The 103,692-nt window shown below is 40.3% G+C and overlaps 2 protein-coding genes across 15 annotated transcripts; both read right to left on the reverse strand.

Moving 5' to 3' along the window:
- Window positions 1–13,055: 13,055 nt before the first annotated feature.
- FGFBP2 (fibroblast growth factor binding protein 2) lies at window positions 13,056–14,444 on the reverse strand. The gene has a single exon (XM_064712414.1). The coding sequence runs from the start codon at window positions 14,096–14,098 to the stop codon at window positions 13,508–13,510; it is 591 nt and encodes a 196-aa protein (XP_064568484.1). The 5' UTR covers window positions 14,099–14,444; the 3' UTR covers window positions 13,056–13,507.
- Window positions 14,445–16,539: 2,095 nt separating this feature from the next.
- On the reverse strand, window positions 16,540–77,497 carry PROM1 (prominin 1). 14 transcript variants are annotated; one of them, XR_010439992.1, is made up of 29 exons: window positions 77,194–77,497; window positions 70,224–70,634; window positions 54,420–54,478; window positions 51,541–51,567; window positions 49,841–50,046; window positions 44,177–44,297; window positions 41,432–41,495; window positions 39,060–39,149; window positions 37,510–37,727; window positions 37,002–37,076; window positions 35,763–35,826; window positions 33,876–34,035; window positions 31,742–31,894; window positions 30,810–30,933; window positions 30,301–30,404; window positions 29,794–29,878; window positions 28,825–28,971; window positions 28,484–28,555; window positions 26,139–26,231; window positions 25,405–25,431; window positions 25,013–25,066; window positions 23,516–23,596; window positions 23,359–23,427; window positions 22,732–22,824; window positions 21,446–21,561; window positions 20,972–21,031; window positions 20,299–20,367; window positions 18,239–18,279; window positions 16,540–18,018 (listed from the first exon to the last, which is right to left on the reverse strand). XR_010439992.1 is itself a non-coding variant. In XM_064711823.1 (27 exons), the coding sequence occupies exons 2-26, from the start codon at window positions 70,441–70,443 to the stop codon at window positions 18,261–18,263; spliced, it is 2,583 nt and encodes an 860-aa protein (XP_064567893.1). In that variant the 5' UTR covers window positions 70,444–70,634; window positions 77,194–77,496; the 3' UTR covers window positions 16,540–18,018; window positions 18,239–18,260. The 14 variants fall into 14 exon arrangements, 5 of the variants coding, with proteins under 5 accessions (XP_064567893.1, XP_064567890.1, XP_064567891.1 ...); XR_010439993.1 differs by adding an exon at window positions 75,961–76,040 and having other exon boundaries at window positions 20,299–21,031; window positions 77,194–77,496; XR_010439994.1 differs by adding an exon at window positions 75,961–76,087 and having other exon boundaries at window positions 20,299–21,031; window positions 77,194–77,496.
- Window positions 77,498–103,692: the final 26,195 nt, after the last annotated feature.

The following is a 103,692-nucleotide window of genomic DNA, read 5'->3' on the forward strand; positions in this document are numbered from 1 at the left end:
TGTTTTGTGGATGTCTCCTACCTACCTGGCATATAGTACATATTCATCCTGTACCTCAGAAATCCTTCTGGGAGCTATGCTATCAGGTGATCAGAACAGCCACTTCCTTCACTTTTCATCTTTAAAAGAAAGTACACAAAATTAAATTATGAGCTCAATTTCTTAGATGCTTAATTAGTACCTAATTGCCAACAAAAAAGTTGATGCAAAAACCTGTTTATAATATCATTTCCAAAAAATTATTTTTTCCTTTCTGTCATGCACATCTTAAAATACCCCTTAGTTGTGCCCTTTGCTGGGCTGAAATGCTGTTTGCTTGTAAACTGCATGCACAGATTTGCCCCAGAACAAACAGTGCAGACAATTCATCAAAAGACAATTTGATCCTTGCAACAAATGGCAAACCTGAACAGCCAATTTGGCAAGGTAAGACTTATGGAAAGCTGTTTGCTTATTAAAATAAAATGGCATAGGAAAAAATTGGCAACACTGGCAAATAAATATAATAATTGAGAATTACAAACATGGATATCCAAATCCCAGTGTAAATTCTGTATGGAAAATCTCAGACCAGAGATACTCCTGTGCCTTTTGTCTCAAACTTCAGACAGGTAATTAGCATCTTTAGTTTTTCATCAGAACTGTTATAATTAAATCAATAATTAAATTCTGCTGTTTAAGCAAAGAGAAGAAGAGATTTTATGCTTATTATTATGTTATGATTCATTGGTACGGAAGAAGCATAGTATTTTCTCAGTTAGTTCTTATTGCTGCTTAAATATTATCCACATATATGTATTTGTTATATAGGAAATTATTACCATTTATACTATTAGTTGCAGTGATGCATTATTTGCAAACTGCAGTTTCTTGTGGTGTCGTCTCTGTGACATCAAGAGGCTCCTGTTCATTCACAGCTTTTTCCTCACAGAATAAAACTAAGTTTTATAAACAAACAGTAAAAGTTTTGTATATAAAATTTATAAAATTATTATATTATATTATATTATATTATATTATATTATATTATATTATATTATATTATATTATATTATATTATATTATATTATATTATATTATATTATATTATATTATATTATATTATATTATAATTATATTTACAAAATTTATATTAATAATATTTATTTGTGAATAGTAAATGGTTGATTGAACTCCTTTGACCACCTAAAAATAAGGTTCCATAGAATATCAGCCATTTGTCAGTCATAAGTGTGGCAACAAGATGTTTTTCTCTGTGCAGATGCTCAGGCAGAGTGAATTAAAACAGACCCAGGATCAGTGATGTGAAGAGCTACTTACATTTCAAATTAAGGTCCATCAGTACTGTCAATTCAATTCAATATACAAGCATTCAAACAATTTGTGGTGTCTGGGCACACACATCATCAATATGGAATTCTGGCTGTGATTAAAACCAAGCAGCCAGTTCTGGTGCTGTCCACTGACCAAACACAGCAGGCCCAGGCTGTAGTGCCATCACTTCTGTAGGAATTCCTGCTGAAGGACCAAGTGTGCCCATGAGCAGAAGCGGCAGCCCCAGCTGTGCCCCAGAGCAGTCGCTGTGTGCAGGGACCGAGGGCTGCTCTCTGGCACTGCCATCCCTGGGGACACAAGCTTCAGGCAAGGAGCTGAAACTCCATTTCCTGCTCCACTGTGTGAGCTGAGGAGTAACAAAAGGCAGTGAGCTATCAGCCCTGGGTGCTGCAGCTCTTTCACACAGCAATAGAATGCTTGTCTCACTGGCAGAGACACCTTCACCAGCTCTTCTGCATCTCTCAGAAAATTATTCCATGGCCTACTGGCCTTTCTCTGGAAGTGGATGTTTAATTTAAAGTGTAGTGATGGTCTCAGTGCACTGAGGTCTCCTAATTAATTATTCTACATGGAGGCACAATTATTTGAAAGAAGTGAAAGCAAACTCATCAGTTAACAATTTTCAGTTACTTCTGACCTGGGATTAAATTCATATTAGTTAAATAAAGATTTTTAAAAGGCATCATTGAGATGCTTCTCTTCATTGAGACTTTAGCACCATCCAATTATTTCACAAGCTGGCCAAAACTGACAGCTGAATTTGGCAGAACAGCACCCACATGAAAACTAATATCATGAAACCCAAATAAAAAGAAACAAACACTAGTTAATTCAAACAAGTATTAACTGTAAGTAAATCAAAGAACAACAGAAATCAAATGATTGTTTTATATTTTAAGCTAATTAAAAAAGAGCAATTTACAAGATTAAATAGTAAGGTTATTTTATAGCAAACTCCAGTTCATGCAGAGGTTCACATTTACATTTAAGAACTAAATTCCTCAGACATTAGTAAATTGATTGAAAGCTGCTGCTTCATATAGTGGTTATCTCTAAGTGAAACTAACAGCTTAATAATTTTATCCATCATTTTTAAGTCCAGTATTACTGTTTACCTTCTTCATCTATGAAGTCAGTGTCTTTTACTTGTGGTGCTTCTTTATTTACGTGATGCATTATCCTGGCAACATTCTGATTTAGAGATCCTGACATTCATTATGGCCAAGGTTCTGCTCGCAGCTCCTGTGTGCAGTCAGCAGTGGCTGATCTGTCCCTGGGCTGCTCTCTGACCCTGCTGGAGCAGGCAGAGCTCACTCCCAGACCTGCAGAGCACTGCTCTGTCTCTGCAGGCAAGGACAGCAGGGTTTCCACAAAAACACTGCTGGGTTTGACTAATTCAAGCAGATCCAAGCCCGTGATGGTCATTAGGAATGTTTCTGAAATAGTGAGGAAATTCCTCTTATTTAATGAGAAAATATGGAGGAAAAAAACCCCACATATTAAACAGAAGACCCAAAATTTTGATGCTAAATGGAGTTTACAAAGGGTTTTGCCTTGACAGGAGGAGGCCTTCTGAATTCAAAGACGGGAAATTTGAGATGTCTCCTCTCCCTTAATTTTATCTTGGAAGTATGTCAGACCGACCTTAAAGAAAGTTTGCTTGACGTTGAAACAATTCAAAGAAGAATAAATATTTGCCATTAAATAAACATGATTATCCTCTTCTATACAGGACCTTAAATGCTGATGCCATGATAAGAATGATTGTTGGTATACAAGACACAAGAGTTAGTGGTAAATATATTCAAATCTAAGCAGACCCTAAGAATTTGATTGTTTCTGATAATGCTGCAGGATCACCAAATAAGAGATGGTATTTGATAGGTAAAAACCCCAGAACTGTTTTTTCTTCTTCTGAGAATTTATCTTTCACAGAATACAGGGGATATCTTTTATATAGAAAGAAAAAATATCTCATAATAAAAATAACATGAAATAAAAGGCTACTAGACTGAAATGTGTTTCATAGTGATCTTTCCAATATCTGGAAGGACTTACCTGAAAACCTGAATTTGTATATTTTCATTTACTTTTGGCTCTAATACAAGTTAATCACATCTCTACCTTAAGCACAGCTAAACATTCTCCAAGAACAGTCATTTCAAAGTCCTGTGGTTTTATTTGAGCAGGTTGGCTGCTAGATATATTAGCACAGATTCATGATATTCAGGACAGGCTCAAGTTGGTTTGGCAGCCAGGGGAAAACACTGATTGCTGTCTTGGTCTGCTAAGAATTCCGCAGCTTAGAGCAGTGCAAGAGCCTCTCTGTCTGATCAGAAATACAATCAGTGAGTAAAATGACAACAAGATGTAAATTATTGACTGGCTTTAGTCGGCTCAGGGTAATTGCAAGTCATGCACTTATGAGAAGGCAGAAATGGACACATTGCATGAAATCATCAGACAGCATCAGCAGAACACAAGGCATTGTCCTGCTCCCCCTAAGCCCTGAGCCTGGTGCTGCTGCAGCCTCTTCCAGCTGTGATGAGAGCCTGAGCTCTCTCTAAAGCACTGCAGTGAAAAGGTGCCCATATGCTTCCAGCTGAAAAGCAGAAAAACATTTTTGCATTAAGGCAATACTTGTAGAGTTACTTCAGGAGGATGAAGGTAAGAAATGAGATTCAGCCCTCTTCTAGTCATAATCCAGCTTCTCATAAAGGTAAGATTTATTTTTCTTAGTGGGAAATTTAAATTACTTAGGTATTTGTTTTGGGATTTTTTCTGATGTATGCACTGGCCAATACTGAATTACTTTGTGTAGACACAGCAGGAAAACTAATTGATCCTGCCTAGGTGAAGGGAACCAAGATCAGCAAAGGAATTATGGAACATTTCAAATACTGACTAGATCAGTGGTGAAATTCTTCCACACTGTGAAGTTGTTGCAAAGTGACACAAGGATCAACATTAATGGAGTTGAAGACAGAGTGTGTACAGGCCAAGATGTGTTAAAACAGAGAGACATTCTTCCCTAGCTGCTGACAACTTCTTCTGAGGTTGTGTCTGATCTGTAAAGCACATGTGATCTGAACCTTTTACTTTCAGAAATCAAAGGCACTTGGATTTCCTTTCTAGTTTTTCTCTAAAGCAGTCCTGGTCACAATACATGGACTTTTAAAAGTCTGGTAATTATATCAGTGATAACTCTGGTCTTCATCTACTCTCATGACCCTTTCTATATAGCTTAAGTCTGTAAGTAAATTAAGCTGTATCAATAAATATATATGTGCACATATATAATTAATGTAATGTAATGTAATATAATGTAATATAATATAATGCAATATAATGTAATAGGCATTGAAAAGAACGAATTCTTTCTTTCTTTTATCATCAATATTAGTGCTTTTATTTGAGATTTTATTGAAAAGACTGCTGCATATTCTGTGTGGAGAGAGAAGAATGGATGGTTCCACCTCGACTAAGAAACCATACTGCATAAACTCTCTTGAGTTTATCACTGCCTTATAATTTTAGGACTGGTTGCAAGCACAGCAAGATGTTTCCAGCACTTGCTATGGAATAAACATTCATTTCATGCACACTTTTTAAGTACAGTGGGAAAATGGAAACAGGAACCAAGAAATTGTTCCAGGAAAAGGAAACCAGGAAAGAGGAGAGGAAAAGCAGGGACTTTGTGGTGTAGGAGACTGTGCTGGGTCTGGCTGGGATGGATGCAGCTTTTTATAGCAGCCCATATGGTGCTGTGTTTCAGTGAGTGACTGGAGCAGTGCTAACAGCATGCCCGTGTTTTTGCTGTCACTGAGCAGCACAAGGGCCTTCCCTGTGTCCCACTGTGCCCCCTTTCTCCAGGGGGTGTGCCAGGGCCAGGGGAGGAGCAGGGCAGGAGCGCTGACCCCAGGATGTTCCAGGCTGTGTGACACTGCCCACAGCAGTCCAACTGGGGCTTGTCCCTCTACAACAACCCAGCTTGAGACTCAGCGGGCACCAGCCTGCTTGGGGGAGGTGTAAAGAAAATGTCTTTGCATCACTTGCTGTTGTTTCTCCCCTTTCCCTTCACTTATTATATTGAATTTATCTCCACCCACATTCCTCCCTCTCTATTTCTCTCCCAGTTCTCTCCCCCATCCCACTGGAGAAGGAGGGTGAGTGGCTGTGGGAGGCTTCACTGATGCCTGGGCTCACCCATCACAGAGACATAAATCCTGCAAATAAATAACAGGAAATTTCATTTCAGTGGATTCCAGGTGAAAAGGAACCAACACAGGGTTCACTCCCAGAGCTTTTCTGTCACTAAAAAATGCTGATGTCCAAGCTGATTGACACTGCCTTGGCTCCTAAACCTCAGCATTATCCCAGCAAAGACAACAGGAAGGTGCAGTCACAGTTGGGACAACTATTTGACTGAGTTAGATTATTCCTTCTTCTTTTGAAGAAGCTATTTCAGCTAAAAGTGCCCTTGGGCTAACACAAGCTATCCGTCCACAAGGCAGGTCAGCTCCAAAATGTGACATGACCACTGGCAGGATTAGCCATAAAGTTCATCCTCCATGATCCTTGGGTCATCCCTGAAACACAGCATAAGCTGCAAGGCTCCAGGGCTCACATCTGGAAAGGGCTGTGAAAACTCCTGCTGGAAGCTCAGCAAGGCAGAATGATGACCACAGAGTCTGCATTTCACAGCTGCTGTGTGGGCTGGCAGCTTCCAGCACTTCCACATCTGACACAGCCTCTGAGAGCACAAAGAAAGGAGAAGGAAATGGGAAAATCTTATTTGCCATTCTCATTTTAGTGATCTCAGCAGGTTCAGGTATGTGGTGAACAGAAGCCAAAGAAAAAAAGTAAATGAATTTCCTGATCCATCTTTCTGAGTTTTAGTGCAACTTGTCAGGGTCAGCAAAAACTGAAAGGATGCACATACCTCAACATTTATGATAAATTTGGGGGTTGCTCAGCTTAGAGAAGACATGATGTCTCTGAAGTGTTTTTTCTTGGATCATTTCTAACTCTACAGCTCCTCCATGTGGAGACCATCAACAGACAAGAAATTAATAGTCCTAAACATTGGGTATTAAAGCATTTTTAATGTTTTTGCAGAGAACTAGCAATATTCTAAATATTTAAGACTTTTTTAGAATAATTCTGTTCTTTTCAGCCACATTTTTTTTGAAAATGGGTGAAAAGCAGTGCGTCAGAATATCACTGCTTAAGGTGCAGCATTGCAATTCCAATTCCGGTTCAAATTACCACTTTCCCCTCTGATATAACATAAATGCACCAAGTAACATTTTACTAATTTTTAATTCTACTTGTTCTTCTGTGTAGAGGATTCTCACATTGATGTCCTGCTTCATGCCATCAGGGAATTCAGGGACTTTTCTCCTGTATGTGGGTAAAGAGGACCTGAGTTAACAAACCTGCTGGTTGGGAACAGGGCTGAAAGCTGTATCTGTTAAAGAACAGCTTTCCCATAACCACTTCCCACTTTGCCCATCCACAGCCTTCAGAATCATAAACTGTTTAAAACAATCTTTAATTACTAGATAGTGAGTATTATATGTGTATGATTGATGACACTGCCCAAATGACTGCAGGTTCTGCAGAGGGATCTGGACAGGCTGGATCACGGGGCTGAGCTCAATTTTTTGGGGTTCAACAGGGCCAGGTGCCAGGTCCTGCCCTTGGTCACAACAACCCCAGGCAGTGCCACAGGCTGGGGCAGAGTGGCTGGAAAGCTGCCTGGTGGAAAAGGACCTGGGAGTGCTGGTGACAGTGACTGAACACGAGCCAGCTGTGCCCAGGTGGCCAAGATGGCCAGTGACACCTGGTTTGTTTCAGAAATAATGTGGCCAACAGGGCCAGGGCAGTGATTGTCCCCCTGTCCTGGGCACTGGTGAGCCCACAGCTCAAATCCTGTGCTCAGTTTGGGGCCCCTCACTACAAGGAAGATGCTGAGGGGCTGGAGCATGTCCAGAGATGAGCAGCGGAGCTGGGGAAGGGCCTGGAGCAGAAGTTCCATGAGGAGCAGCTGAGGAAGGTGGGAGTGTTTAGTCTGGAGGAAAGGACGCTGAGGGGAGTCCTTATCACTCTTTTACCTGAAAGGAGGTGGTAGCCAGGTGAGGGTGGCCTCTGCTTCCAGGTAACAAGAGACAGAACAGGAGGTCATAGCCACAAGTTCTGCCAGAGGTTTAGATTGGATATTGGGAAAAATTTCTTCACTGAAAGGTTGGTCAGGTACAGGTACAGACAGTACAGATACAGACTGCCCAGGGAAGTGGTGGGATCACCACCCCTGAAAGTGTTCAAAAGCCATGTGGATGTGGCACCTGGGGATATGGTTTACTGGTGAACAGTGGTGCTAGGTCAGGATTTGACCTCATATCTGAAAATAAATGGAGCTACCCAATTCCTTTTGACAATGGTATTTTACAGTGTAGTTGAGCTCAGCAAAGTACCCTTAGACCTGCCTGATTTCAGCACCACTAAAAGTCTAAAACTGCTCCAAAGTAGGTCAAGCTGCTGACTGAAGTGTTCTGTATGGTGTACACGAGAACAGGGCTCAGTGGCTGACCCACTGCTGTGGTGAGATGGGGTACACCAGACAGGATCAAGAATAAAAACTGCAACATTTGGACAGCTTCTGAAAAGACAAAAAGAGATTTTTGAAGGTCAACAAAACTAATGAAATTATCTCACAAAATAATTTAAACCATAATTTATTTAAGTATTACATAAAGGGTAAAAGCCACTGTATTCATTGCTGTCTTCTTGCCATATAGACACTTGTAAATTTTAGTTTTGGAATAATCAGTGAAACCTTGGCATCATCAAAGGCCCTTTCCTTTTAACCCATCAATGTGTTCTCAATTGAGCCAGCTACTCCAGACTAGCTGCTTAGTATTTGTACAAAGCTTTTTTAAAATATAAAGCCACTAGGTTTTAAATATTATTTTTGTTCCTCTCCTTATCAGCTTTTTGTTCCTTCTCCAAAACATTATATTTCAGATAATGAACAGAAAGAAGTGAAGAGTAATGGTTTTAATTAAGTATAAACTTAACTAAACCAGAGAAACACTGCTGCATTCAGATGGGAGATTTGTATTAAACACACAGTAAATTTCTGGAGTGTAAGAAACAGGGGGTCTTCTCAGTGTCTCTCTGAGAGCACCCACATTGGAGTGGGGTGAGAGGGGAGGATGGGGGCAGCACTCCTGTGCTCCTGCTGGGCTGTTTGGCAGAGGAAATGGAGAGGTCAGAGCCTGAATTTTGCTCACCATTTCCTTCCTTGTGGAGCTCCTAGCCTAGTCCCTAGGCACACTCCACACTTCATTACAGCTGCATTTGCTGGAGTGCCCTCATGTTACACCAGTAAGACAAATAAAGGGGCGACCAATGTCAGCACCAGCACATTAACTTTTAGGGGCCACAGCAGCAGTGACAGAGCAATGCAGGGTTTTTTACATCTGCAGCCAGCAGAATCTCAAAGGACACCTCTGTTTCCCTGCCTGACTACGGCCATTGTGAGCCCTGGGGCAGCAGGAGCCCCCATGGGAGGGGGCTGTGGTGAGCAGGGGTTACACAAACAGTTCCATAACCCGCTGAGGAGGGCAGGGAGGGGAGCACCAACTTCCTCTCCACATCACACATCTGCCTAATTTATTCTTGCTCTGTACATACAGCAGCATAGCTGCTCTGGGAATCCAGACCTGGCCTCCTGCCTGTCATTCAAGCAGTTTAATTTGTATTCAAGATGGGAAAGTAAACAACATGTCTGTGAGATAATATCAATGTCCTGTCATCTACTGACTGCACTTCCTCCACTCTGAGTTCTTACTCCTGTTCTTGTATATACCACTTCTATGTATGGTCCACATAACTTTTTGCCACTGCAAAATGATCTGTGAAGTCTGATTAGAACAATTCTCATTTGCAAGAAGAAAAGCAGAGAATTAAAAAAAAATCTGTGGTGTGCGTGGCTTCCAAGAAGAAAGTGGAGACCAGGAAAAGCAACAGCAAGAGAAACAGAAACGAAGAGACAAACACAAAGTTTCTACAGAAGCAGGAACAACAGTGGGAAACTTTGGGGAAATTTTAGTTTTTCCCTTGTCTTTTTGTGAGAGGTATCTGCCTTAAATCCATGTCATATCAACTATGACATCTACTGAAAAATCAAGAATGCAAAACCTAATGCTGCAAACAATGCAAGAATGACCAGAGAACACACCTAAACAATTCTCTCAGAAAACACCAGAGTGCACTACTGCACAGCTGACATCAACTCAAGAGTATGCTGCTTTAAACTTTGTCCAGTTGGTCTTGAAAAGCTCCACAGATGGAGATTCCAGAGTAGCTCTGAGGAATCCTGCATTTATCCTCCTTATGTTGTCCCTTTCACTTAATCAGAACCTCACCTCTATGAATTTTTGACCAGCATCTCTTCTCCTATCACACACTGGCTGTATTCTCTGGCTGGATCTGTATTCTCTGTACCTTTCTCACATGGATGGAGGGTTGGCTATTAAGTTCCTCCCCAAGTCTTCAGGCTGAACAAACCCATTCCCTTGGCCTTTTCTCACAGGAGGGTGCTCCAGTCCTGACCATCTTGACAGCTCTCCATTAGACTCACTCCAGTCTTTTTTGGATCTTAACTTAGTGTGTCAAACACACACCCTTGCATACACAGGTTCTCCAAATGCTTGATTTTGCTTTTTTATTTGGGGGCTTCCATTATCAAAGTAGCAAGTACTTGGGATGCTTCCCTGGAAACCTGAACATGAGGACTCTCAGGCAGGTGGATAGCTTATATTGCACTGAATTAACAGCAGAAATAGCAGGCCTGGGTACCAAATGTCTCCCCACCTGCAGGAATCCAGACAAACTTTTTTGCCTGCTGCTCCTCTGTCAGGAAAATAAAGACAATTCCACCTGCACTTGGATGGATTTCCTGAAGTACTTACATATACAGGACTAGCTAGTTCACCTAAAAGGAATGAAACAGCAAGTTGCATTCATTGTTTCATGAGGCACCCAAAGATTGCACTAAACTCACCACAAACACGTCTCTATTCATCAATGAATAGAACTTTCATACTCAGAAGGAAACTGAAATGTCATGACTGTACATTTCTGGTGCTAAACACAATTACATGGCAATGTAGACAATACAGTCACAGTGCTGTTACACTGAAGTGGGGTATTTCAGTTAACATCCAATTTTTAAACATTTTGAAACAAGATCATTATATTTAAGTGATTTACTGAGGCTTGCATAGCATTGTCAATGAAATGCAATCCATGGCATGCATCACCTTCACCTCTTTCTAAAAGGTGGTACTTAACCATGGTCCTGAGTATGTTACAAAAAGCATTTTGTTAAAGGGAAGCCTTTGGTGCAAGACTTGAATTTCTGCTTTCAACAGTGAAATTTCAGGTGGTCATTCCAGGCAGCAGAGTACAGGAGCCCTTTGCAGCAGAGCCCTGCTCTACTGAAATGAACACACAAGCTCCCTGGGAAACAGCGTGCTGGGGTGTGACATTGTCCTCTGCTGAGCACAATTAGTGATGGCCACAAATTTTAGATTATATCAACAGTTCTTCAAAGTGACAGACAACTCTGCTGCCTCCTGAGCTCACTGTGTACACAAAGAGAAGATGGCATGAAGGGGAAAATGTTCTTTTGGTGAACAGGTGAAACCTCTTCTTTTCTCCCACAAACAGTATGGTGGGTGACCAGCTGTCCCGGATTTCTCCCAATGCAAGTCACTGTCTCATTTTTGAAGTCATTCCTGCTGTGGATACTACTGCAAAATACTCACTCTGCAGAGTGGATTTTACATCATATATAATAGGAGTTTAAAAATATTTAAAAGCACACCTCAAGAAAACCCTCAACCTCCCCTTAACATTACAAACAGTTCCCTAGTAACACTTTGATGCTTTGTGCATGTTTGCAAATCAGACAATTACTTAATTTCTATGACAGAATTAGGTGAGTAGGTGTACTACTACATTTTTCACTCACAGCACAAGAGCCTGGCAATGGTAACTGAGATCACAAATGAAAATTAACCACATTGCATTCATGGCAGAGAAAAACACAGCTTACACATTTTATCTGCATTCAAATTATATTTCTGCCTTGTACATACAACCTCCTGCTCTGATCCTGTGTGCATGACTTGCTATTCTTTTCCATATTTATCAAGAGGTTAGGTGAAAGAAATTGATTTCAAGTTTTTGGTACAAGGCATAAAGTTTAATGATTGGACAATCATGATCTGGAATTGTGTAGTGAAAATTACAAATCTGAGTAAAGCTGCAGAAGTACTTCAGTCAACAATACCTTGCAGAAACATTGCAAGGCAAACACAGAGCACTGTTAAATTCTACAGTATGAAGAATTTCCAGGCACATCCCTGCTGTCAAACTCACTTGGGAACAAAAGGAATCATTGTTAAATAATAATCTGAACATGACTGCATTGTAATATGACAAAAGGCCATTAGATTTCGTTTTGTTTTTTGAGGAGATTTAGGCAAGTGCCCAAGCTGCCAGGTAAGTTACTTTTCAGAATATCTACTGAAACCAAACATTAATAGTACCACTAACAGATCCTGGTAACACTGAACTCTGCAAATGCATCACTGGTGAACACTTTTCACGTGCTATGTTCAAAAACATGAAAACATGAATGACTCTTACATTACTCTCTTATTTCTACAGGTCCTTTTTCCTGCTGGCTGAAACTCATTATAAACTCATTATTGTAATATAAACCTCATAACATTGAAAGTATTAATATTCATGCAAACTTGTTCACAGTGGGAAAGCAGTGACTCAGACCCCTCATTTCTCTTACACATTCTACCAACAATCTCTTAAGAAACAAGTGTCAAATACTGTGACTTTATACAAAAAGCACCTGTTAAAATTTCAAGAAAGCACACCAAGTAACTTTTCAAAAAATCTTATTTTTATTGTTTGCACTAACTGTATCATCATTAACAGCTTTCATCTCTAACAAACTGAAGCAAGTCAGTACACACAAAAACCTATGCAAGGTCAAGCAGATCCTGGGTTACATAAATGCAGCACACCTAGGTGTGTAACAAACCTAAGGGCAGTTAGTTCATCCTTACACTTTAAGCACAGTCACTCAAGTTTTGTGAATTTTTCAGAGCTGTTAAAAAGTTTCATTTTTTCTTTAAAAAGGAAAACAGCTAAAAGATTTCTATAAATCACTGATTTTTAACCAAAATTCTTATGTCTAAATTATTACAATGCAGCAAGGACCCTCCTTCAGCTGTAATACCACTGCTCTGCAAAACAAAAAAAAAAAAAAAAAGAAAATTAGTCACTTTGCTGTATTAGGCATAAATTATCATTAGCAGCCTAAACACTTGCCAGCTCACACTGCACATATTCCCATTTCTTACAAGTTTGCCAAGTCCACTTATCAGCTCCTGGCTTTCTCTCTGAGCTGGAACAGAAGTGGATATAAAACCAATCACTTCTGCAATAAAGGGCTTTGCCTTTTTAAATGCTGGCTGAAAACCTGAGACTTACCAAACAAGAGCCTGCATGTGTTCCCCTATTGCTGTACAGTAACAGACTCACAAACCAAGACAGTCCACTTGGGTTTTCTGCAAGGGATTTATGAACTAATATTTTAGATTAAAATATTTCATTATTAACCAGCAGTTTTGATGAATAAGCTTTATTCCCTCAGCCTCTGAATGCAGTTTGTTCTAACTGATGCATTTGGCTGGATATGATGCATTTGTTAGTTATTGTACTTCCCTGGTGTAAATCCAGAAGGCAGCACAAGAGGAAAGGAGTGACAGAAGGCAAAAATCAGCCCAGTTCAAACAGTTAGAACTGAAATACCATAGATTAATAACAGATAGGGCAAACACGTCTGTACATACTGAAGACCTCACAGGAGGTTTTACAGGAGTCCTGAACCAATATGGATCACTGGAAATTTAAGCTGTCCAGCCCCCAAAAGCCTTGTAATGCTAGATTTTAGCAAGTGAGCTTAGCACCTCCCTGTCCACATCCTGGAGACCCTCAAAAAGAAAAATAAAATTATAGAATTACTCTCAGGGATATTCTGCTGTGCTTCCAGATGAGTTTTACCTGAAGCAAACCCTTAGCCCCTAAGGATGCCAATGATGTAGGAGCAGACACCATGCAGAGATTCCCAGCAGTGTTCCCGTGCCAGCTTCATTGCTTCTGTTTCATTTTCAGACCCTTGACCATGTTGGGCTGAGTCAGAGTTTTGCCCTGCTTCTCTCATAGGAATGGAGGCTTTCTGGACTGATTTTCCCTGGTTTGCTATCTCTTCTGGCTCCATACCAGCAGCTATTTGCCTCATGAGAGCCTCTGGGGGAGCCTTTTGGCACATGGTGGTCTTCAAGACTTCCATGGGTTCGCAAGCGTGCGGGACCTTTCTGAGTTCTGCGGCGATCTGATTCCAGTAAATCTTTGGGTTATTTCTGAAAGCACGACAGACTGATGGCTTGCCACTGAATTCACACCAGTAGGACAAGCCTTGGCTTTTGCATTCAATTCTAAGTTTCATCTCCTCGTCATCGCCACTTGTGGTTATTGTGCAAACATCTTTGGTTTTAGTCCGAAATTTGATTTCTTCACCATTGCTTCTTTTCTTTGGCTTCAGCTTCTGTCCCAGTCCTCCCATGCCACAGATCACAACTAGCAAAAGGAGAGCAAAACTCTTCATGGTGAGAGGAGGGAACCGAGATCCTTGAACAACACGACCCAGAGAAGTAAAAGCAGTGAGTAAATGGCTGCTCACAATTTAAAGTCTTGGTGCACAAAGAAGCCTCTTTCCAGCTAAACACGGGATGTAAGGGTTGGGCTTTTTTATGAAAATAATAAATCACACTTCAGTAGGCAAATGCCCATAATTTATAGCCTGAAGGAGTGTGAAAGAACCTTGGGAGTGTGAAGTCCCAAGAAGGTAACAAGACAAGTCTTGTAAATGCAGTTAAAACACAGAACAACAGTTGTATAACTGAGAAGCACATTCCTATGCAGGATGAACATGTCATATTTGATTTTTAACAGATATTTTCCATTCTCCAGCTGCTTTATAGCTATCTTCATGCTAGAGCTTGTAAGATGATATCAAAGTAAAAAAAGATAGAAGTACCAAAGCAATCTCTGCATCTGGATGATTATAAATGTCCTGGTAGTGTAAGTGTCCTGGTAAAAAAGCTGATTTGTGGGATGGGCTTTCTGTGGATTGTCACAGTGAGGATGCAACTTTATCTCTTCCTTTTGTTCACACATGACAAGCACTGGGGATGCATGGAAGGATCAGCTGCACATTCTTTGAGCCACATATGTACACAGAGAAAAGAAATAAAGCTTAAGCAAAATAAGGTATTACCAGTCTAAAAAATACCAAACATCTGGAAGTTTTATGATCATTTTCACACCACCAATCACTTCTAGCCAACATAGCAAGACAGCAGAATAACTTATCACAGTTCTCAGCAGCAGGGAACAGACTACAGAGCATGTCAGACAGGTATTTGCACTTCATCACTTTCTTTTTTTAAACAGATATTTTCCTGTTTGTAACAAGTGAGCTGTAAAAATGCTGTAAAACAAAGGCAGGAGGACAGAAATACTGTAGTGCAGAATCCTGTCCTAGCAGTTTCTGCTGCACTAACTAAAAACAGAGCTAAGGAAAAAAAATCACTGTAACTCCCTTAGCATTCAGAAGACCATGAGGAAAAATCCCTCTCCTGCTGTGGCAATCCACAGTACTTTTCTGGGTAGTGAGATCCCCACTAGGCACTTCTTCCAAAGACATCTCTGCTCCAGCCAGCCTGACCTGACAGCTCCTGGAAAGGGCTCTTGGATTGTCCAGGAATGCTGCAGTAACTGTGGGGTGCTGGAAACCCTGGGTTTGAGACTGCCCATACGTAAAGGAACAGAACAGCAGTTTGTGTGTTTAGTCACTCACTAGGTACTGCTAAACAAAATACTGGGGCAAAACCATTCCTTTTAACACAGATGGCAAAGCAGAACATCATCATCAACAACAAAAGCTTCATTAATAGAAGAGGGACAAGAGTCCCTTGCTGCTGTGGCAGCCCAGACAACCTGAAAGCTGCCTGCTCGAAGCAGCAGCCACCTGAACAGCCACTCTGGGTACCCTAACCTTGCTCTTCCAGTCAGTGTGCCATCAGCTTCCCATGACTAAACACCATTTGACAGAGAGAATAACCTTGGTTTCTTTTCATTCCCTCTCCACAGCTATTTTAATAACATTTTTTAGCAGAAACCTGATCTCTAGCTTCTTTCCATTAGTTCTCCTCTCTCCTTCCAGGCACAGTGGTGGGGCTCCAGCCAAGTCTTAGGACAAGAATGGCATTTACCATTCACTCTTCCATTGTTTTCTGGGGATTCTTCTCACCCTACTGCCAGCCAGCCAGAGGAATTTTGTTACCCACCTCAAATCCCTGCTGCATGCACTTGAATGCCTCCTAATATTTTACAAAAAAATGTATCGTTTACACTTTGTTATGCACAACAGGACCAAGAATTTTTAGATTCGCTGAAGAGTCCAAAGCAATTCAAAAGTTAATTTATACCAGTTTCAGATCTCTTGTTCTCAAAGTTTTTCAAGTCTAATCATGAGAACAAATAAACCACAAGGATAAGGAGAAATATCAAAGCTTGGACTCAAATATATTTATGTGTTACAGCTGCTATGTTCCCCCCAAGTGTTTGGCTCATTCTAATCTGACAATTCAGTCCTGCCTGCTTGTGCTTCAGATTGAACAGTTTGTGATCTCTCACATCAGTAGAAAACAACTGCCCTTTAACAAGGTAAGTTAGGATGCCAGCAGTGAACTGTGAGAGCTGAAGAACTAGCAAATGTTTAATTCTGCTGCCAGTGCCATACAGAAACAGGTGTCCTGCACAGCTCATAGCCTGAATCCTACCACCTTTGCATAATTCACATTCTTGGTGGGAGTTGGAAGCTCCCTCACCCAGAGTCAAAGTTCTTCCAGTCCTTCCTGCTGTAAAAGTCAAATGTAGCAAAGATTTTTAATCAGGGTAAAGAAATTCACTCTCATAAGATTTTTAACTCTGTGCAGCCCTTCTGAGAGATGGCTCTGCAACAAAACAAGGGAGAACCAAGCATAAGGTAGTTAAGCAAGATCTGTTTTATTTAAATGAACTGGGAATATTTTCTCAAATTAAAAATAGAAACTTTTAAAAATCTGCAATTCTGAACATTACATATACACATATGCTACATACTGTCAATTAGAAATGTTTCCATTTATGACATAAAAATGAAAAATTTAAGGTTATTCCAGATTAGAGACTGGTATCATTTTTCAGCATTTCTTTAAAATTATAATAATGATGTACAGGATTATCTCTACTTCAAGAAAATGAACCCTGTCTGAAACAAAGTTAACAATACTGATAGATGAAGAGATACTATTTTAGATCAATATATTAACTACTTCACCTGCCAGAAGGTTTTACACTGGTAACAGTTTTGGCCTTGTTGATAAAGTCTACTGTTAACTAATTCAGCAATTCAACCATTTGCCTAAATTCGGTGAAATAACTCTAACAGTACAAATGTTAACTCCAATTGCTAAACAGACTTGAATTTCAATATTGTAAATCACAGTATAGTATTATTTAGCAAAAATACTACCACTGCCTCCAAAAGAGTCACAGTGATACTATTAAGGACATTACAGAAGTGGGTGTGAAAGAAGAAAAGGAAGTTAGAGAAGGTAAAGCATTCCAAAAACTGCCAACATAGGACATCCCTCATGCTCTTTTTGAGTACTACTGAACTCTAGAAAGCTTAGCTTTTTCACTATATTATGCATCCCACACACCCCCAAACCCTCCCACCCAAAGTTTAAAAACAAACTTCTCCAAAAAGTCCCTTTCAGGTCTATACAGCAAAACCCACTAAATATTAAATAATTAGGAAAAGAAAAAAAAAAAGAAAAGAATAGAGGGAGAAAACAAAACTGACAAAACTGCAACTGAGCTTCTCAGACACACAAAGAGACACTGTGGACCCCATTACAATCCAAATTTAGTCCAATGTAGTCATTCAAGAGCACCAAACAGCAACACTGATCATGCTGGTAAATTCATTTGTGAAGAGTATTATACAATATTAAAATCTTAACTAAACACTTAGAAGTTTTAAGAAAAATGTATATACAAAAGTCTCTGGTATACAAAATGTATTTTTATGTAAACGTGTACGTACTGTATTTAACACAAATCAACAATTTAAGATAAGAACTTGAACAGTTTTAAGAGAATTGCTAGGCAAAGGCTGTTAATCTAATTAATTCATATACTGTGATGTAAGGTAGAAAGCCCAGTGTAAAAAAGTAAAAAACCAAAAAAACATTTTAATCCAAGCCTTGAACAGTGGTATTTGAGAGGCAGTGCCCTGATCACAAAATATTCTGTACAGTAGTTTATGGCATAACATTCAATAGTACATTTGGGATTTACAGTACAGCTGACATAAAACAAGTGGCTCAGGATCTGTCAGATGAATGGAAATGCCAACACCCTTGGAAGAACAATGATGCACTCCCATAGAAGAGTCCTGAGCCTCATTTATATAGCCTGGAAATAAGAACAAAAAACAATTCAGGAAAAAATTTATATAGACTGCATTTCTATCTAATTTAAACACAATGAAGGGATATATTTTAGTACAAACATCAATATGACTGAATAACTTTTCTTGGGTTTAGACCTTACAGCATACTCCTGTTGCAGCAATCAGAGCAGCCTTCCTAAAATAGTAAAGTAGTAATAGGTCTAGAATTGATTTATTACTTACCCCTCAACATTTCCAGTATGTGCTACCACTGTTCCACAGAGCTACACGAGAAAAAGAAGAAAAAACACATTAAATAAACCCATTATTTTCTTTTGTCCACCAATGGAACAGAAATACTGTGTCTAACTTGGGTGAGACAAGCTCAGCTGGCCTAAGATAGTATCAATGCTTTACTCATTTAATCAAGTATTTTTCAAACAAGAGGAAATAGATTCATGGTTTTCTCCACCAGCCTCTCAGGTTATTTTTATTTCATTGTGGAAATAAATACTTGGATTGCCCATTCAACACCCCTCTTTTGTAAATTTAATCCAGCCTCATGTTTTGCTCTCACAAAAATGGTGGCTGCATTTGAGGTTATTTGTGTCTCTGAGTATAAAAATACCTGTGTGAGACACATATACCTCATGTAGCTCTTACTTGTACTTAGATATCTTACTGTTATAAAAATATTTGCATCTCGTTTCAGCAAAATTATCCAGCTGATTCTGAAGGATAAAAAAACCCCAAGCCCAACCCTATGGCACTCCTTAAACCTGCAAAAGTATAAGTGTACAGAGATCTAATCAAAGCAACGTCTTTCAAAGTATATCCAAAAGTAATTTGCAGGAAATGAGAAAAATCAAGGATACCATAAAAGCAAAGAGTATGCTGAAATTTGATTTTATTCATATGGGAATGCCACACTGAGAAATTCAAAGCATATATGCCATAATGAGCAGTTTTTCAAATTACCTCAAATTAGCACATCAGAAGACAGCACTGCATCAAACTGAATCTTTAAATTTTAGCATTTTATCAAAATAAGTCAGGATTGAACTAGTGGATCTTTGTGTAAAAGATCATTTTATGCTAGTAAGTTTGAGGTTGTTCAGCAATGCTGAATTAAACTATTTATCAATGACTGAAATATTGCAAGAAAACATGCTATGAACCTCAAGAACATTAAAAGTCATATTAAAGATTCAAAGATCTGAAAAGGAATTCTAAGGCCTGGGAAATTATTAATTTTCTCTTATGTAAAATATGGAAAGTCCTTAGATATGCCAATGGAGATTTTTTTGGACTTAAACTCCTCATCAGTTAATGGGGAGTAAGCACCCTTAAGCTGCAGAGCAGACCATAAAAATTGTGATCATAAATATCACTAAAAATATTCTTATATAAAGACTTCCTTCAGAAGGAGATAGGGAATGCAGATTTGGTCAGTAAATAATTATTGTAAAATACAGTCCCAAATAATAGTAATAGCCATCCTCATTGTCATAATCACCCAAGACCCAAACTTTGAGCTCCCTCTATTCACCTGTTATTTAAAGCACAGTGCTATTTTCTCTACAAACACTCAGCCTATACCTTCAGTAATGAAGTTGGAAAGGCAGGCACAGTGAGCTACAGATTTTAATAATAAATTTAAACTGTTCTTAAGCAACTTGCAAATTTTGCAAAACTAAATAAGGAAGTTGTGGGATATAGAGTATTATCCCCCTGGAAACTGAAACAGCTAGCTCATGTTTTACAGCACAGAAGCTGCAGAGGCAGAAAGTAACTCCAATATCCTCCTTTTTTTGAACATAACCTGAGCTTCTCCCTCATTCTAGTCCTACCCATGCACAAACACTCATTTTCTATGTTCATGCTTCCTGCATACCTGGAACCCTTGCCTTTTACACAGGAGATCTCTTCTCACCGTTTACAAAATAAAACTACTCAGGATGCATTTCCATCCTATCACTTTCATCTGCTATCAGAGCATTTTAACAGGTTTGTTAATTTAAGACCAACCACTGTGCTGACTAAATACCTGATTACATGGATTTTAAGATCAAATTTACCAATTACTTTGCTAAATTGCAGGAAAATACTTCTATATCTGGTGTTAAGTAAAAACTATATGAGAAATATACATTATACTGCATTTGCTATAGTGAATAATCATGCAAAAAAAATCTCCAGAGAATTAAGAAATTCATTTAAAGCATGGAGAAAATTGGAAATGTGATTAAAAGAGACACTGAAGTAAGGACACATGAAGGCATGCAGTTTCAGACTTGGTTTACCTTGTAAAAACAGGATTGTGTATACCATATAAATGCTCTTTATGATAACCATTATTACCATTTTCCGTACTGTAATAAAATAAATACACCAAGAAAGACCATGTTAACTATAAGATGCACTATGTACAATATGGCTTCTAAGACATGTACATGGATGATGGTATAATATGCAAAGATAAACTGTGTCTTTACAATAGAATATAACTTTTTCTTTGTAACATTCAATAGTTATGACATAATTATAATTTTATAGTTTATAGTATTTTCATTTTCTCCAAAAATCAATTAATTATTTTTCTATTCTTGTTGAGTTGGAGACTCTAATATAATCTATCAAGTCTGGAGAAACAGAACATGTTACCTCTTTTGAAGTAACAGGTTACATTAAAAATATAAACCCTCCCATATTAATAAAATAATTTCAATAAATATCAGCAAAAGTCTTACATTTTCATGGGTATATTTTTGAAACTAAAAAAACACAGAAAAGGAGGAGTAATTAACTAGACTCTAATAAGTGAGTAATTTCAGCTGTATATGCCTGTTTTCTGCTCTACTGACTTGTGAATGTGCAATGAAAAACAACCACTGTGAAATGGGAGAAATGCAGTGCACAGGCTAACTGAACAATGAGCAAAACAAGGAGTAGAAAAGAAAACAGTAAAAAACTGACAGGAAAATACGTAAGAATAGTTATCATAAAGTAAAATGCCAAGTCCCTGAGACAGAGGAACTGCAATTGAAAAAGGAAAGACTGGTTAGGAATAACTAAGACAGCAAGAAAGCAAATAATTAATTAAAGGAGACTACAAATCAGGCACAATTCACTTTAACAGGTTACTTAGCAAAGGTAGTAACTTGCACATTTGGAGCTTATTTATATAAATGCTGCTCTAAAGACCTCATTCTGGCACAAGACTCTCAAAGTCAGAGCCAGCACTCTCTGCATTCATGGCAAGTCAAGGCTACCAAAGGCCCCCTGCAGGAAGCACTTTGCAGGCACTGACCCAAACCTGCAGCATTACATATGAACATGCACTTCTAATCTGGGAGCACAGGTTTAACAATTACAGAGCCTTCACACGAAACACTAGAAAAAACATTTTAATCCATTTGCCATTTAGTTTGTTTTGGAATATATACTTACTCATCATAAACATCCTCTGTATCCATCCTCCGATAGTATTTAGAGAGTTTTACAGCAAAAATTATGGCAGGAATTAGAAACATCGAAGAGCCTCCCAAACCGAACCAGAAGGTATTCTGAAATAAAAGCAACAGAAAAATCAAGGAAAAAAGGTCATGGAGAAAACTAATCTGTAAAGTACCAAACTCCTGCTTGATATTCTAACCATCGTTACCACAAGAACACAGTAGAAATTAGTTCTTGCAGTTTTTGTCAGGAGTTTCCAGCATTTTTTTTAAGGTGCTTCATAACTTGCAAACTGCGGCCCTGTTTGTGTAACTAATTTCATTATTATACAGTTGAACTGAGTTATCACCTGGTGTTAAAATGATGATTTTTCAAATTTGATTTGTATTGGCTGGAGGCATTTTTTGACTTCCAAGTGACTCAGCTAAGTTCTATCATCAGGGGAATCATGGTCCATCTCTCACCAGAGGGGTAATGGTTCCACAAAGAAGAACAGAAGCTCTGTAATGTCTGAACTAATCAATGAGAATAACACAGATTGGGAGGTTTTCATGGTTAAGCATTACCAAAACTAAACACTTCACAGTTAAGCATTATCAAGGCCAGAGTGTTTTGGCTTTGGCTGATTACATGTATTATTTGTAGTGGGATTAGGATCTGATTAAAGTGCCATAAAGCTAAGTAATAGTTTAGGAGGCATTTTAGGTACCTTCCAGACACATGGGTATTACTTTACTTTTAATACATGCTGTCTTCTTTCCAAGTCCTTTTGGCAAGATAAAAAAGCCAGTATTTCCCTTCTATCCTGCTACAAGTCCTGCTCAATGTCTCCAACATACAGAAATTAATCAAGATCTGTCTGCTACAAGTCTAGTAATACAAACTTATTCAGGTTTTCTAGATTTCAGGAAAGATACCTGAAAAAGTTTTTCCTTGGTATTTTCTACTTACTTCCTGCCCACACCTCACCTTTGTAAGTAAGCAACATTTCCAAATGAAGCTTCATGTCTTTATGCTTTTCCATTTTCCATTTCAATGTGTTTCAGAGTCAGTTAATTTTACAGAATTCTTGCCAATAGAAGCTTAAGTTTACTGAAAATCCAGAAAGTCCAGCTTTCTGGACTTTGGACTTGATCCAGATCAGAACATTGTCCTTGCATAACTTTTTGTGTGATAATAAATTATCTTCAGAATAGTCAAGCCAGAATAATTAAACACAGATGTATGTTGAAAGAGGTTTCCCCTGATGCCCAAATTCTGAGTAAAAAAATGTTTCTTACCACAGAATCAGCTATATAGCTGCATAAAAAAATATCTACTGCTGTATCTATCACATTGGCAATAGGCTTGCATGCTGCTACTTCCATTGAGATCTGAAAAAAATAACAGAATAAAATAATAAGCTCTAAAATTTCTTAAGCTACAGTTTACTAAATTATTATGTCTTACTCTATCCAAATTCAAAATAAATAACAGTAGGATATGCTATCAACTGAAAGTCTTTTAAACATCAGCTTACTTTCTCAAAGGCTGCAGCTGAAGAGAGAAAAGTAAAACAAGATGCTAACGACATCAATTTGAACTATGCAGGGTCAGGTTGAGTGAAGTACTCAAAAATGGTAGATTTCAGGCTAGCCCTGAAAATGATACTGTTAAATTTGCACTTCATTCCAACCAACATAACTCATCATTTCATTCTGTAAATGCAACAAAACTATAGGAGACTGATTTTCCCACTCACAGTAAGAACAAATGTATTAAAACCTGAAACAATAAAACAAATTGTTTTATCAAAATAACTATTAAAATAACTTTATTATTATAATTATTATTGATTTTATTACTAATACTATTTAGCTTTCTTATTCTTAAACACAGCTTCTCTCAATAAAGTAAATGCGCCTTACCGACTCCTTGACCCACTCAGTGTACTGCTCAAAGTAGCCAATTATGGTATCCATGTACTTTTTTGTCTCCTAGGACAAGATCAAAAAGAACAAAAGCAAATTAACCTCTAGCTCTGTGACATCATAAATTAATGTACTTTGATCAAATGGAGCTTACCTGGACAATAACTTGAGAAGCATTGTTATTTATGAGATCCTGGGCAGCATTAACAGCACTAATGACATTTTTCACCTTAACCTGGACAGGAAGAGATGGTGTTTAATATAAACAAATCCCCTTCAGGCTGTGGCAATGGCTCTATGGCCACTGCTAGGAACCTACTCTCTTGATAAACCAGTGTTACTGTCTTGTCAAAACCTGACAAAATTGCAATTACAGACAGAACATGAGCCTGCCTAAGGACTCATAATCATCTCAATATTGTCTCATTGTGAAAAAGGATGAGTCAGTGGTTATGATGTGGTATCTTTTCCTGGAACCTACATAACTAATTTATATACTAGGATAGGTTTTATCTCCCACTCTTCTTCCTTAAATCAATGTCTGTATATATATATACAGTACAGACACACAAAGTGAACAGGAAGAAAACAGTGGGCCATGTACCATCACAACAACTCTTAATGACTGAACTGGATTCTGCACAGCCAGAATATGCCTCTAACTACCTGAAGGACTGAGGTATTTTTTCACACCCCCATAAATTCTCTCACAGAACACACACAAAGGACAGTGTACACGGAGCCTGAACACATAGAGATGTTTCTTAAATATACTTTAGAGTCAAACATCACCCCTTTCTTTTCAACACCTTACATCACGGCTTCTTCCCTCCTGACCCAGTTTCAAATGACAGATTCTAACAGACACCTAGCTGCTCTGCTGCTGTGGATGGGTGACAACTGTAATGAGAAGCACTAAGGTGGGTATGGCCCATAAAGCTGCTGAGACTATGACTGTGCTACAGGGTGGCTGTATTCCTGCTGCCAGAGCCAAGGCAGGCTGGTGGCTGAAAGCTTTCCTTCCAGGAAAGCAATCATCCTGCCGCTCACTCTCTGGCAGAGCAAAGCCAGCTGGTCTCACTGTGGGGCAGGCACTACTGAGAGGGGAAATGTCAGCTGCCCTGGAAAAGCCTCTCGACAGATCCAGCATCCCAGAGCAAGGCTGATGGTGCAGAAACAGGAACGTAACAAGCAAAACCTAAAGAAAAAGACCCCAGTGGGAGCTGGGCATGGAACAAAAGCTGGTTAAGGATGTGAATCACACAGCTCTCTTATGTCAGTTGTACTTTTGCATTGTGTTTGTGGTTGTTCCCTCCAGGTTTTGCTTTCAAGGATTCTAGAAAAGAAATCCCTACATTCTGAGGAAAACAGATAACACACTGTACAGACTGGCACTGAAGCCTATTTTATCACCTGACAGTTCACGTTACAATTCATACTCCCAAAACCATCTCAAATTTCCTTTTTTTTAATACACCTTTACACAGGAGAGAGATCTAAATCCTTATTACTTCCTCAGTGCATTACAATCTCTTGCAATAATGGAACAGCTAGAAATAGAAGAAAACTCTGCTGAAAATATATGCCCAGCATATGTGGCAAAAGGATTTAAAACACAAAAATGTTCCTGTTGCCAGAAAGAAAAGCTTACCATAAGCTCAGATGATGTCCTCTTCAGTAACCTAATGCTCTGATTTAAAGTGCTCTATTGGAAAGGAGGGGAGAAAAAAAAACTTCAAGTACTTATTACAGGTAAGAGCTCACCTGTTTTAAGTTTATATTCATGCTTTGATCTTCTATAGATTATTTTGTTATTAGTATTACATATCATATTGTATACAACAGTAACAACAGCTGCATCAAAATTAATACATTGTGGGTTTAATCATTGAATCAGTACTTCACCAACAGCAGTGATTTAACTAAAGTTAGCTGCTATAATAAATTAAGACAGACTGGAGGGAAGATGGAACAGTTATAACTCAGACCCAAATGTTCAGAGAATTCTATACTGTGCAATTTCTGAAGGGAAAAAGCACTTACCCTAGCTTTAACATATTTCTTGACAGTCAGTTTTGTAAAAGAAAAAAGAGATGAGAATAATTAGGAGTTAATTAGGAAAGAACAGCATAGAATCAGAGTGGACCAGAAGACCTAGTATTTTTCTGCAAGTGATACAGACACACAATATCAGATGCTAGGATAAACTAAAAGTCTTCATGATGTGTGGAGGAAAAAGCAACACCTAACATGCAGGAGAGTCACAGCTTGTCACTACACAAGACTGTGTCAAAATCAGGCAAAAGCAGCTCTTTTGCATCTTTCACAGCATCAATAAAAAAGACTTTGGCTCTACATACTACTCCCAGGAGTCTCCAATTCCAGTACTGTTAGGTGATTGCTAACTCCAAGAAATAGTGTCAAAGTGATAATAGCTTTTATTACTGAAGACCACTGACAAGTAAAAAAAGAAAATGAGTGGTTATGGGGGCTTTAGGGTTAAGAGTTTTGTAAGGTTCTCCCCTGCTTCTTCTTCTATTCATATATAATCACAAATAGCTATAGAAAAAAATGGGGAAAAGGCCATTAATTTAGGCAGCATTATAAAACAGCAGCATTTTAAGTAAAAAAACTAACTTATTAAACATATACTTCAGACAGATTACTTTTCATTGACACAACCTGTGCTTATAGAAGTCCAGCTTCCTAACCTCTTGAAGATATTTAGAGAATTGCATTTTCTACAAGTATGTTTCAGTATTGCTTTAATGTTTTACCATAGCTTGCTCCAGTGGAACAACTTGCTGGTTATGAATCATTCGAATGTTGTTTGCGTGTCCTTTTAAGGCGTTTTCCAGGGCTCCTTTTGGCTGCAAAAAATGCAATTAAGCACTATTGTTCAATAACCTCAAAGCTTTCCAACAAAGCAAAAAACAATGAAAGTCACACATCCACTCCAGAACAGCTCATGCTAAAAATGGGGTATGACAAACTGAATTCCTCAACACAAGAAGGGGTGGAAAAAAAACCCCACTGTATTAATAATTCAAACCTCAGCAACCAAACCAAATATACTACCCTGCTTATCTGGCTACAACATTATCAGGACAGATTTAACTGAAGAGATTTTTCACATCATGCACTAAGTAATTTTAAATACAGAAGAGTGAGCACATCTCCCTTGAACTCACCAGAAACTTGACTGCAAGAACCCTGCAGCACTGCACCCCAGCTGGGACAAGCATCTCCCAGTCATGGCTACTTGCTTTTGTTTTGGAAATGTGGACATCACACCCTGAGGCACCCTCTGCTTTCTGAGGGGCACAGAATTTTAAGTATTTTCAGCCAGTCACTTGGGAAGGCACCTGTGAAGGGTATTTCCTATTTTTGTGGCTCCCACCTCACAGCCAGAAGATGTGAGTTTCTGCTCTGATTTTCAAGTCCAAATGCTTGTCTGGAGCTCATGCCCATTGCAAAATACTATAAAATTTGGTTTTACTCTTAGATAAAAATTTATTTTCCATTTCCTTTTCGTGGCAAAACCATTTGGTTCCCTGCATACACACTGCTAACTCCATTTTGGATGTGTAACAATGGCAGACCTCAGTGCTCAGAGATGTGTTTGCTTCCTGTGAAGTGTTCATGTGAGCACTCAGCTGGGTCACTGAGCAGCTTCAGGATGCTTCATCTCCTGAACTGAGTGAATTCATTTACCTAACACCATATGTTGGCTGTATTGCTTCCTCCTCCATACTCTGACCCCTTGGCTTGATCCAGGTTTTATTCAATTTGCTACCTTCAGTCTAAAAGGCTACATTCAGTTTTGTGTCAGGTGCCAAAAGATGCAAACTAGACACTCAAAATTAATTAATTCCATAAGTTTTTAGGGGTTTTTTTGATTGGTTCTAAGAGCTATCACTAGTAAAAAAATGAGATCATAAAATATCACTGGAAATCAGTACCATTTTTTAAAGTAATCTAACATTGTATTATTGGGGTTTTGGCCTCTTTTTAAAAGACATCTCACAGATTACACGAGATAGCAGCTACAGGAAGAAATAAAAACATCCACTGGAACAGTGAACACATTTACTTACTTACACAATTCTTTCTTTTATATGAAGAAATTACTCTGTCTGATCTATTCTTAAGTCTGATTCTTCCTTAAGAGTCTTCTACAAAAAACAGTGAAAGCAACCTACCAGCACAATGCACTTTCCTTTATGGAACTATGTTTGAAGAACCCCAGCTCTCACTCAAACCCAGAGCTGTGTAACCTTGACATGAGTGCATGAGTGGCAGGAAAACCCTTCACCCAACAAAAAAACCAGCAACAAGCATGACTGAATGATGCAAGACATAGAGCAAACACAGCAGGAGCCTCCTCCTTGAGGAGGGATGGATATCTGATATATTCCCAACCAGGTGGTCTCACTCTGATCATCCCTCAGTGATCCAAGCAATTGCACATGTGCAACATAACCCTTCCTCCTGCACTGCAGCGCAGGAAATCTGTCCTGGGCTCATCCAAACCATGACCCTCATTCTGAAAAGGGAGCATGACCTGACCTGGACATGCACAACAAACAGATCAACTGAACAGTCACTGCCAACACAGATCTGGGCCACCTGCAGGTTCATTGGTGGGCAATGCTGTAGCAATACCCTCTGACCACTGTCCTGCATTCACAAAGCCCTTCAGATAAGAGTTTCTTTTGTGCATTTTCCCTCCACAATGGAGCTCCAGTTCTCATTACAGTCCTTACAAGCTGCCACAGTATTAATTTTGCATCTAACCAATTTTTTTTTCCAACTGGGACCCTAAAATGTAACAGGAAATACTGAAATGGAGCATTCCCCTCACTGCCCAAGCAAAGAGTGGAATTTAAGAAAATACATTTTCAAAGCAGGAAAGAATACACAAAAATCAATAATTAGCAACATTTAAAATACAGCTCCTGCTGTTCTGCAATATTTTTCCTTACATGATATTGCAGCACGTGAGTAAATGTTTGAAGTACAGAAATTCTCCCATGTAAAGTCTACCTTGCTATGTATTTATACTCATAAGGTATATAAATTATATATTTTATGTATTATTATATTGTTGAATTGTACTTACCAGCTGATCTGCTCTTGCTTCTAAATCATTAGCAAATGAGAGAAGATCAACCTTGGTAACACTTTTATTGATCTGAAACAAGATGTGAGCAGTAAGAAAAGGAGTATGGTGTTATTTTACTTACAGACAGTTTGCACTTAACTATATCACCTACTCTTGTCTACTCATTAATTTTTTATTTATTAACTTGAACATCTTCAGTACTTTTTTCCCCAGCTTGTATGAACCCTCAAAACATAGTGTTTCACACATAAGCAGATTTTGCTGCTTTGTCCATTGGTAAACAAACATTTTATTATATGTTTTGTCCCAGTCATGTCTGTAGTTGAATACAGTCTCACCTCTGTCAAATATGCTGAAAAGTCTATCCCATCTATTCCCGAAGAGCTGAAATTCAGAAGATTCTCCTTCCCAATTTCATCCAGCAGAATGATTTTGCTGAGGTTTATCTGAATATGTTCAATTTTAAGAGCTACATCTTCTGTATACTGAGAAAGAAACAAAAGAATGTACAAAAGTAGTTTGCAACCAGAACACATTTTCTATAGCCCCTGCCCAAAGCATCCTGTGCTTTTGCTGACTCCTCATTTCCATGAAGAAGCACACATTGATTTTTTTGCTCACATCAGTTTAATTCAATGAATTTGAAAAGAATCCACCAGGCCAAGTTCTAACCTGCCTTTGTCTCTTTCATATCAACAGATTACTTGCCTTCTATTCTGCTTTAACTAACATCCCTCCAGGAAATGTTATCCTTTAAGAATATCAAGTTGCACCCCTAGCCCTCAGTAAGGAAACTTAGAGAAGTCAGTATCTCAGCTGTGGCCAGGACAGGCACAGGACTGGATGAGACTTCTCTAAATACTATTTTACCCCAACTACTTCCAACCAAACCAGAGTAATTCTTAGAACCAAGGTAAACAATATCCTGGATCAACATAAACCTGACTGGAATCAGAGGATAACACACCCACACAGGTGTCTATATAAATAGAAAACTGTCACTGAACACCATAAGCAGTCTTTGGAAGATAGAATCCAACCTTCCACACAAGTTTCAAAGTTAAAACAAATGTCATTATCAGCACATAAAAAAGCACATCAGAAAATCTTCCCTGACCCACTGAGACTGGTAAAAAATATCTTATTTGTAAAGCAACTTCCTCAGATTAGCTTGGGCAGCTCTTGCCTCCCTGTAGGATGTTTTGTGTGTAAAAACCAAAATCCCAGAAAAAACCCAGACATGCTATATGGTGTTTCAAGAGCCAACATCCTTCAGAATCATGCACTCATTCAGTTTCTTTACTTACCATACTAATATTTAAAAGCTCATTGATATTAAATAGATATTCTAGGTGAAGGGAAGTGTAAATTCCTTTGTTTTCCTTGCAATCACTGAAAGAATACAAATACACAGATAAGCCTAAAAACCACCTTGAAGACCAAGTATTAACAGAATGATTAACAATGTTTTCTTATTCTAAGAAAATCAAACCTTTAGAAAACAAAATACTGATTATATTTTTTGAAGCTCAGTCAACAGGAGAAGTGATTTACAATTTCTGAAAGATGCAAAGTATTTTATCAACTAGCTTGACTAATATTGTCATACAGTAGTATGCTATCTCTATTAACTTGGTTAAAATTGGTTTTGCTTGAGAATCACTAGAATCAGAATGTTTCTGGAACATGTGCAATATTTTGATGTGCTCGAAATACAAAGCACAGAACATATCACAAAACCAGAATGCATAAATTGAATGAAATAAAAAATAGTTAAATATAACTGAATTAAATGTTAATCATAACTCTAATACCTGTACACTTTTTCAAAAGTCAAGTTAACATTCGGATTTTTAAAGATGATGCCAGCAAGATAGTTTTTCCAGTGCTTATTTAGTAAGTAAGGTGTATCCAAAACCTAGAAGACAAAATTCAGTAATGTTACTATAATTCCAAGTTTCTTTATGTATTTATTCATATGTGGTCTTTTAACACATCTAAGCTTATCACCCACTAAGTAAAATACAACCAAAACCAGTGAATTCAAACTCTTTGGAGCATAAAGTGAATATTAAAGCTCCCCATCACCAAGGAACAACTGAATCAGAAAAATCTGTTTCCAAAGGAAGACATGCATGCAGTATTAACACAGCAAAGCAAATTAAACCAAGAAAGGATGAATGGCTCTATTTGGTTTGTAAGGAGGAAGTAAAACCAGATCCAAATTCACTTCAAGTGAATGATATGCCATACAGAACAAAGGACAAGACCTTTGGGACTCATGGGGATTCTATTAATTGTTTAATAACACGATTAAGCTCACCTTGAATAAATTTTTATCTTCAAAGGGCTCACAGACCAATTTTTCTACATTTCCACCTGTGACAAAAGTGAGCACCACTACAATCATCAGCACCCAGGAGAAAAGAAAACTGAATCCAACACCACTGAAAAAAAAGTTGAGTAAGTAAGTTTTTGCTTTATAAGAACACATGGTGTACACACACACATATATATACACACACATACTTGGAGCAACAGTGAAGCTAACAGCAGCTACAGAAATATGAAAACTGATTGATGGTTAAAATAGTTCTGTTTTCCAAATATGTTCTTGCCCTCTGAAACATCTTAAATGTTTCAGCCCTGTAAAGTCTTCAGCTAAAATGCATTTGAACCTCACATTAGCATTGGGCATGCAAACTGTTTTAAGAATTATATTTAAGGGACAAAATACCATACAATTTTCTTTTTTAAATTCAACTATCTTGTGCTCTCAAAAAAGCTTTAGACTTTCAGATGCAATCTTCTCCTGCACCCTGCAGAAATGACATCAAACCACTCCTAGGCACTTTTCAACTTAAAACATCCAGAAATACTCTCAGAAGGTGAAGTGTTCCCTGTCTCCTTGCATGGCTTTTTTTGAAACTGAACAAATGTTCCAAGTCTACTAGAAAGTTATGAATTCTCTCATTTTTTCATTTTCCAAAGGGACTTGCACAGAAATTCATTGGCCACAGCACTTGCCTTATAATGGTAAATTCAGAGGTTTTATCCTTCAGCTGTGATCCTCAATGAAAGAAGAACTCCAAATCCCCAAGTCCCCCAATCTAAGTGTGTGAGATCAATATTTATTTCTATTCTCAGCACATACACCTAGGTAACAAACCAAATTTTCATATCTACGTCCTTCAAAAACTCAACCAAACCAACTTTCTACCTTTACTTTCTCTTTCCCTGGCAAGTGAAACTTACGCCATAAGAAAGTTTCCTCCAGTGTTGGAGATACAGCCTCTGGTTGTTGGAGAAGCATGTTTATCATACCCACAGGTGCCACACAGCAATCCAAGGTAATAAAAGACCAGAATCAGGACCAACATGCAGCAAAGAATGAGACAACCCAGCCATCTATGGAATAAAAGATAAATTCTTGGTTATTTTCACATGAAGAACACACTGAGACCTTCAGGAGACATCATGCAATAATACTATATTCCCCAATGCCCCATTTGTGGTTCTGTTTGAGCAACCAGTGCCAGCAAAGATACACATATTTGCTACACTAGCACGTATTTTGGGCCAGCACACAGGCACTGGATTGCACTCAGCTGCTACTGAAGGACTGGGGAACACCCAGCACAGGAACAGAGTGTTCCCCAGGTAATGCAGGTGAACTGGACTGAAGCGTCAAAGTGCCCCAAGTGGAGCAAACAATTACTCAAAGCAGATGTTCATCAGCAATTTATTCATGAGTAAATGGAGAAATTTATGAATATGGACTAGCCATTGGTCATGAAGTACATAGTTGCTCTTACTGTGAGACTTATTAACAATTTTGCATAGGCTTGCAGTTGTAAATAAATATATTAAAGGCTGTAAAAACCTAGGCTTTATGTGTCTGGGCTGGACTGCTTTCAATGTATGGAACAGCTAACGAAACTCGATCAGGAGAAAAATCTTGGATAGGAAATGAACTTTCATTTTTATCAATTACATCATGTAACAGTTTTATGTGTCCAGGTATTTGGAGCATATCCATTTATTAAACATTACACATCTATCCTTTCTTACTCTCCCAATGCCCTCTGCACTAATTTTTCCCTTCTGTTGTCACTTCTTCAGCTTTTATTTTTAAAGTTCTCTTTTCTCTTCCCTGTACTTTTGTAGAGAAAAATCTGTAAAAGAATTATTGCAATGAGCATGTACAGACAATAAAAAGAAAAATATAAATGCTGACAGGCATATTTATAAAAGGATACCTATTAAGAACTACAAATAATGCACCTGTAATTAAGAAAGGAATAGATCGAAAGTAATTTGGGCAACTACAGGCTTATTGGTGTCATTTGTACTTAAAGAACTGTTAGGTTAGGTTTGACAAACCAGGTTTTTAAGTGCCATACAGATGAGATATATTCTCCTGTAGCAGAATAAAACAATATATTTGATTAAATGCAATATGAGCTTCAATGAAAATATCAATAAATTTGTCAAACTAAGGCTCACTACAAAAACTGTCAGATAAGAAATGGGCTAAAGGTAAGATTCTATGCAAGGTTCTAAAAGTTCAGTTTTCTGTTCACTTTTATTTATCAATGCATTAAAGCCAGCAACACACATTCTGTAGCACTAAAACCAATTATGGCACAAACACAGAAACAAATATCGATTATAAAGTCAACCAAAGTATCAAATAAACTGTAAGGGAGAATTTAATGAGCTTGTGGACAGAGATGAGGAAATCTGGACCAAGACAGATGGTATGAAATGAAAAGTTTTACAAGTCAAAATATGAGGTTACTCAACTGTAAGAAACAAAAAGTCTCAAGAAGGATGTTTTTCTCAAGGTACAATCAATCACAAAGGCCAGTAGGGAGAAGCACAGGTGCACGAGGATTTACAAGGTGTGAAGCAGAATCCCTCCCCCTCCTGCTCTGCACTACAAAAGGTGCAGTAACAATGGATTGGCTCCAAGGCCTTTCTGGTCCTCTGCCCTCACAATTCACCAGAGACTCAATGGAAACAAGACCTAGATAAAAGGTAACCCTGGCATTATGAAATAATCAGTTCATTTGGGTGTTGTGTCTTTGACATCCACCTGCATCTATCCTTCCTGAAAAAGACCTGAAGGGCTACAGAGCAGAAATCACCTCTTGCTCTGTGGTGAAACAAGAGGTGGTTATTGATCCTGTTACTGATTATACAATCCAGTTATTGATTAGCTGTGCTTCTTGCTTTTATCAAAATGCCAGTTACAAACAACTGTTTTATACATCTTTCTTTCACTGTGTTCATCATTACCCATTTACTTTCCTTTACAGAACATTAAAATAATACAAAGTACTAACAACAAATAGCATTTCAGTCCTGCCTTACTTCTTGTACATACCTGTAGAAATCATACTGCTCCACTAGAGGAAAATAATCCTGAACATATGCCTCACTCTGTGTAAGATGCACCATCAAATCTGCCAAAATCTTCTGAACAGGGAGTGCTCTTGTGAAGGTAGTAATATTTGAACCAATGGATTCCAGCACACTTTTGATGTCTAAAAGAACAAACATATTCCACTGTTACAGATTCTTAGAGGAAATTCACATTCCATTTATGCATTATAAAACGTTATTAAGCCATTTGCCACATGAAACAAGCAAGCCATGAAGACAAGTGTGAGGAAAACACAAGCAGGCAACAAAAGCATCAAGCTTTGAAGTAGCACAACAGCATTTCAAAATGCACACTTTGTTTTAGCATTCAGTTTAATGATTCAAGATGCAGACATTGAGCCAGAGATCTTCCTCCTTCCTCTCATTATAATGAAAGTGTCACTTTTTATCTAGCCAACCTAAATCTTGTTTTTCATGCAATATTGCAAATGTCAACACTGAGCAAGACAATTAGCCACCAAGTTTACAAAGGAGAAGAACAGAATCTATTTAAACTTCATGTCTTGGGAATACAACACTGTGACAGAAATTGAACTGCCTATATTGAGAATCTATACTAGTTATTTTCAATCTTATTAAAAGAGATTACTTAAATGAACTCATTCCAATTAGTCAGCAACACTCCTGAGGTAACAATCCATTAAGCTATTTTCCCCTCAGATTATGACCTGAAATGCTACCTTCTACTTACAGTTTAGATAGATACTATTTAGATATACAAAGACATGATTAATTCACTTATTATTCATATTGTCTCTGTGTAAAATGCAGTTCCTCTATGCTCTTCCCATCCTTCAACTGGAAACATACTTGAAAAAAGCAGGATGTGTAACTACAGGTTGTAATTTTGTGGTAGGCAGTACTTCCTTCTTTCTCAAAACACAACTGGACAAGCCTTTGTCTGTTTGATGATTATTCCTCAAATTCAACCATGTAATAAATCACAGTTGTTTTAGAAGTTAATAGATAAATGCAAATTGTAACTCAAATTCAGTTTTTATACAAACAAAGCCCCAACAATTTATAAATAGATAAATTATGATGTTTTGTCTGTGTTTACACATCTCAGATATGGAAAATGAGTAAGGCTGCCCTAGATTTCCTAACAAAAAGTATAATATCAGTTTTAGAAAACTGGCTCATTACAGGCAAATTCACACAGTACACTATGCTTGTATGTATACAGTGCTACATTTTGCCCAGGGGGGGAAGAAAAAAAAAAACAAACCAGAACAACTTACAAGGAACAGCTGTTTATATATAATGCAGAACAGGTCCACAATGAAAGAATAAAAATTAGAACAGATTAGTATACATATGCTATACTACCATACAGGAACAGGCAAAGAGCAAAAAGTGTAAAGCCTAAGTAACAAAACAACTGAGACACCATTTCAGTTATCCTAAAGGCGTATTTGACTTTCACTTCACCATCTACCACATTTTAATTCAGCAGCAGGAGGGGGTCATCTTTCCTAACATCACACTCCTAAGTATGTCACAAACACATTGGTCAAAGAAAATTAGTTTTTCAACCAAATAAAGCATCAGTGTGAAGTGAGGATCACAAGATTTCTCATTACTTGAGCAGTAAAAAGCCTAACAGATTAAACTCCTCAATAAAATACCACATGGTCTATTTCTAGATTTAATTTAGAGTTCTCATCATGACAAAAATGCTTTCTATGTTTTTTTCCCCTGGCACCAAATTTTAAAAAATTGTAAAATTTCACATTTTCATTTTTAATGATATTTAGCCAAAAAAAATATATTACCAATAAAAGAAAATAAAAACATGAGGCAAAGTGAAAAGATAGTTTGTTCTCACCTGATAAAATGTTCCTGGTTTGATTCACTACCAAGTCTGGAGTATCATTAAATGCTGCATAACCCTAAGAAAAACACATTAAAAATTATGGCATGTTTCTCCTAGTCAAATTGTTGGCAGGTTTTTTCCCTTTTATTTAAGGATCAAAAGTACACACATACTAAAATGTACATGGTAATACTAAGACAAACATGGTTTTATCACTGCATATTAGAAAAGGTAAAAGCAAAACTCTAAATATATTTCAGCTATAGTTTGATCTCCAGAATATTCCTTGGGGGAAAAAAAAAAATTCTATATTTAAATACACATGAATCAGTCACAGATCTCAAACTTTGCTGCCTGTCAGATCTTATAGCTCATCTAAAAGCCAAAAACACAAATATGAAGATTCACAAAGTGAAAGGAGTTACTCTGCACCAGCCTAACACCTCCTGTTTCCCAGTCCATGCCTTCCAAACATGAAATCCATATTACAAACAATGAAATCCAACTGCCTCTAAAGAGATTGCAATGCCTTCTTCAGTGAGAAGGGGAAAGAAGGGGTCCACACTATGGGGACCAAGCTCAGCAGCTCACTTGTCAGGAAGGACAAGCCACTGCAGTGGACACAGGAAGCCTTACTCCCTGTAAGCCTGACCATGCAGAAGCAGGAAGGGGCCTCAACCCCCACATACAGCCTTTGGTTTCACAAAGTGCCTTCTACTCCTAGCACATGTTTTCAGATTCCTATATTTTTCAGCCTCACAAACTAAGCCATTATTTTCCTAGGTGAAAATCATGGGTTTTTTGTGTAAAGTTTTGCAAAACTACTAATAGCCATTATACTTGGTCCACTGCACCAGATGTATGCACATAAAGAATTTGAAATAAATATTTCAAGATGGCCGGAATACAATAAGACTAATTCAGAGACCATGGAATTTTTTATTTCTTTAGTTTGAACCAAAAAGTAGAGAGCATGCTACTGGATCCATATTTCTGTCTTTTCATTTTTAAGGACTGTTCTTTCAAGCAGACAACTTGTGAAACATTTTAGATTTGTCTTATCCTGGAGATACAAAGCACTGCATTCATGCTTTCACATGTTAAATCCTGGCCAAACAATGAGAGATATTCAACCATGAAGCAGGTTGAGGTGGCAACAAAAGAATTCTGCTTGAGACACCAAGGGGAGTTAAGTGATACACATATCCCAGTTTATTCATTAAGAGTTTAAAAATCTGTCAAGAAACATACCTTTTGAACCAGACTAGAAAGGTCTATTTTAAGGACATCATTGATCTTTGCAAGCTGCGAGCTCACACCTGGCAACTGGAAAGGAAAAACATGCCTGAATCAGAAGTAGCAGTTTTGTAAATTCAGTAAATATTTCAAAGTTAGGAGAGAGGGTAAAGAAACTGAAGTGATCTTTAGGAGAATCTTCCTAAACACTTGTGAAACCTTTGCTGTACAAAAGCAAAGCTTAACCCTCAGCATTTCTGGGAGGGCAGATTATTTCACAGCCCAGAGCAGCACTTTAACACAGCTGCTTGACACACATTTTATCCTTTTCTACACAGAAGATTAAAAGAGTGACTGGAATTACCTAGAAACACAGAAAAACGGAAGGTCACTTATCTCACAAGTGACAGCACACACCAAGCCACTGAATGGCAGACATACTACTGGGCTTATTCAATGTCAGACACACTACTGGGCTTATTCTCACTTTGAGAGTCTGAAAAATATTATTAAAAGATCTTACCCCACTAAAATTGGCATTGATGTTCAGCTGAGCTAATGAATTCCTGATGATGTTGCAGGTTGAGGCAGCCTGAGCCGCATTGCACGCAGAGTCATTGAGGGTGTTGCTCAGGTGCATTTTAACATCTGTCAGGTTTGCATGAAGTCTCTCTGTTCCCTCCTGCAGAACCTCTACAGAGACACTCACATTTTCTAGTGCTTCCTTTGTTTCTCTGATGGCTGCAAGGATGTGAATTAAAAAAAAAAAAACAACTTTTGTTAGAAAGCAGCCTATAGGTACAGACATGAAGAGAAAGTGTACATGCATAAATCATAGGATCATCTTAAAAATACTGATTTAATTACTGCCTCCTTCCCAGAAAACATCCTAGCACAGAAAATTCTAGCACAGAACATGTACTTCTTGCATATAAAAATATATCACTTATGCTTTTCTACAGAGCAAGTAATGTGCTCAGGTTACTTTTATTGGTATTCATCCACTTCCCTCTTTTCTACTCTTTCCCTACCTCTCCCTTCTCTGGATTCAGTAAAGAACTTTAACACTTGGTCACTAGAAACTAAAAGCTCATATCAATCAAACTGTATTCTCAGTATTTTCCTTACAATCCAACTCACAAATCATATGGCTGCAAGATGAAAGGTAAGGAGATCATGTTGCATCAGCCAAGCATTAGTGAGTGTTCCACACTGCCTGGCTTTAGACTCCATCCCAATCACACCAACCAAAAGAAAATCAAAATAATCCCAAACACTGAGCAGGTGTTCGGTAAACAAAGAACCACACAGACACAACTAACAATACACAAAGTTACAAAAACAAAGTGCACTTCACACCACACAAGGTTTTATTGTGCTTTTTACCTTTGATAGCCCTTTCCACTTTGACTTCAAGAAAAATAAGGGAAATAAAGCAAAAGAAAAGGAGAATGATGACAAGTGAATGAGAGAGAATTCATGGGTTAAAAAAAAAAACAACCAAAACCAAAGTGACTCAAGTCCATAGATGCCTTCCCTTTGCTTTGTAAGCTGCATCTGATTGATGAAAAAAGAAGCCTTAAATGGAAAAATAATAAAGGAATATTTTCTCTAAAAAGAGAAAGAACTAAGAATGAGCAATGTCAAACTCAAAGATATAATGAAGAAATGCTGGCTAACACTCTCATAATAATCTTGGCAGTGTACAGGAAAAATCCCTGACTAATCTGAAAATACTTATGACTATAATAATAATGCAACTCTAAAAGGACAGTTTTCCTAGTTTCCCTTATATTCAACAGAAAGGGACAGCAACTTGGAGCAGGAAATTCAGATTTCATCCCTATTCAATGACTGCCAAAACTAAGTATCAACAATAGCACATAAATTTTGATTTAAATTTTAAATGTATTTATCAATCTTAAGATGTGTGAAATCCTCTGTTTAAAAGAAATATCCAGGCATGTAGAAGTATGCTAAGTTGACTCATGGTACTGCACAAAGCTGTCCCATGCTGTGTCTGTTTTACCATGGCAACAGAATATTATTATACAACAACATGTACATCTTTACCTCCTGCCATTGTCAGAGCTGCATCGAGTGCAGGACGCACTTCTTTCCCCAGCTGTTCTTGAACTCTGCTTCCAAGCACAGGTCCAACATCTGTAATATGGAGAGATAAAGATAACCAACACATCATACACTAGCTCAATTTAAACTGTCTCTTAAACTACTAAGACTCTTTACTTAACAAATACATGTATTATGTGTGTGTATATATATATATATATGTACAATTTCATTCATATATACATATACATATAAATAAATATACACAAATTATTGAGATTTTTCTAAGGCCTGACAGTCAGAACTTAAGTGACAGAAGGTAATGCAGAGACACAGTTCTGCTTTAGCTAGCTATAGTTCATAAATGAAAGAAGTAAATCAAAATATGGTAGAAAATATTCATGAACACTTGACCACATGGGTAAAGGCACATAAGTTTCAACAAATTCCACAATGTGCATTTCACTGCATTTACTTCTTTTTTGGGAAGGATTTTTTCCACGATTTATCTTCAAGTGGTCCAGCATCTGGACAGGAATTTTGTGGGACAGTCTTTCACCACACACTATGCTGTCATATTGCAAGAGAAACTAAGAAGTGGGTTCTTTTCCTTTCCCCTGTTCCTCACGTGTCCAGCAGCATCAAGGTCACCCCCAAGGCAGCCCTGCTGCAATCCCTTAAGCTCATTAAGCCCCTGTACCCTCATGCAGAACATCCAGCACAGACACCACAGCCCCAGCTCCTCCCACCTCCAAGCCCTCCAGTCCACCTGCCCACAAACCAATGAACCTTGCTGCAGCAAAGCAACAGAGAAACACTGAGCAGAGCTGGGTGAAACATTCTGATGTGACACATCCTTTAAGTAACCACCAGGACCTCTCCATTATCAGATCACAGTAAACTGACTTTTCAGTTGTTTTCCTTTTGATGAGATGGGAATACTGCCTGGTACAGAAGCATCCCTTCCTGTCAGCACTATCACGTCTGGCTTGGGTTGAGAACTTCTACCAAATATTAAACATTTTTCCACATTTCCTTAAGGTAGGCAAACTGAACTCATCTGCAGTTCTCTGGAGATTCCTACTATTGTTGATTCCCTTAGGAAAAAATCCTTCTGTACCCAGGTGTCACACACTTAATTCTGATATTTCAAGAAAATAAAAGTTATCTTTATTTGATGATTCTCTGATCACAGACCCTGTAGGATCTGTTAACTAACATTATAAATTTGTCTTGAGAACAAATAAACATTTAATTTGAAATTTTAGTTTGGAGTGGCTGGGAAGCTTCAAGCTAATACTTGAAATACAAACATCAATTTTTTTTATTATTACTGTTATTATTATCATAGACTTAAAGATTACATTTATTTTTTAGACCAGAGTGCTCCTGCTGAGAATTAAGTAGGAAGACTACTCACCTACTGCTACCACTACTTTCACAGGCATATTCAATGTGCAATAAAGCCTCACATAGACAAGACACATTAACCTCAGGGTATGCAAAGCTGGCTGAATTGAAAACTACTTTTAATACACATTTTAAACCTACACAAAAGCAGAGATTCTGGACATGAGAACCAATTTATTATAAGTGGCACAAAGCCACAACTGCACAGTTTGATCCCAGCAACAATTCCTCAATCCAACAATGAAACCTGTATGCATTTATAAACACCTGGCACACAATGCACCTTGAATCATTGTGTACTGATTATGGTCAGCTCCTTCTACTAGGAATTTTGGAAAGTGAATCTTAAATTACAAAAAAATCCCAGTCAGTTTCCTGGTTGTTTTTGTTTACTGAGAGCTTGAAATATGATGCCTAATATTGTAACTGTGCTGAAGGGGAAAGTGCAGCAGTTCTAATTCAAATTTTATCTCCTGCTCTTCAACTGCTTGTTCTGAAATGGCAAATACATTAAGCAGCTTTAGAAAGAAGATAAGCTTATAACTCAAGTCCTAGCTGAAGAGAGGACAAAGGTAGAACAAGAAAAATAAACAGAGATCTCTCTCACTGGAACTATCACAACTGCTAGTAGCTCTGTTCCTTGATATTTGGCTCCAATTTTAAGACCTGAGGACAAATATTCCAAAATATTACAAAATTGAAAAGAAAAATAAAATATTAGCCTAACTTATTGGATAATAATTTAATAAAATACTTTTATTTTGGGAAATACTATGCATTATACCAGCTCTGAGACATATTATGTGAAAAGGATTTTAGTCTCATTTACCACTGAGAAGGGGCACTTCTATTTGAAAACCATATTCTCACAAATGAAATTTCACTTTGCACTATGAGCTAATTACATTATCTTATTGAAGCTTTTAAATATACAATGCTAATCCCCTTTAAATAAAAATACTTACTATTTAGGTCAGACAATGCTTTATCCTTAGTTGTGTTGTACTGGTTCACCAAGTAGTCAATTTGCTGAGAAGAAAATTATTAAAAAACTATTAAAAGAACTGAAAAAAGTAACACTTTTGAATGTGTCAAATATTCACTCTGAAACAATCAAAATGTGTGCAAACCCCTCCAAACACTGGCCTTCTACTGTTTTCAACTAACCAAATATTTCATTTGCTTAACTGCACATAAAGGAAGTGTTTGACTGGGACATCTACTTAACTGGAACAGCTCCTGTGCTCAATGATTCAGCTCAAAAATATTAACTGGCAGCCACAGTGGCCTTAGGGAGGCTTCAAGTCAGTCAGGCCAATAAGGTTTTCCATGTCTTCAACTCTGTTACTTGATTTTCTCTGGCATGAGTTCCTCCTTCATGGAAAGGCATGGCATTGATGTGGTGGCAATTTTGAAACAATTCACCAAGCCAGTGGATTTGTGTTTGGGCAGCCCCTCAGAGCTTCTCTTGTGGAAAGGAGTCAGCTGCTCTGAACACAAGTAGTTTTCCTTACCCCCAGGTGGATTTGGCCCAGTCTCAACCTGAGCTCTACCAAAACACCATAACAATGTTGAACAGCAACTCAAATACCACCGAGTTCTGGGTTTGGAGAAAAAGCTAGTAAAGAACCATCCCAAGTGGAAAAATGACACTAACTTTGAGAAGAAATTATTGATTTCTGCATGCTTATAATAATGAATTCTACCCCAATCAAGCTAAAGCGATGTAATGGTTAAAACACTTGAGAAATGGATTTCCAATTTTAAGCATGATTCAAATGTGTACAAAGTATATCTGGTTTGCAGTCTCAAACTTTCTGTGAAATAAAAAAAGACAAAAAAATCCACCCTCAAAACACTGATCCTATTGATTAGTGAATCTAATTAAATGACAAAGTGAGGAGTGGATCTCCTTCTTCTAACAGGAGAAAAAAAATTGAGTTTCTTACTGAGAAGATGTAGGTATATTTTTGCTTATTTATTATTTTGGTCTACCTAGGTTAACCAAAGAAATAAAATTTAGCAGGGACACAGGTCTCAAAGGTTTTGCACTGTCTCCAGCAATGTCCCAGACAAAGGTGATTCTGTATGACTAATGGTGTTATTGCTCAATACTCACAGTCTGCAAATCTCCTGTGACATGAACTCAACACAGGACTTCTTTTTCAAATCCTCTTATGTGCTGTACACACCTCACACTGATGAGTCAAGGACATCAGTTCGAATTTCAGAGCTTTACAGACACTTACTTGGATACCAGAACTTTTTTCTAAAAATTGTAGCTCTTCCCTTTCCTCAAGAAATTCTTACAAATATGTGTGCACACATGATACTCATGCACCTTGTCTGACAAAATGACTCATGAGATACAGCTGATGACTGCATTAACACCAAGTCTAAAAAAGAAAAGGTAATAATACCACAGTGAAACTAAAAAAAATACTAAGTGAGACTTTGACTAACCTCTGGCAGAAGTGTTCAAGTCTTGACACTTTTAAATTTAATAATTAAGTGTTTTTATTAACATTTTAGCTAGTGTCTATTTTCTTTTCCTCTATTCAAGTAATTACTTCTACATAACAGATTTTCTCCCCTGAAGTTCCTGACTGTCAGAACACTGTCAAGGGGACCCTGGTGGTTTCTGATGTGACTGTACTGATCCTTCTGTGCCCAGCATCAGCTCCAGACCGACCAAAAGCACTCTGCTTCAAGAGGGATTGCTGATTGGCATGATCTCCACTTCTTGCCATATACCTCCAGCACCCACTTGTCACAACACCACACACACAAAAATCTGGGGAAAAACTTCAGGTAGGAAAACATTTGAGGCCTCTCCCAAGATGTCTCCTGTTCTCACACAGCCCTGGTGAGCAGAAAAGCACCCCAGACTTACTGTGACTGGGATGCTACCACACTTGTGGATTCCACATAACTGCATGAATTCCACCTATTTCTAATTTATCAATCACTTTATGGAAGTAAAACAGATTAATAAAATTGAATTCAAATTATTAAAACTAATGAAAGCCAAGGTAATAGAAATGTCAGACGTTTTGTGCCCCCTGTAAATTCACTAAGAATTGCACATTGTCTACAACTCTTCCTATCTAGCTTTTTTTTTCCCACACAAAACAAGATATGCAGAGGACTGCTTATGGAACTCTAAGGAAAAATTGAAAGAAAAGACTCTTTCCTGTTCAGTATGGTACAGTGTGACTTTGGTTTACAGAAAAAACAGTCCAAAATATTCCTGGAAAAGAAGTTATTGTGGCTCTGTCCCAAAGCCCATAGAAGAACACCCAAAATACAAAGAAACAAGAAAGAGCAACAAGGAATCAAAGTTTTCATGTCATACTTTTTTTAATGCTTTTCTTTTAAAACCTTTTTTTTTCCAAATTATTTATCCACTGCTTGTGATCTACACTAGTTCAGGAGGAGGAAAAGGGCCTACAAGCATCACAGCAGCTAACTCCCCAAGTGCAGCTCAGAAGTTGTTCAAGCAATGCTGATCCACCAGGGTAACTCTCAAGCACTGACTGCTGTGTGAAAACATCTTACCTTGCACCATTTATTCTACTTAGTGAGACCGACATACAAAAAATAAAGAAAATACTGCTGGTATACAGAAAGAGAGAATTATTTTCTTCAGTGTTTCTCATTTAGACCTCTTCCCTCCCACCCTCATTCCACCTAAAGAAAAAGTTCTTTACCGCTGGAGTGTCGTTAAGGAAAATTTTCAGATCTTTAAAATTACTGTTAACCAGTTTCTTTGCTCCTCGGACTTGGTTAGTTAAATGCTGGTTGGCAGCATATGCACAGAGCACTCCAACACTACAAAAAATAGAGATAACAATTTGTTAGTATAAGTGCATATTCTAACATAAGGCAGAATCAAAAAATTACACCAAAAAAAAGACAATATTATCAAAAGAAAGGTCTCCATAAATTATTACAGGTTCTCACATACACCATGAGGCAGACTGTAAGACTGAGCCAAAAGGGCCAATATTGCATTACTAATTCAAAAAAAAAGAAAGGAAAAGCAACGTAATCCCAAAGTCTTGTGAAGTTAATAATGTACAATCACTACTCCATTTGCATGGGTACTGTCAGAAAATGTGTATACAGCCTAAGTAAGTTGCATGAGACTTAGAAACATTAGATTCTTTTACAAGTAGCATGAACCTTGACACAGCTGTAAACAAATGCTTGCCAGTAAACTGTGAGAAGCAGTATTTTTCATTTGATGACTTCATAATAACACAATTTATTTACATAATTGCATGGATCTTTCAAAAGCACACAAATATTTTATATTAATGCTAAAATAATGCATTTTCTGATACTGAAACAAAAGGTGGAAAATGAGCTAGACTTCTTCTCAGCACTGATGATTATTTTATATTTGATCACTCTTCATTGTTCATCACTCTGATTTATGATGCTCATCTCCTTCTTCAGTGAATCAATACCAAACCTTCATCTTTATGTTGTTTTTCCAAACAACGTAAAGGCTTGTTCTCCTGATAAAACTGGTCACATATGCAAGGATTTGTTGCTCTGAAAAACACTTTCTGAGGGAAAATTCTAATTTCAATTAGAAAATTCTAATTTCAATTTCAAAGCAGCTCACAGGGAGAAATGGAAGGACTATATGCTACAGGTCAGATCTATTAGGATTCCTATATTACCATTTCTTTCAATATCCAAAAATATTCATGACAGGACGACAGAGACTGACATAAAGTTGTAGCTTCTCTACTCAAAATTTCACAGTTTTGTCTTCAAAACTGGCTGTTAATTAACCTCCCAGAAGTCACTAAGGAACAAAAGGACACACACATTTATCCTCCTACTTAACCTACAGCAAATTGCCACTATGACCAACACTCAAGCAAACACTATTACCACCATTCTCAAGGACTGAGAACTCAGAATGCCTAAATACCAAGGAACTGAGTAACTTTCAATTGAAACCATTCTATAATTCTATGACAAGCATAGTAAACAGTTTAATTTTGAATACAGGCAACATATTATTTCTTTTCACTCTGTGATGGCAATTGCTATCAAAATATTTTTAGATTTTCTTTGTTAATCAGAAGACAAACAATCTCAAGGTATTAGGAAAAGCAAACATGTATATTGCTCTGAGTCTCAGAGTTTATGACCACATCCTCATTCTTTAGACAGACAGCATTTTTATCCTTTGGATTCTATGCTCAGAGATCAGAAAGGTCAATTGGAGCTAACAAAACTACTTTGTAAGATCTCAGCACATCTTTCTCTTCAGCTTCCTAAATGGAAAGAGTGGGAGGAAACAAGATAGATACTTCAAGCAGCCAAGGTACTCTGACTATATTCTGACTGTAACTAAACAAACACACAACATGAGAGGAAAAATCTATTTATTATGTAACTGAGCCTTCAGTCAACATTCAATAAGCAGCTATGAGGAGAAAGTCATAAAGCAGGAATAAAAAGGACATGCCACTTCTGTAACAGGTTAAGAAAATTGTTTTAACAATTCTTCAGGAGTCCAATATTCCACTCTCAAGTTTCTTGCCAGGTTTCACAGATGCATACAAATCTTACTAAACCAAGTTGCAAGCTTTTCCTTTAGCTGAGCTTGCAAAAAATTTCAAGTCACAAAATAGAAACCTTGAGCTCATTCACATATTGGAAGAATAGCCCCTTCCTCACTACCAGATAAAGAATTTTAAAAAATAACTGACAGAGATTTCTGTATCAACTTTTCCACCAATTCTTTCAGATTTTATTGACTGAACAATTCAGATACTATAGTATTGAACAATGTGTATTACCAACCCTACAAAGCCAAGAGGACAAATGTGAAGCCTGATGAGGTACTTGCCAAGATGCCAAACACCACTTCCTTCCTCCAGACTTGGCTTTCCTGAACATCCATTACTTCAAAAAAAAAGGTTATAACACAAGCCCTCTTGGAGGCACACAAAACTGACTATGTGTTTTTCCATGCAATAACCAGGAGATTTTCTACCACCAGCAAATTTGGTATCACAATTTATGCTTTCTTAAAAATCAAACGTTCCTCCCTTGCCTTTATAATGTACAAAATCTACTGAAATTACATTTCTTTCCCAGAGAAAGCATCCTTGCCTAAGCTTGCAGATGACTAGTGAGTAAAATCTAATAGCAGGTCTGTCCCTAAACTTTCAGTTAACATTTGAAGAAAATAATGTAATTGTTTACATAAGTCTGGAATACCAAATCTACTTAGCTATGTATTTGATAGATTATTTCTACATCCTCTGCTCTTTAGCAATAGAATCCTACTTTGTAGGGAAACAGTCATGTATAAAAGCTGTGAACTACCAAAAAAACTGCATGTATTTTTAACTAAATCTATACAGAATATTTCAAACAGAAAGTGTATGTTCTGGAAAATGACACCCTAAAGGCTTATCAAGACAAACATCTGCACAGATAATCACAGGTTTTCTGACTTCCTTCTTATACTCCTCCTTGAGGAAAGTGTACTTCTCACTTAAGCCCCACCTGCAGAAAGCAGATCCAGTTGAAGCCTTTTTTTTAAATTGAAAGAAAAATCCCCAAACTTACACTTCCTGTACACACCACTCCAGTAAGCTGAGTCTAAAATCTCATTCTAATTACCAGAGCACTACATCAGTGGAAAAGTGTGAAGAAATGTTCATCGTGTTTAAAATCTACTGGCTGAGATATTCTAAAATCTGCATTAAGAGCACATGTATGTCAGTGTGAACTTGCATCCTGACACACAAGAAAACCCATCCCCACACTCCTGGAGTTTTCTGGAGCTGTTGCCTAGATACACAGTCCATTGCAAGCTCCACAGTCAGGGTCTTTCCCCTACCAATACTGTCCCCACTGGGCATTTAACCTGTCTCTCCCAGCCAAGGAAAGACAGTTTGAAACCATTTTTCCTTATCAAGGACAGGGGAAAAAAAAAAAAAAAAAGAAAAAAAAATGGCTCAATGAGAGAATCCCAGAATATCTGGTGCACTAAGAAAGACGGAGAAGTTGGAGAACATACACTGAGATGGTAATCCTGAAGAAATCCACCCCCTAGAAATCCTGTCTGTGGGATGCCAGCCTTGCCAAATGCATCTTCTGAAGCAGCACAGCTCAGGGTAAAGGAGTCTGTAGCATTCCAGTCTCTTGGCAGGGGTTTGGGACACCTATTCCCAAAGAAGGCCTCCCATGCTTCATGAACTTAAATTATACCCAAACTGTAACAGGGTCTGCCTTAGTAATTTCATTGCACATCTCGATGTAACCCTGTATTGATAGAGATCATTCAAGTTTTCATTCCTTTGCCTCTGTCTGCAAGTATCCATAAGCATTTTACTCACACAGGACTCAACTCTTCTGGTTATTGTTATTATTACACTATTATCTGGTTATTATTATTATTACATATTCAGCTCTGGCACAGTCCTTGAGAAGTGCGATTTTGGGAAGAATTACAGGTAAACCTTCCACCTAAGCTGAAATTGCATAGGAACTTTGAAGAAAAGCAGGTAATAAAACTTCCCCAAAAATTCACAAGGATACTTTCTGAGTACAGTACAAGACACGTAGCAACAGTTCTAAGTAAACCTCGTGCTTCCTCCAGTATTTTTTGCTGGGGCAATGGCTAGCAGTAAGAATGTCCTTCTGTGTTACAGCACAGCAGTAAGCAACCTGACAGGGGCTTAAACAGACACAGACACAGCATCTCCTTGTCACTTGTTAAAGAAGATCCAGGAAGGGCAGGAGAACCTCTCTTTGGCACACTGGAGACTTGAGCCCTCAGTCAGTCTGGGATCAGTAATATTAGCCTTATAAACTTCTATCTTGCCTTGCACATCACTCACAGCATTAGAGACTTAACCAGGAGTCCTCATATGAGATTATCTCTACTCAACCTTCAGAGTGATTTCAGGCAACAACGCCCGCTTTGGGTAAGCATCTGATATACCATGATGTCTCATAAAGAAAGGGAGGGGAGAAGGAGACACTAAAGAGGCAATTTCCTTGGTTCTGGAGAGCATATAATAGGGATCACTGATCTGCCAGTCATGACCTGGGAAGAATCACTTGGGTGTGCTGGCTGTGCTTAATCCCACAAGGATAGCTGGCAGCAAAGGCACAGGTTAAAGAGACCAACAAGGGGCTCAATCTTAGTTTTTCTACTAATAGGCAACATTCCCCAGTCATTATAGCCAGAAAGCAGCATGCTGCAACACAGCATCTGCAATGTGGTGGAAAGACAGCTGGCAAGCTCTGTGACCAACCTCCAGTTTCAACATGTTGAGTGGTAATTTAATAACTTACTGTCTTCAAGGCACACTTGAACCATAAAGGATTTTTATGTCCTGTCATCATGGCAGGGATGCACTTATCACCCTACACCATTCAGTTTTTGAGTTTTCAAATTCCTAAGGGTCATGCTTGTTAGTGATGTTGGGGAGAAAAGAGCATGTTCCCGTATCTGATATCAGCCTGTCCCCTGTTGGAGCATAAGCAAGGTCATAATTTGTCATGATACACAGTAACAGAAAAAAACCAATTTAGATTACAGCAAAGTGACAAAGTACATCCCATATGACTGAACAGTCACACTGTATAGATCAAAACACCTTTTTTCTTCTTTAATATAATCACAAAATAAGGATAGTAGGCAGGTGAAAACATGAAGAAGTTAAAGGAAAACATGAAGAAGTTAAAGGCAGAAAGTTAAAGCCTGAAAACAAACAATGTATTTTGAAAGTAGGAAGAAATCCTGATTGTAGTTCTTTACCACCCATTACATACCCAGCAGAGGAGTATAGTCCTAACACCAACAGTGCAAAAATGTCTCCAAACTCCAGGATTTACAGGGAGTGCATGCATGGTTTAAACAACACAGGACCCAGAAGAAAACCCATTGTTTTGAACTAGTATAAACATCTGGAGTTTAGCAACTACTGGAGGAAATCACTTACTTGGTTTTCTCACCACCCCAGCACTACCAATAACACAGCAGCATGTGATATCTCAGGTTCTCTATGGGATGGGGGCTGAACACAGGGTACAGTCTCTCATGTTCAAAAGTGTAATGCAACATTCTACAACTACTGTTTTGAGACTGGCAAAAGTGTCATTTGTCCAATAAATGCATAATTTTTTGTTTGTTTCACACCTATGTTCTGCTCAATTAAGTACCTGTGGATAGTAACAGTGGCAGCATTTTCTATAATGCAGCTACATTTTCTTTAAAATTCAATAATTTCTGCATCTGTAGGCTAACACAGTAATATCATTTGTCATATGACACTGCAAAATAAGTGCTATACCAAGGTTCATATTGTTCTCTTTATCACACTTGCCTTATTATTAAAGAAGCAACAAAAAGAAATGTTGCAAAACAGCTCCTCTGACAGTCAGCATTTTTCTTCTGTCTTTGATGCATTTCCCCACCACAGTTGTCACAGCAACGACACATACAGAAGCAAAGTCCCACAAGAGGCAGTAACAAAATAAATAGCAATCCCAAGGCTGCGGAGACTATAAAACCGATTTCATAGTAGATGGCCTGTAATTCAGACAAAAATAGTGGTAACAGCAGGTATCACACAGTAACTGCAATCAACACAGAGCAAAGAATTCAAAATCAAACTACAGACTAAACCAGCTACTGAGTTACTGAGGTTATGGAATTGGTATATTTTGTCAATAAGTGACAACTTTTCTAACAAAAAGATACATAATGTTGTAGATACTGATAGCTAATAATTATTTTCCTAGAGTATTAGCTAGGCAAACTACAAGAGTGAGTGCTAAGAGAAAAGCAGGCTCACAAAAAATAAATGCGAATCAGTGCAATGGAAACAGGTTAAAAATGAACACATCTGAATTCCCAGACCATGAATATACTGTTTATCACATCTGTTTCCAAAAAGGCTCCACAAATGTCAGCAAGGCTACCTACAGCAACATCTTATCAGGGGGAAAAGGAGGCTTCATTTTTTCTCCATTTTATTCAGTTAAGAGTAGAAAAATTCATCTGAACCCCGAAGGGAAGTATTTCACTGGATGATCGATTACAATGGCAGGGGTTACTCCAAAGGGCTGAATTTAAACCTGCTTAGGGACTGGAAAACATGCAGAAGCAGACAGATTTTAAGATCTCTCAGGTAAAGGCATTTATTGTGCTGCCAAACAGCACGGCAGCAGCAGCTAAAAGGATGCTTTCCAAAGCTGGCAGGAGCGAAAGGGAAGGATGCAAGGCCATACCCTGACTTGCTTTCCCATGCAGAGCCCTGGGACCAGAGGCTGGGCCTGGCAGGGCCCTGCACGGGCCCCCAGGGGACACTCTGTGAGCTGCCCTTGCTGTTCCCTCTGCTGGAAACACAGCCCAGGCAAAAGCAGGCCAGGGAGGGGAATGTGCACGGACACAGCACAGCGTGGGCATGCCCCAGGAGTCCTTCTGGTAAATCGGTCTTCTCCTTTCCTTTCCCAATCTAAGGAGAACTAATTCTCACACTAGTACTTTGAGTCCTTTGCTGTTTCACAGATCCACCAGCACAAGGGCAACTCGGCAGCAAAAGGATGAAACTGAGGCTGCACAACTGTCCTGTAAAATAAGTTACAATTTCTCACAAGATATCAATCATGCTCTAGTTCCAGCTTTGCTGATGCCCTTCCTCACAATCCCTAATTACCAACTGAGCCAAACACAGCAATTACCACCATAAGCAGAGTTGCAAATTTCTGCCCTAATTAACAATTCTAGGATGGAAACTACTCTTTTAATTATTATTATTAACTGCTTGTTAAAACCTGTGCTTCCTTCTGAAGACTGTGAAGTGCAAGTTTAAAAGAAGAATTTGGCTGGATTTTGCAAAAGAATCACTGTTTTCTACGTAGCTGAACGCTTCAAAAATTAAATGACAGCATGTTATTTTAAGATAGTTTAGATGGAAAAACAGTATTTAAAGTGACATTAAAAATGGCTATCGGTGTTTTAACAGCAATGCAGACAAGGTTAGTTTCTTTTCAAAGCTGTACATCTACCATAAGACATTACCTGAAGAGTCAGGACAACATTTTCTGGCTGTGGAAGTCAAAACAAATGGAGAATGTGTATAACACACAGGCAGCATGCACAAAAAACAAATCCCATGAATAATGAATAAATAACCATGACTAGATCATAACAGATAACAACACAGAAACAATAACAAACAAGCCACTAAAGTAAAATAATGCACAGAAGCACCATTAAATAATTATGGAAAAAATATTTACAATAAAATACATAGCAGCTATTTTCTGGTTTCCTTGGTGAATGAAAGGAATCTAGGATTTGTCTAACTAATACTTTCATCTTAAAACAATGACAGACCAGTTACTTCCACACTGAGCATCTATTCCATATAATTCCCAATATATCTCACAGATGGCCAGAGATGGCATTAATTTTTGGTTTGGTGACTTCTTCATGAATTCCACCTGTCATAACTGATATGATATTCTTGACTAACTTGACTAGTTTTTCTTCTCAGTGCTTATTTTATTTTAGTAGCTCCAGGAGCAATTTGGGATCTTAGCACATAACACACAAAATTAATTCTCACTTTCAATTAACCATGTAGAGGTTCAATTTAAATTATTCAAAAGAAAAAAAGACATTCAAGAATGACTGAAGAAATCTATTTAACAGTGCTTACCTATTTTCTAATCTGTAGAATCAGAAAAACACTGAAAACTAAAAAGTCAACAATAGGATTTCAGAAGAACTCAATTTCCCCTTTGTCTCCCACAATGGAAAATTACTTTCTTTTATTTTCCCCTTCACCTCTGCCTGCCAAATTCACAGCTGACAGTGCTTTCCCCATTCTCCTAACTGGAAGAAAAGCAGACAAGCTGGAGATGGCAAGACCCCCTCAGGCCAAAGTCTGATGTGTGAGAATCAGAAATGTTCAAGTTTGAGCTATTCTTTAATCAGCAACACACACATCCTTTTGAAACCTCTACTGTACAGTACTACTTAAAATGCTCAAAACCATATTTTGAACATATTACCATATTTCCTCCTGTATCAATGGGAGGATGACTAGTGCTTCCCCTCCCCTATTAATCTGGAAGCAAGCATGATTTTGAACATGTGGGGCATGCAGCTCCCAGCAGCAGCAGAGCAGCGGCAGCAGGCACGGCTCAGCTGCCGCCTGGCCTGGCACACTGCTGCCCCTGGCAGGGCATGGGCAGTGCCCATGCTCAGAGTCCAGCTGGGAGCACTGGGACACACAGCACAGCAGGGGGAAGGGTCTCCTGGGTCACTGACACATTCTATAAATAGGTTCAAAAATGATACAAAGGAACAACAGCAGAAATGTAACAGGATAAACAGGGGAAGCAGATTTCCTGTTCCTGCTACTGAAGGGCTGTTCTCAGTTCTTGGCTGTTCTGAGTTCTCCTCACACATCCATTTTGGCCCTCATGCCACAGTGCTAGCCCTATATTTCGCCCAAGAAGCAGAACCTTCTTCCTCATGCCTCCTCTCCATATATATTTCAACAGAGTAAACACATCCCTTTTCAACTCTTTTCCTAAGCTAAGCAAACTCTTCCTGTTTCACTTGAAGATCCAGAAGTTTCCCAGATCACCCTAACAGACACTTCCTGAACTCATCCTAGTCTGAATTCATTCTTCCTGAATTTGAGTGATCAGAACCACAGGCAAACATTTCTAACTACTTATTCACACCCTTCAGCAACATTCACACTTCCCTGTCTCCGTTGGAAATTCTTCCAGGGACATATCTACAGCCATGCTGCCTGCTTCTCAGCTGATTGTCACTGATGCTTCTGTCTTCTGAAGCACACTCTTACTCGTCCTGATGTATTTTCATTTTCCTAATTTGTTTCAAGTTTTTGCTCTGTATTCAGATCAGAATTTGGACTGATGAATGTCCTGTATCTGTTCTGCTTCTTAAGCACTCCTCTGTTTTAACTGCCACTCTTTAATCACATGACCTACACAGGACAAGTCTCAGGTTTCTCATGACTTATGTACTAGTTAATAAATACTCTGCTTGTGGTCAGGGATACCACCTACAGTCTAATGCTCCTGCTCCCAGACTCTCCCTCCAAGCCCTACCCTTACACTCTTCCCTGGGGATGCAGGAACAATCTGCGCTGCCCCACTCTAGAGAGTCCCACCAAGCAAGCAGGTGGGATCAGAAAGAGTCACTTGATGCAGCAAAACAACAGAACCCACAGACCAGGATGTCATGCAGAGCTTATCAAGCTACTGGAGAAACAGGCATGAGCTGCTGGGAAGACCCAGAAGCACCAGTAAGGCCATCCTGGTCCCAAGCAACAGCTCAGGGTCTGAGCTGATGGGCACACCACACTGGGCACCAGCAGCAAGTCACTCATATGAATGAACTTGTCCATTGCCTGGGCACAGCTCAATTCCCACCGTAGAAACTCAGCTCCTGATTCAGAAGTGGAACACTGCTCCAGAACAGCCCAAACTTAGATGCACATTCCATTCCTTCTTGCTAATGTATAAATAGTACATTTATAATACAAATTCAGCTTTTTGAAAACAATAGGTGAAGCTTACATGAGAGCTAAGCAGTAATGTTGCTCCCTAAGGTTTTTGAAATACAAACTGATTTTTCAATACAAAGAGCCATCAGTCTTTGAGCAACAATCCCATTACAGCTGGAATTTTTAAGTCATCTTTAACTACGAGTAGTCTCTTTACAGTGGCTTGTGGAATTTTCTTTATAACTGGTCTCACATTTTTCAGGAAAACATCCTACTTATTATTAAAAAACATCCATATTTGTATTCTGTTCAAATACTTTTAAAGTACTAGCTCCTGGTTTAGGAAAAAACCCTGAATTTCAAAGTCATAATTTTCATTATTTTATGCAGATACACACAGACAATTTACCTTTTGATAATCGCCCTGTGTATTTCCAAACTGCTGCTGTGCTAGTTTTCTGATGAGATCTGAAAATAAGCAAGAATATTCCACAGTTTTAAACAACATATTTTATAAAAGCGGAGGAAAGAGAATAATATTAATTTTACTGGTAGGTTGGCAAGATGAAATTAGGAACAGCAATCAATAGCATAGGCAAGCATGTAAGTGTCCCCATAAATCTGTATAGTAACAACTTTTCTAATCAACTGAGTGTTTTATGAGCTCACAGGAATATAGCCAGGTTCTCTATCTATTAATCAGTTGCTACTAAAATACAGTGAAGGTTTGCCTGAGGCCTTCCTCTGTACTAGAAAATCATTAAAAGTTTATCACATATGTATCAATTACCTGGACAATGTTTTGGGTATCAGTTTTGATTCATGTTTATGCCAAGTACATACATGCATAAATACACATACACATATGATATATACAGCATTAGATACATAATGTGCAAAACAAGCATGCCAGTGATGATTTCTTGACTCAAGGGTGCAAAGAAGATCCTTATCTTGCTGACATTATCCCAATCCTTTCCCACTTTTTATTTCTGTATTTTATTTTTTGATCTCTGGATCAACAGGGAGTATGTAACACCACCAAAACAAATTACAGCAATCACAAAAAAAGGCAGGAATTTAACACAACTAGTGCCACCTTCAGTAAACCCTGGCAGCTGCAACAAATGGATCCCCTTTTTGGGACATCACCAGCCTACTGTTACCAAGGTTTTGACAACCCTATGGAAGGTAAGTTGGGAACTGTGGCTCCCAGCCACTTGTGTGTCACCCTGCACTCGAAGGAGAGGGGCAGCACCAGCCCTGCAGACCCTCTGCCTCAGAGAAGCACCAGTGGCCCTGGGTGTGCTCCATGCCAGGCAGCGTAAAACAACAGTGTTTGCATGTTCAGGAGAAATAACTGACCAAACTTCTGGTCTCTGATGAGGAGGAAGCACGTCAGGAAGGCAAACACTACACCTCAAACAGCTCAAGGAAGAACTCTACACCGTATGCTCATACAGAGCTGGACTTCATCCTATTACTGTCTTTAGTCTCCCCATGTCCAGATTAACAGAGTTAATAACCTCCAGCTGGAGGATAAAAACCCCCAGTAATTTCCTAACTGGGGATCCATAAAGGACCTGAAGGTGTAAAACTGACTGTTCACCTCCCAAAAGTACAAGGCCTCTCAGGATTTATTGTAGCACTCAAAGTATGTTCAGGGAGTTCACAGGGGCTGTGATCTCACTCCTCTCACCCCACACATGGCTCAGGAAAACACATCCCTAAGCAAGCAGTGTCCATAGCTCTCCCTCCTCAACACCCCACAGTGGGAACATGGACTTGACTGATGGAAGGGATGCTGAAGACCTCCTCACAGAAAATTGTCCAAGGAAAGAAAACACACAACAGCAAAGCACCAACTCCTGCTCTAAGGCAGGCAGTCCCAGCAAGGGAGCTGCAGCCAGCAAGACTGCCAATTAAAAAACAAAAATCTGTGAATGCATCAGTGAAGTGCCAAGCCACAAATCACTCCTGGCATAGGGAGTAGATTCCAAAACACTCAGAGTGCTGGTGGTATGTGGGCAAGGACTCTATTCTGAGGCAACCTCAGTTTGGAAAGCCCATACATAAAGTACAAGATAAGGCTGAATCGCACAGTAAGAGAAATGGAACTAAAACATCCATGGAATAAGCACTTGGGAAGCACAAAAGAGTTATGATCCCTGCAATTCCTTTCACACTCTGCATCTTGGGAGTCAGGAGACTGCTGAAAGAAAAGGCACACACCACTGCATGGGCAACACACAACTGATCACTGCTGCAGCTCTGGAACATCTCTCACACTGGGACCAGCAGAGTCCCCCTGCATGGAGACCATCCCAGGCAGCATCTGTGCTCCTCTGAAGGTTTCAGTAACAAGGAGATGCAAATCTAAGTGAGGCAAAACTTCACAAACCCCAAAGATGCAATTCACACTGGTTGTTAGACAAGTTTTTCTTCTTCAGCAGAGGTAACATTTCTTTCTTCCTGCTGACTTCTATGCCACGTAAATAAATTTAAGAAATATGGCTGCATGAAATAATAAACACAATAAATTATTTTTGCAGCTAGATGGCTTTCAGCATATAGGAAAGGGGGTAAAACAACTCTCCTGTTAACATATTGCTTCAACTATTTAGCATTGTGTGACAGCCACTGACGAGAAACTGACCAGCTCCAATTAGAATGTGATAGGAAGGAATAAAAAGGAAAAGCTTTTGTGATTCTCCATGAATGAAGCAGCACAGCCTGTGTGCAGGATCAGGTGCAGGAGCCAAGTGCCCAAGACTGTGGCATCACTCTCCTTGATGCTGCTCTGAAGGCAACCAGAAGAGCCCCCAGCAACCTGCTCTCTTTTCCAGGCTACTCCTAACTCTGAGGTTCATGTGGCTTTGTAAAACATTGAACTTGATTATGTCTGAAGGTCCCCTTCAGTGTGAATTATTCCAAAGTTATCCTGCAATCATAATGACTTTCCATTATAAATTATTTAGTGCAGTAGTGAAAACACTGCCAGGAAGCATGAAAGAAAGCAAGATTTTATTAGTGACAAAAATGTACTTTGATACATTTCCTACTATTGAGAATTGGTACAAGAAAATATTAAAAATACTAGCTTTTCCTGTTAAATAAAAATTGAAGGCATTTACCCATTCTCCTAGTTGAGCGTCTGTCCCCATAAAAAGTCAAACATTAAAAAACCCAAACCCTCAAACATGTTACATGAAGTTTTACATACTTGTATAAACACCCAGCCACACCCCCACAGATTTATGGACCTTTGCTGGTACACATTAGGCACAGGAAAGTAACTACTCCAGAGAAACAGAACAGCTGAGAACAGAAGGGAGCCCTCAGATCACCCAGCCCAACCTCCCAGCTCAGGACACAGTGACCCCCCACAGGTTACCCAGGGCCATGCCCAGTCAGGTTTGCAAGTAAAAGAGACAATACTTAAAAAATCAAACCAAAACAACCCAAAACTTGCTCTGATTTCTTGTGATATGCCTAAATTGCTCAGAGCGTTCCTGATTCACAGTTTTATTTATACTGTTTCTGTATTTTATAGCCTATGAGCAAAACAATGACAGAAGTCTACCTGAATACACTATAACAAACTCATGCAGAAAATAGCACTTCATACCTTTTTTTGGAATTTTGAGATTCTAAAGCTTATTCATCAGAAAGTAAAACATCTTTAGGTTAATAAACAAGAAAGCCTGAAAATTGTTACAAAAGGTTCCCACACGGTTTGAGTAAATTTAATAGTAGGAACAGTACAGGTTTCATGCACAACTCAAGGGCAGCTACAGACCATTTTTTCCTCTTAATTTTACAGAATGTGAGACTGCCCTGCTGAATAAAGATTCACTACTTAGATTACTTTGCAGTGATTTTTCAGAAGTAACATGATGCTCCAGGGTGTTTTTCTAACCAGGCACACAGTGATTGACCAGTCTTTACCATGAATTTATTATTTCAATAGCTTTCAATATCAACACTGTTAAGACATATCCTCATTTGATTCATTTCAAATGAAAAGTGGAAGTTATATTCCCATAAAAATATTTTGGGCTAGAACTGAATGTGAGCTTACCTGCAGCTACTCACATACCTGCAGGCACAAACAGGCCATGGTGAATTCACAGCACAAAATCCTCCCTGCTCAGATGATCTTTAAAGCTCCCTTGCAACCCAACCATTGCGATTCTGCAGGTTTTATTGCACACTGATGATAATCACAGTTACTAGTGCAGAGCTTAAGGGTGAACATCCTGTGCCAGGTACTGTGTAAACAGGAGCTACATATGGCTGCAGTGCTCATGGCAGCACAGTGAAAAGACAGCTCAACTCACATTTTATTCAGCCTGGGATTTTGGTCTGCTTTTATGAAGCATCTTTCCTCCCTAGCTAGAACATCTCATCTCCAGCATTCAAATAAGCTTTTATTTACAACTGAATTCAGGTAACTCCACACAACTCTCTCTCGTGTTATGGCAAAGTGCCATCCTGAGGCCTGTTTCTGTTTCAAACAGAAAATGTTAGGAAGGTGTGATAACAAGCAGTGTCCTGTATTTCCAAATTAACTGGATTACTCCTGAAATCTTGGCTTGACTAACTGTACACATTGTTTCACAGGACCAGTAATCCACAACTTCAGCACAAAACACATTTTATCATTGGGTTAAAAGAGATTTACCTTGTGAGGCTCATTTACACAGCTAATTACATTATTGCTTTGCTGAATCCTTCCTGCTCTCATCACACATGCAAAATGCCATCTGCCCTAGTAAATCTAACTAGCCAGATGAACACTTAATTTACCAATGCAATTTGTGAAGAACCTCTGAGGATCTCCAGTTAAGAAAACATAATCATTAACTCCTGCATTGCAAGAGTGCTGTGTCTATAGACCAAATACCTCATTACTCTGGCAGGAAAATGAGGTTATCACTAAGTGTGCTTCTTAAAACTGCTCTACAGAATGGGATAGCAAAAATAATAGAGATTTTAAAATAATCTGTCTGGCAATTAAGTACCAACATAAATTAATTACAAATTCTTCTGCCAAGGAAGCTTTTCATATCTAGTGACAGGAAAATAGCTGGAGTAAAACCTTTGGGAATGCTATGCTTTCACTTCACTCAAAAAATTCCACTGAGCCAGTTCAGATGTAGTGCAACTCCAGCATTAATCAAATTATGCCAGAAATTAATGTCTTTTTGTGCATAAATATAATATATTAGAGAATTATACATATATAATATATTAGGTTTCTATTCTGAAAGGTCTTCAAACAAGCCAATAAGAACTATGACTGAAGCATTCATATTGCACTAAAAGAAGATTTTTTCCAAACAACAGGGGAGAACTATGTAGATAATACAAATGATCAATTAGTAACTATTTTATTCCTATCTCATTCTATGCATAAAACAATATTTCAGTCCATTCCTGTCTATCTATAACAGATAGAGTCAATGGACTACATACACATTGAACAGTTCAGAACCCCTCTGAATATAGGTCAATTAGTCTGACATTAATGAATTAAAATTACTTCAGACTTGTGGTTTTTTCTTAATTATGAGTCACACTAATGAATATCTCCTGCAAAGCCAAGAAAACCAGGAAAGCCTTTCAGATTTATCAGAGACAAAAACCTCCTTAGGTATCTCAAAGCAAGTTTTACAGCAAGTTCAGTTTACTGACATTTTAAAATACTTGCTTTGACTTGAATGGGGCTTTGGTTATTTCCCCAAAGCCTCAAGCCATAGCCACTACCATGGCCAGATTTGGCTCCTACCAAAGAGGTCTCCTTTTTAGTGAGATTTTTTTTACTCTCTTTTAGGAGATCTTCCCAATTCCCACACAGCAGAGATCACTGTGGTGCACAGATAAGGAATCTAATCCAGGCATCCACTCATGTAGTCCAGACTATTCCTTTCCAACTTCAGATTGAAAAGCTTCACTCCCCTTTTCACAGTATTTTCCTTAGCCTTGGAACATAGCCCCTGTCCTTAGAAGAGAATTAAGAAAAAAAACCCAGACTCCTTAGACAACTTCTCCCCCTCTTTTTAGGCAAAGTCTCTCTATATACAATTCAATTTTTTTCTTTCCATTGAGTTACTGGGAACATCAGGTTGATTCAGCTTCCACCTTCTTGTTCCTTTCAAGAGGCAATTCTGACCCTCTTCCCTTTGAGCACAACTCCTGAGCAACACACAGATCTTCCCTTGCTTCAGTAGCCCACACACATCACCACCCATTTCCATTACAGAGGTGGTGAAAGGAAAGTCTCTGTTCAACCACCTATTCATGTGCATTAAAGAAATAATGAGCAAAAAACCACCATGTCTTTGGGACAAGAGAAAAAGACAATTAAGAAGGGAACTTCACTGCTGTACTTCATCACTAACGTGCAAAATAAAGCCCTATTACCTGTTATTACACCATGCCCAGAAAAATTTGTTTGAATGGACTTCAAAATCCAACAAGTACATACTAAATTGTTTAAGTATTTTAACCTGTCATCTGCTATGGCAATCTGCCTTGTCACCCTCCTCATGCCTTCAGTATGCAGTTTCCTCTCATCAACATGACCACTGTCCATTCCCATTCTCTGACTCTGCATTCCTTAATTACATATTGTTGTCCTACAGCACTCTGGCTGTCACAAAATTCAACAACACACAATATGACCCAAGCAAAAACACAATAAATAAATACATTTTTAAGGTCTAAGCAGATTTGTAAAGCGCATGCTGCTTTATTCATAACTGCAAAGACAAGCTACCAGACCTAGAAGTGCACCTTAGATTGCACTGCATGCAGTGCAGGGATATGAGAGACAGCAGAAATGCAATATGAAGTAGGTAATGAGGAGATGAAAAGCTATGAGCAGGGTTGAAAGCTCAGAAATGGCCTAACAGGAAGAGCTTTAGCCAGAGCACAGGTAGGACCAAGCATGGTGGAACTGCTGAAGACAAGGAACTGCATGGCAGCAAAGCTTCCAAGGGAACTGGAATGTGAAATTAAGGAGACTCCCTTTACACCCTTCCTAACAGAAAATAACACTAGTCTATTGAAGAAATAAATTATGCAGCAGTGGATCAGATAAAAGTTACAGTTAATGAACTTAGTGCACACACAAGAAAAAGGTCCCCAATTCCCAAAAATGGAAGTTAGGAGGACCAAACTGGTACTTTAAGACCTCCACAGGAAATCCTCACACCACACAGCTGCCCTAAACTTGAGGTTACTCTTCAGCACAGTCCCATTTTCTCCTTAGGCACATTCTGCTCTCCACTGACACGCACAGACAATGTTAAAGAGCCTGGCCGACGAAAAAGTTTGAAGAAAAAAGGAACAGCCACAGTATGGACCGTTACAGGATGCATGGAATGAACGATTTCTCCTTTGAAAACAACCTTTGCAGGGGCTTTCTAGTTGTTCCTTGCTACAAAGAAAGTTCTGTTCTTGCTGAAGTTTTGGAAGAAGAAAAAAGAAACAGAAGCCTTTAGAAAAATCCTTCCTTAGGAGGCTGCAATGAATTTGCATGCATCACGCAGACACAAAATGAAGTTGAAAGCTTTGAAGAAGTCTTCCACACAGAAAGTACATTCTCTCTTTTTCTGAAGGCAACAAAACTTCTGTAGCACACGGTTTGTGCCATGACAGCTATTTTCCTCCACTTGCTTTGCTTGCAGTAGCTACCTCAAGTTCTCCCTCGGCACCATCTGGTAAGGATTTACAGCAGATTACAGGCAGAGATTTACTTGGTGCACTGTATGTCTGGCTGCTTTAGCGCGCTGCACAGGCTCAGCAACTTCTGCAGGGGTTGGGATTGTGCACATGATGGACTTGGTGATCAAAGCTGTAAATATTTGGACTGTATGAACAACATTTTTTCTCCTCAGGAGTTGCTGTAAACTGAGGAAAGCACAGAAAATCCTCTCTTGCATAACTTGGATTGTCAGAAATATGAACACAGATAATTAATTGAGAATGACATGCTGGAGACCTGCTGACCAGATTACCTCAGTGACTGGCATTCTGGCAGCTTCCCTGAGACTCCTCAGAATTCCCTTTCTCCACTTCCCCTTTTCTGCAAGAGCCACAAATTTCCACACACGTCTGATAACTGGGGCATACATATTGCTTCAAAGTACTACAGAGACCACCAGTGCACTCAAAAATCAAAGCAAAAGCAAAGATTGCTACTCTGAAGAGAGCTCATTAGGCCTGATGCTTGGATTTATTTGGTACAGGTGCAGGCATCTCTCAGCTGAGTTAAACTGACAAAGCAATATTTGATAGTAGTAGCAATATTCACATTCACAACTCTAATCACATTTTGAAGTTCACCAAAATAAAATAATTTTGTATATTTTCTGTCAAAAGAAAGATCCTGACTATGTTATGATGCAATACTAGTCATAACTTAATCACACAAGTTGTTTTAGGTAAGAAATTTTTATGCTTATTGAAAAAGGTGTCAAAGGAGGTTTGTTGGGCTTTTTATGACTGGTAGTCTTACACTAAAATGTGTATACTGATAGATTATTCAGCTTAAACGACACTGACATTTGTGGCACCTGGTTTCTCTTCTAACATGAACATAACTCACTTCTGGAAAAAGAAAGAAGTACACTCAAAAGCTTTAATACATATATGAAAAATTTCAATACTGTTAAAAGTATAATTCACATTTACACATTTATTTTGCTCCAGCAACTTTTGAATGTTGCATATTCACTTGGAAAAGGCACCACTTTGGTTACAATCTGAAAGTTACACAGACCATCTTGAGAAGCAAAAACATTAGTGAGAAAAGGGGAGAGGAAAAAAATACTGATTGTCATTTTCAATGTAATGAAAATTGACCAGCAGGACTGTGGAAAGATTCCTTGCACAGATCCATCAAGCTGTCCTTACTTCAGCTGACATCATTCAAGAAAAAGCCATCACTGAACAAGACTTAGGGGTTTATTTTTCTGTGAACAACCACCTAAGCAAATCACCAGAGGAATATAATAGTGCTAGGCTGTGCTATCTTATTATGATGGTCTGTAACAAAGAAAAGAGAGCTCAAATGACTGTCTTTCCAATAACAGGCAGTCTCTGTACAGTATTTCATATGATTAACTCCAAATGCTTCATAGCAGCCAAGATGATGAAAGAACTGAGAAGTCCCTTGGAAGCTTGTGCAAACATAATTCAAATAAATTCAGTGATGTCCCCCCCTCCCCTTCTCTCCCCATCAGTTCCAGAGCTGTAAGTTAGAAATGAGAATGAGGTTCAGCACTATGTGGATAGCTAAGCCTGTAAAAATTAAATGGAGAGGCAGGATGAACAGCACAGGAGTGGCCACTGCTGAGCTGGGAAAACCATGGTGCCTCAGCAGAGCTGCCTGGAAACCCAAAAGATGTCTGCAGCAAGAGGTTCATCCATGGTGCCAGACAATGTGGCTGATCCAAAACCTGTTCTGTCCCACTTCTCACTATAGGAGGTGCTGCAGCTATGCTCTGCAAGTCTCACACAAGCTATCATGCTTTTAGTGGTACTAAAGTACAACAGTGCTAATTATATAAATAAATGAATTTCCAGAACATAGTATCTCAGCTTAAAAAAAAAAAAAAATTGCAAACCCCACTAATGAAGGCTCTACTTAGTATGACAAACAAACAAGGCCATGTCCATTCACAATACCATGCTGTACTCACACCCCTCCCTTCCTTGTAGTCAGCACTCCTGGATTTAGTTGCATCCAGAACATACCCCCAGATATATATATACACATGTATGTATGTTTATATGCATGCACACTGAAGCAGGGAATGCTGATCAGCCCTCTGGCTACACCTTGTGTCTCCCACTAACATCCACAAACAAACAGAACAGGGTCAGGACAGCTTTAAGGATTGTCCATGCTGTAACTATCAGCAGGTTTCCTGAGTTCCTCAGTACTCCACACAGAACATGCCCAACCCACTGGCCAGAGATGTTCCCACAGACAGAAAGCATGTAGCTGCCTCATTTGGAATGGAGAAGGCAGTTTAGACTGGGGAAGCAGGAGCTGGATAGCACACAACAAGCCTCTTTAATTTTGATTATTATTAAACTCCAAGAGGCATGGCTGTTTGAGGTAGCTTGCAGGAATTACCACAGCCATCTGTGCTAATGCCACTTTCAAGTACCCCTCCCATGGAAATAACCCAATGCCCTCAAGCTCTACCTGAGGTTTGTTTTTTCTAGTTTCTCCCTTCTGCCCTAAGTGTTGAAATTGTAAAGTTGAACTGATGTTTTCCAATTGCTGCCAAAGCATGTTTTTTCTCCTAGGCAGAGCTGGCAGGCAGAATTACACCAGATCAGGGCAAGCAGTGAGGATACTGTAGAGAAAGAATTCCAGCTGGGCATAAAGAACAAGAATTTCAAATTATCAACTATGCTATACTGATTAACAAATTACTTCCATATTTTTCCTAAAATGTCTGTTTGCAAAGGAGGTTCCTTGCTTACATAATCCAGAAGAAGTGGGCAGGAAGGCATCAGAGAAGCCTTAACCTTTGCAATTGTAGTTTTCTGTGGTAACCTCCAGCAGACCATCTATATAAGCCTCCCCTCCCTAAAACCCCGGTCTCCTCCCTGCCCACAGAAAGTCCTTTTGACAAGCAATCTGTTACTCTGCCATTCTGAATAAATCAGGGGGGAAAGAATTACTCTCTGATGCCTAAGAAAATTAAAAAGCCAGCCTTAAATCTGCTTCAGAAATGTTCTCAGACTGCTCCTGGCTTACATGGGCATGTCACCAAGCAGAGCAGCTCTTAACTTCCCAACACAAAATGAGCAGTGATTTTTTTTTAACACTATTTCCTTAAATGTATATGAGTGGGCAGAGAAAAGAAGAGGCTGAATTATCTCATATCTTCCTGCTACTCCATCTTCCCCAGTATTTCCAACACTGCATACAAGAAATTTCTTTCAATGTATACCTGTATTTCCAATTGAAGGAACACTGTTATCCCAAATTCCCACCCACCACTGTCACTGTCACACCTGTCACTGCATTTTGCAGTGCACCTGTCACACCTGCATTTTTGATATTCACATTTAAGGCATTATTCTAAATTCACACCACAGCTCTACTCACAGCTGTGGAAAAACACCAGAGGGAAGGAGGGAAGGCACTGACTGTCACTTGACAACAGAACTGAGCCAATCCAACAGCTAACTTACTAATGGGCAGATTGCTCTTCTCAGTTCCTGCACCAGTTCCACCTATGCTCCCAACCCAGATTCAGGATGTAAGCTTTGAGAAAACTAACCTACCTGCATAAGGGAGTTGCTATCAAACACTAGCTCAAAAAAAGGAGTTTATCACATCCAAACTAAAACTGAGTCTTCACACTACTGGAAAAAAGGATATCCTAAACTATGTTCTTATGAAATGTTATAATGGCTGTAGGTACCTGTGCGAAATCTTGTGGCGCTGGAATGTAGCACCTGCAGAGTCAGAGCCAGACCACAATCCCCTCTCACAATCATCTCAAATTCCTCTCACCTTGTGCAGACATGCTCAACATTCCTGGGAAAAATCTTAAGTTTAAAAGGGCACTACCATGTACAAATAACTGGGCTTAGCTCCAACATCCAGACAGACACATTTGCTCTTGTAGGGGAGCTGTGGAAGACTATTATTAACAGGAAACTAAATAAAAATGAGCACTGAAGAATTAGTTACAGAAGGCAGAGAAGACTGACACAGGCACATACAAAGTAATTCTGCCTTACCAAGTTTAAGTGAGAGGGTGATAAAGTGTTTTGATTACTTGCTTTAGAGCCTCAACACAGCCAATAGATTTACAAAGTCAGTATCCTAGGAGCTCATCAAACCTACCCAAAACAAAAGGGTTTTGCATATGAATTTTCTGTAATAGCTATACTAGCTACAGATACAGTTTATTTTCATATCAAGTTACAGGTTTCTTCTTTAAAATATCTAGAAATAATTTAATTACTGAATACATTCATATGATTTATTACTGAGATAACACAAGACTAACCTGCTGAACTTCACAATCTGCAGCTGCTTTAAAGGCTGAATAGATGAGGAGAAAAAGACCAAACGGGGTCAGACATAGGACTTGACATTAAAATATTCAAGTTCTGATCCTCAGTCTGATAAAACTGTTCAGCAAGCAAGATTCTGCAGTCAGAAAGAACTGAGAGGTTTAGTCCAGGTCTAAAAATCATCTTGGTTTTGTTCCCCATAGGAAACAGTACATTTAACTCTTCACACTATCTTTTGCCCAGAATGTACCTGCATTCAACAGCTGACCTTTACATCAATGTTGAACCCCTGCTTCAGCAGAAATGCTTATCTAGAGGAAAAGTCAGAAGCTGGAGAAAAGCAGTTGTAACGTAACTGGTAACATTTTTCTGCAGTATGTTCACAGCTACAGTAGGGTAAGGTAAACAGGCTTGTAAGTTTTTGTCATATTTCTCCTAAAAACAGGAGCAGGAGTTTTATTCTCTGCTTCTTTCCTCTGTGAAGGCTTCATATTTTTATTACAAGACACAAGTTGAGAAGCCAAAGATTTGCTGGGCACAGCCTGCTGGCAACTGGAAACTCAGATTAACATTCTCTTATTGCAACTAACAACTGTTTGCATGGGAACAAAGACAAAACTATAATAATTCACAGCAGCCACAGCATCATACTGACCATGCCCTGTCCATCCCAAGTTCATATCTGATGGTTTCCAGCACAACAGATGACAAGAACCATCTCACAACCATGCAGCGACAACTTTATCAATAGATCAAGGCTACAGTTTATGAGAATTTTTATGTAAGAAAAACAGATTATTCGTTTTGTTAGACGTCCTCCTTCTTAGCTGAGTGACAGAAGGAGCTTGTAATTTTCCTATTATCATCTCTTTATTTTAAGTGGTGTTATTAACAAGAAGGAAAATGATGCCTCTATGCTAAACAGTCCTCAACAAAAGGAGCAGCAGCACAATCGTTACCATGGAGGAACAAAGGCACACTGAGATTAAAGTCACCCACTGAGCCTCAGGTAGCAAACCAGTGACCAGTCTTTCCCACTCTGGTGTATCATTAACTCAAAGTGGAGGCTGCTTCCCTGCGTAAGAGCTAACTCACTCCCATTTACAGCACTGCATCATCTGGTAATGAGTACAAAAATATTTGACTGGTGGAATTGAAAGCAGAATCTATTTAAACTCACTGAAGCACTGCAATCAGATATCCTAATTCACCTCTTCTGAGCTAGTTCCTTGCCATATCCAAAGAGCACAGTGCTGGTCTTAAAGATTCAGCAATTTAAAAAATCTTAAAGGCTTTACAGTTCCTTGCCCTGGTTCTGTTACTGTATTTTACATGAGAACTATATTTAATCTGATTCATAACTTACTTATTAAATCTAAACACAAAGTTATATTTCCACAAACTCGATGGCATGAACAAATTTAGAAGGGAATAAATAATTACTTATCTAGATGTAACTAGAAAAAAAAATCTCACAAAATATTTCTTGACTGATTTTTTCCTTTAAGTGATTCCTTTCAACTGTTGAGTCTTAGCAGCATGCAATTAAGAATAACACTTCCCAAAGACTCTCATCTACTTAAAATCTTTTTTTATCATAACATAATAATAAAGCATAAAGGCACATAGTATATGTATAAATATATACTATATATATTTATACAGTGTATATATATATAAATATATAGTATATATTTATACAATATAAAGCATAAAAGCATGAAGTATAAAGGCATACTTTGGACTGAAGGACTGTGGATGTTATCCATCAGAGCACTATCAGAAGATGGTAGTACTTACAAAGGCAGGAGTATCTACATGCAATTCGACAATCCTATCACTTCTCCTCCCAGGTAAGAGTACTAACACATTGGCAAATTGAACATTGAGTACTCCCAAATATTAGGAAAAAATCTAAGACTACCAAGATCAAAGGTCTAAGTGACTGCTGCCAAGGCTTACACACAAATGATATTTCTCTATGTTGTGGTTATATGCAATAGATTGGGGCATCAACCTGGAGCTAACTGTTCTGAAGCACCAGTCCCACCAGAACCATGAAGTCTGAAATAGAAACACCAAAAGGCTTGATTTCTGTGCCCATTTGTCATCATGTTTATTTTCATCTCTGAATCACAATTAACTCTATTTCAATTTTAAAAAACCAAAACAAAACGCCCATTTTAAATATGTGACTGCACTTTTAATACAGTGAATGTGAAAATAGAACAGCATATGGCAAAAGAGATTATGGGGATTAGCCAATTAAATGGTATGACTCAAACTGACATGATCTGCCAAATCTGTGTTTTGCAGTGCAGCATGTGGGGCCATGGGAACATGACTTCACTTAATGTAAATAGGAAAGGCAAAGTTCTGAAAACACCTGATTTGGCAAAAAGTATCTTCAAGGAAGTAAGGAGAAGTATGAGATGTTCAAAGCTTACAAGCTAAGAACAAATTCTTTACTTCTTTAATGCTGGAGTTCACAATACCAACTTGATGTAGAACTTACTACGAGCAGTCCCACCAGAAAATAACCTTGACCATAAAGTCTATACTCACTAACTATTCACATGCTCAGGACATCAGATATTAATTCTGACATACAAGACTACAGACAAATTCTTGGTAATATAAAGGGACAGTAAATGTCTCAGTGAAATCAAGTTTCCACAAATGTAACAGAACAAAATATCCAAGCAGAGCTTCAGGCAGAGTGGAGGCCTGCTTGCAGGAGCTGAATGCAGATGGCAATCCTCACCATCAGGTCTCATAGAGACACAAATAGCTCACCTGATCATTTAACAGAAGGAAAGAGGCAAAAGAAGCAGAAGTATCTGGAAACAGTGCCTCCTAAAAGTGAGATTACTGTCACCTTCATGCAACTGCCCTCATTACACCTTGTGCAAGATCTGCTCAAAACACACATCCTGCAGGAAAACAGGCCATTTTTCTGGCCTGTTTTCACAAAGGCCATTTTTTCTGGCCCATTGCAGAATAATATTCTGTTGGTTAACCCCTGGGATTCTGAGCTCTTGCCTAAATAGAATTTACTCATTCAAGTTCATCTGAGCTCATTCTTCTACAGTTATGCCAGAGATGCACGAAGAAATGTCAAAAATCTAAGCAAACAGCAGTTCACAGATATCATATAGATATGTGACCCATTAGACTAATAAAAGTTTAAATTTATAAATTGAAAGCTGTATTACAAAATAATAGAAACACCTTTTATACACAGTTGCAGCTAAATCACCAAAAGGAATCAGTTTCAAACCAAAGCCATTCTTATATCTAATTAAAGGCTCACCTTGACACAGTTTTAAATGCCAGTATTATACAGAAGCATTAGCACGTTCAAGAGCTAAGTGAAACAAAAAGCATGTTGAAAAGTTGATAAAACTACCAAATCCACAATTTCCAAAAGCACCTTTTAATCAATGCAACCTCAATAAAGTTGCACACACTTCTCCAGCATCTTAAGTTTTCCTTTAGAAAGGACAGCTTAATAAGAAACAAAGGGAAAAAAAAAGTCTCATTAAAACAAGTGCAGTTTCAAGTTTTAACCTGACAGCTTTCAAAGGAACAAGAAACTACACATGGCTGTGTAACGGACCTGCTCTTACATAAAACTTGACCTTGGATGCAAATGTATGGAAACAAATGAAATTTATTTCAAATTTCCTGGGCTAAATCTTATTATATTATAACCATCTGACTGTTTATCACAGTGTGAAAAATTCAGCTGTCTCTCATGGATTTAATGGTAAATACAAAGCAGCTTATCCTCCACTTCTATCTCATGCTGCTTCAGTTAAAAAGGCTTGTTTTTTTAACTGAAAAAAATCCATCCATTTTTTTTAACTGAAAAATCCATCAGTGACAGCTCCGAGATATGTAAGCAAAGTTCTGTGAAAGGTCACCAACATTTCATTTTCATTAACAACCTCCTCCTCATTATGTTTAGCAGAAAAATATTCTCTTATACACAACTGTACAGACTTCCAAGCTGTAGCACATGCTACCTACCTAGCCCTTCATCTATTTTACCTCCTGATTATGGCCTTGGTATCAAAGATAGGGTGTTTCAATATAACAAATCAATATAACAATATCAATAACAAATCTGTATTTTAAACATAAATCTGCTTACCTTGAGGAAAAGTATTTGGCTGCACTAAGTACAGGAATGCATGTACTATTTTAAACAAAATTCCTATTGCCCCAGGTTCATGGTATGCACCTGTATCATAGGTCTTGGCTGGTACAAATCCAAAATCCAAAGTTCCAGGAGGTGGTTTGTATATAGGCTGTACCTCTGAAATTGTACTTCCACAAAACAGCAGCAGCAGCAAACAGAGTTCCCCAGCCATAGCGAGCAGTATTCATAAAACTGGAGGTAGAGGTATTTGTCCAACCAAGTCTAGAAATCTTCAATACATTCACTTGAGGAGTGGCTTTCCAGCCAGGACAGTGCTGGTGCACTCTCACACCTGCAATTCTTCAATGTATTTTTACTTCAGAGTGGAACAGCAGCCCCTTGTGAAAATGACAGCGCACATCTCTGGCAAAAAGAAGAAACAGCTCATTAACGTGTGCAAGCAAATAGCAAAGTGCAAGACAAGCTGCAACCTCCTGTGGAAACTGAACCTATCAACAGCTGCAATGTGAGCCTGACAGGACAGGGAAGAAAAGCATTTTGAGGCTTGTGAATATTATGTTATACTACATACATTGTACTTGAAAGAGGTGGAAAAAGAATTATGCACAGTTCCAGGTCAGTGAGTTCTCACAAACAAAGAGAACGTTGATACAGCTCCAAGGGAAACAAAACTAAAGGAGCATTGCATGAATTGTGCTTCTGACTAAGTACAATATGTCATGTCACAACAATTACAGAATGCATTTAATTACCACCTGATGGTTCTGTAGTTGATGACACTTATTACAAGTCATACCCTGTATTTCTTGAATTTACACCTTTCAGCAAAACCTTCAGTACTAGATACTCCGAGCTGTTTTCCAAGAATAAGGCAAAAATTATACTGAACTGAAAAGTTACCAAAACAAAACTAAAATCCAAAATCAACGAGACATCACCCTCTTGACAGATGACAATGGGTATCAGCAATTACTTTCTATTAATTCAAGCTATCTCAAAGCTCTGCTTAGGAACTGGAGAAGTCAACAATTTTTATTTAAGCTTGCTAAAGCTGAGTGTCATTAAGATGACTTTGGATGGTAAAAAATGTTTAAGAATATTCTGAATCTATGAAATAACATCAGCTTAATCTGCCACTACTTAAGAAATGTAACAGAAACACTCCTGGCTTTTCAACAAATGAAGTGACCATGTCTTCATCTACAAGAAGCCAGGGAAGACTCCTTGATTTCACTGCAACAGCAGTGTCTGAGGAAACAGACCAAAACCAACCACACAAAGGTGACAGAGAAGCTGCTGCCACTCTCCGGTTCTGGAGGCTGCACAAAGCTGATGGGTGTGCCAGAGAGCACAGCACTGACCTTCCCCCCACCAGCCCGGCTTCTCTTTGGAGCGCCCTGGCCGATCCCCAGAGCGCCATGGCAGGGCCCTGAGGAGCTCCCTGCTCCTGGCAGGACACCACTGGCACCCAGAGAGCACCAGCTGCCCTCCCCAGCACAGCTGGGCTCTGCTGCCCCTTCAGCAGCACTGCCCAAGAGAAAAGCTTTCCATCCCCACCTTGGTGTTCAGACCATTCACCAGCGAGAATGACAGCAAAATACACAAACTCCTCATGGCTTCAGTCAGCCCAGTGCTGCACCAATGCCTTGGCTCCCAAGGTACTTCCAGGTCAAAGAGGTGCTCAAGACAGAGACTTCCAACCTGTACTAAGGTGAGACTTAAATCTCTCCCTGCTTTACAGTCTCTGGTTAAACACCAGCTACCTTTCTGAAAACCAGTACTTTGCAAGAGGTCAAAAACACATTGCAAGCTTGTTTAGTAGTCAGTGCTGCACTCAGAGGATAGGTCAAGAAAAACATGGAACAAAGAAATATCAGAGACCTAGAGACTGTTGTTTCTCCACTGTTCAAATGAGTTAGGAGGGAACACACAAACCTATCCTTCTTCCTCATGGCTTATGAAAACCAAGAAGAATGAACAGTAATAACGCCATGATTAGCACAATTATCCAACCCTTATTGAGAAAGGTTGTGTTAGTAACCCCTCTGAAATATGCTCAACACAAGCACACACTAATTTAGAACACATATTACCATAGAAAATAATGTTTTCTTAAAGATTAAGGGAAGAAAAAAAAAGTTAAAATCCAAAATATTCATTTTTCTCCTTTAATTTTTTACTGAGACTAGTTTTCTTTAGCCTAGAAGATACTTTTTAGTGAAGTTTTATCATTTGCACATCTTGCTATAAGGCTGAACACAGAAGTGGTCGAAAAGTGAAAACTGCTTAGGCTGCAGTTTATTATCAAATCTACAGAAACCTACAGAACAAAATATCACAAGACCACAACTAGGGGAAAAAAAATTCATTTTGCTTTATAGCAGAGCAGTGAAAATTGTGCAAGTTTGACACACTACTGTTCTGATGCCAAAATCACCTTTGTTTTTACATATATTCCTCATATATATTCACAGCTCTGTGGACTATTATTGTATAGCTATGTAGTTTCCCAGCTAACTCCAGTGCTTTTCCTACACACAAATTCCTGAAGGCCTGTTCTAATCTTGCTTCTTCTGGCAATCAAGGCTGAGCCACCCTTTCAAGACAATTTCTCATGTTTTAGATATAAACAAGGTACAGCTAGTAGCAAGGAGGGGAGGGTCTTCAGAAGGAGTCAAACCAAGAGGGGAATTACTTCATTAACTGTATTTCTATTTGGGGCTTCTTGTCAATTATGCTAATTTGCTAAACTTGTAAAAGTGTCAAAGCCCTACAGCACATAAAAGCCCTATATCACATGTACATTTTCAATGTAATTTCAGCATGCATGTCAGTGTGTTGTGCACCTGGAGAGGTCTTCATTAAATGGTAATCACTTTTTATCACCTTAACTTTGTTTGGCTCTTGATCTTAGGGACTCAAAGGCAACAGTTCTTTTTTTTCCCTTAAAAAGAGATTTCAACAATTTTTGTAAGTCAGGTTGAGTTTTCTGGAGATTTCTGAAGTACTGAAGTTGCAGCACTTCAGTCAGTCAGGAGAAAATGCTCACACATGGTGGCTGAACCTTGATTCCAAAAGTTTAGGAAACAGATGCAAAAGCATCCATTTCAGTGAAATGTTAGGTGTAGTTGAGAACGATGAAAGTGATAAGATGATGACTTCTCTAACTGGTGTCTTAAAGCAAAGCTCTCTGTAGTGCCTTGTTACATTAGAAAGAGGGCAGAAGAAGATAAAGTACACACACAACTTTTTCTTTTTTGTAAGATTATAGACAATTTAAAGTCTATCTAATTAATAAACAGGCAAACAAAATAGTTTAAATGTTCTCCCAATACAGGAAAACAATGACTGCACACCTTCTAGAAGTAAGTAGTCATGCATTAACCAAGTGGGCATTTCTAAGACAAGGACACTATTGAAATGGCAAAGACACTTCCTGTACTGTGAAACTAACAATGTTCAGTGGAAAAACCCAAGTTTCCAATTCTACACAGTTTTCAGTCAGGCTTTAATAAAATTCAAGTGAGTTTCCTGCAAATCAATAAATCTGCAGACTTATGACCATGTTCTTTTCCTCTCCCTCTGCTGGCAAATATATCACAGTAAACATGGTGTATACAATCTATACTGGGCAATTCCTCCAGACTGACACCAGTTCTTCTCTATGCCACATAAAACACCCATATTTTCAAGGTTACATTAATAATAATAACCAGGAACTTGCAGAAACACTATTAAACCTGTAACTTAAGATGCCTCTGAGCATCTAATATGTATTCAACCTACCTAAAAATAACTCAGATGTAAAAAGCTCCCAGCATTTCTCCTTTTCTTGATATTGAAAAGAAACTTAGCTGGGAGCTTATTAGTAGTTAAATATGCTAGACAAACAGCATTAAAGAGGTAAAATCTATCCCTGAAATCTGTAATTCTGAGAACTTCAGAAATGATATACACAGGAGTGACACAAATAAAGAGAAATGAACAGCAGTTTATGCTAATCTTCATTGCAGCATGTGGGCATCTCATTTCCTCAGACACAGTGTGGCATCACTGCAGTCAATGAGTTACAGGAACTGCCAGTACAACCCTCCTCAAGTTCAAGTAAACAGTGAATGAAGAGAAGCTGTGTGAAACTTGGAAATGCTTACAGTAATTATCAAACAAGCTACCAATTTCATTACTACACACCCTGTGAAGTACTTAACCAGTTAAAATAAATTAAAAGATTTTCATTATTGTGTGTGGTTTGCAAATGTCCATTTGGAAAAGACTCAAGCTTTTGCATATTATTCTGTGGCTGACACTAATATTCTATAGGTACAAATCATTAAGCATAACTCCTGGGCTTTTAAACACCACCTGTGGAGAACACCTTCACTCAAATATACAGTAGCATTATCATCTCAGATATGAGATAATAATGCTATCCTGTTACTAAAAGTATTTTCCAAAACCAACCTCAAGAGAAGATGAGAGAGAGCTAGATGCTTTAGTTCAGCAACTTCCCTGATACACCAGCTGTGAATACCAGAGCTCAGAGGCAGCATGATGTGCAGCTCTTTGTTCCAATGGCACTGGCCTCCTGTTTAACACCACAATCCATGCAAATCCAGCACTGCAGTGCAGCGATGCAACCATGATTAACCCCGTGCACTGAAATTCAATCAGCCACGGCTGCACTGCTGAAGCTCAATGGGGGAGCCTGCTGGCAGTGAACCAGGCTGGGCTGTGATGGTGGTAGGTGCAGTTGGCCATAGGAAGCCCACACAAAGGTTCTGAGTACATTTGTTACATTTTTTCAATCACACATTTGAAAATCCAGGTCCATAATCCCTGTCCACCATGCCAGCAACCACCAGAAGCGAAATTAAAACAGCCACAAAACAGAGTTACAGGCAGCCTGAAATTCCTAAGTATGGGAAAAGAACCCCAAAAAACCACCAAACCCACACCACCACCTTCCCACTCAAGAGACCCAACACAGCAAGCCAAGTTAGATACTGGCAGGTTAAAAAGGTACAGTTTTCTGTTACAAAATCTGCCTAGGCCTACCAACAATTACAACCTGTTGCCATAGGAGCATTGAGAAGCAGATAAACATAATAAACACCAGGGACTGCAGAACAGAGCTTGGCAGCACTGAGAGAAACTAAACAAATAGCATCTTCCACACAAGGCAGCCTTGGTACCCCCATCTGACTTGCCTGCTATACGTTCTAATCAACCAAGTAAATATTGGATTAGGTCAGGAAAAATTGAATATTCAGAATCCAGTTTGCTTTGAACAGCTTCTTACTAATTTCAAAATAATAAACTAAAAAAGCAACATCTAAAAATTCTTCTGTCTTACAAGTCACAGCCACCTGCAAGCCGAAGTAAAAATTCCAGGTGAGATACCTTCCCCCAATTATAAGCAGGTCTGATTTTCAGCTGACTGCGTAAATATTTAAAGTACATTTTCAGTAACCAAATAATTTATTTAACTTGATTCTAAGTGGTGCATTTACCCCAGAATCCATAGATCATTCTTTGTTAAATTACTTTCCAGCATCACATAGAAAGCTGTAAAACACAGTAAGTCCAGCCCATGACAGGCAGTTTTTGGGAAGTGTGCACTGATAAGCTCTGCGTACGTGTCCCCACACCAACGTACCGCAACACGACGCACGTTTCCCACTAGCAGCGGAGACCAAATCTTTCCTTCACGTTCTTCCCAATTACTTACACAGCAGAAACCTCTTCCTCTAACAGGCTGTCCTTATCTGCAAACTGCAGAGGAGCGCGGGTACCGCAGCTCTGCCTCTCCTGGAATACCGACAGATGTGGTAGTTTCTTTACCGGCGCATCTGTATCTGTGCGCAGAAGACACAGCCCGTGTTTACCACCGCACTGCCCCTTCTCCCCAGCTCTCGGACGAGGCCCCCGGCTCACTGCAGAGCTCACCTCGGCCGAGGAGACGCTTGGCCAGCCGGGGTATGCAGGCGCGATGTGCCCAGGTGCACAGCGGGCAGCGGCGGCAGCAGCGCCTCAGGGAGCTGCTCCGAGGCGGGCGGCACCGCCGCAGCGCTGCCGTGCGGAGCGCGGAGCCCGCAGGAGCGCACGGGCCCTCTCCCCGCTCGCATCCACCGCAGAGCCCAGGCCGGGGGTCGCCTCCCTGCTCCCCTAGCCCCCGCCGCTGATGAGCCGATTTCGAGGGCAGCACGCCCCCGTCCGCCTCCCCGAGGCGGCTCAGATGACCCCACCGCCCGCCTCGCCCCGGGCAGGTGCCCTCCGCCTCCTTTCCGTGGAGCGGCTTCCCCTCCCTCCAGAGATCTCTGGGGCTCTGCCCGCCCAGTTCCCGCCGCTCCTCTCCGTTCATCTGCCGGTGGCTCACAGCTGTCCCCGACCTCTCCCCAGTCGCCGCCGCCTCACACGACCCCCGGGAGCGAATGCGCACCCCGTGCCCGCTGCCCCGCTCTGCTCGGCGAGCGGACCCGCCCTGGCTCCCCGCGGACCGGCCGCATCCCCCGCCGTGCCGCAGCCCCCTCCTCGCGGCCAAACCCGTCTCTCCCGCCATCCGCTCCCCAGCCCCCCGCAGCACTGACCTGCCCGCCGGCCGCTCCTCTGTCCCCGCCTCACCCCGCGCTCTCAGGGCGCCTCCATCCCGCCGCTCCCACAGGTCGCTCTCCCAGCCTCTGCTGAGCCCCCTGGGAGCCCTTCCCGCCGGCAGCCCCATTCCCCCGAGCACCCGCCTCCCTCGACGGCCACCCGCCACCCGCCTCCCCCCCTCGCTCGGCTTCACGGAGCTCCCCCGCCCGCCGCCGCTCTCCCGCGAGGGAAGGAGCCGCGCTCTGCCGGCCACGACCTCCCGCCCGCAGCGGGAGAAGGCGGAGGAGCCTCATCCCCGCCTGCTGCCCTCCACGGCCCCTCCGGAGCTGCCCGGGCCCTCCTCACGTACACTCCCGCCCGCAGCACTCACCGGTCGAAAGGGGCCAGCGAGCCGGAGACGGCGGGGCACGGCCAGCACAGCGCAGCCCGCTCCGCCTCAGAGCGCCGCGGCAGCCGTGGTGGCGGTGCCGCCCGCGCATGGATTACGGAGGGCGGGCTCTGCCCCGGGCCGGGGCTGCAGGACCACCCCGACAGGCCGGGATGGATGGTGGGGGGAGGAAGAGGAGGAGCGTGAGGGGTTTAACCCCGGCGGGATGTGCTGGGCGAGCGGAGTGCAAATCGGGATAGGTTGTGTGCCGCTGCCGCGGAGCCGAGCGGGACAGGCTGAGCCCGCAGCCTGCGGTCGAGGACCTGTTGCATCCCGGGCCGGCTCCCGCCCTGTTCCGGCCCCCAAGGTGCTCCGCCACTCCCGGCCCCCGGCCGGCTCCGCCGAGGCTCATCCCGCCTCACCGCCCCGGGCATGGCCGGGCCATCTCCCCTTGGCCAGTGCCTCTGGGGTTCCTTCGAGATCAGGCCGTTTGCTTTTCTCATCAAGATGACTTACTCCGTTAGCTTTTGAAAAAAATAAATCTTGTTTTACTCTTCTCAAGAGGTGTCCTTATTTCCTGATGTGTTTAGCATTTCCTTTAGGGCTGTTATCTATGTTTTTAAGTGTTCTCTGTTCCCGAAGGCCAGTGATTTCCTGGTAAAATGAGGAGTGTTTTTCTTACAGGTTGCAATATAGTAACATACACTTTCAAAGGCTGTTGTGCTTTCCTTCTGCCTTGGGCAGATTTGTTTGTGCTTTTGATTTTTATTTGCAACTTTGGTGTATTAATGTGGCTCCTCTATTGCAGCAGTAAAATATGAACATGATTCTTGCCTCTGTTACTACAACCTCTGTTATTCAGCATCACAAATGCATTGCAAGACAAAGCAAGAATTTTTGCTGGACATCCAAGGTTATGCTGGTTCCTTGGAAATCAGTAAAAAAAAACTGATGAAGAAGGCGGTCTCCTTTTTGCAGGCAGAAACAAATCAAGGCTACAGCTATGGCACCACTCTGCATTGCTAATTGAAGCCTGGCCAAACATCGAACAGTTTTCCCACAGGCAGTATTCGGTGTTGCTGAATTCTACCTGTATTTCAGCTCAGGGCATTTGCCAGCAATGCACATCAAAGAACGAGTTGCTACACTGGCTGCACACAGAACAGTTACCCGGAACAGAGCTAATCGTAGCTTGTTCAGCGGGAGGATATGTAAAGGCACAGCCCAAAATGGAGTGGTACAGAGCTCAGAGAAAGGCTCTTTTCCAAGTTCTTGTTGTAGTTGTCATAGGCACCCTAAGCCAGATGTCAAAGAGGAACAACAAGGGTCTTGGGGAAAACAGAACACCTTGACTGATGGACAAATGTATTAAATTAGTGAGTCTGACAAAGAGAATTTCAGTGCCTATCTTGAGGTTTGAATGAATCTTTCTCAAAATAGAAGAAAGTATTCCCTCCAGATAATGGGCTGTGAGTGCCCAACACTGTTAATGAGACAATATGGTGAGTTTGCTTCCCTTGCTTCCATTCAGAGTTAAACCAGAAAGGCCAAGTCCTGCTGACCTCAGTGCCTCACTGACTGATTTTTAAATGCAGAGTGAAGGCATATGGCTATAATAATAGATATCTGCAAGGATGGAATAGTCTGTAGGAGCTCAAAGAGAATGTGGGAATGCAGAGGAGAAGAGTGTGGAATGAAGCTGCAAAAAATCTTCACTTGCTGGAGCCAAAGATATTTAGATTTTCTCTTGGGTTACTAATTTATACAAGTGATGTGAAACAAGTGATAAAAGTGATTTCTACCATTTATGGTAGGCTACCACAGTACTTCTGGATGAGAAATGTCTGTAGTGTGCATAAACAAGGACATGAAACTAGAGTAACAGGAAAAAGATACTGGCTTTCAGACAAAAATTGAACCTGAATCAAGACCAACACTACTAATGGGGGCATTTCTTCAGCAAACTAGAGCTAAGCCAACACCTGTTTTATGATTAGTATGATCCATGTATGACTGATCTCCTGTTTGTTTTCATGGATGTTGCTATCAATATAAGAAAGCTTTCCAGTAATTTCTGAGTTTCTCTGTACTATTGGGATCTAACCTGAAATAAAGGACTTGCCTAAGGTGTCTGGAAGTGATTGAGTTAAGGTAATTTATATCTGAAAGTGTGTTGTCTAAGTAGCACCTAGTTAGGATGTCAGAGCTTGTCACTGTGAGCTGGCAAATGGAAGCATGACCTCTTCAGCTGCCTCCCGTTGCATTGCTGGCAACCCCAAGCATGTGTCTGACCTGAAACTGCTCTGAGCAGCTGCTGACCTTTCCTTGATGTTTCTTCTCTGCTAACTGCACATCAGGTAGAGGCAGACAGCTGTAAAGAGGGAAACACTGCACCAGTTTGCAGCCCTTTCCCTGCTGTGTCCCTGCCATCCAAATGCCAGCTGTGCCTGGGCTGGCTCAGCCCACGCTCCTGTGGGCACGGTGAGGGATGTGCTGGTCCGTGCACTGCCTGCATGTGGAACAGTCACATTCAGGAGGCACCATGTGTGAAAACACGATGGAATCTTAGCAAGCTCAGAGACATCGAGAAAACTTGTCCTTGAGGGAATGCATCATCTTCTATCTGTGGTCCTTTGTGCCTTTTTAGGCTGATTGGGCTAAATTTAATCTGGATGCCTTCTAGCTCTGTTCTTTGTGGCCAAAACTTTTAAATTATGTCAGCACTCAGAGCTGAGGTCAGGCTCCCAAAGCAGCTGAACCCTAATTGCTCACATAAATAGGAAGCAGTCTTTCAAACCACAGCACAGTAGGTGATAAGGCCTCTGAAAACCTGCTGGATAAGCATCCAAAACAGTAACAGCTGGAAGAAAAAAACCTGACCCATACGCTGTGGTGAGCGTTTGAAAATCTGGCTGCATATCAATCATCTCTGTTATCTCAGAGGAAAATCCTCAGATAACAGGAAGACACATGAGATTTAGAGCTTAACTATAATGGTTGCATCATGTAATTGATTTTTAAGTAGAGCTTGTGATTAAAGGTCTATTAGATAAATAGCCTTTTTCATTAGTTGGAGTCCAGCTAGGTATAGTATTCCCTGAAGAGACTTAAATCATAACTCCAAACTTTCCACCTCCCAAAAAAGAAAAAGGACAAAGTACAAGGTATAAGGACCTCTTATATTGTGTTGAGTTTCATCTGGATGTTTATTTAGAGAGAGAAGGGTGCATGGAAGTGTGGGAGAGGAGCAGCATGCCTTCTCTGCACCAGGGCTGTGGAGAAAAGTGATTTACATACACCCTTTGCCAAGAACTTGTCAAAGTGGCAGCAGCCAGCATTCTGCCAGCATCCCAAAATTGAACCAGCTCTACCCTTTAGCCCAGTGCCTGCCCACTTTGCTCTGCTTTCTGTGGGTTACCACCCCTGAGTCCTTCCCTGTCCTCCGTGTGCCCTGCCTAGCTCTGCCCTTCCTCCTGCCCCTCAATAGCACGCTTCCCCTCTGGCCTGGCTCAGCCCTTTGGATTCTGCCAGCCCTGCCAATTGGCAAACGCTGCCCAGCAGCACTGCCCAGCTACCTGCATGGCCCATGGCCTCCTTCTGCTCAGCTCCCCACACTCACCCTTTCTCCCTCTCTGACATCCACAGCTGCAGCCTTCCTCATCCTTAATTCTTCTGTGGGATGCAAGGCTTAAAGGATTACAGGCTGGATGAGTTCACAGCCCGAACTCCAAGCTGTGAGCTCTTCAAGGCTGCAGCCAGCCTCACCCAGGCTCTGCAGGCTCTGTGAGAGAAGAAAAATTGAGTTAGAGCAAGCAGGAGGAACATCTTGCTGTATTAGACACAAAGCATGCAAAATTTGAAAGAATTATTGGAATCCATAAAAATGCTGGGAAACACTACAATTGCTGTGTGCTATACTCTGCCATGTATTTGCTTAATTTCTTACTCCTAAGGAAAAATAAAAAAAAAAGGACAATGTTACTCACATTAATTCTCAAGCTTAGAAAACAGTGTTTCATTGTAGACTTTTGATTCATGCCATTTTAGGGTATGATTTCTGTAAGGATTGCCTTCATTTGAATGGAAGATTTATATCACTTTAGGTTCCCTTCAGAGAGTTGATGTTTTATCAGCTACACGTCTTGCCATTACTCTCTGTTGTGCCCTTTTCTTGTGACTGTGATAAATCTGCATGTCAACTCGTCAGGGAACTTAAAAATTATATTTGTTGTTTTTTATCTGAGGAAACAAACCAGTAGTAGTTGCTATAACAGATTTCACAGCTAAACAAAAATACAAAATTACAGGGATTACATGATACATGTACTTGGAGCTTCTATCTTCTTCTGTGAGCTCCCTCACACCCCCATATACAGACTCACTCTGTTTTTCCATCATTACTATGTTTTATTTCTGCTTGCAAGCTTTGCCTCTTGGCATCCTGATAAACTACGAAGTCAGGAATGCTTGAAACAAAAATGGGAAAGGCACATGTCTTTTTGACACTAGAACAAAATTAGTAACCCAAAAGAAAACCAAAGTGTCTTTGGCTCCAGCAAGTGAAGATTTTCTGCTGTTCCATTCCATGCTCTTCTTGTCTGCATTTTCACATTCCTTTCAAGTTCCTGACTTGGTTCTGATGCTGTTTGGTAACAGGTTGGGGTGGAATGGCCAACTACCACTCCAGGTTTTGGTTCCAGCTCCAGAACCTTACACTTCTCAGGTGACAAAATGTCCTGGTCAGCATCTCCAAGGTTCTTGCTGTGGGAGCTGGATGTAATGAGTTGTCTGATAGAGGACAACATGGCCATATCAGCAAGGGCATTTCAGTTTGTTAGAAAGCAAAGTATGGTTTTGGATGAATGCTTTCAGATGAAGTCCTGCAAACCTCCTGCACATGTGTAATTTCACCTGATAAAGAGATTTTAAATGAGGATGCTCCTGTTTAGCAAATTTGAAGGCACAAATTTGGTGCCTTCCCCTTCAGAAGTATGAGTACTGCCATGGGACATAGGACTGTTCTCGATGCTGGTATTTCCTTGCTTGTTAAGCATTGCTACCAGTACAGCTCTCTCTAGTGATATACTGAAATCTTGTGGGGGATATACAGGCTTCAGCTGGGCTGGGTCCCCCAGACACAGTCACAAAGCTCAGTCCTGGCTCACAAATTCATCAGATGATGCAAGTGGCCAGCAGCTGTATGTGGGACAGCACGAGCCTAGCCAGTGGCCTCACCTCAGGCTACTGGCATGGACACCTGGAGATTAGAACTGATAGATTCTTCTCTCTTGTGGCCTACTTATTTTGGGGTTTTTTAATGAAAGCATTTATAAATTTCTTCTGAAAGCCAGGATCTGAGATGGACTGCTTGGGCAGAAGCCAGAAAGGCTGTTTACACAAACTATGAATCCAATAAAGGTATCTGTATATCAGTAGGAACAGAACAGTACAAAAATATTTAATCAGCTAAACCAAGTACATACATGAATGCTATCACAGAAGCAAAGTCATTGATCTGGACAGTCACTTTTCAGGAAAAAGAAGATTGGTTTTCATCTCCATTTGTGACTCTCTGACAAGCAAGAGCCCCCTCAGCACAGGATGACTATCCCATGCTTTCCACAATATGTAATCCTACCTCAGGAGCTTAGCTGCTGCAGTGACCTTCTTTTGTCTGCTTGCTCTGTAGTAAATGCTGTCTGACATGAGTAAAGAAGATTGGAAGAAGGTTATTTTTAATATCAGTATTAAATAATCTGTAGCACAACAAAACACAAGAAAGGAAGGCATTCATTTATTGTTTTCAGGGAGAATGACACCACCACCTACAACACGTTGTAGGGAGCTCATAAACAACACACTTCATAGGATTAACCTGACAGGGCCCCTTCGCTCCAGTTTCTATTATTAACTTTACACCTACTGCAAGTCTCCTCAAATGAACTATATGAGGTGTAACGATTTATCTAACATAGACTATACCTCAGCTGTAAATTTATTACAAGGATAGTAAAGGCTTGGGTTTTAAAAGTCCTTCGCAGAGTTGTGCTGAGCACCTGATCCCTAAGGTTTTTCCATTGTGAGTAGAGAGCAATTTTTATCATTGTCCAGGTTTTATGGTCTAGGTGATGAACTTTTCCCTCCCTCTCCTCGTGTTCAGCTCCACTCTTAAAAATTCCCCCAACATTTCTGTCCCCATCCCAAGATCCCAGTTCCCACTAAAACTTTGGGTTAGCAGCCTACTATCCACAATCTGTTATCACACAAAACAGGAGTGCAGCCTCTCCCCTTTGCCACCTCACAGCTCCATCTCCCTCCTTGGTCTTCTCAAGTTTGATACAAAACCATTCATTATGGCTGACAAAAGACTCCTGCCTTGCTGATAACATGACCCAAGCAAAATGACATTTTTTCCTATAAAATAATGAATTTTTTTTCCTTTCCTAGGAAGGTATTTTTAGAATTTTGTGAAGGTTGGCTCTTTCTTTCCCTAATGTTCTCATTAATTATTTCCTGTATTTTACCTTCCTGCTGCTAAGCTATAGACCAAGAAATTGTCAAGAAATAAGCCAAGAAATAAGCTATAGACCAAGAAGTTGTCAAGTATTTCAAATGTTGAAGCATGTAAGATATGAAAGAGAAAAGCTGCCCTTTATCCCTGTTTCTTTGTCTTTTTGCATATCAGAACATCAAATGATTTTCATTTTGTAAGTATTTCATGGCAACATTAAACCTTTGAGAACAGAGAGTATGTATGTTGGAGGACACCTGAGGTTTTTTGCTTTAAAGTTAATCTGTAATCTTAAAACGTGGCCTGAGTTGAGGTAGCACACAGCTGAGTTTGTGCAGGCAGCAGAGCAGGAATCAGCCTCATGCCCCCAGAGGCACAGAGTTCTCCCTCCTGGCTGTGCCCTGCTGCAGCCTCCCTCCCTGCATTGCTCACAGTGGGGCTGGTGGGTGCACCAGGGTGATCCACTCTGTTGTCTGGTTTGAGCTGTGCTCAGGTGTCTGGTCTCTGCCTCCAGGATTCCACATGAGTCTCCAGACTGGTACAGTTCAAGGAGCAGTGCAGTCTGGGGGTGCAGGTTGTTCACCTGAGCACACCCTGCACTCTGCACCCTGTGGCCTGGGAGTAGAGGCCCCCGCATACACAGAAAACAGACATTGCACATTTAATCCATAACCTGAGCAAAACACAGACTGACTTTGATCGAGTTTGCTCATCACCTGCTTTCATAAAAGGGACTGCAGGAAGTCTGGCACTCTTTGGTCTGTGCTGCATCTTGTGAAGAAAGGAATGGTCAGGTGTTTTTTCATAGGCTCCTTAATGCCTAATTTTTTTTCCTTTGAGCCTGATAGGACTGTTCTGATTACCTTGCATGTGATTCATATGTACAACATACACAAATCCATGAAGATTTATACTAGTTTCAATGCTGAACTATCAGGTGTGGCAGACTCCTGGGAAGAGGTACCTGGGTGTCAGATGAGAGTAGACTTTGGTGTACTGTGAAATGTCTGAACAGACATCTTCTCTCATCATTAAAGGCTAAAATTTTAGCCTTCACCTCAGTAGTCTAATTTAATTTTCATGTTTCTTTTTCACTCTTTTGAACAGCCTCACAATAGTGATGACCAATGTGTGGGTCCACAGTACCAGGCAATACCAAAGAATTAGGTGTGGTACCACTCAGCGGTGATAGTCAGTCTTCAAGTCTGACCTCTACATCTTGGCCCAACACTTTGTGGTGCCATTTGACCTTTATGAGGTTATTTTAGTCCTGTCTTTTGACAAACTGAAGATATTATGATAGTGTAGCACCATTCTTGAATCTTGCCAGGTAGAATTTCTATGTTTTTCTCTTTTTTTTCTTAATAATGTATTAGGAAAAAAACATGTTAAATAATGAAACAAGTTTTTAAAAAGAGGGTCTGTTCTTGGAACACTCAGTGGTCCAAAGTGGACATGACAGATAAAAGATTAGGATTTTGGTGCCAATTCCAACTAGAAAGCAGCAGTATTCCCTTCAGCATATGAAGTCTGCAAATCCTCCACAGCTATAAAAGGCCTTTTGACAAATCTGGAAGCCATTATTTATTATTCTAATGCTTTATCTATATATCTGACCCTCAATTATACTGGGGCAGTCCTTCTGCTCTTTAATTCCCTGTACATAGAATTACAGATCCTTGGGTCTAATAGCTTAGAGCTTAGGTTCCAAACTCCTGTTCCCATTTCTCTTCTACATGGACACTTCATTAAATTCCTCTGCATTTATTTCTGCCCATTTGATGAGGCAACCACAGAAAGACCTTACAAGGGAATTAGAGTCCAAATAGTAGTAATTTTCACCATGTTTTGTTTAAGCTTTCTCTGTTTCTGTTGCACCTTGCTCCTCCTAGCATTTGCCATTTACAGGCTTGAATGTTTGCTTTTTCAGATTTGTAGCTGTTACCCTCTGCTATTTGTAGTATGGAAATAAATAAATTCCCAATTTGTGCTGTAGTTGTAGAAGCAATCATCCTATAAAAAGCAATCCATAATTCACTGCAGTAAAATGTATTAGTTTATATATTGTGTATGAGCTGAGTGTTGGTACAGTAAAGGCATGTAATTAAAAAGTGCACATGAGATGTATTTTGAGCTTTCCTTAGCAGCTGTTTCATATTATGAAACATGCACAGTGCAGTGGTTTTGTAATTGGATTTAAGTAGTTTGCAGAATATCTCAATACACAGAGCAAAACCCAGCAAAATGTTATAAAAAAGTGTGCATAGTAATTCTGCCCAAGAGTTGGCAAAGAAAGAGCAGAGAGATCACATCAAAAATAATTCCTGCCTATGTGAATTTATGAAAATTCCAAGAAATACTAGGAAACATTCCCTTGGATGGGAATGAATACAGTTTACTCTGAACTCAACAAGAAGAGATAAATGTGTGTTCAGCTGTTGGCCAAATTTGAATTCTGGTATACATCAAATGTAATTAGTTTGTACTTAATGACACAGAATACCACATACACTTAAAAAATTCTTCCAGTTGAATTTCCAGCCTAAGTTAGTTTATATTATAGCCATTTTGATATTTATTTTCTGTAAGTACCTTGTATTTAGATTTTTTTCTGAGAAGTTTAATTTCTTTTTTAACATTGAGGTTCTTCTGTGATGAAGGAGGGGAGATAGTATTTCATAACTGGAAGGCTAAATCACAGAATCCTAGAATACCAGATTGGAAGGAACCTCAAGAATCATCTGGTCTAAAGTTCTTGGCAGAGACACTTAAAGATTTAAAGTATATTATGTCCTCTCTTTCTTTAAGAGAGGGAAAAAAATCTAAGATATTTTTGCTGCTGAAGCAGGATTTGCAATACTACCAGGGACTGCTGTTCTATTTGTGAGCTAAGATTATTCTCAGTGAAATGGCTTAGCTCCCTGAGGTTCTCGAAATTCCTCTTATGCCTTTGCCAGATTCACAATAGTCTCACATTTGTTATTTCACTAAAAAGAAAAAAAAAAAAGAGAAGGGAAAATTATGAGTTTTGCTGAAATAAAAAGGAGAAATGTGCATGGCTGAAAAGCTTCAAAAGCAACTCCATAGAACCTGTGTGCTGAAGAGCACTGAGGATCATTTACTGCTTAAGCAGGAGCTGTCCATCCCAGGACGAGGAACAGACATGGGGAGGGACACTGAGAATCTGAAACCCCTCATTAGGAATGTCTGTCCCACTCATTCTCACCTCGAGGAAACAATTCACTTTACTGCCTGGTGTTGTGGTGTGTTGCAATATCCTGTTTTACCTTCTCCGCAGTGCTGCCTGTGGCCCAGCAGCGAAGGTCAGAACTGGCCTGGGCACCATCTAACTGGTTATATTGGGATACATATTTCAATATATTGGCGTCCCTGTGGGTGGCTCGACTCTGCAGCCCGAAAACGGACTCGCAGTTCCTCAGAGAAGCTTCTGCCAGCCGTGCATCCAGCTGAAAGGAGCCTGGCTTCAAGACTCCCAGCTAGAGACTTTGGGAATACTCCCAGAAAAAGTTTCGTGGACTGTTCGGCGCCTTTGGAAAGCCCTGCTTCATTGTGGTGAGCAGCTTTTCCAGAGGAAGAAAAGGGGAGCCTCTCTTGCACCCAGAGAGAGGTCCTTTTCCGGTGGAGACCTGCCTGCCTGTACCCAGCCTACAGCTTCCATTTCACGTGAGTATCTCTGCTTTCGGTAGAGCAGAAGCTCAAAAACAGACTCTGCCGCGAGTTCTGTTCCTTTTTTGCCTTTGCATTTTGGCTGCGCAGCCCCACAGACAAGAATTCATAGCGTTCTAGCTTTATTTTTTGCCGCGTGTTTCACTGTTTTTTAGAATTCGCGCCGGAGCGGGATCGCTCTCTGCCCTTCCCCCCCCGGCTCAGCAGCGTGCTCAGACACGTGTTAGGAGACTCTCTTTCTTTCTCTTTCTCTTAGCGGGGGAGGGGGGGGCTCTCTTTCCACGTGGCCGGGGGACCTGCGGGGTCGGGAGTGTTCTCTGCACACGGGGCGGCGGGGTGGCCCCGGTTTCGGCTTGCCACGTGGAGTGGCTGCTCTCTCTGCTCCGCGGGGGAGCTGCATTCCACCGCGGGGGAGGCTTTGTTTCTGCCTCGGCTCGGCAGGGCGTGCCCTGCTGCTGCTGCCCGGGAATTTTAAAAGCAGTATATACAGCTGCATTGTGAAGCTTTTGTCTGCTCGTTATCGCTTTCTATCTGTGGGTTTTTTTTAGAAATTGGTAGCTGATTTTAGCTTTGTTTTTGGTCAGGCGGGATTAAGTACTCTGCTTTTTTACATCTATCATGGGTTCCAAACTTAGCATTGTACAAAGGGGAGTGTATTATGATATTGTTAGCATTCTAATCAAGAGTAATGTGAAATTCTCTAAAGGAAAATTGAAACAGTTTATAAGATGGCTTTTTCTGCAGTTCCCAAATATTTCCCCTGAAGAAATCCACAATATTCAATTCTGGGATAAAGTTGGGAATGAATTGATAACCTTAGGACAATCTGGCAAATTACCCTCAGCTAAATTTGTGTTCTGGAGTTTGCAAATTCGAACAGCATTGCTCAAACAAAAGGAAATGGAGAAAAAGCCAAATGTAAAGCCATGTGCCTCTGCTCTCCCTGTTCCTCCCTCTCCCTCTAAAACCCCTAAACCTCTTTCCCCAAAAAAATCCCGAGCACGTGTTAGCTTTTCGGAGAGCAGTGATGTCCAAAATGGCCCCCAGTCCCTAGGGGGTGCACAAGATGGTGGGTGCCACGTGGCATCTTCCCAAACCGGGTCTTCTTCTTCCCAAAATCCTCTTAAGCATTCCAAAATTCCATCCCCATCCCCCTCTCCTCCTGTTCCTCGTGACACCTTCTCCCCTCCCCCCGCCTTTCCTGCAGTACCCTCAGCTCCGCCCCTCTACTCCTGCCAGGGGGCGGCTGCTGACGTGATGTCACCAGGTGACCCCGCCCTCTGTTCCCACGGTATCCCCGCCCCCTGCCAGCCCCTTGACCCCGCCCCTTGTTCCCATGGTTTCCCCGCCCCTTGCCGGCTCCCTGTCCCCGCCCCCTCCCCGGGTTCCCACGGTGGGGACACACCCACTGCCTGTCCCCAAACCTGTAGCTGTGATCCCAATGCTTCTGATTCAAGGGATACAGAGCAGGGAACAGCAGACCCAATGCATGGTGCCATGTTGTCACTGGCCCCTGTTACGTTTCAGCCTGCAGCTCAAGCTAGAGCAACCCTTTTATGTGATGCATGTCAGGTCACACACTGACTTGCCAGGGTTTATCGCTGAAGGCAACAGAAGGGCAGATGCTCTTGCTGCACCTGCAGTGATGGCCACTCTCCCAAATGTTTTTGAACAGGCAAAAATCAGCCACCAGCTTTTCCACCAAAATGCACCTGGCCTGGTTCGTCAGTTTAACATCACTCGAGAACAGGCCAAAGCGATTGTGGCCACGTGCCCAAATTGCCAACGACATGCACTCCCTACAGTGAGTACGGGAGCAAACCCAAGGGGACTGAACAGTTGTGCACTGTGGCAAACAGATGTAACACACATACAGGCTTTTGGACGGCAGAAATATGTTCATGTTAGTGTAGATACCTTTTCTGGAGCGGTCTATGCTTCTGCCCACACAGGAGAATCATCTATTGATGCTATTAAGCACCTCTTACAGGCTTTTTCTTTCATGGGCATCCCCAAGGAGCTGAAAACTGATAATGGGCCTGCTTATAAATCCAAGGAATTCGGGAGCTTCCTGCAGCAATGGGGAGTAGAGCACAAAACTGGCATCCCCTACTCCCCTACAGGTCAAGCCATTGTAGAAAGAACTCACCGTGATATTAAAAGGGTCCTGGACCAGCAACAACAGGTTCTGAAGGTAGAACCTCCCCACATCCGGTTATCCAGGGCGCTATTCACAATAAATTTTCTGAATTGTTCTTTTGACAGCCTGAACCCTCCCATCCTACGCCACTTTGGGGGGAACAGTCACAGGTTGATGAAAGAAAAACCTCCAGTTTTAGTAAAGGACCCTGAGACTTGGAAAATGGTGGGACCTTACAAATTGGTTACTTGGGGACGTGGATACGCCTGTGTGTCCACCCCCTCTGGTTTAAGGTGGGTTCCTTCCAAATGGGTAAAGCCCTATGTTCCCAAAGTCTCAGAGAAATCTGCAGAAGCACCCCAGGTTGCTCACGCTGCCTGGAGAAGAAAACGCCGCGCACGTTCTCTGGAGGAAATTCCATTTAAGCCTCCTATCTGGAATAGTTTGTAATATATGTTTGTCTCAAGTTTTTGTACCAGTTTAGATCCCACTGTTCGTGTGTAGCCTCGAGACGTCATGAGACCGAGCCTGCTTCTCGTCCTACTTGTGATCATCCCACTTGCAATCTCCTACATAGTACCGCAGCCCAAACCACATATGGACTACCTCGATAAAGGTTCTCAGACATCAACAGAGAAACTGACAACGAGCTGAATGGACTTTTCAATGGCTGGGGACTCTCGGGCTGGTTGGGATCTATTCTGAAAACTGTAATTTTAGTGCTGTTTATTTTAGTTGTAGTTATTGTAGTTTTTAGCATTGTTTTTGGAGTAATCAGACGCATGGTTCTCAAGTTAATCTCAAACTCATCTCCCCCTCCTGAAGTCTACCATTTGGAAGCCCTCAGTGCTCCAGTGGATGACCTGGAAGCCTCAGTAGAATCATTCTGCACCATAAACACAGCCCTCTTCTTTTTAAACAAAACTAGGGGGAGATGTTGTGGTGTGTTGCAATATCCTGTTTTACCTTCTCCCTTCCCCCTCGCCCCTCGCTGAGTGTGCCCTGTCAATCAGGCTAACATACCAGCAAGGCGTCGTGTGATAGGTGTCCCTAGTACCTTGAGACCCTGCCCCTTCACCTGGTTGGTGACTCACCTGTCCCCTCCCCTTCCCCTGTCCTGAGCTTAAAATGTGAATGAGACCATGCGGCCTCCATTCTGTTACCAGCAGTGGCCCAGTGCAGAGACCTCTGTACTCTTGGAATAAACATCTGGCTACCTTCTAGCAGAATCCATTCCCTTTCTCTCTACCATCGCCAGAAGCTCTCCCCTGAGGTAAACGGAGTCCTGTCTTGTGCCCCGCTGCACTCTGCCGCCAGCCAAGGTATCTCTGGGGTAAAACACCGCAGGGCTGCCTGTGGCCCAGCAGCGAAGGTCAGAACTGGCCTAGGCACTATCTAACTGGTTATATTGGGATACATATTCCAATAGCCTGGCAAAATGGTTAAAATAAAATTTGCTTTTTCCACAGCTTTTTGCCAACATATATTTCAGCAGTGCTTCTGGAGCCCTGTTTGAAGGGCAGTGTATGGTACAGTACAGTGTCTTGGGAAATCAGACAGATAAATGCCATGTTTAGAAATGAATTTTCTGTTAAATGAGATCATAATTGGTTAAATTGCAGGGTAGTCAAGGAATTCTTGCTCTTCTTGTAAGATAAACAGACTTTCATTGCAAACAATTCTTGTCTTTCTAAATCAGTTCCAGGAAACCCTATAATGTCAGTCACTATTAGCATTTGGAATAGCATTAAGAGCTTTATACAAGCTCATATTAATCTGTCTAGGTTAACCTTTGTATCCAGGCTGCCTCAGTTGCTGTATTTCAAATCTGCAAAATGTCAGTTCATTTTGGTGGGCAGGAAGAGGTTTAGCACAGATTTAGCAATGCTTTGATCATAGTATGAAGTCATTTTGAACTTATTTGTGACCAAAATACTTTATCTGAAGCACTTTTATTCAGCTTATTAACTGAGTTGTTTAATCAGTTGGAGCAAACTTGTAGCCTCTCTCTTTTGCTCCAGAAGCTGCTGTAAAGACCAGATGACTATTAGGACAGATAGTGGTGTCAAGAATATTACATGTCATTGGGTCAGTGGATCTCACAAGAGGAGAAATGCCACATATGTAGAGAAACAGAGTGGGAAGGGTCCCCAGTCCCCCCTCCCAGCTGCAAACTCTTCCCAGAACATCCTGAGGCACTTGTCCAACTTGCACTCTAGCACCTCCATTGAAGGCAGTGCCTCACACCACGTCCCTCAGGCAGTCTGGTCCAACACTTCATTATGCTCATAATAAGAAAATTTTCCTAATATTTAACCTAAATATTCTTTGATGAAAATTAGGTTAATTTCTGCTCATCCTTCCCTCAGTGGACATGGGGAGTAATTGATTGTCCTTTTTCTAACAGTGTTTGGAATACTGAAACATGCAGTGGAACATGTTAGCATGTCCTTTCTCTGATCTTCTGGTTTCTGGATCAAAGCCCAGTTCTTCAAAGCTATCCTAAGAGTCACGTTGTCATTTCTGTCTTGTGACCTCTAATTTGCATGTGTCCTTTAAAACATATAGCTCCCCTGTGTAAACATGCTACTCCAGCTGAGAGGAAAGCAACCTAACAACATCCCACATCATAAAGAGCCTTTTCTTCATGCACTGGTGAATCTGCCTTCTTGGTAGGCACATACTCAGTGTATGTTGGTTCCTGTAATATCCAGAATCTCTTATACAATACTGCTGGTGAGGCATGTATTTTCAGGGTTGGGGTTTTTTTTGGGTGTGTGTTTGATTTTTTCCTCCTTTTCACTTTGCCTTATTTGATTTCATATATTTGATTTAGACCTTTCCCAGTTTCTAAGGACTAATTTGAATAATTCTGTCTCTAAAATGCTTGCTGTTGTCTCTCAAATTGGCATCAGTTGCATATTTAATAAGGATACCCCCCACTCCTTTATCTGTATCATTAAGGAAAGTTTTGGAAGGTACAGAATTGGGCCTGCAAAAAATCTACTTGAAACCACTTCAAATATTGTCACTAAGCCATTGATACTAAATATCCTGTTGTGCACAATGAAAAGAATACTGCACCATCAGTGTTCTTGGCTGCAAGTGGAGCAGGGTTAAACACAGTTTTGTGGGAATAGCACAAAACTAGGAGTCATAGAGGTTTGATTTTTTTGGTTCCCCAGCTGTTAATACATATGGCAGAAAGTTATTGTAATCTCTTTTTCACCGATTTCCTTGTCTGAAAAGGGAAGTGCATGGCTCCTCAGGGGGAGATGCTATTGCAGTGCAGGATGTCCTGGCTGTGCTCTGGCCCTGTCATCACTCATGCAGCTGACACAAACCAGGCTGGGCCCAGGGAAGCTGTGGGACATCCATTGCTGGTGTCAGAGCCCAGGTCTGTGCCGTGCCCTGGTGTGCCCAGGACCCTCTGCTTCCATTTCTCCTTCTAGCAGCGGAGTGCATGTTTGTGCTGGGCTGGCACTGGTGCAGTGTGAAACGTGGCTGGAAGCAAATTCTAATTGCAATTCCTTGCATGCACCTGGCACAAACTTCAGCACTGCTGAAATGTACCAGTTACCAGTGAAATAGGGGGTGGGATCAGATTGTCTTCACGGTTGTTGCTATGATTTTGTAATTCATATTAAAACAGTTCTCCTCTTTCCCTTCTGCTTTTAAGCTCCCTGATAGTGATGCAAACCAGGTTTTTAATGCTTATTTGCAGAAAAAGGTTGTGATAATACAACAGCTTGAAGCCAGAGTGAGATTTGGAACCATGGGGGTAAACAAAACTTGTTCTGAATAGAAATGTGCTGGAATGCTTGCTTGGTGCCCCACAGAGCAGCAGGAACTGAGCAAGGGGCTGAGCACAGCTCCAGCCCCACAGAGCAGCAGGGAACTGAGCAAGGGGCTGAGCACAGCCCCAGCCCCACAGAGCAGCAGGGAACTGAGCAAGGGGCTGAGCACAGCCCCAGCCTCACAGAGCCCCAGGGAACTGAGAAAAGGGCTGAGCACAGCCCCAGCCCTGCAGCCCCACTCAGGGACTGCTCTGCTGTGCCAGGGACCCGGGGCTCAGCCCCAAGGGGGTCCCAGGCTCTGCTCCCACCCCTCTGGCACAGCCCTCAGACCCTGCCTGCCTTCTCCCTGCTCTGTGCCACTGGGCTGGCTGTGATGCTGAGCCTTTGAGGGGCAAAGAAGGAATGTAGATGATCCTGGAGGAATGATAAAAAAATGTTGATGTTTATGACTGGCTGCCTGCTTGCTCTTTAAACATGCAGGGAGACATTTGATAAATATTTAAGCAGCACCAATTTATCTAGTGCTGTACATGTTTAACAAGATGAATACTAAAGAGGATAAATAGATTAAGATTTCCAAAATGATTATGCCAAATGTGTCTTTTTACTTTGGGCCTCTGTGTAGCAAGGATGTTTGCACCAGTGTAACTATCTCTTAACATATTAATAAACCATGTGCTTTGAAACCCCAACAAGCATATCCTGCTCCAAGGTAGCAATGCTGAACTAAGCAGTATTTTGTGCCACTGCAATACTTCCATGGTGTATCAACAAAGCATCTTCAGGTCAGACCAGGCTGGGGATTCTGTGCCTCTGCTCTGGCTGACCTTGAACACCTTTATTCTCCCCTTGAAATGCTTTGCTTTGAAATGAAGATGGTTTTAATGTTTAATATTTCCCTTGCACACATGCACACTTGTCTCAGCAAACTCACATGTAAATACATGTGTATGTACATGAAATGTGTGACCTCTCTGGGTTTTTCTCTCAGTCACATGGGGTGAGGAGTAAGTTTGAGTGTGGAAGATTAGCTTGAGTGCTTTGTATGACACATAAAGCCTCTGTGAATCTCTCTTGATTAGCTCTCCTGTCCTGACCCTAATACAGAGGTAAAAATATTTAATGGCCTGTACTAAATTAAGTAACACAAGACTGTGACTCAAGTATGCATGACTAAATCTAGTTTAGTGATTCTTATGCTGGAAGTGTGTCATCAAGCTACCCCCAGCAGAGAATGGCTTAGGTAAATACACTATGGGATCAGCTTGCAAAGGAAGAATCACATCTGAATACTTGTTTATATTACTCAAAACCATTCAAGAGCCCTCTGGCAGTGCTGGGCTTTCGCTTCAGATAGTAGGAAAGCCATGAGAAATGAAATTACAGTGTTGACATTGAGAATTGTTCCCTTTTGTTGTGTTTTGACTGAGAAGGGGCTGCCTTCAACATGGCACCTGTGCAGCTATCGTGGCCACTGACATCAGGGTAGAAGATGACAAATATATTTTGTCCCCTTTTCCATGCTTTTATTTGCTTCCCCCACCAGAGCAGAGAAGCTCAGCTGAGATCTGAGTGTGGTGTTAGAGCACAGCCTCATCCTCCACAGAGGTTCAGTGTTACATGGGTCAGGGCAGGACAGGACTGGAGCATTTTCCTGGCAGAGCAGAAAGAGCTGAGCTTCATTTCCTCACAGGGGGAGCTGAGCCCTCCTGGTGAGCCCCACTGGAGGATGGGGCAGAGCTGCCTCTGTCCCCACCAGGGCAGCCCTGCTCACACTGCCAAGCCCCCAGCCCTCGCCACAGCAGCAATTCCTCTTCTTGCAGGCAAAGCAGGCAGGGGCTGCCTCATGGGGGGGTTTTGCTGACCCTGTCAGGCCTCTGCCTTCAGCAGCTGCTTCTTCTGCCCATGTATTAAACTTCTTAAAGGAAGGGGAGAGTTTCCATATGGTCTGGTGAGTTCTCTCTGGAGCAGAACTGGAGCTATAAAATCCTTAAAAACACTGTAGAAAATACATCACAATGTATCAGAAATATAGCCTATACGTCCATATATAAACAAGGATTTCATATTAAATGCATTTATCCTCATTCTGTCATCCATGGAAAGTTATTTTCACCATTAAAATTATGTATGACAACTTGTTTATCCATTCTGAATGCACTGGACGGGAGTTAGCTTTCCATATTCAAAGATACATCACCTTCAAGCACAAATATCACAAATATTTAAGGTCTCTCCTGAAAGATTTAATTCCTTTATCGATTTTTTTAGACAGCATGTCAGACAGGGGCTTATTAACAAACAGAGAGAGGTGTTGGGGCTCCCCAAGCAAGGAGGGGACACTTCACAGTGGGGCAATAAAAAGCCCAATGGGAAGCTACCAAAGCCACAGCATGATTTTATAATGGAGTGACTTGCCAGGACAGCAGGAGTCCTGGTGCCTCAGAGGCTGAAATAAAGACCAAAACAGTGCTGCCAACTGGAGAAACACCCAGGCCTTCAACTTGGTCCCCTCCAGTTAATTTGTGGAAACCAAAGAGAAGGTAAAGGGGTTTTCTTGTCCTCTGTAATTGGAAAAATATGTAGAGGATTTATTTCCTCCAGATTTTAAAAGATCTGGTTACTTTTAGCATGTAGGACTCCCCAGCATGTGCCCCTCTTGGAGACAACACAACTTTTCATGTTCCTGCTGGGCAGAGTTACCTGGGGTCCCTGCACTGCCAGCACCAAGACAGTTACCAGAGCAGAGAGGCAGTAGATAAAAGGTCAGGATATAGAAAACACTATTTTCTTAGTGTTTCTTCTGTATTTAAAATTGTTTTGCTCCAGAAACAAACACTGTGGTCTATTGCAAAGAGCCACTTAGGGATGTGGAAGCAGAGGAAGAGCTCAGGGTAACTTTGTGCTGCTTTTGAATGGAGTTTCAATAGCACACAAACACTGGCAGTGCTCAGCCTCTTGCTGTGAATATCTTTTTCCCTAGTGCTGGGGTGAATTGCAGTATGAGATACAGCCTTTAGAAAAATATTAATTAGTATTTCAATCCACAGCATCTAGCTTGAGCCAGCTGTTCTTTTAGATTCATCTACAGCAGCACATGCCCATTTCTGAAATTTTATAAATAAATTAGACTGTGCATGTACTTGTTTTCAGTTGCACATAGAGAGGACACACATTTTAGGTGAATTTTCCCACCAGCAACTGAAAAGTTCAGTATTTGAACATCCTGCAAAGGAAGCCCTCATCCATGGAATTGCAAGAAGCCCCTTGTGATGAGTGAGGGCAGGAGAGTGAAGGAATCATCAAAATACATTCCCAAATTGTCATTCTGCCTCTGTAATGGCTGCTGGGAGCTGTGGCTGTTCCTGCAGAGACTGATTTTGAGCATTATTGTCAGGCTCTTCCCGGCACATTCTCCTCTGTTTCATCAGTAACAGGTCAGAGTCACTCAGGGATTGTGCATTATTTACACATCAGTGCTGTGCAATTTCCATCATCCACCTACAGAAACTATCCACATTCAGCAGCACACTTACATATTCATTATGCATAACTTCCCAAGTCTCAGATACACACTTCAGGCCATGCTTTCCCACATCATTCTTTTTCCTATTTACTAATTTACAGCTCCTTTGCCCTACAAATATATGTAATTCATTCTGAATATTTTATGCAAAATGTAATACTAATGGGATTTGAGTCTTGCTGATAAGGACTCAGGTTCTCTAACTGATGTTCAGACATAACTTAGTCTCTAGGTTTCAAAAGAGATGTGATCCACAGTGCAAAGCTGCTTAAAGAAACAGAACTAACAATGCTCGAAAGAGAGAAAAGCAAAAAAAAAGAGAATAAGTGTCACTTGTGCAATTCCTCAGGATTTCTTCCTGAGCAGGAAGGACTACTTCTTCCCCAAGAAAATGTCAGTGCTGAAGCCTCTCCCATTATCTGTTTGGAGAAAGATTTAAAAAGGGAAAAGTCCATCCTCAAGCTGAACACTTGCTCATACTGCAATAGTTTTGTTTTTCAGTGTTCATTGTGCTCACCATCACTTAAAGGCAGAAGATGACACCCTCCCTCCTCTGTGTTGGAGTAACAGGAACACTGAAGCCATTAAACAAAACAAAACAAAACATAAAGCAAACAAACCCTTCCAAACAGTTATTTCAATTTCCAGTTGCAAAGAAACATATTTTTTTTTCAGCCTGGAATCTTTTCCCAGTTTTTTCTGGATGAACCCAGTTGTACTTATGCCATGACAAAAAGCCACCAAGAATTAGCTATTTGGTGTTTCATCTCCTATGGCCACTACTTTCTTACTACCTCAGTTTGGCTGACTGGAGAAATCTGAGTTTTATTTGCACTCATGTGATATTTCTACTCAATGTCATATTCCATATCATGCTGTGCCCTCATCACTCAGCATCCCTCTATTCCCCCTGCTGGGTGAATATTGATCCCTTGGGGCATTCATTGATCAGGGAGATCTCCTCCATGCTCTCAGAATCAAACCAACCATTTCTGTTTACACAATTGTGTTCTACATAAAGGTATTTTTTCATACAGTGGGACAAGAACTCCAAGCCTCTGATGCCAATAGACAAAGCAAAAGTATGGACACCTCTAAAAAAGAATGGAGAAGGGGCTGCCCTTTATTTGCCAGTGGGCATCAAAAAGAAGTTCCACAGGAAGAAGGGATGTCTGATATCCAAAAATTGCAAGCCAAATAATCCACCTGTACCTTCGTCAAGCATCTAAGACAGGCAGAGCTGGTGCTGCCTTCACTTGTGCAGGACTGCAGTCCCTGTTACAGAAGGAATCCAAGACTCTAATTCAGGCACTTGTGGCTGTGCAGTTACACTGAAATCACCTGTACAGGAAATCTCCTGTACTGTAGCTTGAAAACAGACCAGTTACCTGCCAGGAAATTATACATCCCAGATGCAAAGACTATTTTTTTCTGGACAGAATACTTGCATTAACGTTGGGAGTTGACTGGGCTTCTTGTCAAAATAATATACAAGAAGTTTAATTTGTGTTCTGAGTAACTTGCCTTATTTTATTTATTTTTTAATAGAGACATCAGAGGAAATAGTAATCCTGCTAGAAGCATTTTTCAGATATTCATCAAAAGAATTTCTGATGACAACGGTGTTTTTTATTTCTGAGTTGGACATCAAACAACTGCCGGACAGAGCAGCACATAAACCTGGAAAATTTCTCACTGGAGTCTTTTACAGATATCAAATTCCAGCTCAGTCTCTCAATTGTTGACAATCCGTGGGGATTATAGGAACTTGCTTGTGTTTGTGCAAGTGTTCTCCCCGACCACTGGATCTCTCAGGAATATTACTGAATCTGGGAAAGAGGCAGCAGCAAGTGCAGCAGGACGGGTCCAGAGGAGCCTCCCCTGGCAGAGCTCCAGCAGCTGCACTCACACGCTGCAGCAGATTGTGCTGCACTGAGCCCGCCTTCAGAGCTCTCATTTCCAACATATGGCGGCCATAAAAGGGGACAAACTACTTGCATTAGTTGTGCAAGAGATAATAGTAAAACAGTAAAAAAGATTGGAAAATCAAAGATGGAGAACTGATTAGCATCAATACCAGATGTTCTGGAGAAAGTGGTCCTGCCTGGAAATGAGAAATTGTTGACAGCCCGGTCTGTACACTAATTCACGCTGCCTTTATCTCCTTTATCTCCTTCTCTGGTGCCAGTGAAACAGGGTGTTCTTTAGGAAAGCAGCTGCTCCTCGGTGTGCCAGGGCTCTGTCCTTGTCTCTGATGGCATCACTCTTCCACGTGGGTCCTTCTGTTAACCCACAGGTTAAACAGGACCCCGTTAGGTTAAATGAGGTTATTCATGTGTTAGAAAGGTCTTGTAGGAGGAAATAAACAAACTGAGCGGAGGGGCTGGATGTTAAAAAGAGAGTCACAGGCTGGGGAGGAGAATGTGAGTGAAGCCCCACAGCAAGCGCTGGCAGTCCAGCTCAAACTCCCTTGTTTCCATCAGCTGCCAGCACTGAAACCTTGCCCAGCAAGGGAGGAGGACTGCTGTAGTAAAGTGACTACAGTAAAGTGGATGTGTGACCCTGTTTCAGCCAGGGAAGGGTTAATTTTTTACGGCGGCGATTCGGTACCATCTCACATCACTGATAGGTACAGCAGTGAGGGATGCCTCACTCTTTCAGGGCAGGGAAAAACGGTGTGGTGGGAAGAGCTGGCTGATATTTCGTCGAGGTTTTTCTCTGTAAATAGTCTCTTTGTCTTGTAGCTTTTATTATTAATATGGTTGCTGTTATGTGAAAACCGCCAATCTCTTCTTTTTAAAATTATAAAAGTTTAATAGTAATAAAATGGTTATAAAAATAGTAACACAATTAGAGTGATAACAATTTGGACAAATTGAATTAAGACAATATGAGACAATAAAACAAAGAGTTACGGACGTCCGGGTACCTTTTCTGGGCAGCAGGAGCCCGAAAAAGGACACCTGCTGACAAAGGATTAACCCTTAAAAGCAATAGCCTGTTGCATATTCATACACTTCATACATGATGCATAAATTCCATTCAATTTCATCTGTCTGATTCTTCTGTCTGGTCAGTGTCAACTTCTTCCTTCTAATCCTAACAGTGCCTCCAAGGCGGGAAGAAGTTTGTTTCTTCTGACAAGAAGGCAATAAATTCCCTTTCTCTGAAAGATTTAGGTGTCTTGTGGCTACTATCTCGCCGCAAGCCCTTTCTGTTAAACAAAGCATCTTACATAGCATAGTTTCTATTTAAACAATTTTTATAACCTAAAACTATATTTAACACAGTACTTAAGAAAATCAATACAGCATTATTTTCTAACACAACACATATAATATTCATTTTAATATTTGCGAAAAGCCAATCATAAAATACATGCATTTTTCACATGTTACTTTTGTTTTCTTATCTCGCTGTCCTTTGCTGTAGATTGCTCTCATCTCGCCCTGTAATCTCTGCCCTGAGTCTCCCATCGGATGGAGGGGAAGGGGGCACCGTCTGCCCTGGGAGACCCACGGGAGGCTCAGCGAGTCACAGACCCGGGGACACTGAGGCTCCCAGCCCACGGCACCGAGTCTGCAGGAGCGGCACCGACTGCAGCAGGAAAGCTTTGAACCCTACTGACTGCAAGGCTTAGCCACAAAGCTCGCTCGGGTGCTGCTCAAGCAGGTGCAGGTGTGGGCACAAGGGAAAAAAGGAGAACTCGGAGGGGCCGGTGGGGCCTGACTGCCGTGGGTACAGCTGCAAAAGCACACACGGCAGGGCCCTGAAAGAAAGGCTTTAAAGGCACGACTGGGGCACTGGCTGGAAGGCTGATGAGATGTTAGGAACCACACCATCCCCTTTGGTCTTTTTCAGGCTCTGCTGAACAATGCCAGTCTTTGCCAGCATCCCATTAAAGATGTTCAGCTCCCTCCTGCAGTTAAAACAGCCTGAGACACCTTTCTGATCTCTCATTGTCTTGGCTCACCAGTGCAGCAATCCAGAGTGAGACCTATGAAGATGTTAAGAAATTCCCTGAGTTACAAATTAAATCTGCACAACAATCTGCATGGCTTTAGGGCTTGTCTGGGTGTTACCATGAACAAGAAAACAAAGATGAGCATTATATTTCTTTCTGACTCTTGTAAGAAAGCCTCCTAATAAAGCTCTCTGAAATTAAGGGAATGTTTGGTGTTTGCATTAAGGAATGTGTGAAAACCAGCATTTTTTTCAAAGAGTGTTAATACATCTTTGATCAGTTCTATAAGCTAGAGATGTATTATGTTTGGATTTTGAGACAGAAGCATTTGATTTGCATTTTGTGATTTTCTTGAAAACAAATAAATTTGCACTATAACTTACTTAGAATTTATGGAAGAGTGTTGGTTTATTAGAACACCTGGACAGACAAAACCTGCCCTCTTTAACTCAAGAGAATTGCTGTGCTGTTATTTTTTTCATGCTCCTATTCAATTTCTGCAGGTGAATATTGCTAAACGCAAATGGTGCTTGCCCAAACCAAGTTTTCAGATCATCAGTCAGTGTCCTCAAGTGTTCCCTGAAACTGTAGCACAGTGTTGGCCTCTAGTCAGTACAGTTGTAGTCACCAGATGAGAAATGCCCCTGCTAGAGAGGGAATGCCTTCAGTGCTCATCCCTGAGCATGTGACCAGAGCTGAATTTCATTAATGCTAAAGAACCATGCCTAGGATGGCACAGACATACACATTGGTGTGTTTTGGAGAATGTTGCTCAAATGAAATGAAAATAAAGTACAAGATGCTTTTTCAGTAGTTATTCAACCTGAATTTTTCTGTTTGCTTTCTACCACAGCCAATGACACCTGCCAGATGGACAGAGGAGCTGCAGTGGAGCACAGCTGCCAGCCAGAATTTCACTGCTAAGTATGAATAATGTGTACTTTACTTCACCAAAGTGGCATAATCATTTTAATATTGCCATACTAAATTTGGTCTAATTGTACATCAGACCTGGAGCAGAGCTGCCTTCTCACTTCTAATTGTACCATTCAAAGACACAGAGAAACCATAAGGTCAGGACAGAGGAAGATTATTCTTTAAACTTAGATTTCTGAATCCTCAAATATGCATTAAAGAAGGAAAGAGAAAAAGTGTTCTCTGTGTTATCAGATTATTACTAGCTCTAGAGAATTGCATGTGACTGTAAACTCAACAACTTGTGACAACAGTTCAGTCAAAGTAAATTGTTCTGCAAGCCACATGTCAGCTAGCCCTGCTCCCAGTTGGGTCTGCTCTAATTGCTGCCTCGAAAGAAAGCTGTGCACAGCCCAGGCAGCTCTGTAACCTGCTCATTACAGACTTGGGAATTAGGAGGTATTCAGTTCATACCATGATTGCTCTTAATAAGCCCATATAATTATATGATAATATGATGCAAAATTTCTTCTGTGGGTTCTCTGCACTAAAGGAGCATTTCACCCTGGGAGAAAATGTTTAGTTAAGGTGGCAAGGGTTGTTTTTGCACTGCAGTCTCTCAACACTTGTGCTTGCTGTATTTCCTAAGGCTGGAACTCCTGGGGTCATCTGATTTTAAAGCAATCTGCAATTTATGTATTTATTTTAGAGAAAAATCTCCATTTCTTAGGATTACAGACAAAAGCCTCCAAGTAATTACCACCAATAAAAAAGATGTCCTGGAGGTCCAAGAAAAGAAAGTGGCATTCAAAGCTTTTTGTTTTTCAAACCTCACAGTGTGCATCAATCATGGTGCCTCAGACAGGGGTGAACCTGCCCTGAAGTTTATCCCCAGAGAATGGGTAATCCTGAGACCTGTTCTGAAATTGCCCTGCACATTCTCCTGGTGCAGCCTAACACAATGAGTAAATCTAAAGTAACTAAAGAGTTTCTTTGCCTCGGGCAAGTGCTGTTCTGTAGGATGGACCAGCACTATAAGTCCTTCTGGCCTTGTTCCTTACTCTGAGTCAGATTTTGGGTTGGTGAGCTAGATTCTCTGTTCTTCATTCCATGGATCTCTTAAGCAGAAATAGTCTCCCATGTCCCACTGAGGGAGAACGTGCTGCTGTGAGGCTCAATTGAGATTTGTTGGGTTTGAGATTATTGACTGAAATGTGAAAGCATGATATTACATTTGCACAGGGATTTATTGCACATTTCACAAAGCAGAAAGTACTGTGGCTTAGGTGAAAGCTGTTATAGAATTTCAGGTGTAGGTTTTCATAAGTGAATCACTTTGAAGCAGACACAAACTTTTAAGCAGTGACAGTTGTTTGCTAGAGGAGTGTCCCAGGATGATCTGTAATGTATTTCCTAAATAATTACTTCAGATTAAAGAGATATTTAAATGTTACTGCACTGAAGGGAAAGCTATAATGGTGCTTTCAACTTGCAACCTCGAAATTACTAATTGAATTTGTTTTAATTAGGAAAAGTCAGCTACAATTGAGGAGCTGCCCCACATAATTTGGAAGATTTTTGTAAATTGCAATGCCCTAGAAATTGCTACCATTAGCCTGATACAAATAGTGTGGGATGGGTTTTGTGGAGTTTTTTGTTTGTTCTGGCTCTTGCTGTTTGTGGGTTTTTGTTTGCTTTTTTGTTATCATTTTCTTTTTTTTTGTTTTTGTGGAATTTGTTTGTTTGTTTTTTTTTTAACAAGTATTTGCCTTTAGGTTTTTCATTAGTGGTTTTTTTTTTAATTTTCTTTTTTCCATTTTATTTTATTTTATTTATTATACACAAGATTGGGGTCTTTACACTAAATTAGCACTGTATAAAAATACATTAAATGCACAGAAAACCTGTCAGGGTGAAGTATGTCTCTGATTCTTTGTGGTCTGCTGGAATTTCACTGAGAAT

The sequence above is a fragment of the Zonotrichia leucophrys genome, chromosome 4, assembly GCF_028769735.1.
Source record: "Zonotrichia leucophrys gambelii isolate GWCS_2022_RI chromosome 4, RI_Zleu_2.0, whole genome shotgun sequence".
NCBI classification, from domain to species: Eukaryota; Metazoa; Chordata; class Aves; order Passeriformes; family Passerellidae; genus Zonotrichia; species Zonotrichia leucophrys.

Coding starts and splice junctions, on each gene's coding strand:
- PROM1 (XM_064711823.1), bottom strand. CDS start 70,443: ATGGCTGGGGAACTCTGTTTGCTGCTGCTGCTGTTTTGTGGAAGTACA. Junction 28,972..29,793: donor AGCTTTTAAATATTAGTATG/GTAAGTAAAGAA, acceptor TTTCTTTCTCAG/TATACAGAAGATGTAGCTCT. Junction 25,067..26,138: donor TTCCACTGGAGCAAGCTATG/GTAAAACATTAA, acceptor CCTTTCCAATAG/AGCACTTTAAATCAGAGCAT.
- FGFBP2 (XM_064712414.1), bottom strand. CDS start 14,098: ATGAAGAGTTTTGCTCTCCTTTTGCTAGTTGTGATCTGTGGCATGGGA.